Here is a 122,667-nt window from a genome sequence, read left to right on the forward strand (position 1 = left end):
ATCAAACTCCTCTTGGTTTTGCTATTTGAAACTGTGGCTCCCTGCTTGGACACTAATATTTTTAAGAAGAAAAGAAGAAGAGTTGGTTTTTATATGCCGACTTTCCCTGTCACTTAAGGAAGACTCAAACCAGCTTACAATCGCCTTTCCCTCCCCACAACAGACACCATGGGAGGTAGGTGGGGCTGAGAGAGCTCTAAGAGAGCTGTGACTAGCCCAAGGTCACCCAGCTGGCTTAATGTATAGGAGTGGGGAATCAAACCCGGTTCTCTAGATCAAAGTTCACCACTCCAAACCACCGCTCTTTATCGCTACACCACGCTGGCTCTCAAGACATTTCATTTAAAAACACAGTTAAACTGATGTTAGCCAAATTGCCCTTTAACTTGGGGATTAACGTTCTGGAACAATGGGTGCGTTCTCTGCAAACGTCCGGGGATCGCTGCTGCATAACTGGAGGAACGACTCATCACTGATATCAGGATCGCTGCTGATTGCCCATTATGCTGCTGATGTTGCAATGGGAAAGGGGGGTGTTGGCACTGACTACGTGACTGTCTACTTTCCACGACATGGCTGCTGTTGGAACAGTGATTGCACAGGAACATGGAGTCTCTCAGGTTCACTGGAGGTTGCCCTTGCATCGGTTTCCTAGCTGCTGGCTGCATGGAGCTCGCAGGAGCGGCCGTGTCAGTTTCAACGGAGCGCACAGCGGCCGTCCCGTAGTGTTTGGGGTAGGCGCGCAGCTGGAACAGTAGTCGTGTGCCTACATATAGGGTTGCCAGGTCCAGTCCAGGAGTTTAGGCTGCCCGTATGCTTTCACTGAGAATCCCCAAACAAGGAGTCTGGTTTCAAAAAGCACAGCTAAGTGGAGGTTGAAGAGTTAAACCCCCCTCTCTCTTCTGTGTAGGGCCTGGATCTTCAGGTCTTTGAGCTCCAGTGACCAAGCCTGGTCCACTGGCTGCCCACTGCTGTTACAAACCTTCTGGGTAGGAGGTTCTTCTGATTTTCTACAGTTCTGGATTTGTTTCACTTCCTTATGTGGTAGATATACCCCGGGGATTGGGGCCAGCATCTGTAGGCAGAAGCCGTTGCAAAGAATCATGGTTGGGACTTTGCCGCACTTCCGACCCCGCGGGAAGCCCACCCTCTGGCATGCAGCAAACCAACAGTGAGAAGTTCACAGCAGTATTGCTGGTCCCCCCACCCCGCAATCTATAATTCCTCCCATTGAATGATTCAAGGCAACGTGAATCACAGGGAAGAGGAAATTACCATTAATGAGCACAATCATGAATAGACCCTAGGAGAAGAATGGGGGGACCTTAGGTGGCTTTTATGTCAGAACGACAAGCCTGTTGGCGTGGGGACACGTTTCTGAGAATTTCCTCTCCTTCGGTACCCAGCCAGTCTCGTCATTCAGAAGCGACAGGTGTTGCCAAATACGTCAGCCAATGACAGAAAGATGAGACAGATTGCTCATTTTGTGAGTCAACTGAGGACACCAACCCAGGAACAGCCTCCAAAATCGATAGTGTGGAGGCTGTAGAATCTTTTCCCACTAGATTTTTTAAGCATAGGCCAGTGGGTCTGAGCTCGGTGGCTTTGCATACAGGAGGTCCGAGATTCACCTCCGGGCAGGAGGGCTGGAGCCCTCTGGCTTGCCAGTGCCAGGCAGGCTGGATACCAGATGGCCCTGTTCTGACTCAGAATCAGAAGGCAAAGTTATGGCTTGGATGATGCACTCCCCACGTCCCGATGCAACAACAAGAAACACACGGGATCGTGCCACAGGGCTTTCGTTTGAAAGAGAAATAACTAGAGACTTCGGGGCCAAACCAGACGGGACGGCATCCTTGGGGCTGCCACAAGGCCCACCGAGTAGAGCTCTTGCTCCCCCCGCGTGCTTTTTCAAATACCAAAACAGCCCTGCATTGGGGGTGTTGCAGCCGTTTTGGTACTTGCCAAAGCGCGGCTGGGGGAACAAGAACACCTCAGCCTGTCACACTGTGATTGCGGCATTTTAATTCACTTTAAAACGGCAGCAGCGTCCTCATGGCAGCCATCAAGGATTCTGTTATATCTAGTTTGGCTCATACAGTGTCTTTTTGGTATCTATTTGTAAAATGTATAAGCAGAACATTGTAAAAGCAAATGGAGGCCACCAGCAGCAGGTAGCACAACAGCTAGTCCTGCACCGGATTCTCCTCGGCACCCTCTAGTTTCAGCCAGCTCCAGTTTAAAACTCACATCTCTCCTTGATTCAAACTGCAGCTGCAGTCTTAGCCCACGCAGGCCCCCTCTGACCCCACCATGCAAATAGAAACCATCAGTTTCCAATGAGAAAATATCATCTGATTGTCCTTGACCGTGATCAAGCATAGGAGGCGTTGTAAGTATGCTGACGACCACCTGCTCTGCTGCTCCTCGTCCTGGTCAAATCCAGATGAGGTGGTGGTTGTTCAGAATTTGTCCTGGATACATTAATGGGCTGGAGCGGAACCAGTAAACTGTAGCTAGATCCAAGCAAGAATGGAGGTTCATCTGACTAAGGAACAGGGATCTGACCTGTACTAAAGGAAGAAAAATATGGAGGTGCTTTCAGAGCTGACCTGGCAGGTGAATGCTCAGGTGACACCTGGGGGGTGGAAGCGCTTTTGGTTAGTGTACCATGTGAAGCCATTCCTGGGAGAGCAGGATGTAGCCACAGGTATGTATGCTCTAATAAATTCGGATGAGATTATTTCAGTGCATTAAACATGGGGTGGCCACAGGAGTGTGTTGGTATTTTCAGCTGGTGAAAATGCAGTACTGAAGTTGCTGACTAGACTAGGAAGTTCAGGTCATGTTATTGCCAGTCTTCAGAGGTCTCCGTTAGGTTCCATTTTAATTCAGGCACTGTTCACAGTACTCATTTTTACCTCTAGAACCATAAAGGGTATGGAAAATCCCATGCAAAGCTTTCTGATGGTTAAGATGTTTAATGGAGGCTTTTTCCTAGCCCTTTTCATCTTCAGAGGTAAGGAAGATAGCTGCTAGAAACAGGGTATTTTCTGCTGTGGCACCCCATTTACGGAATACCCTCCCTACAGCTATTTGTCAGGTCCCTACTGAATAGTTTTTAGGCTATTCCTTTTGCACAAGTGTGTTGATAGGACTTGATTAAAGATGTTGTTTCATGTCCATGCAGGCTTCTATATGTGTGGTTCTTATTTTTTACTGTCTCAAGGCTATTGTGAACAGAGTATGCCTATGATAGAAACATAGAGCTGGAAGGGACCACGAGGGTCATCTAGTCCAGCCCATTCATTCATCCTGACCTGGATGGCCCAGGCTAGACTGATCTCGTCACATCTTGGAAGCTAAGCACAGCTGGCGCTGGTTAGTACTTGGATGGGAGAATCATAGAGATGGAAGGGACCACCAGGGCCATCTAGTCCAACCCCCTGCATAACGCAGGAAATTCACAACTACCCCCCTCCACACCCCAGTGATCCCCTACTCCATGCCCTCTGGGGTTGTGTGGGGGAAGTAGTTGTGAATGTCCTGCATTGTGCAGGGGGTTGGACTAGAGCCAGCATGATGTAGTGGTTAAGAGAGGGGGTTTGGAGCTGTGGAGTCTGATCTGGAGAACCAGGTTTGATTCCCCACTCCTCCATGAGAGGCGGGCGCTAATCTGGTGAGCTGGATTTGTTTCCCCATTCCTCCACATGAAGCCAGCTGGGTGACCTTGGGCTAGTCACAGCTCTTTTAGAGCTCTCTTGGCCCCACCCACCTCACAGGGTGTCTGTTGTGGGGAGGGGGAGGGATTGTAAGCTGGTTTGAGTCTCCCTTAAGTGGTAGAGAAAGTCGGCCTATAAAAACCAACTCTTCTTCAAGATGGCCCTGGTGGGAGACCACCAGGGAAGTCCAGGGTTGCTACACAAAGGCAAGCAGTGGCAAACCACCTCTGTACATCTCTTGCTTTGAAAACCCTTACAGGGTCGGCAGACGTCTGCTGCAGTTTGTCAGCATTTTCCACCACCCACACAACAGTGGGAAGCAGAGGCAGGACAAAACATTAGAGCATGGCACCCTTCCACAGCTCCCACACTCACCTCCACTCCTGTTTGCTCAGCAAGATGCATTCCATCAGACAGTAGACGTGGCCTTGAATGGTGAAGAAGTTAACGCCTTGGCGCCTGACTCCCACCAGATCTCGGCTGAAGGACCGTGCCGCCAAGCTTATTCTTGGAAACCATCTTTTCTGCACATTCCCAATCCGCTCAGCAAGAAGCTGTCAATGCCCACCCCCGCTGTCCCCCATTTAAAAAAGTTTTCTTGGCACTATGAAAGTTTTCAGGGCAATCTGACCTGCTGGATGGTAGAAAAGCCTCTTTTGGAAGAGTTTCTTTCTCACCTTGCATATGGAATCCCAGCATGCCATAGCTACTCTTCTGGGACTTCAAAGGACAAATGCATTAAACTTAAATCAGGAGGGGCCATGGCTCAGTGGTAGAGCCTCTGCTTGGCATGCAGAAGGTCCCAGGTTCAATCCCCGGCATCTCCAGTTAAAAGGACTAGGCAAGTAGGTGATGCGAAAGACCCCTGCCTGAGAACCTGGAGAGCCACTGCCGGTCTTAGACAATACTGACTTTGATGGACCAAGGGTCTGACTCAGTATAAGAAAGCTTCATGTGAAGGGCTGTGGTTCAGTGAAAGAGCATCTGCTTGGCATGCAGAAGGTCCCAGGTTCCATCCCCGGCATCTCCAGTTAAAGAGACTAGGCAAGTAGGTGATGTGAAAGACCCCTGCCTGAGAACCTGGAAAGCCGCTGCCAGTCTGAGTAGCCAATACTAACTTTGATGGACCAAAGGTCTGATTAAGTATAAGGCAGCTTCACGTGTTCAAAGTACTGCTCAGAAAGCTCCATCCCTGCCCTTTTAATCCCTCATTCGCCAGCAGGACAAAGGTCTCTCTCTCTACAGATTCAAAGAAGTATGGATAGAGGGAACTAAGAAGAACTGGGTGTGTCAATAGGCATGAGTCTCTGCTGGAAGACCTCTCTCTAGGGTCACCAACCTCCAGGTTAGGGCATGGAGCCCACCCCCACAATTGCTATTGATTTCCAGACTGCATAGATCCCCTTCAGAAAATGGCCCTTTAGAGGGTGGCCTCTATCTAGGGTTGCCAACTTGGGGTTTGGAAATTCCCGGAGTTTTGTGGGTGGAGCCTGAGAAGTGAGAATTCTGGGGAAGAGAAGAAGCCAATGCCAGGGAGTCCACTTCCGAAAGCTGCCAGTTCCTCCAAGCGGACTGTTCTCGGTGGTCTGAAGGTCAGTTGTAATTCTAGATCGCCATACCCCACCTGGAGGTTGGCATCCCTAACTCCATTGCGTTATACCCCTCTGAGATCCCGCCCCTTCTCAAACCCCTTGCCAGGCTCCACCCCCAAATCTCCGGGAATTACCCTCTCCAGAGCTGGCAACCCTAACTGGCTGGCTGAACTCCCACCATAGTGGGAACCTTACCAACCTTAGTGGCCAACTTCCTGGTGTTGCCTGGAGGTCTCCCAGAATTACAGTTGTTCTCCTGACTGTAGAGATCAATTCCCCTGGAGGAAATGGCTGCTTTGGAGGGGGTACTCTATGGCATTATATCCCTCTCTCCCCAAACCTCGTCCTCCTCAGGCTCCACCCCCCAAAAAAAAATCTCCAGGAATTTCCTAGCTCGGAGTTGGCCACCCTAGCAGTTTATCACCAAAAAAATAAGCTTGCTCCTGGGTCTTGTGTTTGAGATGTACTCATGTGGCATTTTGGAGAGCATGAAAATGGGGTGGCCATATGGGATACCATCACAGCGCTGCCAAGGATTCAAAACTAATAGCGGTATTTGTTCCAAAAGTGGCATTTTTGCAGGTGCCGTAAAACAATTCTGTATACTCGCTTCTGTCTCACTTGTTCAGGTGTGGCTTTGGACCGGCTCACCAAAATATCCTGGCACCTGGTCTGGACGGCCTGCCGGGGTACCATCTTCACCCCATCGCCAACGTTAGATCAGAAACGACTCGTCATGTCTTTAGGGGGAAAAAAGGGCTCAGGCTTTTCACTTTTTTTTTATTTTGCGTAAAGTGCCACTGTCAGCAACCTCTGCTACCCCAGTACCTCCCCTTCCCCACCCATTAAAAAGGGGGACCCTCTTTCCCCCCATAATGATACAAGTCAACACAATGTATAAATCAAACATTTAGGCAAAGTCTCAGATAGTAAATATTATACAAACATATTTCAAACACCATCTGGAGGGGAAAAAAACTTTTTTTTTTTGCATTAAATAGCTGTTGAGTTCCTCCCCCAGGGCTGTGAACGGTGGTGCCCTCCCCGACACGGTCTCTTTGTGGCACTGGCCATTCATGCTTCCTTCAAACCGGAAGCTTTGGGGCAACAACAGGTACTGGAAAGGGTTCCTTGCCCTGCTGGTACCATACAGGGCATATTTTTGGTCCACGTACTTGTTTTGGACAATGAACCCAAGTCATGTCAGGGGCAAAGTGGCCGGGAAAGTCCAACTGGAGAAATAAATAGAAAATCAAATGAGGAAACATTGCTATTTTTTTTAAAGGTCCCAGTTGTGGTTGCCAACTTTCAGGTGGGGGCCCAGAAGTTCCCCCAGAATCACAACTGATCTCCAGACTACAGTAATCAGTTTCCGTGGAGGAAATGGCTGATTCGAAGAATTGACTCGACAGCGATCACATCCCAACCCCAGACTCCATCCTCCCCAGGGACAGCCCCCCAAATCTCCAGGATTTTCCCAGGCTGGACTAGTCCCAGTCCAATCTCATTAGGAAATAGATCCGTTCTGATCATACTAACTGACCCAACCTATGCTGGGGGAAAATATGGAGTGTTTTTTTGAAGAGCAAAGTATCCAGTAGGGCAGGAGGTTTCCTCTCCCTCCCACAAACTCTCTTTAAAAATTACAAATCAATTCCAAAAAAAGAACCACATACATAGGAGAGAAAGTCGAAACTTAAATAGATCATGTTGACATGCACAATTTTCCACATTCCCCATAGGAAAAGATATTTACACAGTAATGTATAGATCAGCATTTCCAACAAAGGGGAAAAGCTGGTTTAGCAGCAGCTGGGTAGGATCCAAAATCTCCTAAAGGCCAAAGATTTAAGAGTCCCTTCTGCCGTGTGTGCGTGTAATTTTTAGGGCTTCTTTGGACAGCCCTCCTCCTGAGTACTGCTTCAGAGTTTGGGAGCCCCACGGTCGGTCCAGATTTGCAGAGAAGCATCTCAAATGGTTCCTCTAGTCTTGTGGATAAAACAAGTGTGGGCTAGGCAGAAGGCTCTGTGTACTCTAGGCTTTAACTTTATGCCAAGAAAGGGTGAATTACGCTACTGGAATAAATTACGCAAATTAGGAAATGTACACACATCGACCGATGAAGTGCACAGATTTTGTTATTCTGTCTGCTGTATCTCAGGTTTGGTCTTTGTCGTGACCCCTGGTCCAAACAAATTAATTATCTATCTACATATCGGCTTATATAGGTACAAGCCTATCTTCACAGCCATGAGGACTAGAAACTTTGCACATTGTAAAGCTGAGATTCTCAGCATGCTGATTTTGCTGCCTGACACCAACTTCTACGTTTGGTGCAGTCACAGAATACACTCAGTCCTGGCCATGCAGTCTGAACAGGTTGCTTCCTGTGATCCCGGCAAAGATGCCCCGGACCAAAATGCCTTCCCCAGTGCTCCGGTTCTAGAAAGCCGCTCTCCGGACCAGCCTTTAGTTGCAGAGTTTGGATCTTTTATAAAAAGAAGTTGCTGGGCTAAACCCAGATTACAGATACTGATTCGCTCAGGTATAAAAAATATACATATACATCAACGGTATAACACGTGTGCCTCAATAAAGTGATCTTCTTGATCCCGCATCTACAAGCTTCTAGCTACTTAGGCAAACATATTCTGTGAGCGGCCAGCAGTTACGTAGAGCTTGGACGTGGAGCACATGCTTTGCATGTATAAGGTCCCAGGTTCAAACCCTGGCATCACCAGCGAAAGGGTCACATGGATGGGAAAGGCCTCGGTCTGAGACCCTGGGGAGCTGCTGCCGCTCCTGGGCCAGGCGGACCAAAGACCTGGGCTCCGTCTGAGAGAGCCACATGGCAGCAAAGTTCTAGCTTAACATTTGGATGGATGGCAACTACCCAGGCCTTAGTAAAACAAAGGGATCCACCATGGATCTATGACACAACCTCGTGAGCCTCCTTCGCGCTGTTGCAAAAGTAAGCAGCTGAGCCCAACAAAGAGAAGAGCTGGTTTTTATATGCCGACTTTCTCTACCACTTAAGGATCAAACCAGCTTACAATCACCTTCCCTTCCCCTCCCCACAACAGACACCCGGTGAGGTAGGTGGGGCTGAGAGAGTTCGGAGAGAACTGTGACTAACCCAAGGCCACCCAGCTGGCTTCATGTGTAGGAGTGGGGAAACAAATCCAGTTCACCAGATTAGTGTCCGCCACTCATGTGGAGGAGTGGGGAATCAAACCCGGTTCTCCAAATCAGAGTCCACCGCTCCAAACCACCGTTCTTAACCACTACACCACGCTGGCTCTTTCATACTGTCTATCCCTTTTTACCCCATCCTCTTCCTGCAAGGAGCTCAGGATGATATCCATGGTTCTCCCTTTCCCCTTTTATCCTCACAACAACCCTGTGAGGTGGGGGAGGCTGACAGAGAGCGACTGAGCCGAGGGCACCTAATTACAAGGTTCCTAAGGAGATAATTCACAGTGGGTAGCCGTGTTAGTCTGTCTGCAGTAGTAGAAAAGAGCAAGAGTCCAGTAGCACCTTAAAGACTAACAAAAATATTTTCTGGCAGGGTATGACCTTTCGTGAGCCACAGCTCTGAAGAAGTGAGCTGTGGCTCACGAAAGCTCATATCCTGCCAGAAAATATTTTTGTTAGTCTTTAAGGTGCTACAAGGTTCCTAAGGAGGCTATTTCAATAGAGACCTCCCAGGTCCCAGTCGAGTACCTCCATGGCTTGGGACCAGGGTATCTGAAGGACCATCGTCTCCCATATGTAAGATAACAGGGAGAGGCCCTCTTGACTGTCCCATTGGCCAAAGAAGCCCATCTGTTGGGTACATGAGAGAGGGCCTTTTTGGTGGCAGCCCCACAATTATGGAGCAACCTCCCCAGGAACGTGAACCTGGCCCCCAACTCTCAGTCTTCAGGAGGCAGCTGAAGACAGTTTTATTTAGGGTCGCGTTTGATTAAACTGCAGGGAGTCCTAAGCTGTGACTTTACATGTGGGTTTTTAAATGTATTTTATGTTTTCTGGATTTTTTCTATATTGTAAGCTGCCTGGAGGTCCATGAGGAAGAAAGACAGCTAATAAATTTTACAGATAAAGAAATAAATCAACACTGACTCTCCAGTTGAGAGGCTTCGTACTGCTTGCCAACCATAAGGGGGGGATCTGAAAAGCAGAGCCCTGGCCTGTTTGGCTGGTAGACACGATTCAGAGACCACCCCTGTTAGCTCGCCAAGATGGATCTCTCATGCGCCCACCCCTTCTGCTTCCTCGTGCAAGTCCTAAAGTCTCTGCCACAGAGTTTGCTCTGATATACTTGAACAGTTTGTTTAAACCAGAAATGTGTTTTGATTCAAGGTCTTCAGGGACAGCTGTGCTATTTTAGCATAACACTACTTCATACCATTAAAAATCAAGATATTGTTCTTCTATAAAGAAGTCCTTTCATGGGTTGAAGGGGCTAATACAAATGTGTTTTTTAAAAAACAGATTCTCAACTGAATTCCCCCTCCCTCTAGCTGCAGTCTACGAATGTTGCCAGTTGCCATGGAAATTAGCAAGTCCTAAATTTATTTCAAGGTTGTTGTTTTTTCTAACCATCCCTAAATAACCTATGAAACCTTAGACCAATATATATTTTAAATGGGGCAGAGGAAAGAGGTAACATTTTGTTTGCTTTCTTGCCATGATGCTCCCAGGTTTTGTTTTTTTAATAAAGTACATCTATCAAAACACACACCTAAAATTGTTTTCACCTGTTAGTGTTTCTCCCAAGGAATCCTGGGAACTGTAGGAGTCCAAGGATGCTGAGAGGTGTCTAACGGAGCCCAGCCCCATCCAAAAACTACTCTTCCCAGTGTTCTTTGGGGAGGAAGTCTTGATAGCGGTGACCAAATGCAACCATGAAAGTCCCCTCGCCCTTTACATTGTGATGTAGGAGAGAAAATGACACGTGTACATGCCTGGTCATATTGCAGGTGCCATAGGACGATCAAACAAGATCCCATGAGAAAAACCGCAGCTAGGCCAACAAATCAAATCATACAGCGAAAGATCCGCTGAACAGACTCCTGACAGGCAGCCCAACCAATCAACTGCCAGCGGGCAGGTAGCAATTTGGAACAACCTCTTGGAAAGAAACCCCCCTGGAAGCGCACACCCATGCTTAGCAAGAGACCCCCAAAACGGGGTATCTTATTGTATTCATTGTATGGTAGATACAAGCATCTACAACAGTAGAGTGTGCCAGCTGGTTTTGACATTTAACCAGACCTTTGTGATGGGCTACAGATGGGCTCTTTTCTACCGCTACAGACAGCATAGAATGGCGACCCGTTGTGAATTTGGTCAATCACTGCAATGACCGCTCTCACCATGCTGGTGTGCTCAAGAAGGGTCTCATCTTAGCCACTTCATGCTTCCAGGTAGTGGAAACAGATCCGGCTTAAGGACACAAAGTCAAAACCGTTTCCTGTAAACGAGGTGGTGGAGCATGCAGGAGAGACTTTGGTCCCACTCATGATGAAGGCACAGCAAGCTGATGTCATGGAACCATGAAACCAAGGGGTATCCTAAATGAACAGAAGGATGAAGGGATGTATGTGTATGTGTGTGTGTGTCAGATGAGATCTTCTCCACTGACACCATACATGGATCTAAAGAGGGTCAACTGGATCTTTTTGAAAAGTGGATCTCCCTCGCTGGAAGTGCTTGGATAAATCCATGATTGCACCCACAAAATCAGCTCTGTCACGCTTCTTTTGTCTATCCCCTTCCTCTCCCTCTCACACACACACAAAACACACTGACCAGCCGTGCTTTGGTTGTTTGATTCTCTCTGCATTTAGTCCAGAAATTTCAGCCAAAGCAAATCTGGAGGCGCCTTCTTCATGAAATATCTAAGGAATTTCGAGAGAAGTCAAGTGATTTTAGAAAAGGCTAGCTAGATTTGAATCCAGTAGCACCTTAGAGACCAACAAGATTTTTGAGGTATAAGCTTTCTAGGGGCTAGGGCCCTTTATCCATTAGGATGGAATCCAGACAGGACTATAATATCCCCCCAGTTTTGCCTGAAGGGAAATTTTAAATTGAATTTTGGGGTTCTCCCCCCCCCCAGCAGGATTTTGATGCAAACCTAAAGATTTTCAATTTGACTGGTGAAATTTCTCAGGGAAGTTAAACACACATCGCTCTGTTTGGACCACAACTCCTTGTAAATCTCCCCCTCTGCAAAGCGCTCCTTTCTCAAGGTCACTGCACAAAGCCTAAATGAAAATATCGCCAGAAGCCAGAGAATCCTCTGTCGTCGGTGCCCTCGGACACCACACCTTTGCACAAACCCATCTGAGGTACGAATCGCGCAAGGCCCAGCCGCTGGTGGCGGCGCCGAGGCAGCTGCAAAGGGATGTATTTGTGGCACCGTAAGGCGGGGGCTGAATTCACATTTTAGCAGGATCACACAGCCCCACGACAATGTCTGAAATGAACGGGAAGGCATGATCATCGAAAGCAAGCTGCCAATTTCTCTGGTACAAATCACACCTCCACGCTTCGACTGCAGATCCGAGGCCCAGGCAGACGTCTAGGTCAGGGCGCTTGCGTTCATGTGCGGCCGCCTCCTAGATCCGACCCAATCTTTCAAATGTCTTCTTCCCCCTCCTCCATCCGTACACTTTTTCTTTCCAGAAAACTTTCCGGCAGTCCCAAGAAGGTAAAATTAACGAGCCATAAAACGGCACCAAGGGATGGGGAAAGGGGTGCTTGGATCTGCCCCGCCAGTTCACGGATTTCTCCCCGACACCTTTCCCCGGCCCGATCCAGCAGCTCACAGCAGTGAAAGGCAGTCTGTTTGGGCAAGTCTTTGGCCCGTTCAGACCTCTCTCCCCAAGAGTGTGGTAGAGTCTCGCTCGCTGGCCGGGAGCCGGGCTCTAAAGCCGGCCTGGCCCCCGGGTGGGGTGCAGGGGCCCGGCCGGGCGCCAGAGTCAGCGGTCCAAGACGCGGGGGAAGTCCTGGCGGTGGCCGCCGTCGCCCTCGCTCTTGAGGTCGGCGAAGACCTGGGTGAAGTAGTGGGGGTCGGCGTTGATGCGGAGCATCTGGGCGCTGGTGGCGCCGATGATGCGCAGGCAGCGGCTCCAGAAGGCGTCCTTGTCGCCCTCCACGAGGAAGGGCTTGAGCGGGTAGGAGATCTCGTGGCCCATGTAGGAGTAGGCCAGGTAGAGGCAGGTGAGCAGGGCGGCGCGCAGCTCGTGCTCGCCGCCCACGCGGTCGCCGTCGATGGCCTCGCGGCACAGCAGGTACACGAACACCACGTTGGCCGGGCTGACGAAGGCCTGCTCCTGCCAGCCCTGCAGCAGCAGCGAGCGGTCCACGCCGCGCAGCCACGCCGCCGCCGCGCCCGACGGCAGCTGCTTCAGCCGGTAGCAGCGGCGGCACAGGAAGGCGCCCAGGCACTTCAGCAGCTCGCCCGTCGACGCCTGCACCACCACCCGGCGCGGAGAGCACGGCGGCGCCGCCGCCGCCGGGGGGGCCGGGGCCGGCGGGGCGGGCGGCGGGGCGGCGTTGCGGGGGCCCAGCGGCGGGCCGCCCCCCGCCCCGCGCCCGCCCGGCAGCGACTGGCGGGCGTTGCGGCGGTTGAGGTGGGCCACCTCCGCGGGGGCGGCGTGCGCGGCCGCCTTCTTCTTGCCGGGGGCCACCAGGCGCTTCCAGGGCAGGGCGGGCAGCAGCTGCAGCGAGGGCCGCTTGAGGCCCTTGGCGGCGGCGGCGGGCGGCGGGGAGCGGGCCCGCCAGCCCGGCGCCGAGCCGCCCCCCGGGCCGCCCCGCCGCGAGCCCGGCGACGCCGACAGCGCGCCGCCCATCGCCCGCCCGGCCGCTCACCGCCCCGCCGCCGCCGCCGCCGCGAGCCCGCCCGGCCCGGCGGCGGGGCGAGGCATGGGGCCCGGGGGGCGCCGAGCGGCCTGGGCGGGGGGCTGCGGCGAGCGGCCCCCGCCCCCGAGCCCTCCTCCGCGCCCAGCAATCCGGCCGGCCGGGGCGCGCAAAGGGCGCGGCGGCCCCGACGGGCGGACAGCGGAGGAGGAGAGGAGCGGCCGCTGCCCCTGCCCGCCTGCCCGCCTGCCCGCCCAGGAGCGCCCTTCTGCCGCTCTCGGCCGCCTGCCTGCCTGCCTGCCTGCGAGGAGGAGGAGGAGGAGGAAGAGGAGGAGGGCAGGGGCTGCGATGCGCCGCCGAGCCCAGCCAGCCCCGGAATGGCGCGGCGGGCTGGCAGGGAGGGAGGCAGGGAGAGGAGGCGCCTGCCCGCCCGCCCGCCCGCCCGCCTGCCCACCCGCCTGCCCGCCTCTCGCGCTCCCTCCGTTGTCCCCGCCCGCCGGCCGCCGCGCTCCCAGGTAGACTGCCGCCGGCCGGGGGGGCTCCCTTCAGCCCCGCCGCCTTCGGCCCGGCCTGCCTTGGAGCCGCCCGCCCAGGGCAGCGGGATGGGGAGGGGCGAGGCGAGGGCCCTGGAGCACGGCGCAAGGAAAGCCCTGCTGGCTCCGAGCCCAGCGGGCTGCTCGCACGGCGGCCGACCAGGGGCCTCCCGGAGGCCCACAAGCAAGGCGGCTGCAGCAGCGGCATCTCTCCTGCCTGGGTTGCAGGGCTCCTCTGCTCCTCTGCTCCCGGAGAGGGTAGCGATGCACCATGCCCAGGAGCCATTCTGGCTAGGAGCCATGGATAGCCCTCTCCCCCAGGAACGGGTCCACTCCCCTCTTCAAGCCTGCCAAGCTGGCAGCCATCCCCCACCACATCCTGGGGCAGGGAGTTGCACCGTTTCACCATGCGTGGGCTGAAGAAACACTTCCTTTTATCTGTTTTGAATCTCTCACCACTTTGGGGTCAGGAAGGCATTTTCCTCCAGGCCAGGTTGGCCCAGGGATCCTGGAGGTTTCTTACCTTCCTCTGGGCAGAGAGCAGGGGTCACTGGGGTACGGGAGTGAAGTAGTTGTGAATTTCCTGCATCGTGCAGGGGATTAGACTAGATGCCCCTTGAGGTCTCTTCCAGCTCTATGTTTCTAACCCTTCTGGTGACACAATCCTGCGCTACACGAGCTTTGGCGTACCCTTTGCCTCACCCCACAACATGGCAGCAGTTCAGGAGGAGACAGTTGGGGGAGCTGCTGCCAAGTGGGCTCTGAGGTGCAGCAAAGGTACTTGGGCTTGGCCACCGATGGAGCCCTAGGGCCTGACTCTGATGGACTGAGGGTCTGATTCAGCAGAAGGCAGCTTTATCTTTACTGTGTTCGTACCCTATTCTGTTTGGGAGGGCCCTTGGCTCACTAGTTGAGCATCTCCTTTGCATGCAGGAGGTCCCAGGTTCAATCCCCGGCATCTCCAGTTGAAAAGGATCAGGCGGTAAATGATGGGAAAGACCTCAGCCTGAGATCCTGGGGAGCCCTTCTGGTCTGAGTAGACAAACCAGACCTTGATGCACCAAGAGCCTGATTCAGTATGAGGCAGTTTCATGTGAAGGGCTGTGGCTCAGTGATCAAGCCTCTGTTTGGCATGCAGAAGGTCCCAGGTTCAATCCCCGGCAACATCTCCAGTTAAAAGCTGAGCCGCTACCAGTCTAAGTAGACAAGACTGACCGTGACGGACCAAAGGTCTGATTCAGAATAAGGCAGCTTCATGTGTGTTCAAGGACCTCTGCAGCATACCGGTACATTTGCTAAGCCTTTCATGGGCCATCACCAGAGCTGGTGGCAGTGAGTTCCATAGTGCACAGTAATAATAATAACTACAATTATTATTATATTTAGCATCATCTCTTTCCATGTTCCAGGTGCTTCATGTACTGATGACAACTCCTGTGAGGCCAGCCATTATTAATATCCCAGACTGTAGAAGGGAGACTGAGGCAGAAAGGTTTGCCCTGAGACCTCCTTTGGAATTAATTAATGAAGATCACCCCAGGGGAATACCTCTGCTTATCAGATGGTGGGGGGCTGCGTTTCCCCCCCGAAAGATCAGAGTAAAGCCGGTTTGGGAAAGGACAACAGGAAATACTTCTTTACAGAGAGTGATTCAAATGTGGAATTTGCAACCAAAGGATGTAGTGATGGCCACAGGCAGAGATGGTTTTAAAAATGGGTTTAGACAAAGTCATGGAGGAGAGGTCTATCAGTGGGTGCTAAAGAGAACCTCCACATTCAGAGGCAGTCAACCTCTGAATCAGGGAACAGCCTTGGCCTCTATGCCCCGTAATTGGTCCTCCATAGTAGCTGTATGGCCACTGTGTGAGACGGGATGCTGGACTGGATGGACTCTCATTGGTCTGATCCAGCAGGGCTCTTCAGATGTTACTATAAATGCTAAGAAAGAGAATAATAGAATCATAGAGCTGGAAGGGACCACCAGGGTGATCATTTGTTCGAACAAATCATTAACAGTCCGTCCTTGAGCATTTAGAAAGGATGGATCTGATCACTAAGAGCCAGCATGGGTTTCTCAAGAATAAGTCATGTCAGACTAATCTTATCTCCTTTTTTGAGAAAGTTACTACCTTGCTGGGTCAGGGGAATGCTGTAGACATAGTTTATCTAGATTTCAGTAAGGCTTTTGATAAGGTTCCATATAGTATTCTAGTTGACAAATTGGGACAATGTGGGTTAGATCCTACTATTGTTAGATGGATCTGCAACTGGTTGACAGATCGTACCCAAAGAGTGCTAGTTAATGGTTCCTTGTCCACTTGGAGAGAAGTGACTAGTGGAGTTCCTCAGGGATCTGTGCTGGGCCCCGTGTTGTTCAACATCTTTATAAATTATTTGGATGAAGGAATAGAGGGGATGCTTATTAAATTCGCAGATGATACTAAATTGGGAGGGGTAGCAAATACGGCAGAAGACAGAGCCAAGATGCAGGATGATCTTGACAGGCTGGAGAAATGGGCTAGAACTAATAAAATGCACTTCAACAAAGACAAATGTAAAGTTCTGCATTTAGGTAGGAAAAATCAAATGCATAATTATAGGATGGGGGAGACTTGTTTGAGCAGTAGTGTGTGTGAAAAGGATCTTGGGGTCTTAGTAGACCAAACACTGAACATGAGTCAGCAGCGTGATGCTGTAACTAAAAAGGCAAATGCAGTCTTGGGCTGCATCAACAGAAGTGTAGTGTCCAGATCACGGGAAGTGATGGTATCGCTTTGCTCTGGTTAGACCTCAGCTAGAGTACTGTGTTCAGTTTTGGGCACCACAATTTCAGAAAGATGTAGACAAGCTGGAACGTGTCCAGAGGAGGGCAACAAAGATGGTGAGGGGTCTGGAGACCAAGACCTATGAGGAAAGGTTGAAAGAGCTGGGTATGTCTAGCCTGAAGAGGAGAAGACTGAGAGGGGATATGATAACCATGTTCAAGTACTTAAAGGGCTGTCATATAGAGGAGGTGCTGAGTTGTTTTCTGTTGCTCAAGAAGGTCGGACCAGAACCAACGGGTTGAAATTAAATCAAAAGAGTTTCCGTCTAGACATTAGGAAGAATTTTATAACAGTTAAAGCGGTTCCCCGGTGGAACAGATTTCCTAGGGAGGTGGTAAGCTCTCCTTCCCTGGAGGTTTTTAAGAAGAGGTTAGATAGCCATCCGTCTGCAATGCTGATTCTGTGACCTTAGGCAGATGATGAGAGGGAGGGCATCTTGGCCATCTTCTGGTCACTAGGGGTGTGTGTGGGGGGGAAGTAGTTGTGAATTTCCTGCATTGTGCTGGGGGTTGGACTTGATGTCCCTGGTGGTCCCTTCCAACTCTATGATTCTATGATCTAGTCCAACCCCTGCACAATGCAGGAATTTCACAACTACCTCCCCCCACACCCCCAGTGACCCCTACTCCATGCCCAGAAGATGGCCAAGATGCCCTCCCTCTCATCATCTGCCTAAGGTCATAGAATCAGCATTGCTGACAGATGGCCATCTAGCCTCTGTTTAAAAACCTCCAGGGAAGGAGAGCTCATCACCTCCCTAGGAAGCCTGTTCCACCGGGGAACCGCTTTAACTGTTAGAAAATTCTTCCTAATGTCTCAACGGGACCTCTTTTGATTTAATTTCAATCCTTTGGTTGTGGTCCGACCTTCTGGGGCAACAGAAAATAACTTAGCACCCTCCTCTATGTGACAGCCCTTCAAGTACTTGAAGATGGTCTCAGTCTTCTCCTCTTCAGGCTAAACATTCTCAGCTCCTTCAGCCTTCAATCCTCCATGTGGAAGCAGCTAAAGACACACGTTTCTGCCATATGGATGGAGAAACTCTGCACTGCTTGCTGGCATATTTCGGGGCTCAGATTCAGGTGCCGGTTTCAGCCCTGAAAGCCCTTTGTGGCCTGGGATCTTCAGACCTAAAGGACCTCCTGGAGGTTCGTGCCAGGTCTCCTCACTGTCCTGGAGGTTCAGGTGGTGGCAGCCCATTCTGAGACTTTTTAGGGGAGGGTTTGCACTCTGGGACAGGCTACCAGTGGGAATGAGGACCATCTCTTCCCTCCTGGTTTTGAGAAGAATTTGCCAGGCTGTTTTCATTTTCAAGAGCCTGCTGCTGCTGCGCATCCCAAGCTGCTGTTCGGTACCTTATTGTGGATGTTGTAGTGGTAAATATGGCTTTAAAATTACCTTGGGAGCCAGCATGGCTAGGAGCGGTGCACTCTAATCTGGAGAACTGGGTTTGATTCCCCGCACCTCCACATGAAGCCTGCTGGGTGACTTTGGGCTAGTCACAGCTCTCTTAGAGCTCTCTCAGCCCCACCAACCTCACAGGGTGATGTTGTGGGGAGAGGAAGGGAAGGTGATTGTAAGCCAGATTTATTCTCCTTAAAAGGTAGAGAAAGTCGGCATATAAAAACCAACTCTTCTCCTCCTCCTCCTCCTCCTCCTCTTGTTGCTGTTCGTTCCGTATGGTAAACTGGCTGAGCCCAAGTTTGTGGGGAAAGGCAGGTTGGTGGTGGAAAATGCCGTCAAGTTGCAGCTGACTTATGGTGACCCCGTTGGATTTTCAAGGCAAGAGATGTGCAGAGGCAGTTTGCCACTGAAGTGAAGTGCCCATCATAGCAGATGGCAGGAACACTCTGAACTGGAAAATCTTCAGTGGACCCAAACAGGCAGGGGCCCAAGGACTGGCAGGGAGCCAGAGAAGGGTTGCCAGCCTCAGGGGGAGCCTAGAGATCCCCGAGCATTATAATCGGTCTCCAGATGACAGAGTTCCCCGGGATGAAATGGCTGCTTTGGAAGGTGGGCTTTGTGGCATTATAACCCACTGAGGTCCCTCCCCTCCCCAAACCTCACACTCCCCAGGCTCGACCCCCAAAATGTCCAGGTATTTCCCAACCCAAAGGTGGCAGTCCTTTCCCAGGACAGGTGTTCCAACATGGTGTAGTGGTTAAGAGTGGCGGACTCTAATCTGGAGAACCGGGTTCGATTCCCCACTCCTACGCATGAAGCCTGCTGGGTGACCTTGGGCAAGTCACAGTTCTCTCAGAACTCCCTCAGCCCCACCTACCCCACAAGATGCCTATTGTGGGGAGAGGAAAGGATTGTGATTGTAAGCCGCTTTGAGATTCCGTAAGGTAGAGAAAAGGTATAAAAACCAACTCTTCTTCTTCGTGTTTCCTTTGACGGTAAGGGTACAGCAGGAGAAGGACCTGCGGAAGAGCTAGTGTGGTGTAGTGGTTAATGTTGTTGGACTGGGACCTGAGTTCAAAGCCTTTTTGTTGTTGTGAGAATAAAATGGAGCCGGAGAGAACCAAGTACACAGCCCTGAGCTCCTTGGAGAAAGGTTGGGATAAAAATGGATAGATGGAGCATGGAAACGAATTGGGGCTCCCGGCTGTCTTTAATGACCGGTTTGTGCATCAGAAAAGCCAAGGCCAATGACTGACACTTAGGGTTGCCAACCTCCAGGTGGGGCCTGGAGATTTTCCAGAATTACAACTGATTTCCAGACAACAGCAATCTGTTCCCCTGGAGAAAATGACTGCTTTGGAGGGTGGACTCTATGGTGTTATACCCTTCTGAGGTCCCTCCCCAAACCCTGCCCTCCCCAGTCTCCACCCCTAAATCTCCAGGAATTTTTCAAGGCAGAGCTGGCAACCCTAAGTGACAGAGTGCGAAGCCCAGCAATGAACTTCCTTCCGTCTCTCGCAGTGAGTCTTCTGTGGCCCACCGCCATCTCTGGAGCAGTGATATTTGGAGGAAATTAACATTTTTGTCTCATCTACCTCAAAAATAGTCTCTGGCCTTCTGCTTGCTTTCTATTTCAGTGGTGCCTCTGTCAGTGGAGAGAAGAAAGGGGAGGGGAGGCGCTCATTGCACAAACAAGAAAATAAACATAAATGTATATATATCTATATCTAAAATAAAACCCTTCAGCCTTGAAGTGAGTTACATAATAGCATGTGGGCTGGCTGCATGAGGAATCATTGCGTGGCAGAAAGGGAGGGTTTGCAGCTGTTCCTGAGCCCTTAGGATGACGCAGCAGTGAAAAGGCCATCCCCCAGATAATGGAATTTCGCGGCACTGGAAATGCACCCAAAGGTCGTCTAGTCCAACCAACAGCTTTAATAGATGTCCAAATGAAACGTGTTCCACAACTTTTTTTAAAGGGGGGGGGGTGATAGAGACTGTAAAAAGCAAGAAAACTTCCTTTAGAAAGTGAACTAGGTGAATAGTGATGCACTCCTGCTCCATGGATGAGGATAGAAATTTATCACAGAGCCCTAGATTTGGATGGTTTCTTAGGGGGCATCTTGTCCAACCTCCTATGATGCTACAACCATATCACTCCAGTCTTGGCCACCTACGCCAGCTCCCAGTTGGTTTTTGGGCACAGTTCAAGGGGCTGGTCCTGACCGTCAAAGCTCTTTATAGTTTGGGACAAACATAACCGAACGACCACCTACTCCCTTATTAGGGTTGCCAGGTCCCTCTTTGCCACTGGCGGGAGGTTTTTGGGGTGAAGCCTGAGGAGGGCAGGGTTTGGGAAGGGGAGGGACTTCTATGCCATAGAGTCCAATTGCCAAAGCAGCCATTTTCTCCAGGTGAACTGATCTCTGTCGGCTGGAGATCAGTTGTAATAGCGGGAGATCTTGCCAGCTAAGGCTTCCTGGCTTTCGGCCTCTGCCCATCCCCCCCCCCCCCCCGCAGACATGCCCGGCTAATCGTTACTGAGTCACCAGGGCCCAAGGAACAATGCCTGGGAGCCCTGGCAATCACCTAGCTATTTCACACATTGGTTTCATGTATGGTTTCTCCTGTGAATAGTTACCGGCTGTTACCTTCTGTATTGTTTCCTTATACCTAAACCATCAAGGCAACTCTGCCTCAACTCGCCCCTTTTGTATTATGTCCTGAAACTAATCAATCCTATAGTATGAATCCTTTAAATGTACTGGTGTTTCCCCATGTCTGCATTCTAGCCTTATCTCCAGCTAGTACCTGGAGGTTAAATCTAAAGAAATTGGCACGTGTGCTGAACAAACACTAGTTGAAGAAAACTGCAGCACCCAGGCTGCAATGTTAACCCAAATTTCCTGGTATGTAAATAATTGATTTGGGACCTTGAGTTGGATTTTGGAACTCCTCAGCATGTTTATTTTGCAGTTGCCTTTGCATTCTCGAAAAGTAAAGAGCACATATAAGGAAAGTATACCTTGGTTGTCTGTACAGTCGGTTTTTGTACTTTGTATTTTATTTCTTGTTTAAGAATATTTACCTACCAGGAAATTTGGGTTAATATTGGAGCCTGGGTGCTGCAGTTTTCTTCAACTAGTACCTGGAGGTTGGCAACCCTATCCCTTATGAACCTGCCCAACCACTACGGTCATCTTTGGAGGCCCTGCTTTGGGTGCCCCTGCCTTCTGAGATTAGGTGGGCGGCAACCCAAGAGAGGGCCTTCTTGGTCATGGCACCAAACCTCTGGAACGCTGTCCCCAGGGACACCCATCTGTTCCCTTTTGTTCCTGTCTTCTGCCAGTGGGTAAAGACTTTTTAAATTTTCATTTGGCATTCCCTCAATTACCCCTCTTTCTTAACCAATGTTGTTATGTTCCATATGTATTTTAACTATTTTTAACTGTGTTTTTATATTGTTTTAATTTGGGAGGGTTGCTTTTAAGGGTTTTAAGGATTTTAAAATGTTATTTTATCACATATGTTTTATATTGTTAGCTGCCTTGGTGGTCCTTGTAAGGGCAGAAAGGTGGGATAATTTTTGTGAATAAGTAAATATAAAATAAACCTTCATGATGCAGGAAATACCAAAGCTAGAGTATCCCTGACAGATGGTGCCCCACCTCTACTCGGAGGCCTCCAGTGAAGAAAAGACCACTACCAGCCTGGTAATTAATGCTGTTGTCAAACTCCTCTTACTGCTAGGAAATTTATCTTGATATTCACCGAAAATCTCATCTCTTCTCCCTTAATCCTATTAGAGCAAGTTTCTGCCCTCTTCCAAGTGACAGTCCTTCATAGGGTTGCCAGCTCTGGCTTGGGAAATACCTGGGGGTTTGGGGGAGTGGATCCTGGGGAGGGCGGGGTTTGGGGAGGGACTTCAATGGGGTATAATGACATAGAGTCCATCTTCCAAAGTGGCCGTTTTCTCCAGGTGAATTGATCTTGGTGGTCTGGAGATCGATTGTAATAGTGGGAGATCTCCAGGTGCATCCTTCAGGAACCTAGTCCTCCTCCCCTTCATCTTCTCCGAGCTAAAAAGCACAATTCTTTTAACACTTCCTTGTAGGATTTGTTTTCCAGACCTGTGAACATCCTCATCACCCTCCTCCAAACCCATTCCAATCTTCTACATTCTTTTAAAACTGGAGTGCCCAGGGCATTGTGGGAGGGACTGTGGCTCAGTGGTAGAGCATCTGTTTGGTATGCAGAGGATCCCAGGTTCAATCCCTGGCATCTCCAGTTAAAGGGACTAGGCGAGTAGGTGATGTGAAAGACCTGTCTTTCACCCTGGAGAGCCATGGAGAGGGGCCATGGCTCAATGGTAGAGCATCTGCTTGGCATGCAGAAGGTCCTAGGTTCAATCCCCAGGGGCATCTCCAGTTAAAGGGACCAGGCAAGTAGGTGATGTGAAAGACCTCTGCCTGAGACCCTGGAGAGCTGCTGCCAGGCTGAGTAGACAATACTGACTTTGATGGACCGAGGGTCTGGTTCAGTATAAGGCAGCTTCATGTGTTCATGTGACATGGCATTAAAAAATTCCTTGGTCCAGCAATTCAAAACAACAGCAGTGTAAAAATATATGTATTAGTACCAACAAAATCATTCCAAAATGGTGAGTGAACTTTGTTCCGGCCTGATGAAGAGTTCTGCAAGCTTGCCCTTGCAATTTTGTAAAAAAAAAGAAGAAGAAGAAGAAGATACCTGTGATCTTATTAACGTTTTATACAATTTGCTGGCTTATTGCAAACTTCATGAGCTCTGCAGAATCTCTTTTGCGCCATCTACTGATTAGTTCCTTACTACACTAACATTTCCTTCTATAGCACATTTCCTCCTGCTCCTGTTTCCTTTGCTGGATGTTGCTGTGTGGTGTAGTGGTTAGCGAGAGTTGGACTACGATCTTGGAGACCCTAAGGACATTCCTCTTAACTCAATGAGTTTTTAAATTGCGGGATTCATAGTTGATGTAGTGATGGTGTTAAAAGAGGGTTAGACAGATACGTGTGTAAAGTGCGATCAAATCACAGCTGACTTTATGGCGACCCTGTGAGGTTTTCAAGGCAAGAGACTTACAGAGGTGGTTTGCCATTGCCTTCTTCTGCAATCCTGGAATTCCTAGGTGGTCTCCCATCCAGAAGAAGAAGAAGAAGGGGAGGAGGAGGAGATAAGCAAGGTCAGGCCTGGTTAGTACTTAGATGAGACACCACCAAGGAATACCAAAGTCTCTATGCAGAGGCAGGCAATGGCAAACCACCTGTTAGCCTCTTGCTTTGAAAGCCCTACTGGGTCGCCATAAGTCAGCTGTGACTTGACGGCACTTTATACGCACATGCACAGATACACGGAGGAGGGGTCTATCAGTGGCTACTAGCCAAAGTGACTAAAGCAAAACTCTGAAACCCAGATCGGGGTGCTGGGCCCCTATGCCCTATGTGGGGGCCCTTTCAGGGCAACTGGTTGGCCTCTGTGTGCAGTGGGATGCCAAACTAAACGGACCGCTAGTCTGATTCAGCAGGGCTCTTCTGATGTGCTTATGCGCGAATCCTCTCTCTACCATGGAAATGTTTTATTTATATTGTAAACCTGCTGGGTGACCTTGGGCCAGTCGCACACTCTCAGCCCAACCTACCTCACAGGGGTGGGGATAAGACTGAGAGGCGGTGTGATAACCATCTTCAAGTACTTGAAGGGCTGTCATAGAGAGGAGGGTGCCGAGTTGTTTTCTGTTGCCCCAGAAGGTCAGACCAGAACCAACGGGTTGAACTTCTATCAAAAGAGTTTCCGTCTAGACATTAGGAAGCATTTTCTTTTCTTTTCTTTTTTTTAATAAATTTTTATTGGTTTTATATCTTTTCCATTAGACAAGCAACAATTTAAAAATATATAACATTTAAATATCTAGGTATGTTGCTAATATTCTAAGTACATAATAATAGAAAAATAATAGAAAAATAAAAAAGAAAAAGAAATTTTGACTTCCCGTTCACCTCCGTCTGCCTCTTAATAAAATGGTTAAATTCCGTCATGATGGGTTCTGATCCTAATTCTTTCCAATAAAACCATAACATTTTCATTCCTAAGATATATAATCTATTCAATATTAATTATTAACATTATTATTATCACATGGATCAGATTAATAAATATTCTTCCATTTTTCCCAGTCCTAATTCATGTTTACAGTAATTCATCCAAACCTCCCACTCCCCCATAAATTGCTCACTGTCCTTTTGATTTAAAGGACATTAGGAAGCATTTTCTAACAGTTAGAGTGGTTCCTCCGTGGAACAGGCTTCCTCGGGAGGTAAGTGCTCCTTCCCTGAAGGTTTTTAAGCAGAGGGTAGATGCCCATCTGTCAGCCATGCTGATTCTATGACCTTAGGCAGACCATGAGAGGGAGGGCATATCTTGGCCATCTTCTGGGCATGGAGTAGAGGTCACTGGGGGTGTGCGGGGAGGTAGTTGTGAATTTCAAAAATTCCAAAACAAGCCCAGCACCAAGGAGCTCAGAACATAGTAACCACACAGAAGATCACAGCAACACTGCCAAATCCAGCAGTCAAAGAATGGCATGCTGACGGTGCCCCAGTGTCAGCCATATATGAGAGCAGTCACCATGCGCTCCATCTTTCCCCTTTTATATCTTCAACAAAAAGGACTAGAGATGTTTCTTTTTTAAAATGAAGGCTGGGAACTAGGAAGTGTGGCAATAGATCTTTATATCATTACAATGCTATATAATGATTCCTGATTTTTTTAAAAAAGCCACCCCAAACCCTCATGTGGGGAAATGATGGATAAGGGGGGGGGCGAGGCAAGTAAAGAATAGGGAAAACAGCAATGTGGCTGCTGTTGCAATGACAGCAATTCAGAGAAACATATTTGTGTGAAAGATGCCCCTCTCTGGGATCCACTGAGCTCTCAGGGGCTTGAGCAGGCTGCCCCCCCTTTATCTCGGTCTCAGCCACCCTCAATATTCCCTCCCTTTGGGGGCATGTTGAGGCCTCATTGAGCCAATTTTTCTTTCCATCTGCAAGAAGGCACGAATCCTGCTCCCAGGGAATGCCAAGCCCCTCCCACAGCCAAGTAGGATTTACAAGCAGGTGCCTCTGGGTCTCGTGGCATTTGGGGCACGGCCAGCCTCAGCCTCCTCTCAAGCAACCATCTGGCAGAACAGAAGGACGCAGCTCCATCGTGCCCACGGAGTTCTTTTGTGTTTTTATTAGATACATTAACAACAATGCATAAATACTCCTGGCATTCCTCAAACAGCACTGTGCTGTAAGGAAATGGCTCGGAAAGATGTTTAAGTAAAAGGATAGGGACTGTGGATTATACTCGTGTGTATAGTATGTGCTGTCTGTTGCTATATGTTCCTACTATGTAAATCCTGCACCGTTTTAACAGTCATGTTAACCCTCATGCTTTGTTTCAGCTTGGCTTTCAGATTTCTGCTTGGTTTCAGGTTTATGCAAACCAAAGCATTGTATTCTTTATTGGACATCTTATCACTTGTATTGACTTACACTGGGTAATGCGCCTTGAGTCTTTAGTGAGAAAAATGGGCTATAAATCACACACACGTTGGCATGCACACACACTGTTCAATAAATCTCCTTTAAACCAATATCAGAAAAAAAAATTATTTTACAAAGAGGGGGGAAATTCAGAAAGTCAAAGGGTTGCCAACTCCAGGCTGGGGAATTCCTGCAGATTTGGGGAGTGGAGCTTAGGGAGGGAGGGAATTTGGGGAGGGGAGAGAGCTCAGCAGAAATGTAAGGCCCTACAGTCCACCCTCCAAAGTCGTCATATACTCCAAGGGGACTGATCTCTGTCACCTGGAGATGAATTGGAATTCTAGGAGAACTCCAGCCCCCACCTGGAGTTGGGCAACCCTACAAAGCCATCTTTCTTTCCCTGCATTTCACTAGAGGCTACAGAGTCTGGGGGTGGCCCCTTAGGGTTGCTTTCACCATCCGCACACAGGCCAGCAGCCACTTCACTCTGGGTTGCCAACCTCCAGGTGGGTCTGAAGAAAATATATGCACAAGTACTAACTGGATAGTTATGGAAACATTAGTACTTAGCTCAAAATTAATAATACACAGGCAAACTATGCAAACATGTATTATGAAAAACATAAAACATCTAGAGAAATGTGAAGGCAATGGTGAACCTACCGTATATACAAACAAGTCCAAGACAAAAAGTGTCTTCCAAGGTAAGTGAAAGTCTTATCTTAGTTTCTTCATAGAGTCTTAACACAAGGAAGGCTGTTTTCAGCCTTCCTTGTGTTAAGACTCTATGAAGAAACTTTCAGCCTTCCTTGTGTTAAGACTCTATGAAGAAACTTTCAGCCTTCCTTGTGTTAAGACTCTATGAAGAAACTAAGATAAGACTTTCACTTACCTTGGAAGACACTTTTTGTCTTGGACTTGTTTGTATATAGGTTCACCATTGCCTTCACATTTCTCTAGATGTTTTGTTTTTCACAATACATGATTGAATAGTTTGCCTGTGCATTATTAATTTTGAGCTAAGTACTACAGTTTCCATAACCTCCAGGTGGGGCCTGGAGATTTCCCAGAGTTACAGCTGATCTCCAGATAATAGAGATCAGTTCCCTTGGAGGAAAAGGATGCTGTGGAGGGCGGACTCTATGGCATCATACCCTACTGAAGTTGGCAACCCTACTATTTGCTATAAGATACAGGTGTTCCCCGACCGATGGATAGGGTTGCCAGCTCCCAGTTGGGAAATATCTGGAGATTTTGGGGGTGGAGCCTGAGGAGGGTGGGGTTTGGGGAGGGACTTCAATAGGGCATAATGCCATAGAGTCCAATTTCCAAAGTGGCCATTGTCACCAGGGGAACTGATCTGTTGCCTGGAGATCAGTTGTAATTAGGGTTGCCAACCTCCCGGTACTAGCTGGAGATCTGCTATTACAACTGATCTCCAGACGATAGAGATCACTTCCCCTGGAGAAAATGGCCCCTTTGGCCATTGGACTCTATGGCACTGAAGTCCCTCCCCAAACCCCGCCCTCCTCAGGCTCCGCCCCCCCAAAACCTCCCGCTGGTGGCAAAGAGGGACCTGGCAACCCTAGTTGTAATAGCAGGAGATCTCCAGCCACCACGTGGAGGTTAGTAATCAAAAAACGGCTTGCAAGTGCTAAGTAGGGAGTGTGGAAATCAAGAAAGTAGCACAAGACAATTCTTTCTATAATAAGAAGACCAAACTATAGCAATTAGTGCTATTAAGAATATGTATTGGAAACATACAAAGAACAAAATTCTGGAGCAAAAAAGTATCACATAGGTAATTAAGACCCCAACTTTCAATAAGGGCTTTACAATACAAATATGAGCCCGAATTCTCAATCCTTATTCAGTCTACATAAATAATTTCATAAGGTGCATGAGTGAACCACGGGAACAATACTCAGTCCTTATAGAGTCCGCATGAAATTTCATAAAGTGCATCAGTAGGTCGCAAAAGCAAGATGAAGGGCAATGGAAATCCAGTATAATTCCATTTCGTGCAGTCTTTTTCAAGCCTTCAATCTTTTTGTGCACTGTTCAGTCAATGCACATAGGAGTGTCCCCTTTCCTTGCATCTGGACGGCAAAGTAAGACTGAATAAGGATTGAGAATTGTCTTGTGCTACTTTCTTGATTTCCACACCACGTGGAGGTTGGCAACCCTACTGACGGAGCCATATTTTAAAAAAAAAACCAAAACGGGGCCCATGAAAGGCCCCAAGGGCGAGCAGGGGCGTGGCCAAGTCAAAAGCCTTCAGGGGAGAGGGCGTGGCCTGGTGGGCCGAGGGGCGTGGCCGCTCTCCCCTCCCTGAGGCCCCGCCCCGCCGACTCCTCTCTGCCTGGGAAGAGCAGGAACTTCATTTCCCATCGGGCCGCGCGGCAGCAAAACGCCTGGCTTCCGGCGGGGGAGCGAGCGGGGCGCCGGAAGTGAGCGTGTGAGGCGGAGGAGGCCGCTCGGTTGTGCTCCGGCCTCCCCCGGCGGGGCCTGCCTGCCTCCGCTCTCCCGCCCCGCCCCACCCCGCTCCTCCCGGTGGCCGCCGCGATGGAGGCCGTGCCGCGCATGCCCATGATCTGGCTGGACCTCAAGGAGGCCGGGGAGTTCGGCTTCCACCAGGCCGTCAAGAAGGTGAGGGGAGGGGGGGAGGGGCTTCCCGAGGGGCGGGGGGGAGGGGCGACGAGGGAGCAGCGCCCGGCACCTGGGGGCGGGGGGGGGCACGACCCTCCATAGAAGGGACACGTGAAGCTGCCTTCTGCTGAGTCAGAGGCCCTCGGTCCATCCCAGTCAGTATTGCCTGCTCAGACCGGCAGCCGCTCTCCAGGGTCTCAGGCAGAAAAGGGTCTTTCACGCCACCTGCTTGCCTGGTCCCTTTAACAGGAGATGCCGTTGGGGGTTGAACCTGGGACCGCCTGCATGCCAAGCAGATGCTCTATCATTGAGCCATGGCTCCTCTCCATGGCTCTCCAGGGTCTCAGGCAGAGGTCTTTCACATCACCTACTTGCCTAGTCCCTTGAACAGGAGATGCCATTGGGGGTTGAACCTGGGACCGTCTGCATGCCAAGCAGAGGCTCGACCACTGAGCTATGGCCCCTCCCACCACCAGGGTCATCTGGTCCAACCCCCTGCACAATGCAGGAAATTCACAACTACCTCCCCCGCCCACACCCCCAGTGGCCCCTACTCCATGCCCAGAAGATGGCAAAACAAACAAACAAACAAACCCCTACAGGATCCCTGTAGCCACAGCCTTCAATTTGCAAGATCTGAGCAAGGCTGTCAAAGATAGGACATTTTGGAGGACTTTCATTCATAGGGTCGCCATGAGTCGGAAGCGACTTGACGGCACAACACACACACATACACAGGATCCCTGGCCAATCTGGCCTGGTGGGAAATTGCTTCCTGGCTCCAAAGTGGCCATCAGCACTACCCTGGGCATGCAAGAAAGGGCCACAAGAGCCAAACACTGATGCAACCCATCCTGCCCCCCCCTCTCATGTTCTGCCTAAGTTCACAGAATCAGCATTGCTGACAGATGGCCATCTAGCCTCTGCTTAAAAACCTCCAGGGAAGGGGAGCTCACCACCTCCCGAAGAAGCCTGTTCCACCAAGGAACCGCTCTAACTGTTAGAAGCTCCAGTCTCCTCTTGGCACCTGTGAGGGGGAGCAGTGGCCCCAAAGTGGACCCTCAGGCACCGCTCCTTTTCAAGGCTTCCTCTTGTTTGATGGGCCACCAGATCATCAGCTGCTTGGATGGAGCCTCTGCTTGGCCTGCAGAAGATCCCAGGTTCAGACGCCAGCAGCATCTGCAATTAAAAGGACCAGGCAGGAGATGGTACGAAAGGCCTCCGCCTGAGACCCTGGAGAGCAGCTGCCAGCCTGAGTGGACAATACTGACCAATAAGTGGACCAATGAGGCAGCTTCATAGGGAGGGGCCATGGCTGAGACAAAGAGCATCCACTTGGCCTGCAGAAGGCCCCAGGTTGGCCTGCAGAAGGCCCCAGGTTCAACGCCCAGCGTGTTCAGTTTAAAGGACCAGGCAGTAGATGATGGGAAAGACTTTGGCCTGAGACCCTGGAGAGCTGCTGCCAGTCTGAGTAGACAAGACTGGCAGTGATGGACCAATAGTCTGATTTAGTGGAATGCAACTTCATGTGTCCTGTGCTGTTTGGGAGGGGTCTTGGCTCAGTGGCAGAGCCTCTGCTTGGCATGCGGAAGGTCCCAGGTTCAGTCCCTGGCAGCATCTTCAGGTAAAATGGCCAGGCAGGAGGTGGTGCGAAAGGCCTCCACCTGAGACCCTGGAAAGTAGCTGCCAGCCTGAGTAGACAGTACTGACTTCAATGGACCAATAAAGCAGCTTCATAGAGAGGGGCCATGGCTGAGAGGAAGAACATCCGATTGGCATGCAGACGGTCCCAGGTTCAATCCTCAGCATGTTCAGTTTAAAGGACCAGGCAGTAGGTGATGTGAAAGGCTTCCGCCTGAGACCCTGGAGAGCAGCTGCCAGCCTGAGTAGACAATACTGACTTCAATGGACCAATAAGGCAGCTTCGTGTGAGGGGCCGTGGCTCAGTGGTAGAGCATCCGCTTGGCATGCAGAAGAGCCCAGGTTCAATCCCCGGCAGCATCTCCAGTTTTTAAAAACAACAACACACCAGGCAGGTAATGAGGAAAAAGTTCTTTGCCTGAGACCTTGGAGAGCTGCTGCCAGTCTGAGTAGACAATGCTGACTTTCTGATTTTCTATAAGTCAGCTTCATGTGAGGAACCTGGCTCAGCATCAGAGCCTCTGCTTGGCATACAGAAGTTCCCAGGTTCAGTCCTGGCTTCTCCAGTTAAAAAAGGACTAGGCAGTAGATGATGTGAAAGACCTCTGCCTGAGACCCTGGAGAGACGCTGCCAGTTTAAGTGGGCAAGACTGACCTTGATGGACCAAGGCAGCAGAAAGCAGCTTCACCTATTCATGTTGTGTCTGCGTGCCCGAGTATCTCAGTCAGGCTTGGGAAGAGCTCCTGCTTTGCCCAGTGTGTGGCTTCTGGGGGGTTTCAGAATTTTGTTTTTAAGGCCAGAGTTGGAAAAGTGTCCCCAGATCTTTGTGCCTTAAAGAAGGTGACGTGCTCAGGACCGCATGTGAAGAGCTATGTATGCACCTTTGTGGAACAGATATGGTTAGAAGGAGACCTACATTCCCAACAGTTTGTGACAAGCTGTCCTTGTCAGCGTGCTCTTTGCAGTGTCTCCTAAGACTAATTTTATGTTTAATTATTTACAGTTAGCGTTTCTTGCTTAGGGCGGATTATAAACTTTAGCAATGCAATAGGAACAGTCTGAGGCGTATAATAAACATTGTAATAAGGTTGGAATGCAAAGGTAGAAAACGTCGCAGTAGAAACAGTATAAGACATGATGTAAGAAATGCAGAAACTGGATTGCAGAAATTAGAAAACAGTAAAAGCAAGAAATGCACAGAGTAAATATTACCATAAACTCTTAGCTCTTGTCCCTTTTTGAAAGCATCCTGCTGAACAATTCCATTTTACGACAGCCTCATTCCCTTTATAAATATGACTTCCTGAACAGTTCTGTTTTACACATTCTGAGGAACTATAAAAGCCTGGAAGCCTTCCTGCCTTACCCTCAGGCAGGCTGTTCCACAAAACAGGAGCCACAACGCAGTGCTCGGGTCCAGGCAGCTGCTGATCTTACCCACCTGAAGCAGACTTGCTTCAGAGGAGGTCAGATGTCAGTCCTAGGCCACATGTCTAAAGGGCTCACCTGGGTCAAGGGGTCATGGGATGAGAGAATTCTGGTCTGGTCAGCAGAGGGAGAAGTGTGAGCATAGCTGGAAGGGAAGGGGGAGGAATGGGTGCTAATCTTGGGACTGCTTACTCACCCCCTGACTCAGCATCTTCCATTGGATTGCTCCCGCCCCAGGAATGACAAATCACGCCTCTGTATTCAGTCCTCTTCTTATCTTTCATGCCTACCTGGTTCCAAATTCTCTTTCAGGCCTCTTCTATGCATGCTTTTCCACCCCCCACTCCCCACTATACTGCTGTTCCTGCGGTCTTTGCCTGGGAGGAATGGCTTGATTCTGTGAAGCCTTTGTTTGATGTGCTGTGGGAAGTCGTGTCAATTACATGAGCAGAGCTTCCTGTGGCATCTAAGCCTCCTTGCCTGGGGAGGGACCCCCCTTCAAAGCTTCCATCTTTCTGACTGAGGGGACTGTTGGTGGAGGCCCTGTCTCTGGGCCTACACTCACCCCATCCCCACATTCTTTGTTGATGTTCTCACAATTACTGATGTGCGCAACCTCTTTGAGAGAGAGTGCATTGGCAGGAATGGTGCAGATGCCGTAGCTTGGCTCTCTTTAATGGGGTTTGGGCTTCCCGTGGGGGGGGCGGGTTGGGCCTATTTATGGTCACCTCATTTTCCGAAAGTGGGATGCAGGGAAACTGGAGAGCGTTTGGAGGAGAGCTGAGAAGCAGGTGGGGATTCTTGCATGAGAGGAAAGGCTTAAGGAAGTGTACCTCTTTGGGTCCAAGGGAAATGGTTAAACCTGACTTATTTCCAGGTCAATCCCACTGAAATGAGTAAAGATGGATAGAACGGGGATGCTTCCAGTTTCCAAGAAGAAAAGCCAGCAGAATCAGGTCTTTTGGTACAGTGCTTATGGGATATGTGTTGAGTATTCAAAGTGCTGCATGTACACAGTCTGGGTAAAAAATGTGCCTTATTGAAATTGTCCACTCTCATCCACTAGGATGATCTGTTCAGTGATCTTACCTCATGGTTATCTGCTGTCAGGGAAGGCTGTTCTGTTCTGGAGAGGAAGGTCTTCCCCTCTCACTGGTGAGCCTTGAGAATGTTCACCTAAATAGTATGGAGAGTCTGTCTAGTACATTTTTATCCCCCACTTCCTCTATGGAGCTCAGGGAGGTCCATGTACCTCAGGGAGGTACATTAGACTGAGAGTGAGCGACTGCCTGAAGGTCACCCAGTTTGTTTCATGGCACAGTGGGGATTTGAACCCAGGTCTCCCCAATCCTAGTGCAGCACTCTAATCACTGCACCACGTTGGCACCACATTCAGCAGCTCTCCAGGGTCCCAGGTGGAGGAAAGTCTGCTGGAGATCTCTGAAGTGGAGCTTCTGGGGACTGAACCCTGCCAGCCTTCTGTATACAAAGCTTGGTCTCCCACTGAGCAGTTCCCAGTACTAATTTATTTTGTAACCAAGGAAATCAAGCCGTTTAAGTCTGGCAGGGCCGACAGGTCAGGTTGGTCTCAGAGGGAGGAGAAAACAAAGTAGGATAAGTGATATGTTTAATCTGATCAGCGAAGGAATGTGCAGGCTTCTTCCGTGGCAGACAGAAACCGTGGTTGCATTCGTGGGGATGTTAAAACCTGCTGGTCACCCCCCTCCATGCCAAGATCAGTACTGTTCAGTAGCCCAGGTTTGTTCCAGGTCAGTCCAGGGTCCATTGTTTTAAATGAGGATTGCGTGGAGAGACACAGCAGTGTCTGCTCCAACCTTCCCACCACCTTCTCTTTACCCCATTCCTTAGTCCTGTTATCATCATATTTATTTTGTCTATTTATTTACGTCTAACTCCGTTCTAGAACATTTAGGAGCATCCTCACGAGGAACCCTTTTATACCTGGCTGTAGCAGGTAGTGCCCTTGAGGCTGTGGGGGAGCATTGGTGGACTCTCGTCCCAGTTTGGTGATTTTTATGAAAGATCCAATGGCATTATATTGAAGGCTGAATTCAGGCGAGTTCTGATGTTGAGTTTTGTAATCCCTCTTGCGTCAGAACTTTGAAGACATCCAAATAAACGCCTGTCCAAGACGTTCGTTCTGGACTTCGTGTCCAGTTAAAAGCTTTCTGGCTCTTTGCAATTAAATGTAACACACTTATGGAAGTCAGGGTTTTTTGTTTTAACAAGAAAGTACAATCTGGCAAACCACCTCCCAGCGTCTCTTTCCTTGACCTATGGGGTCACCATAAGTTGGCTGTGACTTGACAGCACTTTCCACCACCACCCAGTCTGGATGTTCTTTGCCTGATTTTAAGTAAACAAATGTATTGGATTATATACAGTTAAATTTTTTGGAAGGAAGTGAGTGTGTAGATTGTAGTATATCTATTAGAGGTGGCCTCAGAATTGACACATGAAATATACAGCTGGAAAGGGTCTCAAGGGTCATCTAGTCCAAGTCTGAACAATTACCTCCCCTCCCCCAGTGACCCTTCTCTATGCTCAAAGAGTTGGAAATGTTGGTGTTGGCTCAAATAAACCCCCTGGAAACCCCCCTCTGATCATTTGGTCCAGTTTTATTGAGCTTGCTTCCCTCTGCCCCAGCATCCAGTATGGCAGTGGTTGGGGTTTTGTGTGTCCTGTGGGCTGCAGGTTTGGGAAGACTGAAGGGCTGCAGCTTTAGATGCTACATAGAGCATTCTACTCTTTCTACTGCCGCTCCTGTCCTCTTTACCGCCTCAGTTTCTTCTTGTTACGAGCATAATGATTGAAACCATAAGCTAAACCACCTGCTTCCATGTGGAAACTTGGTCGAATAATTTCTTAGTTGAGCTAATTGTGGATGGTGGGAGGGTTAACCATGTCTGAAAGGGTGTTTCTGAAGAGTCAGCCCCCATTCACATCTTTGCTGGCATGTTCCATGCAATCTTGGAATGGTCTCTTGCCCTGAAGGGGTGTGTTTTTGGATTCAATCCCAGGAGGCAATTCTAGACGGGACCGTTTGCAGCCCTCCCTTGTGTGGGGCCAGGGGTGTAGCTCTTCTATCAGGTTAACAATTCCCCAGAGGTGACCTACAACTCTTCTCTTCCCCCCACCCCTTACCTCCAGTTTGTCCTGAAGAACTATGGTGAGAACCCCGAAAATTACAACGAAGAGCTGAAGAAGCTGGAGCAGCTCAGGCAGGTGAGCTTGTCCGGATTTGTGGCAATGACTAAAAGTGGCACCATGCCCCTTAGCAATAAGCCCCCTGCCAAGCTGAATAAGACGAAGGCACAAGGGGAGGGGGCTGAACTATCAGGTTTTGCCCCCAAGCCTGATGCCATGCCTGTAGGGTACCAGGCACCGTGAAAACTTTGGAGGAAAGGCTTTTTCTCACGGATGATTTTTAGTGCAGCAAATGCATTGCTGGCCATATGTAGGCACCCTTGTCACAGGGGTGTTGCTCTTTGCCGGCATCCTTTGGTTTCCACTGCTCTCCTTCCTCTCTGCAGAACGCCGTCAATGTGCCCAGGGACTTTGAGGGCTGCAGCATCTTGCGGAAATACTTTGGCCAGCTCCACTACCTGCAGAGCCGCATCCCCATGGGGGCGGAGCATGAGGCAGCTGTCCCCATCACCTGGTAAGTGGAAGAGGCCTGAGGACGGTGGGGCCCACTTGGTATTCTTCCCCGAAGCTCCGTGGCCCAGGCAGGTGGACAGGTGGGGCTGGCTGCCTTGGCTTGAATGGCATGCCAGGAGGATGCCCTCCAGGTAGGGTTGCCAGCTCTGGGTTGGGAAATACCTGGAGATTTTGGGGTGGAACCTGAGGAGGGCGGGGTTTGGGTAGGGGAGGGACTTCAATGCCATAGATTCCAATTGCCAAAGCATGCATTTTCTCCAGGGGAACTGATCTGTGTCACCTGGAGATCAGTTGTAATAGCGGGAGATCTCCAGCTATCACCTGGAGGTTGGCAACCCTACCCCCAGGATACAAGAGTGGCACTCTTCCTTCATGGCACGTTTACATTCTGCGTCAGATGGCCCACATGGATGAAGAAGGGAGGGTTAGCTGGTGGCCAAAAGTGAGCCCTGGTGGTGTGATCCAAGGAATGCTTTTTGGGACAATATTATTTCTCAGGACGTAGGTCCTTTGTTTCTCTATTCAGGTAACCAGCAAATGAATTGACACCAGTGTGAATCTTTGTTTTATTAAAAAAAAGGAAAGGTTCGTTTTATTAAACAAGACAGTATAAAATAGAGAACTAAAATCATTGAACTTAAACAGAATGTAATTAAACTGGCAAGCACAATAAATTCTCCTAACATTATTTTAATGCATATTAAAACTAGTTGTCTGTTAGAACAAATCAGAATTCAGTCTCTTATTCATTGCTCTTAAGGAATATCAAATAAGCCAAAAGGGTCCCTATATCTTACTAAGCAAGGGTCCTTCAATCTCTGATAGCTGAGCTTAAGTCCAAGGAAAATCTGATTTGGTCTTCAGACTCGTGCATAGTTATAGAGAAATCTATCTGATTAATCTCTGAAGTCACTTATCACAGTCGTGACTATTTCTAAGTACCTGGTTGGCTATTATAATAAGCAAAATCAGCACAAACAAATCTGTTCACTTTAATACATGATGAACACATTTCTGAAATAGCTAGATAGTAGACCAGAACTTTTCCAAACTTTCCCAGCTTACATCAGCTAAAATACGTTCTGAGGCCTAAAAACTGCAAGCAAAGGATGAGATAGCTAACAGGTGTCTCCTTATACTGGGGATGAGATCATCGCTACTGCGACACAGGCAGCCATGTCTCAGATTTCCAGGCAATATGTAACGGTAGAGATGTAAAATTTCTAGAAGTTTCCAGCCCTTAGGGGAAAGCTTTTTCCCTATGAAAAAAGATTTTGGGGAAGATTGATATACACACACACACACACACACACACACACACACACACACGCAATACTTACTTTCCAGTCAAACCTAAACTTCTTTTACTAATTGAACATAATTAGATACATACTTTATAACTTGTGTGTGTGAAGTACCGTCTAGTTGCGTCCAACTTACGGCAACCATATGAATTAGTGGCCTCCAAAAAGTCCTATTGTTAACTGCCTTGCTCAGGTCTATTATAACTTAGTTAGCATATAAAATTGTACTATTTAGAATATTTGTTGAATTTAAAAGCGTAAATGTTTTCATTTTCTGTAAGAAAAAGTGGAACGTGTACCCAGTATTTGAGAAAGGGTTGCAGACTGCTGTACTCTGTGCTGCTATAGCACATGCATCTTTAATTTCTGACATCTGGGTTAGGAAAAAATAATAGTTGAAGGTAGAAAACACATTTTGTAGTAAAGAAAAGAAAGTGTATTATTTGGACAGAAACTCTCTGTGACACAATAGGTTGGACTGCCAACATATTTTAAAGCTAAACTTTATATCAGTGCCAACACTGAACTCTTTATCATGAAACACAGTTTGTCATATTACTTGTTGCCTTAATTATTTTCATTTAAACAAAAAAGGAGTTTAAAAAATATTGGTTCTTGTAGGTTATCCGGGCTGTGTGACCGTGGTCTTGGAAGACCACGGTCACACAGCCCAGATAACCTACAAGGACCAATGAACTCTGACCGTGAAAACCTTCGACAATGTTTTAAAAAATATTGTCTGCACATAAGAGGTTTTTATTGTTGTTTCCCCCCAAATTTTCTGTTGGAAAAATTAAGGAAGGCCTTTTCATGCCCTACATTTTGATTGTGAAAAACCTTGCTCCAAGAAGCATTTTGCTTGTTCTAAGAGAATATTTCATAGGAGTTTTTTTTTGTAGTGCTCCACAACAAGCTGACTCCCTGCCCTGGCCAAAGGCATCTGTTTGAGCTGAGGAATTCCTGGAATGGGAGGCAGTTCTGAGCTCTTTTGGGATGCCTTCTTGTCTTCAACCATATTCTGGTCCTCCACCATAATGATGCTTTTTCTCTGCTTCTAGGACGGAGATCTTTTCTGGCAAGGCCGTTACTCACGAGGATATCAAGTACGAGCAAGCCTGCATCCTCTACAATCTGGGTGAGATCCTTTTGGCTCTCTGAGGTGGTCCCTGTAGCTTGTGTGCTCAGCTTCAGAGGCTCTGGCAAGTGGTTCTTCCTGCGTGGGACAGCTTCCAGAACTCAACCTGATGTCTTATCAGAAACAGAATATTACCCTTACCCGTCTTCTGTACTGTTTTGTGGAACCAGGACCAAATAGGCATGGTGTGGCTTTGAACATTCCAAGTATTAGGAAGTGTAATACATGAATAAAAAGCATACACATAGTCAGGCTGAGCAAGGATACAAAGAAAAGCTGAAAAACACAATCCTCTACACCGTAAACTCAACACTTACCCAACAAGTGTTAAATTAGGATAGCCTAGTAACTCTTGGGCCCTGACCTGGATGGCCCAGGCTAGCCTGATCTCGTCAGATCTCAGAAGCTAAGCAGGGTCAGCCCTGGTTAGTATTTGGATGGGAGACCACCAAGGAATACCAGGGTTGCTATGCAGATGAAGGCACTGGCAAACCACCTCTGTTAGTCTCTTGCCATGAAAACCCCAAAAGGGGTCGCCATAAGTCGGCTGCGACTTGACGGCACTTTACACACACAGTAACTCTTGGAAGATAGTTGCAGCATTTAAAATTCTCCCACTACCTTAGTTCTCAGAGTTTGGGCTTCTCTCATGATCCCTCAACACATGGTGAAGATAGAGTCTTCACGTAAAGGCTTGGTTCTTCATGACCAAAAGCTGTAAGACAAGAGAGAGCTTCCTCATATCCTGAAAAATTATCATGTCCACTTTGAAAGTCTATCTCCCCCAGGTTCATTTACAATCTTCCTAGCTCAGAAGGAAAGAAGATACTGTACAGCTTTTGCGGTCTCTGTCCCCAGGTGGGGCGATCTAGCTAAGGTGTGATATGATAAACCCTCTGTTCTTTCTTTGGCCAGAAGTGGAAGAAAAATATAATTTATTGGAATCTCTATGTAAAGGTTAAAAATACTTAAAAAAAACATTAAAATAGCACAATGGCATATCCTAAGGTTGACATCTGTAACCACAACCAAACGCGTTTCGGCCTATTGGGCCTTCATCAGTGGTTAATTAAAACCCATGTTAGCCTGCACACATTTATATGAATAAATAAATACATATACAAACAGTTCAAACCCAACCAGGCATGTGTATAGGTTGTAAAATCTATTACCAATTACTCAAACATCTGGTCAGATTGGTTCCAGTTGTAATACTGGTTAGTATATGTATCTACTAGGTTGATACCTGCACACATAGTACATGTGAGAGACATATACTAACCAGTATTACAACTAGAACCAATCTGACCAGATGTTTAAGTAATTGGTAATCGATTTTACATCCTATACACATGCCTGGTTGGGTTTGAACTGGTTGTATATGTATTTATTTATGTAAATGTGTGCAGGCTAACATGGGTTTTAATTAACCACTGATGAAGGCCCAATAGGTCGAAACGCGTTTGGTTGTGGTTACAGATGCCAACCTTAGGATATGCCATTGTGCTATTTTAATGTTTTAAAAATATTTTTAACCTTTACATAGCGCTTCTAATAAAGTATATTTACAGTATTTATACACACACACACACACACACACACACACATATTCCCTTTTACCCAACCTTGGGTACCCAGTTTTTTTGGCCAGAGCCATTTGCAAACTAAGCTCTAGAGTACTCTGTGCTTGGGAGAGAGCTGACTCATCTCCTGTAGTTTTCTTTTTGCCAGCTATAAACCTACAGTTGGATTCCTTTTCATAGACAAAGTGCCTTCCCTGTGGTTGAATTACTGGGGTGATTTCGGGGGGGGGGGCTTTTCTCCACACCTCCCTTTAGAGGGGGACTGGAACCCAGCTCACCAGAGCCTTGTCTGGCCCTCCACCCACTGCTGGCTTTCAGCCTTTCCTTTTTATCGTCCCCAGGTGCCTTGCACTCCATGCTGGGGGCGATGGACAAGCGGGTGTCAGAGGAGGTAAGGCTTTGGGCTGGCATGTCTTCCTGGAATTCACCCGGCCGAGGCACAGGCACCTCTGATCAGCAGGGAGGCTCTTGGTTTTTTAAGGGGATTTGAAAAATCCTGCCGGCTCTACCAGGTGCACTTTCCTGGGTGTCTACCCAATGCATTAAGCACCACGGGCATCAGGGTGGGCAGGAAGGCAGATGGGTTGGCATTCTGTGGCACGGCGTAAGGCTGGCTGCCAGGGAACACCGTCTCCGCTCATCCATCAGGGACAAAGGAGAAGATTGAGAGACTGTAGATTTCTGGCTGTGTCGGTACATATTGGTGGTCTCCTTAAACTGGACGTTTACATGGGTCGAGCCCACAGCCAGGCAGTGGAGCAGACCCTGCACAGCTTGGGGCTCAGACCTCCCCCCATCCCACCCCCTGCCTTGTGTGGTGGCCTGCCAGGGGCTGGACTATGCAATCGTAGGAGGCAGCAAATAAAGGAGACTTAGTGGGTGGGTCTTGGGAGGGAAATCAAAAGCCCCTCATGGCCCATTCTCTAAACCGAGGGTGGGGAGTCCCTCAGCTGCCAGACAGGAAAATTCTTGCCCTCTGGGCCTGGATTAATGGTGTTCCTCCTGCCCCTCAGCTTGCTGAACTTGGCTCTTTGTCTCCCTGTGTCTCTCCTCTCTCCTCATCCCTCCTCCCCTATGCATGGTAGGGCATGAAGGTCTCCTGCACCCATTTCCAGTGCGCCGCCGGCGCGTTCACGTACCTGCGGGACCACTTCCCCCATTCCTACAGCGTCGACATGAGCCACCAGATCCTTAACCTCAACATCAACCTCATGCTGGTAAGAGGTGGGGGCTGCCTCCTGGGTAGCTCAGCCCTGGGCTGTCAGCCCTGAGGAAGGGTGTTGGGGAACTTGCCCTCCGCTGTTAGCCAAGGAGAGGGAAGGAAGCCGACATGTGCAAGCCTTCCTTGGAAAAGGGCCCGGGGATGGGTTGGTCTGGCAGCGTTGTGGAGGCCTTCAAGAGTCGGTTGCCCTGGATTGGGACTTAGGGGGATCATAGGGACTGGGTGTGACCCCTCTAGGCCCCTTCCTGCATCGCTCTCCAGAGCGGAGCATTTTGTGGTTTTTCTTTTGCGATCGAGTGCTTTTGGTGGGTTTCCTCCTGCGAGCAAGAGCTCAGCCGCTGTCCCGAGAGGCCCCCTGTCCTCCCCAAGTCGTGGCCAGGCCGTGCCCACCTTGCTTTCTTTCTTGTTCCCTGAAGGGCCAAGCTCAGGAGTGCCTCCTGGAGAAGTCGATGCTGGACAACCGCAAGAGCTTCCTGGTGGCCAGGATTAGTGCCCAGGTGAGCCGTTGACCTCTGAGAGAGAGAGAGGGCCTGGGGGTCCTGGTGTCTAGGATTTATTATTTGATTTCTAGCCCGCCCTCTATCCCTGTCTGAAGCCGGGCCCAGGGTGGCTAACATCATCGGATATAACCATATAACAATACAATAAAACCATCAAATATAACTACTTAAAATCCTTAAAATCATGTCCAATGATTAATGCTCCTGATTCCCTTTTTTAAGGTGGTGGATTACTACAAAGAAGCTTGCCGGGCCTTGGAGAACTCTGAAACTGCCTCCCTTCTGGGGAAGATTCAGAAGGACTGGAAGAAGCTGGTGCAGATGAAGATCTACTACTTTGCTGCTGTGGCCCACGTGAGTATCCTTGATAGGGACCAGCCCTGTTAGGTGAGGCTTTCCCCGGCCCTGTCCTCTACTAGGCCTTTCAATTTGTGCAGGGTGGTACTGCCCATTGGCTGCGTCTTTGCACACCCCAGCAGCTTAGTGCTGTGCTAAGTTAAAAAAATTTTTTTACTTTAGCTTTGTTTTGATCTGATGGTTTTCTCAGCACACCACTTCCAAAAACAAGTTTGTAGCAAATATATTGAAAATCTTAAAAAAAAAAAAAGAAGGAAGAAAAAAGAAAAGACTTCTCTTGGCCTTGATTGGCAGTGATGCAAAACCCAACCTCTCATCCCCACCCATCCCTCCCACAGATGCCTTACTGTGCTTGGGAAGTGCTCTCAGGTCTCTCTTAAGGTTGCTTGCAAGACTCTGTGGCTGGTGGGAGTGCCCACGGGAGCCTTGATGACGAGGGCTCTGGGGTTGGACGGGGCTCCTTCTGTCCGTCTGCTTCAGGGCGGTTCCTTCTGTGTCTTTGCAGCTGCACATGGGGAAACAGGCAGAGGAGCAGCAGAAGTACGGGGAGAGGGTAAGTCGACTGGCCTCCAAGTGGAGGCTGGAAGGGCTGGGGTGGTCTGGAGGGTGAGGGGCCACCGAGGGGGTGTGGGCGCATGGCGAGCTCGCAGGGCCTCATTCCAGAGGAAGGAAGGGGACTGGCACAGATTTCTTTCAAAATATTGCACAAGATACATCACATAACACATTTCATACTCCCAGCTACTTTATTATTCTAAAACCTTATAAACTGTACCCGATACCCAATAAATTTATCTGAACTTTAAAAATTATTTCTTGTTGCCCTTTGGTAATGTGTTAACTTAGTGAGGAATGCAGTATGCCACGCAGGGTGGGGGGAATTCCACCTCTAAAGGAAGATCTGACTTTTCCCGTTTTCCTGCTTTTGTCAATTGAGCAGAAGCGAGTAAGCTCAGAACTGGTTCTGCATCCGAAAAGGCAAAGTGTCCTTTAAAGTAACCCAACAGAATAACTTTTGCATCAAGAGATATATTATGACTCACCGTTTTGTTATCAGTTTCCAAAAGGCTGAATTTTTGAACACAATCAAATACCGTATTTTTCGCTCCATAGGGCGCACCTGACCATAAGACGCACCTAGTTTTTAGAGGAGGAAAACAAGAAAAAAATCTTGTTTTCCTCCTCTAAAAACTTGTCTTCTGGAGTGAATGCTGGCTGGGCATGTGCGCATCGGGACGGTGCGAGCCGGCGTTCCCCGCCCCGGCGGCCAGCTGGGAGGCGGGTGGGGCTGCACAGAGCCGCGCGTCGGGATGGCGTGAGCCGGCGTTCCCTGCCCCGACGGCCAGCTGGGAGGCGGGCTGCATAGAGCCGGCTGGGCGCGTCTGCGGCGGGACGGCACGAGCCGGCTCTGTGCGCCCCGCCCGCCTCCCAGCTGGCCGTCGGGGCGGGGAACACCGGCTCGTGCCGTCCCAACGTGCACGCGCCCAGCTGGCATTCACTCCATAAGACGCACAGACATTTCCCCTCACTTTTGAGAAGGAAAAAAGTGCGACTTATGGAGCAAAAAATACGCTAGTTTGTAAAAAAAAATCCACCATGGATGAGCCACGCCACCAACAAGGGTCCTCGTGTTTCTGTATATTGCAGTTAACTTATATGGAATGAGATACCATTAAAACATTTTCTTTTAAACTTGTAGGAATAAGTTTAGGTACCACACAATTCCATTTCCACCTCCATTCCTCTAAAGCAATACTGATCGGCAAGTCCCTATTCCATTTTCTAATGTAGCTTAAAGAAAGACTTTCTAGGTTTACTACCAAAGAGTATATTTTTGTTATGAGACCACCAAGAAGCTGATCAACGCTAATTGCCAGTTTTGTCCTCCTTAAACTGTATTTGGTATGCCATTAGTTTGATCCCAGTCGAGTCTTGCATTCGGCATCCCAGTTGAAAGAACTCGAGGACTGGATTGTGCTTCTTCCAGATGCCTGAAAAGTGTCCCCGTTGGCCATGTGGACTTGACTTGTCCCTCTCCCTTTGTGTTTGTCAAGCTGTTTGTCTTTCCCTTGCCGTTTCTTTGCTGTTTGCAGTAAAGGCTGCTTGCGAGGGCTTTTGGCTCACTTAGTCTCTGCCCCCTTTGCAGGTTGTCTACTTCCAGAGCGCTTTGGATAAGCTCAATGAAGCCATCAAACTGGCCAAGGTAAGGCTAGTGCTCTGCTTAGGCCCCTTGGAATTTTGCATTTGAGAAATCCTGGATTCCCACAGACTCGACGTTCTGTAGTCTGGAAGGACTGTGCACAGCAGTATGTGTCACTTGCCACACAAGTCCTGTGATCCGGGTGTGGAAGCCAAAGACTCCCGTTGTTTTCTTCCAACAACTGGAATTCAGGGAGAGAGCAAGAGAGTGCCACCCCTTCCAGTTAGCCATTGTAAGATCTCTAGTCTGTTAATGTGCTTAATCCCATTTTAAAGCCATCTCAGTCAGGGGCTGTCGTTGCATTGTACAGCAGAGGACACCGTAACTATGTGACAAAACTTTTCCTTGAGTCTGTTTTGAAATCTGCAAGCTTTACTGGATGACCCCACATTCTAGTTTTGTAGGGGAGAGAGTAGTAGTTCTCTTGGAGTACTTTCTAATGGGACTTCCTTGCAATTTCTCCTCCTCTCTACACCCAGGGACCAGGGAGCTGTTCCTGTTGGCAGCAGAGGATAGGACTTATAATAATGGGTACAAATTATGGGTGGAAAGGTACTGGCTGGATATTAGGATATTTTTTTCCCATGAGAGTGGTTCAGCAGTGGAATTGGCTGCCTGGGGAGGTGGCGAGCTCCCCCTCACTGGCAGTTTTCAAGCAGCAAATGGATGAACACTTGTCAGGGATGCTCTAGGCTGATCCTGCATTGAGCAGGGAGTTGGACTAGATGGCCTGTATGGCCCCTTCCAACTCTGTAATTCTATGACATGGTCAGTATGCATGTGCGTATGTATTCTACAAATATTTCTTCTAGGGTCAGCCTGAAACTGTGCAGGAGGCTTTGAGGTTCACCATGGACGTGATTGGAGGAAAGTGAGTCTGTGGCAGCTGCGTGGGGGACACTGGTGCCGGGGCAGGGGCAGGGGGGAAATTGCTCTGTCTCTTCCATGCTGTTCAGCCCTAATTCTGCACCCTGATTACTGGCACACTGCAAAGAGAGACGAACTGCGAACAAAGCCCCATTCCTTGTTTTTTCTGGCTTAATGGTTTTTCAAATCATTCTGAATGATTGACAAGGAATTGGGAGGAGTTAGAGAGTACCATGGAGACTGGGGGGGGCAGTGATGGTCAAACAGCCCACAGGGGGCTGGAAGACTGGCTGCTTTCCTGTTGTGAAATAGGCTTTGTGGTGTGTAAAAATCCTACCCCTTGACTGCTGGAAACTCAGCTTTTTCAGACACTTCTCACGGGTTTCTGTGGTAGCACTGTACAGCTAGGAGGGCTAGAAACCTCCTTGGTAAACATCACATATATGATCCCTAAAGCTAATGTATGTGAGAAATTAATGCTTTCCTGCTAGCACAATTTTGGGCTCAGGAGGGCAGGAATGACTAGTCAGGCCCTGTCCGCCCTGCTCCTGGCTCTGTATTTTCAGATTCCTACTCCAGGGGTTGGCCTTGGAGTGGGAAGACCTGGGTTCTGATTTCCACTCATCCATGCATCTCATTGGGTGGCCCTGGGACAGTCACTCTGTCTCAGTCTCAGGGTTATAGTGAGACAGAATGAAGGCAGGGAGAACCAAAGAGTCCACTCCAAACTCCATAGAGAGGGAAACAGGATAACAGTGTGGCAGAGAGCCAGCGTGGTGTAGTGGGTAAGGTGTCAGACTGCGTGAGAATGTGTGTGAAGTGCCTTCAAGTCGCTTCCGACTTATTGCCACCCTATGAATCAGTGTCCTCCAAAATGTCCTATCCTTAACAGCTTTGCTCAGGTCTTGCAAACGGAGGGGTGTGACTTCCTTGACCTGGAAAACCCAGGTTCCAATCCCCACTCATGCCATGGAAACCTACTGGGTGACCTTGGGCCAGTCACACACTCTCAGCCCTGACCTTGGCTGGTGTTTGGATGGGCAACCTCTAAGGAACACCAGGGGCGTGTCGCGGAGGCAGGCAATAGCAGAACCCACCCCAAAAGGTTTATTGCCTTGAAAACCCTATGGGGTCACCATAAGTCAGCTGTAATTTGACAGCAAAAAAAAAAATAGAAATTTTTATTAAGAGAGAGAGAGAGAATATTGTCCTATAGCAAATGGTCATTAAAATCCACTTGAGCCTCGCTTGAATATAAGCTTGAAGAGTGGGGGAAACTGTGTATGTCTCTCTCACCCCCCCCCCACACCCCCAGCTCTGGCTGCACCAGCCTCCTAAGTGCTTCCTTTTGGTCTTTCGTTGCTGTTCAGGTTCAACTCTGCCAAGAAGGACAACGATTTCATCTACCATGAAGCAGTCCCCGCTTTGGATACCTTGCAGTCAGTGAAAGGTACTGGCCTGGAGGAAAATTCCTTCCTGACCCCAGAGTGGTGATCGATCGGCATTACCCTGGGCACGTAAGAAAGGGCCACGAGAGCCAAGCACCGGCTCGTCCCTTCTTGCCCTCCCTCTCACAATCTGCCTAAGTACACAGAATCTTGTCCTTGAGCTTCTCAGTTTTGCCAGCACGGATGGATTCTTTCCTAGCCAAAGTTCTGAACTAGAATGGGAGGTCCAGATCTCCGGTCACGCTGTTCTATGTTGTCCTCAGGCGCTCCTCTGGTGAAGGCCCTTCCCGTCAACCCCACAGACCCGGCTGTAACGGGCCCTGATATTTTTGCCAAGCTGGTCCCAATGGCCGCCCACGAGGCATCCTCACTGTACAGGCAAGTGGGCATTGGGGGCGCAGGGTGGGCCGGTTGCTCTTGCCTGACCTCGGCCTGTATGTCTTGCAATGAGGGCGGGAGTGTTTTGGTTCGGCATGTGAGCAAAATGGAACTGGTTGAGACCAGAAGGTGGAAGAGGAAGACTTCATAGAAAGGTGCATGGGTTTTGGGGGGGAGGGGGGGCGAGCTGTCCTGAGTACCTGCTTCTAATGAATGGGGCTGCTGGGAAGTGGGGCGGTTATGTGGATTAGGGAACGCTACGCTTCAGACGTGGGACAGCCGTGACAGGAAGGCATGCTGAAAGAACAGCATGTGTTCAGTGCTGTTTCGAACCCCTCTCCTGGGGGTCCTGGCCAACTCCTGCACCCGCCTGTAGTGCAGAGGCTGTCCCGGTCCATCTCGCCCAGGTGCTCAGCGGCTCTTCCTTTTCCTTTCTCTGCCCCAGCGAAGAAAAGGCCAAGCTGCTGAGAGAAGTGATGGCCAAGATCGAATCCAAGAACGAAGTGCTGGAGTAAGTCTGCTTTGGGATTCTGAATGGGGACGGGGAGGAGGATGGAAGGGGCCCCTGCTGCAGGAGGGTCGGACAGGGTGTCATTCCCAGGCTCATGGCAGCAACACTCTGGGGGCTCAGCTTACACTCCCCCCCTTGAAACATACAAAGCTGCCTTTTACTGAGCCAGACCCTTGGTCCGTCAAGGTCAGTCATGGCTCAGACTGGCAGCAGCTCTCCAGGATCTCAGGTCCAGCCAGCGTGATGTAGTGGTTAAGAGCGGTGGGTTGGAGCTGTGGAGTCTGATCTGGAGAACCAGGTTTGATCCCCCACTCCTCCACATGAGCGGCGGAGGCTAATCTGGTGAACTGGATTTGTTTCCCTGCTCCTACAGACGAAGCCAGCTGGGTGACCTTGGGCTAGTCACAGCTCTCTCAGCCCCATCTACTTCACAAGGTGTCTGTTGTGGGGAGAGGAAGGGAAGGAGATTGTAAGCCGGTTTGATTCTCCTTAAAAAGGTAGAGAAAGTTGGCATATAAAAACCAACTCTTCTTCTTCCTCTTCTTCTTTCACATTACCTCCTGCATGATCCTTTTAACTGAAGAGGCGGGGAATTAAAGCTGGGACCTTCTGCATGCCAAGCAGAGGCTTTGTCCCTGAGAAACGGCCTCTTTGGGTGTGGTGTTGCTCCAGGAGGTGCTGGCGATGGCCTCACATGCCATTGACCACTGGGAACCAGCTGAGCCCCCGTGGAGCGTTAGCCCTTTCCTTGCTGCTTGCAGGGGCCCTGCTCTGGCAGCTGACCCTGCTTCAACATGGTTTTCTCTGTCTGCAGACAGTTCATGGACTCTCTGCAACTGGACCCTGAGACTGTGGACAACCTGGACATGTACAACCACATCCCGCCCGTCTTGATGGAGAAGTGCGCAGCCCTGAGTGTGCGCCCGGAGACCGTGAAGAACCTTGTCCAGTCCATGCAAGGTAAGCGGCTGTCTCTCCCGTCCTGCATCTGGGGTGTGACACTTCTGCACCAAAGAAGATTAGAACCTCAGAAGAGCCCTGCTGGATCAGACCCAGGCCCATCAAGTCCAGCAGTCTGTTCACACAGTGGCCAACCAGGTGCCTCTAGGAAGTCCACAAACAAGACAACTGCAGCAGCACCATCCTCCTGTGTTCCAAAGATACAACCTGATACAATAGGCATGCTCCTCTAATCCTGGAGAGAATAGGTGTGCATCATGACTAGTATCCATTTTAACTAATAGCCATGAATAGCCCTCTCCTCCATGAACATGTTCACTCCCCTCTTAAAGCCTTCCAAGTTGGCAGCCATCACCACGTCCTGGGGCAGGGAGTTCCAAAGTTTAACTGTGCAGTGTGAAGAACTGCTTCCTTTTACCAGTTTTGAATCTGTCACCCTCCAGCTTCAGCAGATGACCCCACGTTCTATTATTATGAGAGAGGGAGAAAAGCTTTTCCCTGTCCACTCTCTCCATACCATGCATCATTTTATAGGCATCTGTTGTGTCTCCCCTTAACCCTTCCATAAGGAAGCATGGCAGCCAGGGTGCCAGAGCCCAGCCATAGCGAGTGGGGCTCCCTGCAGGAAGAGCTGCCACCTCTTACCTTTAATCCAAGCCAGGGTGGGAATCTGTCTCTGAAGCCGAGGCCGGGTTTGTGCTCCTTCCCCGTCACTGTGGTATAGGGAAGGTGGGCTGGCACTCTGCCTCGCCTGCAGTTCCCTCTCCGCTGCAACCGCTCTCCTTCCTCCTGCAGTGCTCTCCGGCGTCTTCACGGACGTGGAAGCCTCTCTGAAAGACATCAGAGACCTCCTGGATGAAGACGAGGCTGAGGAGCAGAAGCTGCAGGAGGCCCTGGGGAAGCTCCCCCCGCAGCAGGGCTCCCCACCTCCCGCCAAGCCCACCCAGCCTGCCCTGGCGGAAGTGGCCAAGGAGTGGGCCAAGTACATGGAGGTCCACGAAAAGGCCAGCTTCACCAACGCCGAGCTGCACAAGGCCATGAACCTCCACATCGGCAACCTGCGGCTGCTCAGCGGGCCCCTGGAGCCAGTGAGGGCCGCCCTGCCCACCCCAAGCCTGACCGAAGGTGAGAGCCGCCCTGCTGCCTCTCCAGGGCTCTACCCCTCTTGACGTATTGGCTGATTGATTGATTTTATTAATTTATATCCCACCCTTTCCCAATGAAGTTAAGCTCAGGGTGGCGAACAACACTACACCAGCATGGTGTAGTGGTTAAGAGCGGTGGTTTGGAGTGGCGGACTCTGATCTGGAGAACCGGGTTTCATTCCCCACCCCTCTACATGAGTGGCGGAGGCTAATATGGAGAACCAGGTTGGTTTCCTCACTCCTCCACATGAAGCCAGCTGGATGACCTTGGGCTAGTCACAGCTCTCTCCAAGCTCTCTCAGCCCCACCTACCTCACAAGGTGTCTGTTGTGTGTAGGGGAAGGGAAGGCAATTGAAAGCCGGTTTGATTCTTCCTTAAGTGGCAGAGAAAGCCAGCATATAAAGACCAGCTCCTCTGATGTGCAGAGGCTCCCCCCCCCATGCAAGATCTGAGGAGGGCTTCTTGCGCTGTGGGAGGCCCTGCTGTTAGTGGAATGGCCCCGCGGGATCCCTCAGGTAAAGGGCGGCTCCTCCTGGCTGAAGCTGACCTGCTGCGCCTTGCTCTTCAGAGGACAAACAAGTGATGCAGAACCTGAAGCGCATTCTGGCCAAGGTGCAGGAAATGAAGGACCAGCGGGTTTCCCTGGAGCAGCAGCTGCGCGAGATGATCCAGAAGGACGACATCACCACCTCTCTGGTGACCACGGACAGATCGGAGATGAAGGTGGGAGCCGCGGGGGGTTGTCTTGCCTAACTCAATAGGGGATAGGCACTTGGAGGGGGGGACACCCTCACGTGTGCATGACGGGGATCGCTCATGAGAGCCAGTGTGGTGTAGTGGTTAAGAGCGGTGGTTTGGAGCGGTGGACTCTGATCTGGAGAACTGTTTGATTTCCCACTCCTCCAAATGAGCGATGGACGCTAATCTGGTGAACCGGGTTGGTATCCCCACTCCTGCACATGAAGCCTGCTGGGTGACCTTGGGCCAGTCACAGCTCTTTCAGCCCCACCTACCTCACAGGGTATCTGTTGTGGGGAGGGGAAGGGGATTGTAAACCGGTTTGATTCTCCCTTAAGTGGTAGAGAAAGTCAGCATATAAAAACCAACTCTTCTTCTGTATCAATCGTTATTTCCATGGAGAACCCTGGAATAGGTGAAAGTATTTCTTCTCTGATATCAACCATTAAAAAAATATTCTGCTTGTTGGACTCCTAGTGAGATGAGTGCCAGCACAGGGTGGCGGTTCCAGTGTCCAGGTATGGCTGGAGAGATCAGGTTCACATCCCCATTGGGGCAGGAAATGTACTGGGTGACCAGGACCTCCTTCGTTTCTAGCCCCCATCATGAGGTGGTTAAGAGGATGAAATGAGGGAGGACATACCTGGCTGTGTTGCTTGGAGGAAGCAAGAGATGCAGCTGGGCCAGATGGATTGCCCTGACCTGGACGGCCCAGGCTAGCCTGCTCTTGAAAGCTAAGCAGAGTCGACCCTGGAAAGTACTTGGGTGGGAGACTCCCCAGGAAGTCCCAGGTCGCTACCCAGCAAACAGGCAACAGCAACCTCCTCTGACCGTCTCTGGCCTTGAAAGCCCCATGGGGGTCACCATAAATCAGCTGCGATTGACACAAACAATTTTGAGCAATAGTAAACCAGTCTGGAAAAGGTGGTGACTGGCCAAGCCCTTGGCCAGCTGAAGCTTACTGAGAAGAACGGGGTGGTTTTTGGTGCCAGAGACATTCCAGGTGACGCTACTCAAAGAAACCGACAGGTCTTCTTGGGCAAGTCCTAGATGAAACACACATGAAACACAGGAAGCTGCCTTATACTGAATCAGACCCCTCTTGGTTCATCAAAGTCAGTATTGTCTACTCAGACGGGCAGCGGCTCTCCAGGGTCTCAGGTAGAGGTCTTTCCCATCACCACTGCCTGGTCCCTTAAACTGGAGATGCTGGGGATTGAACCTGGGACCTTCTGCATGCCAAGCAGAGGCTCTGCCACTGAGCCACAGCCCCTCCCTTAGATCTTTGGTTCCTGGTGGCACTGTGCTGATTCCTGGGTGATTGGAACCCATGTCAGTGTCCAGCTGCCGCCGCTGTCTTTCACTTGGGTTCCACTTGTGTCCTGACTCCTGCTCCTTCCCCTGTGCACAGAAACTCTTCGAAGAGCAGCTGAAGAAGTATGACCAGATCAAGGTGTACCTGGAGCAGAATCTGGCCGCCCAAGAGAACATCCTCAAAGCCTTGACGGAGGCAAACGTCAAGTATGCCGCGGTGCGGAAGGTCCTGGCCGAGGTGGAGCACAAGTGAGTCCCTTGGCGGGAGCGGGGTGGGGGAGCTGCGTGGCTTCAGCCCAGCCCCAAAAAGGAGTCTGTGCTTGTTCACTCCAGCCAGATGGATAGACCTGCAATTTTTGTACTGGTAACTCCCTTTGCAGGAGAGCCAGCCTGGTGTAGTGGTTAAGAGCGGTGGTTTGGAGCTGTGGACTCTGATCTAGAGAAACGGGTTCAATTCCCCACTTCTCCACATGAGCGGCAGAGGCTAATCTGGTGAATCGGATTGGTTTCCCCACTCCTACACACGAAGCCAGCTGGGTGACCTTGAGCTAGTCACAGCTCTCTTAGAGCTCTCTCCACCTCACCTACCTCACAGGGTGTCTGTTGTGGGGAGGAGAAAGGAAGGTGATTGTAAGCCAGTTTGATTCTCCCTTAAGTGGTAGAGAAAGTCGGCATATAAAAACCAACTACTCTTCTTCTCCTTCTTCTCTTTCTTCTTCTCCTCCTTCCCCCTGAGGTGTGGGGTGGTGGGGATCTCTGGCTGCTGAACTCCAGGCCTGAAGCCCCAGGCAGGGACCCCGTTGCTCTCCCTCCCCCAGCGTGCCTCCCTTCTCCAGAAATATCTCCCTTTGCAAAGGCAGGACCAAGGTTGGTGAAGGATTGAGGGTGAGCCCTTCCTTGGCCCACGGAAAAGAGCCGGCAAAGCCTCCGGCCGCACAGTTGGAAGCGTCCAGCCTCGGTTTTGCTCTCAGTATCTCCAGCCTGTGGTTGCTGAGGAATGAATCCTGACCTGGCGGCCTCTGGGCCCCACGTTGCGCCCCCCCCCCCACTCTGCCGGGTGGTGCCGCTTCTCACCTTGAGCCCGGCTGTCTCTCCCCCTCCCCAGGTGGAACACCACCTTGCAGACTCTGGTGGCTTCCTACGAGGCTTACGAGGACCTGATGAAGAAGTCCCAAGAGGGGAAGGACTTCTACGCCGACTTGGAGGGCAAAGTGGCCAAGCTGCTGGAGAAAGCCCAGGCCGGCTGCAAGGGGGCGGAAGTCTCCCGGCAGCAGGTCTTGGAGAGGTCAGTGGGGCGCGTGCAGGGAGGGGGGGTCACAAATGCCATCCTTTGCAGGCAAATGCTGGACTAGTCAGGAAGATGCTGGCTTCTTCGTTTAAATTAGAGATGTCCAATCAAATCATATAGAGGATGTCATATAGAGGAGGGTGCAGAGTTGTTTTCTGTTGCCCCAGAAGGTTGAACCAGAACCAACTGGTGGAAATTAAATCAAAAGAGTTTCCGTCTAGACATTAGGAAGAATATTCCAACTGTTAGAGCTCAAATGAACACATGAAGCGGCTTTCTCCTGAATCTGACCCTTGGTCCATCAAAGCCAGTATTGCCTACTCAGACTGGTAGCGGCTCTCCAGGGTCTCAGGCAGGGGTCTCACATCACCTACTTGCCTAGTCCCTTTAACTGGAGAGTCCAGGGATTGAACCTGGGACCTTCTGCATGCCAAGCAGAGGCTCTGCCACTGAGCCACAGCCCCTCACTCTGCTTGTGTGCCTCTTGTTTTGGCAGGGAGCTGAAGAAGAGGCCTCCGCCCCGGCCCACCACCCCCAAGCCCCCTCTGCAGATGAAGGCTCCCGGCCTGGAGCTGGCGGACCCCGTCCCCCTCAGCTCCCTCTCCCTGGCCGACCTGCCTGAGGAGCTGCGGAGCCTGCCGCCTGAGGTGCTGGCCGCCCACCTGGCCCAGCTGCCTGCCGACGCCCTGGCCGCTCTCGGGGTGGCCCCCCACTCAGGCTGCGGGGGCACAAGAGCCCCAGGCCCCGAGGCGTTTGGGGTGGGCAGAAGGGCGGTGGGCGCTCCTCTGCAACCCCCGCCAGCGAACCAGCCCGGAGCGCCCTACCACCCAGGCCACTTCTTTGCTGCAGGCCCTCTGCCCAGGCATTATCACCCGGCCAGAGGGGTGGCCCCCACAGCTGGGATCCCAGCCAGCTCTGGGCAGGGTCCTTTCCCGGGGGTCTTGGGGCTGCCCCACGGTCCCTCCCCACAGATGCAGCCTTCCGCCCCGCAGCCGGCCATGCCCCCTCTGAGCTCTGCCCCTTCCTCTGCCCCCGGCCCGCAGCCCTTCCCTCCTAGGTCCCACGTGCAGGGCCCGGCCTTGGCCCCCATGCCTCCCGCCTACCCTGGGCCCCAGCTGCCTCCCCCGAGGTCTTCCCCACAACATATCCCCATGCCCCTTTCTGCCCCAGGGCCTGTGTATTGCATGGGGCAGCTGGCATCTTCCGAAGGGGGGCTGCCCGCAGGCCCCCCTCCTCCACTTTCTGCCCGGCCGCCCCCCATGGCCCCCCACCCCTTTGGGGTCGGCGGCTTCCCCTCCCATCCCCCAGCTGTGCGGCCAGCCACCACCACCGTGGACAGCATCCAGGCCCCCATCTCCAGCTGCACGGCCCCTAGGGGCACAGCTGGCCCCCTCCCGCCCTGGGCCGGGCCTTCCCCGCAGGACGGCTTTGTGGGGCATCAGGGGCCTGGCCTCCACTTTCCCTATGGCCAGGCTGGAGCCCCTCCCTACACGCAGCAGGGACTGCCTCCGTTCTCGGCTGCTCAGCCCCCGCAGGGCTTCTCTGTTCATGGGCAGCTCCAGTCCCCCCTGGAGAGGCAAGTCCGGCCCCAGGCCCTTGGGGGTCAGCCACCGCCCCAGCCGCTCCCGCCTCAGTTCCTGCCCCAGGGCCAGCTCCCTCAGCAGCTGGCCTTCCCGCCTCAGTTCCCGCCCCAGGCCTCAGGCCAACTGCCGGTCCTCAGTCAGGGCCCCGCTCATCCTCCTGGCCAGAGGCCCTTCCCAGCTCAGCCGGGAACCCAGCTCTACCCACTCCCGGCCCACGACAAGCGGCCTGCGCTGGGGGCCGTGGCCTTCCCCAACACGCTTGCCAGGGGCCCCAGCGTTTCAGCTGGCATGATGGGGCCGGCTCAGCCGCTGCCCCATCAGCCTCCCCTGGCTGCTGTCCAGCCCTTTCCCCCTGGCTCCTCGGCCCCGGTCGCCTTTGGCTCCACCCCCTCGGCCAGGCCTCCGGGGCCCGCCACCACCCAGGTCCCTCCCGGGGCTCCCCTGGCCCTGGCCGGTCCTCAGCCCCCGCCCGCCAGCCAGCCGGTCTCTCACCACATTCCACCTGCCCCCAGCCCCGCTGTGCCCCAGATGCCGGGCGGGGGAGTCGTGGTGCAGGGGGTGGCCCTCCCTTCCCCGGCCCCCTCCCCCCAGCCCTCCCTGGCCATCCCGCCCCCCTCACTCCTACCTTCCTCTGGGCCTTGTCCGGGCCCCCTGCCGCAGCTGCCCCCATCCTCCCTGGCTCCGGGAGCCCCTCCCCTCCTCCAGGCCCCCCCCGAGGCCCAGTTCCACCGGCAGAGCTCCTCCACCGACGACCTCCTGTCCTCCAGTCCCGAAAGCCAGCCGGGCTGCGCCAAGGCCTCCGTCAGCCAGCCGCTGCTGCAGCCCACCAAGGCCGACGCCAAGGAGGGCCTGAAGCCCAAGGCGGTGCAGCTGATCGAGAACGACCCCTACGAGAAGCCGGAGCACATCCGGCGGCTCCTGGTGGAGCTGGAGCACTTCCGGGACACGGTGGCTGGCCTGGAGAAGCTGACCCCCGGGGGGGGCGCCAGTGAGCTGGATGGCCTCTGGAAGGAGCTGCAGGACGCCCAGGAGAAGGATGCCCGGCAACTGTCCATCGCCATCGCCCGCTGCTACTCGATGAAGAACCGCCACCAGGACATCATGCCCTACGACAAGAACCGCGTTATCCTCCAGTCGGGCAAGGATGACTACGTCAACGCCAGCCGGATCGAGGACCTCTCCTCCTACTGCCCCACCATTATTGCCACTCAGGCCCCGCTAGTGGGCACCGCCTCCGACTTCTGGCTCATGATCTACGAGCAGAAGGTGTCGCTGGTCGTCATGCTGGTCTCTGAGCAGGAAATTGAGAAGGTGGGTGTCAAGGCTGTGGCTGCTGGCCAGGCAAAGGGCATCACTGCAGGGGTGGGCGTCTCCTTTCAGCTGGTATCACAGGGCGGCCAGGCTGATCTGCAGCAGAAAAGCTCGATTCGAGTCCAGCAGCGCCTTTGAGACCAACCAGATATTCGCGGCGTGAGCTTTTGAGAGTCACAGCTTCCCCCATAGTTGGTCTCTCAGGTACTCCTGGACTCGAATCTGGCCGTTCCATGGCAGACCAGACCAGCTCTGTTCACTGGATACCACCTCCAGCCAGGAAATAGAATCCAGGTTTTTTACTCTAAAAGCCAAGCCAAAATTAATTTAGTAGGTACCAAGCCGAGGTCAGGCACCTCAGATTCTGGCTTGGAGTCTTAATAAAGGCAAAAGTAACACACACAAGACATAGAAGCATTTAAGGACATTCAGTTCATAATGAGAATTGCAAATCAGTAATACCTTGGAAAAGTGGAGAGATTCACAAAACAAAACTAATCAAAAAGGCTAACTCAGTCAACCAAAGACACAGAGGCAAGGTTTAACAAAATGCATAGATTTGTTACTAAAGTCCATTGGTTCAGGTTGCAAAACAAAATTCTGGATTCAGCCTTCCTCCTCCAAGGAAACCTACAAAAATGAGCAGAGTCTCTCTCAGACTGCCTGGGAAGGGTTGGTAATTCCTAGAATGGAAAAGCAGATCTTATACACTTAGTTTCCAGCAGGTGTGGACAGTACCTAATTAGGAAGCTAAGATAACTTGAGTGGTTACCCTACCCACAGCTGAAATCAAACACTAACCAAAAAAGGTCACTCTAATCTACTCTAGGAGAGACCTGTCTGCAGCCAGGCATCTCCAAACAAAGCAGTCAACAACCGCAACTAATCAATCAATTGGAACGCCTACCCAGTAAGGCACAAAATTCCTAAAAGGACCCAAAATCTTAAAACAGCAATTCATGGTTATTAAAACAAAAGAATTAAACATTAATTCTTTACACTCTGCTCTGAACCTGAGGGGAGCTTTGACTCTCAGGAGCTGATGCCCTGAAAACCTGTTGAAGGGGGGCTTCGGCTCCTGAAAGCGGATGACCCCGGAAATCTTGTTGGTGTCTTAAGGCGCAGCTGATCTCGAGTCTAGCCTTTCAGCTGGAGAGCCCTGCTGGGCAAAAATCGAGAGACAGTCAAGTTGGACTGAAGATCAAAACAGTTTGTAGCTTAAGCTTTCCTGGGCCATCAGAGGGTGCGTGCCGTCAGTAGTTAAAAATGATGAGTGTGGGGGGTGATGGGAGTTACAGAGAAAGCAGTCCAGCCCAAAGAGACCCAGCCAGAGATGCGCTCCCCACTGGGGACTCCGCAGTGAAGCATGATCAGAGGTGAACGTTATACGTATAGGAGAGAGAATTCTGTCGTGCGCTGGCTGTTCTCGAGCATAGTTTGGTTCGTGTCAGCCTCACGGTTGAATTAGTCCTTTGGCGCTCTCAGGCTTGCTTTCAATAAGTATTGCTTTTCAATACTGAGAAGAGCAAGCTGCCAAAAGTCCAGGCTGCTTCCTGCACGGTACTCATTTTGTTTTGCCAGTTAACCTCTGGCTGCAAATGGGTCAGTCCGTTTGGATTCGGTTGGCTGCCGGTTTGGCTGGGTCTTGTTTTCGTTTTGCTGAAATCTAAAAAAGGTTTCAACTACACCCGCTTTTTTGATGCAAGGGAGAGGGCGAAGCCCCAGCTCAGGAGCTTTTCTTAACAGCAAGAGAGCCGTTTCCTGACCCCCTCTGAGAAGAAGAGGCTGGGTGTCAGGAAGGGGTTGCTTCCTCGTCTCTCTGAGCAGGACGCCAGTTTTCCTTGCCCACTAGAGTGTTTTGCACAGGGGGCGGGAAAAGTCTTGTGGCCTGCGTAGGTGCTTTGCTATATTGGAGGCTGCAAAGAACCCCCAGAGAACCCCTCCCAGCACAGGCCTTCTGCCAATTTTCCTGACCATTTATTCTCTGTGGGTTATCCAAGGTCTGATCCTGTCCTGTTCAGATGATCCGGTGTTGCTTTGGCTTCTTGCCACCACCAGGAGGGGCTGTTTAATGCCTGAGCCTTTGCTCGGGTCCCGCCCTGTTGGAAGGTTTTGCAGCCGGAATTGACATTGGGGATTGTGGCATCTTGGCCGCCAGAGGTGGGCGTGCTCAGCGTTTCTAGGGCTTGGTGCCACCTCCCCTTGCCAGCCTCTCTTGGACGCTGTCCTGGCTCCTCTCACCCTCGCCACCCGGCTCTTCCTGCAGCAAAAGGTGGTGCGCTATTTCCCCACGGAGCGAGGGCAGCCCATGGCGCACGGCCCCATCACCCTGGCCCTGACCAGCCTGAAGGCCACCCCCACCCACGTGGAGAGGATGATCACCCTGCAGTTCCGGGACCAGAGCTTGAAGCGCACCGTCATCCACCTGCAGTTCTCCTCCTGGCCAGAGCTGTAGGTCACCTTTTCTTCTTCTTTTGCCCCAAGTTGAGGGTGGGGGGTGAGGGGAGGCCAGGCTCCAGGAAGTGGCTTCCTCTGGCTGCAGCTTGCCTGGGCGATATGGATCAGCGGAGGGGCGGGATGGGGGTTTGAATTCAGACTGGTGCAGCGGCTCCCCAGGGTCGCAGGCAGAGGTCTTCCACATCACCTGCTGCTTGGTTAGTGGGCAATGCTGGATATCGAACCTGGGACCTTTTGCATGCCAAGCAGAGGCTCTACCACTGAGCTATGGCCCCGCCCCAAGTGAGGAGGGGGTCCTGGAAGTGGTTTCCTCTGCAGCTTGTCAGAGTGATGTTGATCAGCCAACGGGTGGGGGTGGGGTGTTGAAGCCGGCACCGGGCCCTGAACCAGATCTGGCTGAGTGGCTGTTCTTCAGCTGGTCCTGGTGTATGCAAGGAGATAGTTGTGTCAAGCTCTCCTTGTGTATCTGCTGTGCCCAAAGATGCAGAGGGTGCCTGCCAACATGGTCGTGTTGAGGCTGTGCCCCCATTAACAGATGTTTGAAAGCAGAAACACGAGGCCTCTCCCACCTTTCTTCCTGCAGGGGCCTCCCGGACAGCAAAGGGGATCTCCTCCGCTTCATCCAGGAGGTGCACAGCCACTACCTCCACCAGCGGCCTCTCCACACCCCCATCGTTGTCCACTGCAGGTAATCCAAGCTGGCTCTTCCTGCCGGCTGCCCTTGAGGAGATGGCCGCTGGGTTCTGTAAGAACGGTGGGTGTGATGGGACTCCATTTGCACTTCTTTGACAGCTCCGGCGTGGGCCGCACGGGGGCCTTCTGCCTCCTGTACGCAGCCATGCAGGAAGTAGAGGCCGGGAACAGCATCCCGGACTTGGCTCAGCTGGTGAAGAGGATCCGCCGGCAGAGGAAGCACATGCTGCAGGAGAAGGTATGGAGGGTGGGCAGCAGGGCAGCCCTGAGTGAGACTGCAGGCTGGACCATCAGTCGCTCCAAGGAGAAGAAACTTCACCAACCCCCCCTTCCATGCCCAGCATGGTGTAGTGGTTAAGAGTGGTGGACTCTGATCTGGAGAACTGGGTTTGATTCCCCACTCCGCCACATGAAGCCAGCTGGGTGGCCTTGGGCTAGTCATAGCTCTCTTAAAGCTCTCTCAGCCCCACCTGCCTCACAGGGTGTCTGTTGTGGGGAGGGGAAGGGAAGGTGATTGTAAGCAGGTTTGATTCTGCCTTAAGTGGTAGAGAAAGTCGGCATATAAAATCCAACACTGCTGCTTCTTCAGTGGCAGTTGAGCCGCTGGTTCTGGGGGTGCCACGCACAAAGTGGGGGTGCCGCGTACAGTCTCGGTATTGGGGCTCTCACTGGCTCCTTCTTTTCCAGCTCCACCTCAAGTTTTGCTACGAATCAGTCCTGAAACATGCCAAGCAGGTGCTGCAGAGACACGGAGTCACCGCACCATCCACCGGCAAACCAGCCAGCAGCCCCTCTCAGAAGGTAGTGGGGGAGGGGAGGAAGGCTTTCCTGTTCTGTCTGCCATCTCCCACAATTCCAGGAGGGGGGGGGCAGGCTCCCTAGCAAGACTTGAGCTCCTGCCCCTGTCGAGGCAGTGGGGCAGGGGATCCAGGTGGTCTATCTCTCCCTGCCCTTTGCCCCACTGGCTTGGGTCTTGAACAGTTGTCTTGGTGGTGTCTAGGGCGGTGGGGTTCAGCTTTCCCAGACCCCCCCCTCCCATCCGTGGCAGCAGCTGCAGGCGTGTAACATTGAAGTTGTGTGAGAGGAAGGCGAGGGAACCCAGCCTCTGCACCTGCCTCTGCTAAAGAGAAGCCCTCTCCCTTGCTGCGTATATCTTCTGGGTCCAGAGGGAGGGGCGGTGGGGTGCCCCTGCTGCTTGGGCTGGGGAGTTAACAGGGGCTCCACAGCCCACCCGTGAGTCTGGGCTCAGGTGAAGAGCTCCGTTCTCTTGCATTGTTCAGTGGAGGCCGAGCATCAGCGCAAAAGTCAGGCAATAAAGAGGGTAAATGCATAAATCCTGAGAAGCCCTCGTGGCATTTCCTGGACCCACTACAAGGCTGTGGCAGCATGGTGTAATGGTTAAGAGCGGCGGACTCTAATATGGAGAACCGGGTTTGATTCCCCACTCCTCCACATGAAGCCTGCTGGGTGACCTAGGGCCAGTCACAGTTCTCTCAGAACTCAGCCCCACCTACCTCACAAGTTGTCTGTTGTGGGGAGGGGAAGGGAAGGAGATTGTAAGTTGCTTTGATTTGCCTTCAAAGATGAGACAGTCGGTATATAAAAGCCAACTCTTCTCCTCTTCACAGAATTATAGAGTTGGAAGGGACCACCAGGGTCATCTAGTCTAACCCCCTGCACAATGCAGGAAATTCACAACTACCTCCCTCCCTCCTCCCCCCCCCAGTGAACCTTCCTCCATGCCCAGAAGATGGCCAAGATGCCCTCCCTCTCATGAACTGCCTAAATTCACCGAACCAGCATTGCTGACAGATGGCCATCTAGCCTCAGCTTAAAAACCTCCAGGGGAAGGCGAGCTCGCCACCTCCCGAGGAAGCCTGTTCCGCTGAGGAACTGCTCTAACTGTCAGGAAATTTTTTCTGATGTCTAGACGGAAGCTCTTTTGATTTAATTTCTACCTGTTGGTTCTGGTCTGACCTCCTGGGGCAACAGAAAACAACTCAGCACCGTCCTCTGTATGACAGCTCTTCAAGTACTTGAAGATGATTATCATACCCCCTCTCAGTCTTCTCCTCTCCAGGCTAAGCATACCCAGCTCCTTCAACCTTTCCTCTTCTTCCCCCCTCCTTCCAGCCATACGTTCACCAAGACCCACAGGACCTCGTGCTGGGGGGCGATATGCCCATCAGCTCCATCCAGGCCACCATTGCCAAGCTGAGCATCCGGCCCCCCTTGGGAGGCTTGGAATCCTCTGCCAACGGGCAGCTGTCGGAGCCTCTGCCCGCCATGGACAATGCCGCCGCACTCCAGCCACCTTCTCACCCTGTGTTTGCTGACTACGGGCGTTCCGGTAGCCTTGAACTGGCCCCGCCGCTCTCCCCGCCTGCCGTGCCCGCAGCCAGGCCCCAGCCACCGACAGGCCCTTCTGCCGCCGTGGAGAACAGCCACCACGTGGAGGACGAGGGAGAGTTGGAGGGGGAGAGCCTGAAGCCGCCTCCTGGCCTGGAACCTGCGGCCACCCCGGCGGCCCCTCCGTCGTCCTCCTCGCTGGAGCTGCTGGCCTCCCTGACCCCCGAGGCCTTCACGCTGGACAGCGCCCTCAAGGGCCGGCACAAGACCAGCAAGCAGAGCTTCCTCCGGCCCCAGAACGGCGATGGCCTGCGGGGGACCAGGCCCAGCGACGACCCCCTCAGCATGCTGGACCCACTCTGGACTCTCAACAAGACGTGAGAGGGCAGGAGGGGGGAGGGGGGTAGGCCACTGCTGCCCCCTGGTGTGACTGCAGCCCCAGAGACCGTGGAGAGGAGGCTGCCCCGTTTGCCCCCCCTTGGGCCCGCTGCCACTTCACTTCAAAGAGGATGGCTGCCAGGAGGCCTCTGCTACAGAGCCGGCTGCCCCCCCGCCCCCCACCAAGTCACTCTAGTTCCCCCATCAAGGTTTTTGGATGGCTGTTTCCATATCTACCCCTTCCTCACGGTTAATGGGGGTGCCCCCTCTCTGGGCAGAGGGGGGTGAGCAAGAAAGGAGGGGGAGGGGGAGCTTTGCCTTGACTCAGGTGGGGGCCCCAGCAGGGTTTTGCATTCTCACTGTCCCCAGCCCGTCTGCAGAGTGACCTGGGGTGAGGGGGAGAAGAGCAGGTGAACCGGCTTCTTATACAGTGGTCTTGGACGGCTCACGCGGCCCCTTCTGCCTTGGCCTGGTCTGTGTCACAGGAGGGCGTGGGCAGCTTAGGGCTGGGTCTCCTTCGATCCCCTGGGTGTGAGTCAGAGGTGGATCTCTTACACTTGGGGGGGGGGGAAGGGGTGTGTCCGCCACTTCCCACTATCTGCTGAGTAACCCTGGCAGTGACAGAAATGGTTGACTTTGCCCGAGCGCCGGCCCGTCCATCTCTCATAGCCCTTTCCACGGGCGGCTGCATAACCTAGGCTGGCCTGGAGCAACTCTTGTGTCCCACAGAGGCTGACAGTGCTGGTATGTCGAATGTCCCCACATGCCAACTGCTGCCTCAGCGGGCACCCTTAGCTAGCTGGAAGAGCCGTGGCTGCGGAGTCCGGTGGGGTTACAGGCACGGCCTGCCCTTTGCAACTCATTAGCGTGCATTTTCAAAGGCGACTTACTTGAAACTGCCTGCGTGAATCAGAGGCATGTTTTGTATTTGGGTCGGGCATTGCCATTTCTGCCATGCAAGGCCGGCAAGAGCTTCCACTTAGAAGGGTGAACAGGAGACCATCTTTGGGGGCCAAGGGCAGTTGGGGAACAGGCAGAGTCGAGGGCCAAAGCATGAACTGGGGCGTTCCTTGAATGACCGAGCAGTCAAGAGAGCTCTTGTCATTTCCGCTCACCTTTTTTCTAGCAGCAGGAAAATCAGCTGCGCTTGTGGGGTTTGCTGGATCCTGTGTACTTTGCAGGGAGGGGCCACGGTGGTGGGGGAGAAGGGTAGCGGCTTTCTGGGTTCCTCTGCATTTTCTTTTGTATAAATGTAACATGTCTTCACCTTATTTACTCCAGTTTAGAACCAAATGTTTTTTCAGCTCTTTGCTACTTCAATAAATAGGCACTGCAGATCTAACAGCAGCCAGTGTTTTGTTACCAGCTTGGTGTGTGTGTGTGTCACATTGCAGTTAGAGCCCCCTTCCACCCCCATGTTTGTCATTAGTTAAACCAAACTGCTTAGGTGGGTTGTCTTCTGCAGCTGGCGCACAGACCCACAAGGAGGAAGGCGACTCTGTTCTGTGCTTAGCATTACAGAAACCAACACAGATTTGAACTGATGGAGCAAAGAGAATGAGCTGGAAGAAAAAGCCCCCCCCAAAAAACTACTACAGACTGTTTTAATATGTTTTCAGCCACCCCTTAAAATAAAACAGCAAACAGGTGTCCAGCAGCACTTTCAAGACTAGTAGTAAACTTTGGGGGTGGGGGGGGGCAGAATTCATTCACTTCACCAGCTGCCCTGAAGTTCAATATATTTACACTTAAAGCTGCAAGCACCAGAAAGGAGGGGGGCATTCAAAAGAGGGAGCCAGCATGGCATAGTGGTTAAGAGCGGTGGGCTCTTAAGCTGGAGAACTGGGTTCAATCCCACCCTCCTCCACATGAAGCGTGCTGGGTGACCTTGGGCCAGTCATAGTTCTCTCAGCCCACGCGGAGGCAGGCAGTGGCAAACGGCCTCCGAACGCCTCTTGCCTTGAAAACCCTATGGGCCGCCATAAGTCAGCTGGGCCTCGATAGCACACACACGTTCAAAAGAGGCCAGTTCAGCATGAAAATAGTCAATCCAGCTGGAATGGATGAAGACAATCCCCAACTTATAGTAAAATCCTCCCCCTCCCCCCAATCAAGTCGTAGCTGATCCATGGCAACCCGATGGGGTTTTCAAGGCAAGAGACAAACATAGGTGGTTTGCCATTGCCTGCCTCTGGGTAGCGACCCCTGGGCTTCCTTGGTGGTTTCCCAAACAAGTACTAACCAGAGACAACCTTGCTTAGCGTCCGAGATCTGATGAGATTAGACTGGCTTGGGCCGTTCAGGGCAATATTAATATTAAAATACTCTTAGCACAGGGTGAGCTGTACAGGTAAAGCTGAACACACCACCAACCGTTAAGGGAGTGGTTGGGACAGGCATCAGATGAAAGCTTTGCAGGGAATTAACGTGTGTGACACTCTGAGGTGCCGCCGGAGGTCACTGTGTGGTTTTTGCTGCTGCAGCCACGAATGCAGAGACGCGCTGCTCGCGGAAGTGTGGTGAGTCTGCCGTTTCTTTGTCGTGAAGGTGAACCACCGGAGCAGAGGTTCCTCTTGGCGGCGGCGGCTGTTTCCCCGGCCTCAGCATTCCCAACACAGCTCAGATTTTGCTTGCAGGGCATCAAAAGGGAGGAGCAGAGACTCCAAACTGCACCGTTTTTCTCTCTCTCCCCCCTTCCCCTACAAAAGTCCCTCAACACACCTGAGGCATTAAGTTAGTTCTGTTTAATGTGTCTGTACCTGTACACTTTAAAAAACACAACCTGGTACAAAAGCTGCTGCCACTGTACAATCCAAAGGGTACAGCACAGCTAAGGCCACCTGAGGCATTGTGGGGCGGACACTGACGACAAGCCAATGGGAATCGGCAAGAGCCACGAGGGGAGGGTTGCGAGGGGCCACGCGAGTGTCGACTGGCTGGCCTGGGGCAGCAGCACCCCCTCCCCGGGAGGGGCAGGTGAGCGCCGGCCCAGCTTGGGAAAAGAGGACAGGCAGAACACAGCAGATTAATCCCAAAAGCATCCTTTACAAGGCTACAGGGCCTCCTACGCTAACTGGAATTTAAAACAAAAAGAGGAACTCGATCGTCAATGGCTTTAACACAAAATGGGTTCTAGTTGCTCTTCCTTCCTCTCTTCCCCCTCTCTGCGTTTCTGTTGGTTAAACACCCTCCTGAGGCTCAATGCAGCCCCTCTGGACGCACGGCTCTGCAGCACCACACCAAAACCATTTCTGGCCAGGTGTGTGGTGTCCCTCGTGGGCAGAGACCCCCAGCCCCTGGCTGGAACACTCCCAGGCCTACACCCTGCGCGAGCTGTACTTTGCCCATGGTACCGGGCTACTTCCATGTTCTACCACAGCTGACCACGGGCCGCCAGAAGACCACCGTGGCCCTTTCAGGGGGTGCAAACAGATCTAGCGCCACCACTGTGGGGAAGAGAGGACGTCATGACCTCCGCAGGGCACTTTCCCTCACCAGTAGGCAGGCAGGCAGATACATGGGAGAAAGGAGGCGGGGTGCGCCGCCCCCTCTAATCTCTAGCCAAGCTCCCCTCCAGCCACAATAAATAAATATGTACAGCACGTCAATAAATATGGCAAGCGGCATGACCGCCTCCCTTTCGCAGGCCACAGTGAGCTTATTGCTAGGAGGAGCAGCCGGGCCTCTGGTGGGCTTTAAGCAGGAGTGGCGCCAAGCTTGAGGGGTGCCTGCTGGATTTGCTTCTCTTGTCCCCTCCCCCGCTTGCTCCAGAGGTCTGAGCTGCAGGGGGCACCTCCCTCCCTTCAGCCTGATACAGATGCTGCTGCCTCCCCCCACCCCCAAAGCAGGCAGGACGGGGGAAGTGCAGCACCCAGACGGAGAGGAGGCAAAAGGACCACCAACTCTTCAGGGGGGGCACAGAGCAGCACCTCCTTTGCAAATCCATTCACCTAGAGGCCACGGCTGTGAAGAACAGCCTGGACAAAGCCTTCTTTGAGAAAGAAGCCTTTCCTTTCGTGGAGAGGAAAGCTCTCAGACGTGCAGACCCCTCCCATCTTTGCCAAGGATCGAGGAGTCTGTGACAGCTGCCGCGGCAAAGGGGCACCGGGCTCACATGATCGCCACCCTGGGGCACGCAGGGGCAGGGGGCTTCCCCTCCCCCCATTATTCTATTTCCTAGAACCACTAGGGCTAAAAGCGACCCCTGTCCAGCCTTCCAGAGGTCGACTTCACCCCCTCCCCTTCCACTACTGACCAAAAGTTTGCCATCAAAGCTGAGAGGCGAGGCCGGAAGCAGGAGTTTGTCTCTCTCCACTGCGGAGCGAGCGACCCCGCATGCTGTGGTTGCCCCGTTCTGGGAAGGAGCCCTGGGCCCTGCTGGGAGCCCCCACTGCCCCCACCCCTTCTCAGTCTCTCTTCTCCAGCACCGACGGGACGTAGACCAGGCTAAGCTCACTGCCAAAGTTGCAGACGATGGCGGCGTTCTCCAACACCAGGATCTGCCGGGCCGGCTGGGCCTCGTTGCTCTTGCCCAGGTAGACCGTCTGCAGCAGGTCGCCGTAGCCGATATCCCAGAAGGAGACGCAGCCCTGGCCGCCCGTGACCAGCAGGTTGTCGGAGATGACGCCCAGACTCGCCCCGCAGCCCATGTCCTGCGTGGGAAGCAGCGAGAGAAGCAGGGAGGTGAAGTGGAGTGGAAGGCAGTGGCTCCAGCCTCCCCGCTCCACCTGCCCCGCGGAGAGAGCTGACAAAAAGAACTTTACCTCCCTCCCAAAATACTAGAACTCGAGGGCATCCAATGAAGCTGATGGGCAGCAGATTCAAGACAGGCAAAAGGAAATATTTCTTTATGCAGTGAGTGATTAAAACGTGGAATTTGCTGCCAGAGGATGTCGTGATGGCCATAGGACATAGATAGTCTTTAAAAGGGGATTCGACAGATTCTTGGAGGAGAGGTCTATCGGTGAACACATGAAGCCCCTTGGTCCCTCAAAGTCAGTACTGTCTACTCAGATTGTCAGCGGCTCTCTAGGGTCGCAGGCAGAGGTCTTTCACATCACCTACTTGCCTAGTCCCTTTAACTGGAGATGCTGCTGGGGGGATTGAACCTGGGATCTTCTGCATGCCAAGCAGATGCTCTACCACTGAGCCACAGCTCCTAGCCATGATGGCTAAAGGGAACCTCCTTGTCCAGAGGCAGTCAACCTCTGAATTCCAGTGCCAGGAGGCATCATGAGGAGAAGGCCTTAGCCTCTGTGCCCTGTTGTTGGCCCTCCATGACAACTGGTTGGCCACTGTGTGAGACGGGATGCTGGACTAGCTGGACCTTCACTGGTCTGATCCAGCAGGGCTCTTCTGACGTCTCCTGGCAGAGGTCTTGCCTCTTGGAGACAGCGTGTCATCACTGCAGAGGAAGGGGAGTGAGGGGGGCCACCTGGAGGGAGCGGGTATTTCCAGTCTCATCTGTACAGAAAAATTATGCTCCATTGTTCAGCTTGTATTACAAAGAATCTGCATGTCTAAACTTAGTTAGAAGAATTCGAGCAAATCCAACCCTCTATCAGCTACAGAACAAAATTAAATTCCAATGTCTTCAGATTAAAAATCTATTTCAGCCGTGGCTTTTTCTGAACAAATCTGCAAAACTGGCAGACCTGAGGGGGCAAAGAGGCCTCCCCCCTGGCAAAAGGGCCAGAGATATGGCCAAAGTGGCCTGTGCCACAAAATCTTGTTCCTAGACCACAGAAAGCAGGGAGAGGCATGTGGGGGAAGACAACCCCCTCCACCTGGACACTCAGGACTGCAAGCAGGTGGGACTGGCCCCTTGAATTTGACCTCAGACCAAACTGATGACTGAGAGGAGCGGGTGTGGCTCAATAGTAGAGCATCTTCAGTATAAGGCAGCTTCATGTGTTCATGAGATATCTTCCCATTGGCTAACAACAGTCACTGATGTTTCTGCAGCCTTCCAGGGCAGCCTCGTGCACAGGGCCTTGCTGTTGGGAAATTGCTGTGATGCACACAACAGAGTGGTGATGACCAGTGCCTCTTGCACACCCTTCCTCTCAGGGCCACACCCTGACCTGAACACTGCCATGTCCCCCTTCCCTCCCGGGACACTGCTCCAAGGCAGGGAGGGGCCCCGGCCGCCCACCTGCTGAATGGAGTAGTGCTTGATCCCAGAGCCTCGGTCCCAGATGCTGATGACGTCGTCCAGGCCGCTGCTGATGACGCAGGAGCTGGTGCACGTCAGAGACGTGACGTCCCCGCGGTGGGCGTACATGTGGCTCACTCTGCTGCCAGTCAGCACGTCCCAGAGGCAGATGGCGCCGTCCTGGCCCCCGCTTGCCAGCACCATGGTCTGAAAGGCAGAGGGGGCCGGTTACTCGGGGTTTGCGCCCCTGCCCAGGGCAGAGTGCCAGCCAGCACTTCCAAGCGTTTTAAAAGCAGCAGACCGACCCGTTAGAGGCGGAGGAGAGTGGCCAGAGGGAGGGAATTTCGACCACAAGCACAGAGCTCTTGTTCTCGAGGAGAAGGGGGAGTCTGTCCTTCTCCCCGACTGACGAAAGGCCTTTTCCGTGCCATTTGTGCCCAAGGGAAGCCCTCCTGGGGTCTAGCCAAAAGCCAGAGTCCGGCATCAGAGCAGACGGAAACAATTTGTGACTCAGGGTCAAATCAGGCCTTTCAATCGCTTGGCTTTGGGGTCAAGGACCAGAGTCCACTGACCTGGCTCATGGTCAGTCTCTCTTTTGAACCTGTGGCTCTTCCACAGTGCTACAGAGACTTGACCTTGATTCTGAAGAAGCCACAGATACCCGAAATTCCAGACTGAACGTGACCTTACCTTACATTTATGATACCCCAAATTATTTTGCACTTATGGGGAACTGGACCTTACCTCCAGTGCACCCCAAAAAATCTGCCATGGCAAGGTTTCGGTAGGATGCAGATTTGTGCATGAAATCAGTGAACAGCCCCTTCCTTCAAGTGAAATAGGTGAACAGGCCACCAGAGATTCTTGGTTGACACATGGCCTGGTTCAGAAGTGTGTCAAAGAGGGGCGCATCCTAATGAAACGTTTACCTGTGGACATTTTAATAATTTCTACTACTAAGTGTCTTTGCACACAGACAGAGAACCCCCCCATCCCCACCTGCCCGTGGTGCTGCTCCGTGAGATACACACATTGATTGCGGTCTTCATCCTCATTTTTACTCTACAAAAATATTTTTTAATGTATTCTACCGCTGTCTTCCACTGATGTTTAACAACACAAAACTAAGGTATGTAAAGATGTGAAGTTGTGTTACTCCTTTCCTTTTGCGGGTTTTTTGGTGTGTTTTTCAGTTTGTTGTTGTATTTTTGCAAGAAACTTTTTTAAAAATGCGCATCACAAAGAGAGGCCTGAAAAGGCTGCGTTGGCAACCGCTGGGCTCCTGGCCATCTGCCCGGGGGGAGCCTCAGCACTCCGCTCCCCATTGCAAAGCAAAGTCTGGGAAGCCGGATGCTGGGGCAGGACCTGGTGTCTCCACGGCTGTTCCCCAGCCGTCCTTTCCAGCCGCCCCCCATAAAGCCACAGCCCTTCCCACCCCACCTTCTTCCCATCCTGAACCACAGCGGTGTGAGCCCAGAAACCGTCTCCTTACCTGGTCGATGTAGACGGCCGTGATGGCTCCCGAGTGACCCTGCAGGGTGAAGAGGCAGCAGGAATCTTCCAGGCGATACACCTGCAAGTGAGAAGAGGGCCGTCAACAGTGGCAGAGGGTCCTGCGCAGGTGGTGGTCCCAGACCCTTTCCCTCACTCTCTGCTGATATCTGGGGGTTTCCCTGAGGGCTTCTCTTAGGCTGTGCAGCTCTGAAGCACAGGGCCAGAGCAGACAGACAGACACACTCAAAGCGAGACAGTAGCCCCTTATTTGTACTGGGCTATGGAGATTTTGTCCACCATATGCAGTTTGGGCAGGAGGAAGCCTCTTGGCCCTGGGCCCCAAAGTCCCTCACTGCCAACCCCCTGGCAGAGACACCGCTGGGTCTAACGGCAGAGCTGCCGGCTCATGGCTGGACCCAACGCTCTCTCCTTCCACAGCAGCCAAAAGCACAGACACATGTCTGAGCGGGAGGAGGAGCCTGCCGTTCCTCCAAAAGAGAGCAAGCAAAGGGAGATCCAGCACGGACTTCTTTGTGCCAACTTGGAGGTAGCCACAGACAGGGATGTGCCAGTTGCAAACAGGTAGGAGGAGGGGCTCTGAAGCTTGGCAGACTCCCTCTTGGCATGTGTTCCCACCTCAGACCTCAGCCAGTCCCTTAGAGAGCCTCTCCTTGATGGGCACAGCCCACAGCTATCGCAACGGCCAGGCCACAAGGAGGGCCTGTGTGGATCAGTGGTAATGCATTTGCTTGGCATGCAGAAGGTCCCAGGTTCAATCCCCAGCAAGTAGGTGACATAAAAGACCTCTGCCTGAGCCCCTGGAGAGCCGCTGCGGGTCTGAGTAGACAATACTGACTTTGATGGACCGAGGGTCTGATTCAGTATAAGGCAGCTTCGTGTGTTCATGTGTAAAAGGGGGTCCTCCTGTGCTGCCCATGTGATCCAGGCCCCTCACCCTCAGCGTATGGTCCTGGCTCCCTGTGACCAGTCGCCCCGCTGCAGCCTTGAGGGTCGTGATGGGCTTCTGGTGCGCGCACGTCACCGTATGGGTCAGCTGGCACACAATGACATCGTTGCTGCTGTACATCGGAGAGGATGGGAGGCTGTTCCTGCCTGGAGTCCCTGGGGAGAAAGAGAGGCAAGTCAGCCCTGCCCAGAGCGACGCCCGCATGCCACGCCCATGCTTCACATCCACAAAGAACAGACAGGCAGTTGCTCTGCCTTCGCAACACCTCTGCTTCCTAGATCCCAGAAAGGGGGTTTTCAGCAAGAGCGGGGTGGGGTGGGGGTGTTAGCAAGGCAGACAAAGAGTATGGGTCGACTGATGAATTCAAGAAGAGGTGGCAACCCTTTTTTGATAGACACGTGTGATTCAATAATGTGTATCCTTTAAGAAACCTTAAAAATGACAGGGTCTAATGATACCTTAACGGTAAAGTCAAATAGCAGATATGTATTAGACTTTAAATATTATGTTAGTTTATGTTTAGTTTAGTTTGGGTATACTGATATAATAGGCATAGCAATTAATGAAGGCTTATGTATAAAATAGGGCTCCAGACAAGATTTACGCTAATAGACGTTTATTAATAGTCTTGGGATTATCTGTTATAATATTTGAGCTCAATACAGGGGAGGTTACTAAATGGGATACAAGATGGATGGTTTCAGCAAGCCTGGGCGGGGACAAATTAAGATCTGTAAAATTTTGTTACTTTCCCCATCTGTTTTTCCCCTTTTTTCTTCTGTACCCTTATTTAAAAATGATTAAAAAAGAGTATGGGGTGTAGAGACAGGTACGCTGTAGGAACAGGCCTGCCCCCCCCCCTTGCCAGAAGTCCTGGCCTGCTCAACCCAGACCCAGTCTCTCGAGCCTGGCCAGCTCCCTGTTGGCCTTCCCAGCCTGAGCACCCCCATGCTCTCCAGGGGCAGGGGGAAAGTCCAGCCTGACCCTGCGGGGCCGCGACAGCCACAGAGAACCCCTGCCCAGCAGCCGCCTTCTCACCTCGGAACTGCGAGTGCTCGAAAGAGGCATGGGTCTTCAAGGAGAAGAAGTCCAGCGAGCCGTTCAGCCTGGCAGCCACAATCCTAGTGACAGGGCACAGAAAGAAAGGAGCACATGCGGTGAACTGGCTGCCAACACAACCTTTGGCCCCTCTTGCCTGTCGCCCACTTTTCAGCCTAGAAAATCTTCCTCTCAGGGATGGTGGATCCCTCTGCAGAGGGGGCATTTGACACCCAGGCAAGAATGCTTTTCCTCCACATTTATGAGGGTCTCCGCTCTTCCCCCAACAACCACACTGAGGGAAAATGACGGGCTCAAGATAGCAACCTCTGAATCCCAGTGCTTGCAAGGTAAAAGCCGGGTAAGACATTGGCCTCTGTGCCCTGTTTTTTGGCCCCCTGGAGGAACAGGGTTAGCCCCTGTGTGAGACGGGATGCTGGGCTGGACGGATCCTCACTGGTCTGATCCAGCAGGCCTCTTCTGAAATGAACTGTTATGCACCCAAGCATCCCCAGCCCCATACCACAAAGGCAGGGAAAGTGGGGCAGCCCCGGAGCCTGAAGGCCTCCTCTCCCCAAGCAATTCCAGGCAACTGGGAGAACTGACTGCCCCTCAGCCCTGGGGAGGTTCCCTCAAGCAGGAGCCCTGCTTTCCCCACCAGCTGCCCCACAGGCAAAACTGCTGCCAGGAGGACTGTGACTGAAGGAAAGCCTGGGGCTTTCCAGAGCTGCCCAGAGAAGGGCTTTTCAGCAGCCGGCTCCTCACTTGGGGACAGGGAGGAAGGCTCTCCCTTTGCCAGCCTCCTGGAGGAGCTTCGTCAGGAGGGTGTTTGGGTCTGGTCAAAAAAACTATTTCTGGGTCCAAGGAACCCTCTGCTCAGCCGATCGGATGCACCAAAGGCCCACCCTTGGCCGTGATGCTGGCTGGCTGTGCTTGTTGGCGTTGGACTCTACTGGCTTTCTGAGATTTGTTCTGCTACCCGCCTTGGGCCTTAATTTTGTTGGGAGAAAAGTGGGCTCATGAATGGCACCAGACAAAAAACGCAAGTACCTGCTGTTGAGGAAGATGAGGGAGGTGATGCCCGACTGGCTGTCTTCGCTGCTGCACTGCAGAGTGCCTTCGATGGCATCCCACACCTGGAATGCAGGAGGACGGTGGCATGGCTGGCGGCTCTGCTCACATGCCACCCTGAAGGCAGCTCAGCCCAGGCACCAACAGCAGAGCCCCTTCCTCAGCAGCCAGCCTGGAGGCTGAATCCCCTCCTGCCTCGCCAACCTCAGCCAACAGGGCCCAGGGGTCAAAGTCCCACCAGCATGACAGTCTAACAGAGCAGCCGCCGTAACAATTACCTTCTCTTCCCCTCTCCACAACACCCTGTGAGATAGGTGGGGCTGAGAGAGCTGTGACTAGCTCAAGATCACCCAGCAGGCTCCATGTGGAGGAATGGGGAAACAAATTCAGTCCACCAGATTAGCCTCCGCAGCTCATGTGGAGGAGTGGGGGATCCAACCCGGTTCTCCAGATCAGAGTCCGCCGCTCCAAACCACCGCTTTTAACCACTACACCACACTGGCTGCACCTCAGTACAGGGAGCCGAACTCATTTCCTGACCTTCAAATCCCACAGAGCCCCCCTTTCCCGCCCAAGGGAGGCTTGGGAAGGGCGCTGATCCCTTCCTCCCCGGCCATGTCCAGCCCCAGCCCACCCAGCAGAGTCCCCCCTCCCCCGCTTACCTCCAGCCTCCCGTTGCTCCGGCCGGCCACAATGAGGTTCCCTTGCAGCTCCAGGCTCCAGATGGAGCTCTCAAAGTCCCCGCCCCAGGAGGGGAGGGGGCAGGGCTGCTCCAGGCCCCCAGAGAGCTCGTCTCCCAGGCTACTCCTGCGGGGGCCACACACCCCCTCCTCACCCCCACAGCCCGGGGACCTGAAGGCAGCTTGTCCCAAGGGGGCAGAGAAGCCGGCGAAGCTCAGGCTGTGGGGGGCGCCCTGCTCCTCGTAGACCTTCTCCACCAGGCTGCTGAAGTCGTAGCCCTCCTCCTTTGGGCGGCCGCAGAGGGCGCGGTGGCGGGGCTCCGGGGGGGCCGCCTTGGCTTGCTCGCAGAAGTTGGTGTCGATGAGGGCGGTCAGGTCCGGCTGGTCGCTGAAGAGGAGCGGCTGTGGAGGACTTCGCGCCCGCTTGAAGGGGCGGCTGCTGTCGAAGGGGTTCTCCAGCCCGCTCTGGCTGTTGGGGCTCTGATCCCAGCAGTCCTGGTAGTCGAAGATGCCGCTGTTGTCTCGGCGCAACCTGAAAGGCAGCGGCGGGAGGGGGAGGCAGAGGGGGAGAGCTGCGGTCAACCGAGAGCGGCACTTCCCCTGGATAAGCAAGGCAGGGCGGCGGGGTGGAGATTCCCATGGAACCATGCGGGGGTCCCTTCAGAACCGCCCGCACTGACTCGCCTCTTCCAAAAACCAGCGGTCATTTGGGCAAACATTAGACCCTCCAAGCGTTAATCCAGGGAGGGAGGGAGGGAGGGAGCAGAGGGAGGATGCCGGGCTGTCCGGAGGGGACCCAGGAAGATGTGACAACTGGTTGTGCTCGAACCTGGTGGGTGGCAGCAGTGAATGAACTCCCACCACAGTTGTCACAGCTAGCCGAGTGCCAGCAGAGCAGCCACTCGGGCAGAGAAAGCATTGCTCTCGCTCGCTGACTCCTGGCCCCCAGCTGTCCTCCACAGGAGCAGCAGACTGGGAACTTTCCTGGGTATTTAAAGGGTCAATACCCCTGGGGGATGGGGGATAAATAGTGTTACATGGGAACTTTTCAGGAAAACCCAGGGTCTCTTCAGGGAGAAAGCTGGGTTACGAGTCGGACCGGTGTCAGCATATCCTGAGGTGGGGCAGCTGCCGTGGCCAAGAGTTTCTGATGGGGCCCATTACCACCAAGCTCCCCTCCTCCACTATGCCAGGGAAGGACATGCAGGTGGCATACAATGGTGGTACTCCTGGCGGGAACATTGGTGGGGTTCCCATCTGTGCACACTACCCAGCACAATAGGGGAAAAGGCATACGGCCAGTGGGAAGACCCCCTAATGGGCAGGGAAAGGAAGGACAGACAGGCTAATGGGAAGGTCTGTGGGCTGGAAGGACGGCACAAGTAGGCCTCCTGGTGGCTGGAAGAGAAGAAGGGGCCCCTGGGCACACTCTGCCCCAGGCCCTCCAACACCTGGAACCAGCCCTGCTTACAAGCTTTTACTTCTTAGCTGGCCATTAAACAGCCGTTTTGCAGACAAGATAGTATTTGAAGGGATGCCACCTAGAGGAGGGGAGACAGCTGTTCCTGTTGGCAGCACAGGATGGGGCATGCAATAATCGGTTTAAATTACAGGCGGAAAGGTACCGGTTGGATATTAGGAATACGTTTTTTACGGTAAGAGTTGTTTGACGGTGGAATCAGCTATCTAGGGAGGTGGTGAGCTCCCCCTCTCTGGCAGGCTTTAAGCAGAGGCTGGACAAATATTTGTCAGGGATGCTCTAGGCCATGGGTTCTCAACAAGGGGGGAATTCTCCCCCAGGGGGGAACTTTAGGGTTCTGGGGGGGGGGGATTGGGAACACTATTCAGCAAAGTGTGATGTCCTGTAGATTATGTCCAATCTGTAAAATTGTAGTTTGTTTTTAATTTTGAGTTAGAGTGGGAAGGGGGGAATTATATTCTGAACAATGGTGAAAGGGGGGAATGGAGCAAAAAAGACAGATCCTGCATTGAGCAGGGGGTTGGACTTGATGGCCTGTATAGCCCCTTCCAGCTCTATGATTCTAGAAGAGCTGTCCTTTATACAGGGCCACCCAGAGAAGTCCTATGTTTGCCTTGGGCTTGGACTATTTTTCTATTTTTATTTATTCAAATATTTATACCCTTGTTTCCTCTTGGCTCAAGGAAGCTGGGCCCAAGGTCAGCGATTCCTGCAGTGTGGCTTAAAGACGTGACCCAGCCACAGCCAGGCAACGGCGGAGCGTCTCCTGAAGACCACAGTCTGGAATGGAACCAGGCCTCCCTTTCGCTCCCCGAACAAGCAGCCCCTCCTTCGAGGCTCACCTACCCTTGCTTAGGGATGACAGTGAGGCAGTCGCCCGTCTGCGCGTCCCACACCCGGATCTGGCCCACCAAGCAGCAGCTGACGAGCAGCATCCCATCACTGGCCAGGCATTCGATGTCCTATGGAGAGAGAGCAGGGCCAGGTGAGCAGGAGGGTCCGGACTGAGGGGGCACGGCAGATGTTGACAAGGGAACTCCACTGCGTGCCAAGAGGTTCACACACAACTGTGGAAGCTCAACACTCCACTTTGGAGAAGCTCTGGTGGCCACAGTGAAAGCTTGGGGGCAGCCAGCGGAGGGGGGGTTGAAATCCCCAAGGAATATTGGGAAAGCTGTCCAGGAGGTCAGGGAGGCTGGCGCTGTAGCTAGGCCGTTCCTCGTGCCGCCGTTCCTTCCAGATCTGCTGCCCTTCGATAGCCTCCATGCTGCCTTCTGCACAGAACTTTCCACAAACTACACAAAACTACAATCATCTTCTCCTCTCCACAACAGACACCCTGTGAGGTAGGTGAGGCTGAGAGAGCTCTAAGAGAGCTGTGACTAGCCCAAGTTAATCCAGCTGGCTTCATGTGTAGGAGTGGGGAAACCAACCTGGTTCACCAGATTAGCCTCCACCGCTCATGTGGAGGAGCTGGGAATCAAACCCAGTTCTCCAGATCTGAGTCCACCGCTCCAAACCACCTCTTTTAACCATTACACCACGCTGGCTCTTCACTGCTGCGTATAGCTTATGGTAAGTAGGATCCTATTTTGTAATTTCTGTGCCACTTCATGTGTCACATGAATACTTGTGATGGGCTTCAGTTCTTTCTGGTGGTTCCAGACTCTAAAGTCCTAATGGATTGTTCAATGAATGTCCCATTTTGTTGATTGTACTGACTCCCTCTGTGTAATCTGCCTTGAGTCCCTTTGAGAAAGGCAGACTATAAATAATGTAAATTAAAAAAAAAACATTCCCTTACTCCTGCCCAGGCCAAAAGTGACTGGAAATCTAAATCTTACTGAGCAGAACGGGGTTCTACAGAACGATGAAGTTCCAGCCAGGTCACTTTGTTGGCACAACTTCTCTGATGCCAAATTCACACCCAGCCCTCCTGATCACAAGCTTTGCTGCACCCCCACCTCCAGCAGCCTGACCTCCACCAAGCCCCTCTCACATCTCACCATGAGATGACCTCTGAGGACCAGCGGAATGATCTCCGTCTCTGGCGGGGAGTAGCCGTAGTCATCGCAGGGCAGGTCCCCCCGTCTCCTCCTGCTGTGCGAGAGCCCAGCCTGGCCGTAGGTTTTGGGGCACAAGATTTTGTACAGGCAGAAGAGCAAGAGGACCAGGAGGATTCCAGAGGCCAGGCCCAAAGCAGCTACCCTGGCAGGAAAAAGCAACACCAGTCAGGCACAAGACAGCCTGACCCAGTCCCTCCCGGGGCCATCGTGGACTGTTCAAAACAATGTATTTCATTGACCAAGAAAATGCATATGCTGTTCCTTCAGTGAACCTGCTCAAGGTGAATTAAGAACACCAGAAGAGCCCTGCTGGATCAGAGCAGTGAGGGTCCACCTAGTCCAGCATCCCGCCTCACACAGCGGCCAACTAGTTCCTCTGGAGGGCAAAACAAACAGGGCACAGAGGAACCTAAGAAGAGCCCTGCTGGACCAGACCAGTGAGGTTCCATCTAGTCCAGCACCCTGTCCCACGCAGCAGCCAGCCAATTCCTCTAGACATCCAGCAACAGGGCACAGAAGCCCTTCCCGATAAGAACCTAAGAAGAGCCCTGCTGGATCAGACCAGTGAGGCTCCATCTAGTCCCGCCGGTCTGCTTCTACCCCCCCACCCTGCCCCACCCAGCCAGCTCTTTTACTTGTAGAGTGTGATGTCCCGGTGCCCCTGCCCCTTCGGCACGCCATCGGCCAGCTGATCAGTCAGCTCTGGCTTCCCGCCGCTCATCGAGAAGAAAGGGTGGTAGCGATTTGCCTCCTGAGGGTGACGCGCTTCTAAGGCCTCTTGAGGGTTCAGGTACAGCGTGACGGGGATCACCGGAAGGATGCTGATGTACCTGTTTAAAAAGGACAGGGGTTGAGGGACAAGTGCAGAAAAACACAAAAAAAGATGGAGGAGAAGCAAGGGCCTGGCTATGGCCACCTTTTGAGGGCAAGAAGAGGGTGAGCCAGACAAATGGATGACATCAGCTTATAATTTATACCAGGGGTGTCAAACAGGCCCAGGGGCCGGATCTGGCCCCTTGGAACATTTATGCATCCCACGAGCCAGCCAAGGCAGCCCCACCCCCAGCACTGAGATGTCAATGATCAAAATGTTAAATAAAATGGTAATGTGAATTGCTTCAAGAACAGTGGCTAGGACATTGCACCTGAGGGCACCTGAGTGTCCACCAACACCTAACCTGGCACCTGCCAAGTGTTTTCAGAAAATAGGTGGGGCCAGATGAGGCTCTTGGCTAGGACAGCTTCTGACTGGCTTTGCAGATTAAAATAACATTGCTTTGGCGGCAGCTGCTACCACAGTGTTGGTTTTATTCTCTCTCTCTCACTCCTCTTTTCTGGTGTATTTTTAAAATTACTCCTCATCTGCATTTTATCTTCCTCTGATTGGCTCCGCCCCCGAAGGCAGCCATTTTGTGGTTATGACAGGGGATGCCATATTAGATCTTGAATCAATCCTTTTCTGTATTAGATTTTGTATTAATCCATGCTTTGATTACACTCTGCCTTACTGGGCTGGAATGTTATGGGAAAGAATGCTGATAGGCAAGGTAGCTGGTGTAAAGAACAAGATGCATAGATAGAAGGCCAGTAGCGCCAACAGAGATCTAAGGCATATTGTTTATGGAACATCACAAAGATAGTGGGTATCCAGAGGCTATACTTGAAGAATGCATGTCCTAAACATTGATCACAATCTGATGATGACAATCTGACATCTATGCATATGGGTAGAACACACATTTCAAAGGTTGTCTATGCACTTCAAAGAAGACCCCAACAACCAATGTATGGCCAGTCCACATTCCAGCATTGATTATACTAACTCAGGAGTCACTAGTACATTATTATTATATCACATAATTGCTGTATGTCACGTGCAAGTCATAATGTTGTCTTACCACACACCAGCAAAAAGGTATATAAGGTGACATTATGCTCGTGTCAAAGGCGCACTGTCTTAGCAACCCATTGAGTTGCTGGCAGTGGCCTATTATGCATAATAAATCTTTTTTTTCTTAACCGGTTTGAGTGTCTGGCTATTTGACTTGGGACAAAAGCACCAAGGCCTGAAAGTGTAACCTACGGGTGGCGCTAACAGTTATGCCCACAACCCTGTATCAGAATCGCCAACATGCCCACAGGCTCAAAATGGTTGGGGCCCCCTAGGCTACAAGGAGAAGAAAACCCACCCTGTAGAGAGAGCACGTGAGTGTGTGCATCAGAGTGTTAAGGGCACGAATGAAGAAGCAGGGAATACAAAGCAATGGCAGGCTGCCTGCAGCACCACCCGCTACTAGAGGGGCCAGAAAGCTCCCTGCAAGCCACAGAAGAAGACACCCGCTAAGACTGCAGACACACAGTGCTGACAGCAGACAAACCCTCCCAGCTGCTAACGCGAAGCAGTCAATTGAGGACACTACAAAGAAGCAAAAAGACTTCTGTGCACCGACAGAAACACAGGGATTGTCTCTACCCCACTCACCGCTTGGCCAGAGTAATGTTGTAGTAGCTGAAGAGCGACGGCCAGTGCCGGAAGGAGAGCTTCCTCCAGATCTCTTCATCCTCGGCTCCCCACGTCACTTCGGCTTTGCCCACCTCCGGCTGCCCGTTACCACCCTGGCTCTCCTGCTCCTCACTCCGACGACTGGCCTCCTGCCTGCTCAGCGACTCTGACGTCTGGTTCTCCAGCAGCTGCTGCACCGGGTCCGAAGGAAAGACCGAGAGGGACAGCTTGGCATCGCCCGTGGGGAGGACCTCTCCGGGAACGGGCATGGCCGGCAGACCTGCCCCGCCCAGCGGGCTTTGCTCAGTGACTTGTGAGGCCAGGTAGGGGCGAAGCCCCGCGGGGTCCGTGTAAACCAGGATGCCAATCCAGACCACTGTTCCAGCCTACAAGGAAGGCACGGGGAGAGGACACTGTGACCGCGGGCAGGCATACCAATAGCCCTCTACAAACACACAAATCCCCCAAAACAAGAGCCCCAGCATTCTAACTGCACAAGCAGTCTTGGACACCAGAACGCCACAGCCTTGTGGTGGCTCCCCTGCATCCTTCTGCGGAAGAACACATGAGCACATGAAGCTGTCTTATACTGAATCAGACTCTTGGTCCATTAAAGTCAGTATTGTCTGACTGGCAGTGGCTCTCCAGGAGGTCTTTCACATCACCTACCTGCCTAGTCCCCTTAACTGGAGGTGCCGGGGATTGAACCTGGGACCTTCTGCATGCCAAGCAGATGCTCTACCACTGAGCCACGGCCCCTCTCCATGACTCTCCAGGGTCTCAGGCAGAGGTCTTTCCCATCACCTACTTGCCTAGTCCCTTTAACTGGGGGTGCTGGGGATTGAACCAGGGACCTTCTGCATGCCAAGCAAAGGCTCTTCCACTGAGCCATGGGCCCTCCCCAAGAAAAGGCTAGGCGCAGATCACGGAAGCCACAGAGGAACCATCCTCCTTACTCGCCACTTGCCCGTGGAGACAACAGATTATCGACCCCTCCCTCTTCCCAAGCTACCAGCCACGACCTCCCCAGCTGACTACACAGCCTCAAGCACTTTTCTGTGGTGGTGGTGGAAAGGGCCGGCAAGTTGCAGCCAGCTTATGGTGAACCCTCACAGGGCTTTCAAGGCAAGAGAGGGTCGGATGTGGTTTGTCGTTGCCTGACCTCTGCACAGCAAACCTTGACATCCTTGATTGTTTCCCATCCAAGTACTAGGCAAATCAGGAGAGAGAGGGCACCTTGGCCATCTTCTGGGCATGGAGTAGGGATGTCACTGGGGGTGTAGAGGAGAGGTAGTTGGGAGATTCCTGCATTGTGCAGGGGGTTGGACTAGATGACCTGGGAGGTCCCTTCCAGCTCTATGATTCTATGTTTGCAGCAGGGCCTACAAATCCTGGAGCAACGCAGCCTGTTCCGGCACAGGCAGCATACCATGATGAGTCTCTGGGCCAGCCGGGTTCTGGCAAAGAAGTAGATCACCCGGAGGCGCTTGGGCAGGCGCAGATTCCGGAGGGAAGAGGGCTGGAGGGTGATGGTGTGGGGGGTGGCGGGTCGCATGGGTGGCTGGCGCTCGTAGCGCTGGGAACGGCCCACTGGCTTGGCTGGAGGCATGCAGGCTTCAGCTGGGAGACGCCTGTTCAGATCAGCGAGCTGCCAAGAGAAGGGAAGCGGGCGGGATTAGAACCAGAAACGCAGGGCCTCGTGCAGCAGACTCCCCCACCCTGAGAATTCCCACGGGGGGTTCTTCCCACCACTCCCCGAAGATGTTAAGAGAACCCCGGGGCTCCCCATTCCTTGGTGTAACAGGGAGTCCAACTTTCCAGCATGAAATCTTGGAAGGCCTTGATGGCTTCACAATTTGGTTATTAAAGCATCTGTATCTCGCCTTTCCTCATGGTGCAAGGCAGCTTATATTCAGTGATCCTCCTCTGGCAGCATACACGCCAAATCACCCATTAGGAAGAACTTCAGGACAGTTAGAGGGGTTCCTCGGTGGAACAGGCTTCCTCAGGAGGAGGTGGGCTCTCCTTCTTTGGAGGTTTTTAAGCAGAGGCGAGATGGCCATCTGTCAGCAATGCTGATTCTGTGAACTTAGGCAGGTCGTGAGAGGGAGGGCAGGAAGGGTGAGCCAGTGCTCAGCTATTGTGGCCTTTTCCTACATGCCCAGGGGAATGCCGATTGCCACTTTTGAGTCAGGAAGCAATTTTCCTCCAGGCCAGATTGGCCAGGGATCCTGGAGGGATTTTGCCTTCCTCTGGGCATACAGCAGGGGGTCACTGGGGGAGGGGAAGTAGTTATGCATTTCCTGTGTTGTGCAGTGGGTTAGACTAGATGATCCTTGAGGTCCCTTCCAGCTCTATGCTTCTAAGACCAACTGCTCTGGCCCCACTCTCTTCCTGTCCCTGCTCCTCTGAGCTCAAAGCCCGGCCACCACTTGTTCCAGTGCAGCTAAGCCTGCCCCACGTCTCACTGGTAGCCTCTATGGAACAGCCCCACGCTTCCTGGCATCTCCACAGGGCCTGGCCCAAGGGCCCAGTTGGGCCTCGTACCTCCATACGGCGAATGTCAATGGACAGGACAGTGGTGAAGAAGAGCATCTGGAGGAAGAAGTCAGACACCAGGCCGACCACAGCAAACAGGCAGAACTCCTGCAAGGGGAGACCCAGATAAGAGGGGGTTGTAATAGGAAGGGCTGCACAATATACGTTATCCCACCCCCAAGCTCCTGGCAGGGAAACTGCTCCAGAGCAGGTATTGAAGAAGACCTTAGGCAGATGATGAGAGGGAGGGCATGTTGGCCATCTTCTGGGCATGGAGTAGGGGTCACTGGGGGTGGCGGGGAGGTAGTTGTGAATTTCCTGCATGGTACAGGGGGTTGGGCTAGATGACCCAGGTGGTCCCTTCCAACTCTATGATTCTATGATTCTAAGAAGAGTTTGTTTTTATACCCTGCTTTTTCTCTACCTTTTAAGGAGTCTCAAAGAGGCTTACAATCACAATCTCTTCCCCTCCCCACAACAGGCACCTTGAGAGTTAGGTGGGGCGGAGAGAGTTCAGAGAGAACTGTGACTAGCCCAAGGTCACCCAGCTGGCTTCATGTGGAGGAGTGGGGAATCGAACCTGGTTCTCCAGATTAGAGTCCGCCGCTCATGTGGAGGAGGGGGGAACTGAACTCCGGATCAGAGTCCACCACTCTTAACCACTACGCCACCTTGGCTCTCTGAATTAGCTTCTGTGACTCCTCAGCAAGCAATATGAGCAGCTCGCTCAGGTCTCCTCATCCAGCCAGAGGAGCAGGAGCCCAGAGCAAAGGGGAAAGGGGGCTGCCAGCAGGGCAGCCCGGGAGGCCTTCAGCGTCTTCAGCCTTTTCTGATCTGGAAGCCGCTGAGCAGCAACGGAGGGAGAGGAAGTCACGTGGCAGAGTCTGAACCATGACTTACCCAGTGTCAAGGCCAGCCGGGAAAAGCAAACACAGATCGCCTTGCAGGACTCTGTGATAGATCTGCTGCGTCCTTCATGCTCAGGGACACAGATAAGACAGACTCATGTAGCCCCATGAGTCTGTCTTTTCTCTACCACTTAAGGGAGACTCAAACGGGCTTACAATCGCCTTCCCCTCTCCACAACAAACACCCTGTGAGGTAGGTGAGGCTGAGAGAGTGTGACTAGCCTAAGGTCACCCTTAGCTGGCTTCGTGTGTAGGAGTGGGGAAACAAATCCAGTCCACCAGGTTAGCCTTCGCCGCTCATGTGGAGGAGTGGGGAATCAAACCCAGTTCTCCAGATCAGAGTCCACCAGGCAGACAGTCATGGTTAGAAATTGAGAGACATCTCTGGACTCAGCTGACTACGCCGCCGTTCTGCTCCCACCAGGCAAGATTCTCTCTGCCTCTTGTTAGTGTAAAACATATTACCCATCCAACAGTCTCAAAAAACTTGACAATATTTTAAAAATGTAAAGGGAGGAAGCCCCCAAACTTTGAGCACTTCTGACCAGGGCCTGTTGGGGAAAAAAGGGTTTTTTTGTGGAGGGGAGGCCCTGCCAACCCGACTGGGTACCTGGATGGCCGGGACAAGGGTGAAGTAGCCAATCAGAATAATCCCCAGCTCGGTGGCCATGTTCTTCATGATGGACCAGCTCTCGTTGCTCAGTCCTGGGGAGGAAAGGGACAGGCACAGAGACCAGGTCACTGGCTACCCACCAGGCTGCCATGTTCTTCCACAACACAGTCAGGCCCCCCAAAAAGCAAAATTATAACCAGATACAAAAGCAAGTAGCAACTTTGCCCAAGCCCACCAAATGTTCAAAAGCGCTGATTAACAAGCCAGCTGCCAGATGGTTTGGTAGACATGGGGGGCATCACCTGGGGGGAGGGCCAGCCCGCAGGCCTCAAAAAGCCCTTCCCTCATGCACAAGCCTCAGGCCCGGCCGCCAATGCCCTGCGGGCCGATGTTTGCCAGGTCCCCTCCAAGCCTCAGGATTGAACTGAGGAAAATGGAGGGAAGCAGGAGCCAATTAGTGATGGGGAGGTGTAGCCGAGAGAGATCATATAAGGCCCTGCCCAGGGGATGGGCAAGGGTTCCGTCTCTGAAGCTGGGCAGCAGAGAGGCTGCTTTGGGTGGAAGGGATCCATCACTCCCTCACTCCAAGGTGTAGGTAAGACTTAAGATTTGCCAGGGCTAAGCCTAGCAAACCAGCAGGGGGGTTTGGGGAGGGACGTGGGGGCAGGGGCACACATCAGCTGCTGAGACCCAGGGGGAACACACACCAGGAGCTCCTAACCAATGGATCGTTTCATGGAGAACAGCTCTATCAGTGGCTACTAGTCACAGTGACTAAAGGGAGCCTCTACCTTCAGAGGCAGTCAACCTTGGAATCCCAGTGCCAGGATGCAACTTTAGGGCAAGGCCTTGGTCTTTGTGCCCTATTGTTGGACCTCGATAGTAACTGGTTGGTCACTGTGTGAGACAGGATGCTGGACTAGATGGACCCTCACTGGTCTGATCCAGCAGGGCTGTTCTTATTTGTCATAAGGACACCATGCAGTGAATGCCCTGAACACAGATATTCAGTCCTTGGCACCACCAATGAAAAAAATACCCAGTAAAGGGGTGCACAAATTTGTCCCCTGTAAAGAAAGAGTGACACACACCCCAATCTGGTGAATGTGATGATCCCCTGCCCTTCTCCTGAATCTAGGGATGGGCAGGTGGGTCAAGGGAATCATCCTTGATACCGCCAAAGCTCAGCACAGCAACAGGCAAGATCCTGCCCCTATGAACAGGCTGTGCGTGTGCAGGTAGTAGGGCAGGAAAAGAGCCCTCCCTGAGACCTTGGGGAACCTCTGCAGTCGCAGTGGACTCTAAAGGCCGAGAACAACCAGTAACCCAATTAATTAGGCACCTTTGGAGGTTCCACTTTTGCCCCACATCAAACAGAAAACGCGACTTTCCCACATACCTTGAGCAATCCTCAGCTTCACCTCCAGGTCGACAGGTGTAGAGACAACAGACTTGGTGAGGACCAGCACGTTCTCCAGGCCGATCACGACGACAAGGTAAGGAAAAATCTCTCTAAGGGTAAGACAGAAATGAGAGCAGAGCCAAGCGTGAGAAACACCACGGAAACAGAACAGTTTAAGGCAGCCTGTGAGCTCCAGGAGCACGTCTCAGTAACATTCAATAAAATGTGGGGTGGCACATTTGTGACCTTTGTGTGTGTGTGTAAAGGAGCCCCGTGGCGCAGAGTGGTAAGTTGCAGTACTGCAGTCAAAAGCTCTGCTCACGACCTGAGTTCGATCCCGACGAAGTCGGTTGCAGGTAGCCGGCTCAAGGCTGACTCAGCCTTCCACCCTTCCGAGGTCGGTAAAATGAGCACCCAGCTTGCTGGGGGTAAAAGTGTAGACGATTGGGGAAGGCAATGGCAAACCACCCCGTAAACACAATAAACATCGTGATGTGACATCACCCCATGGGTCAGTAATGACCCGGTGCTTGCACAGGGGTCTACCTTTACCTAAAGTGCCATCAAGTCGCAGCTGACTTCTGGGGACCCCATGGGGTTTTCAAGACAAGAGAAGAGAAGATGACCATCCAGGTCAGGGCAAAAGACTCATTACACCATAAGAAATACCTTTAGAAAGGGAGACAATGCAATTGCAATAAAGAGCCTGAGTCTGTCCACACACGCTTCAGAGGCTGGCCTCCCTATTACCACCCAGCAGCCATAGTTGCAAAAGGTGGTAGCCAAAGTGTCCGCTGATGTTCCACAAATTCCCAAAGGCCCTGGCCCCACCAGCCACCCTGGAGATGGACATGTTTGGCCACTACAAGGGGAAGGTCATGGGGAGAAATGCAATATCCCTCTGCCATGTTTGTGTAATGAGCTGAGCTTTTTGCATAAGCGGGTGACGCAAGACTCGGATCAAGGCCAGGCAGCAAAAGAGGTTCAAACGCCTCAGAAGAACCCAGAGAAAAACACTGTTTAAGAAAAGAAAGAAAACAAGAACTGGTAGCCTCTCCAGAGACCTCCTCCAAGCACCTCACAAAAACAGTTGTGTGTGTAAAGTGCCGTCAAATCGCAGATGACCTATGGCAACCCAGTAGGGTTTTCAAGGCTAGAGACTAACAGAGGTGGTTTGCCAGTGCCTTCCTCTGCATAATGACCCTGGTATTCCTTCACGGTCTCCCATCCAAATACCAACTAGGGCCGACCCTGCTTAGCTTCTGAGAGCCGATGAGATCAGGCTAACCTGGGCCAACAGAAACAGTTAACACCATAAAAATATACAGGTATATCTTTTAAGAGTCACCACTCACTGCTGATGAAAGAACCTCCCCAGGGTATAGAAAGAGTCCCCAGTAACCGGTGACTCTCCTTTTCATGAGAGAGGATGGCTGCAGAGAGGACGGCTGCACATTTCCCCCAGTGCAGTGGAAAGGCAATTTGAAGCAGGGAAAGAGTACTGCTAGAGGTTAAAAAAAACTCCCATGGGTTTCCCCCAAAGAAAGCACTGCTCCAAGAAAGCTCCTAAACGCTCTCTGGAGATATAGCCCCTCCTGGTAACTTGGACACTTACTTCACCCAGAGAGAGAGATGTTTGCACGGCAGCAAAAATACCTCAGATATAAACAGCATCAACAATTATTATTGTCAGATGCTTTCTGCCTCATGTGGAAGTGTGTTTTCAGGCTCTGGGTGTTTGGGAATTGGAAAACACAATGTCTTTTGCCACTAACAGGGATTTCTCCCCCTTTTATGGGATATTTTCTACCCCAGGAGACACTGGATTTTGTTATGGGGTACAAATATTCCCTGGGATGCAATATTTGTGAGTTTTTTTCTTAGAAAGTTAGCAGGGTTTTAATGTCTGTGAAAGTTCTGTCATTTTAATGGTTTTATTGTGTATGGCATATTGTTGTACTGTTTCTATAATTGTCTAATCAGCTTCTGTTTCACTATTTGCCTTATGTATTGTTCTGTCTTACTGTAGGTACTATACTGGTTTTAGTGTGCTGATCACAAATTTTGTAATCTACTTTTATTTTATTCATTTTATGTATTGTACAGCTCTGATTGCATTGGTATTAATTGTGCAATCCACCTTAAGTCTCAGTGAGAAAGAGTGGACTATGAATAAAGTAAATGACTAGGGCACTCTTAGGGGTTTCAAGAGAGGGGGTGGGGTTTTTGTTGATTCCCTCCTTTCACTGGAGACCCCAACACTGCTCACCATGGCATTCTGGAGGATCCAATGACCCCCAGCTCAAGGGCTTGGTAGGAGGGGAAGATTTGCAAACATCACTACCCCCCTCTCCTCCACAACTTACAGGAGGTCCTGAATGCAGAAGTCTGGGAAACTGACTCCTGCCTCTGGGGCACAAGACCAGCAGCCGCCATTCTCCTGGACTCTTCCACCCCACCCACCCCTTCAGCCAGTAAGCTGGCTTTCAGCACATACCCTCCATTGAGTGTTGGAGTCAGGCCAAAGAGCGTGCACAGGCCGACGGACATGAGCAGTGAGCTGAGGACGGTCACGACTGCAGCCAGAGCCAAGCCCCATTTCGATTTCACCAAGTCAATCTTGCCTGTGGGATTGAAAGGAAAGCATATCTGCCACTTCATTCCCTGGACTGAGACAAAATACCATCCCAAAGCTATGGGGGTGAGACCAGCACAGCAGATGGGCTTTCCTGTGCACACGTGTCTAATCTGCAAGACACGTCCCAACTCTGAAACAAGGCTATCGGTCCCCAAAATATCAATCTCAAAGATAGGATGCAACGAAGAATGCAACTGTCCTTTCTCTTCAACACCAGAGCTGTGGTTAGGGAGGGGCTGTGGCTCAGTGGTAGAACATCTGCTTGACCTGAGACCCTGGAGAGCCATAGGGAGGGGCCGTGGCTGAGCAGCAGAGCATCTGCTTGGCAAGCAGAAGATCCCAGGTTCAATCCCCGGCATCTCCAGTTAAAGGGACCAGGCAAGTAGGTGATGTGAAAGACCTCCGCCTGAGACCCTGGAGAGCCGCTGTCAGTCTGAGTAGACAATACTGACTTTGATGGACCAAGGGGGGTCTGATTCAGTATAAGGCAGCTTCATGTGTTTATGTGTTCAGAGCCAAAGTTCTCTTTCTCAAGGCCTCAAAACAAATTCCACCAAATGAGCTATGAAAATAATGCCCTTCTTAGCACATACTGAGGAGACATTCATGCTGCTGTTTCTCTTCCCGCTTCCTCCCCAGACAGACGTTGCCAAAACACAACGCTCCAGGTGCTGAGCCCCCCTCTGCTGCTTCGCCATGCAGGGAGAAAAGTAGTTCTACTGCCTCTTCCTGACTGCCGGGCCCGCAGCCCCCGCACAGAGTCTGCCAGCTCCCTCCAACTCACGCGTAGAGAAGTAGATGTAGGCAAAGAGGATGATGTAGGTGGTGACCAGGGGGATCAGCTCCGCGATGCCAATCTCCTCCTTGAAGTGGACGTGAACCATCTGCTCCTCCCGGAGGGTGCAGTTGGGGCTCGGGTACAAGAGCTTGAGGCGGGAGCGGAGGCTGGAGAGGAACCTGCCGGGAAAGCACAAAGGACGCCATTTTTGTGATGCACTCTCCACCCTAATGGGCCCTCGGAGGGAAGGCTCTCTGTGATTGCAGCACGTACCGCTTCCAATAAGGTTTACCCCACAGGCTTCCCTTTATGGTTTTATTACATCAGTGGTTCCCAAACTTTTTGGGCCACCGCCCCCTTGGTTCTCATCCCCAGCACCCCCCTATCCTATCCTATAAAAAGCATTATTCAAAATAGGGGTTTGCATGACTCACTAAATAAGATAATAACAATAAATTTTCAAAAATTAACAATTATTTGCACATCTATTCAAAATCAAATTAAAACTTATTTAGTGAACAACACAGTTGAAGGGGCCCACCTCTAGTGCCCCCCTGCTGTTCTCTTGCCTCTTAGTGCCCCTCTAGGTAATCCCAATGCCCCCCCAGGGGGTGGTACTGCCCACTTTGGGAACCACTGTATTACATTTTCATCCTGCACTTCTTCCCAGAAATTCAGGGCAGAGTACCTCCCTTCCTCTGTTTTGTCTGTGAAACCCTGTGAGCTAGGCTAGGCTGAGTGGGGGGGGGGGCATGTCTGTTCTCTTGAAGTATTTGAAAGGCTGTAACTTAAGAGGAGGGCAGGGAGCTGTTCCGGTTGGCAGCAGAGGATAGGACTTGCAATAATGGGTTTTAATTATGGGTGGAAAGGTACCGGCTGGATATTAGGGAAATTTTTTGTAGTAGTTCACAATTTAACTATGCGTTGAGTGAAGAAATACTTCATTTTATTTGTTTTGTATGTCTCACCCTACAGATTCAGCAGATAACCCCACATTCTAGTATTATGAGAGAGGGAGAAAAGCTTCTCCCTGTCCACTCTCTCCAAACCATGCATAATTTTATAGACCTCTATCATGTCTCCCCTTACCTGCTTTCTTTCCAAGCTAAACAGCCCTAAGCGTTTTAACCACTCCTCATAGGGCAGTTGCTCTAGCCCCCTGATCATTTTGGTTGCTCTTTTCTGCACCTTCTCAAGCTCTGCAATATTCTTTTTTAGGTGAGGTGACCCGAACTGTACACATTATTCCAAGTGTGGTCTCACCATAGATTTGTACAAGGGCAGTATGATAGCAGCAGTTCTATTCTCTATTCCTCGTCTAATTATGGCTAGATAGTCCTGAGAGCCAAGAAACACAGTATTAGAGGGCAGAGAGAAAGGGGACCTGGATTAGTGAAAGGACTGCAAACAATCACCTGAACGCACAATGAGAATTGCACTCCCACCTGGAATCATAGTGCTGAAGACCCAAGGTGACGGTGTAGGATACCACCCGCTTCCTATTGTACAGGTTCACCCCGCTGTACTTCCCTGGAACTCCAAACAATAGATCTGAGGAAGTGGGAGAAACACACTGAAGTTGGAAAGATGCAACTGTCTAGGAACTGTGGTTCTTTACATTTCCTAAGAAATTGGCACACATTCCTGTTTGGGGGGGGGGCGGGAGGTGATGTTTGTGGATCTGGGGGAAAACTACCTTCAAGCTCTCCCCGACAACAAGCATTTCCTGGACATATAACCTCTTTCTTCCAAACCTGCAGGCTAGCTGCCTACAAACAAGCCCCCACTTCCAAACTAATTTAGGTTTGCCAAAGAGATGAGCAAATGAAGTTAACAGGTCAGTATAAGGGCACACAGGGAGAAGGACGTAAATCCCCTAATAATATTTCAAAGGAAAGAAAAAAATAACAATAATGGATGAGAGTGAATGTACAGCTTGGTCTAGACAATTCCCATGGAAGGTTTCCAGAGTACAGATCTGGAAGATTTCCAGAGTACAAGCAACAAGTACTGCTGAAAACTAGAAATCCAGACGGACTAGAACCTGCAAAAAGCACGAGGGCGACCTATTTTCATTTCTGTCAGGTTGCGCCAGGAAGCTGTCAGCGCTTCTACAGCTAATTCCATTCTTAATCTGCCTCTGGTCACTGAAGGCTTCCTACCTTTGGGGGTAGCCGATGTCTGTAATGTCTTTGGTTCATGCTGGTGGGTTGTTTTAATGATGTCGGGATCGCTATTAAAGCGTTCCCGGTCGTTCTGCCAGAAGTTCCCAGGGGACAGCAGCAGGCAGCCATGTTCAGGAAGCAGGCCCCGAAGCTTCTTCAAGTTGGGCAGGAGATCTGTTACCTGAAGGCAGATTTCTTCCAAACTTTTGACACTGGAGCTGGGGGGAAAAACCAGCAGCCAAGAGCTGGTGCTTATCATGGTGTTCACAAACAGCCAAGCCAAAAAGCATCTCTGGGAACTCCGTCCAACAGGCGGCCACAAACATGGAACTCATTTTCACAAGCATTAGTCAATTCTCTTGCATGGCAGAGGCTGCCCCGATGGCTTGGCTTCCTTGCCCATGTGAAGTTGACATGCCCTCCCCTCCACCTACTGTTACAACTCTTGGCATGTGCTCCGATCTTTTCCCTTCCCTCCCCACTCCCAGCCGGCTTTGCCTCCTGTCCTCACCCTCCTCCACTGCAATTTTAAAACGTCACAGCTAATATAACTTCTCTCCTCTTTGGCTGTCATCATGTCATTGTTCACTTCTGCTTCACCATCACCACACACACACTCCAAGCTTCTAGCCCCCCCTCTCCCGCCACTCAAGGTTCCCATTCCTCTGCCAGTTAACTCCGCTCTGCAGACAAGCAAAATTGCCACCCAGGAGACAGGGAAAGAAGGCCACCAGATCTCCAAGGCAGGCGACAGACATGCTGTGTCCTGCTTCCAAAGTACAGGCCCAGGATCAAGTCACAGGTTCCAGGTTCCAGGGCAGAATCATAGAATCACAGAGTTGGAAGGGGCCATACAGGCTAGCTAGTCCAACCCCCTGCTCAATGCAGGGTCAGCCTGGAGCATCCCTAACAAGTGTTTGTCCAGGCACTGCTTAAAGATTGCCAGTGAGGGGGAGCTCAATCCCTTCACCAATCCATCAATCCCTTTGCAGTGCAGCTTACTACAATCTTATAATGGGGTGGGGTGAGGGAACAGCGATTAGAGATGAATGGTCATGGGAGAGAGGGACAGCACAGGACAGAGTACTAAAGTCTCACTCTGTAAGTTCTCTGCAAAGGTGAGGTGTTATTAAGGGAGGAGTTGTGGTTTGTTAGGGGAGGGGTCATGGCTCAGTGGAAGAGAATCTGGCTGGCATGCAGAAGGTCCCTGGTTCAATCCCCAGCATCTCCAGTTTAAAAGGAACAGGCAGTAGGTAATGTGAAAGGCCTCTGCCTGAGACCCTGGAGAACCGCTGCCAGCCTGAGTAGACGACACCGACTTTGAATCAGACCAGTGGTCTGATTCAGTATAAGGCAGCTTCATGTGTGTGTCATGACATCATCTTAAAAAGCAGGACACATTAGGCACTCTGGATGCTGAACGTGTGCCCCTGATATCCAACAGCCTGCACGGGAGGTTAAGTTCCCTGTGCGTGTATGTGAAGTGCAACAGGAACCACCCCCTGACCAGCAGCCACAATGCAGCCACGCAGAGCCACCCTGCCAGGTTACTGGAGAAACGGACAAAAGGACAAACGAAAGAAAACTGCTGACAATCCCCTCATCCCCTCTGGCCCAGGATCACCTACCCGTCTCGCAAGGCATGGTTTCTGATTTCTTCCACAAGTTGGAAGACACGGGAGAGCGGTGACCGGAACACATCGACAGCCAGGAAGTGCTTGGGCCACGGAGAGACCGTCGCTTTCACCAGGACCTGCTGGATGTAGGCTACAGGGGCACCAGTGTACTGTGGAGGAAGGGAAGAAGGGGACGCAAGTGAACAGGGGAGGCGGACGTCGGAGTGGACAAAGCAGCCCTCTTCAGCCAGCTGGGGCATGCCAGGCCCTCTCCACAGAGGATGCCCAACATGTTCGTTGCTTAAAGAACTTTGCCCGGAGTTCTCTGTGCTGCAGCTCTTTCCCTTCTTGCCCATGATTCCTCTGGGGCATCTCTTCTCACACACATTTCACTTGCACCCATCTCTCCAAACCACAGTGAGGTTTGGGCAGCCAGCAGCACAGGAAAAAAAAGAAGATGACAGCCGCACTGGTACAGGAGGCTTTTCAGAAGTGGATTTTGAAGGGGGATTTGAGGGAGGCGAAACAGATCTGTGGGTGGAGCGAGGGAAGCCCACACAGAGAACACGAACAGGAGAAGGAGAAAGAAACAGATGGGCCAGCCTGTGCCTTGGCAAAAGGCAGAGCAGATACAGGCCCCCCTGCCAAGTTTTCCCCTCCCACCTCAATTGAAAACAGCCAAGCAAGACCCAAACACTGCCTGAGTTTTGCTCACTGCATTCTGCTTTTGAAGACATACCCAGTCAGGCCTCTCATTAGGCTCTCCTTGCTGGTGGGCTGGGTAGGGCGGAGGCTGGGAATAATCCTTCACAGAGGTGGTGTATTCCACAGGTCCAGTGCCAGGCAACGGGAGCTTCAGCAGTGGATAGCTGTGAGACAGAACACAGGAAGCATTATATTTTTAGGCAAGCACAAGTTACGAAGCAATACAAGTGACAAGAGACCTCTGGGCCAGAAAACTGGAATTTCTACAGTTTATCTTACAGATGGCCAGACCTGGATAGCCCTAGGCTAGCCTGACCTCGTCAGATCTCAGAAGCTAAGCAGGACCGACCCTGGTAAGTATTTGGATGGGAGACCTCAAAGGAACACCAGGGTCGTGATGCGGAGGCAGGCATTGGCAAACCATAGAATCATAGAACTTGGAAGGGACCACCAGGGTCATCTAGTCCAACCCCCTGCACAATGCTGGAAATTCGCAACTACCTCCCCCACACACATACCCAGTGACCCCAACTCCATGCCCAGAAAATGGCCAAGGTGCCCTCCCTCTCATGATTTGCCTAAGGTCATAGAATCAGCCTTGCTGACAGATGGCCATATAGCCTCTGCTTAAAAACCTCTAGGGAAGGAGAGCTCACCACTTCCTGAGGAAGCCTGTTCCACATAATCACCTCTGAACATCTCTTGCCTTCAAAACCCCACCAGGGGTCACCATAAGTCCACTGTGACTTGATGGCAAAAAAAAAAAAAAGCTGACAGATGCAGCAAAACACAAGAGTCCTGTGTCACCTTAATACACGTTTAGCATTTAAAAGGTGGTACAAACACATGTAAGGCCAGATCTCCAATATCGCCACCTTTCCTTAAGGTAAGAGACCCCATAGCTTCTCCAAGGCAACCTGCCCCTGTGCTGAACCGTTTCCTGATGTTTAACTTCCCTGGATTTCCAGCATATCACTTCTTGACCTGTCCTTGTTTCACCCTGGACAAGTTCAGAAGTTCCCAGGATTTTTCTAGACCCAAGGACAGCGCAGAAAGCAAGAAAAAAGGTCTGCAAGGCTAACCTTGAGGCTTAAGTAATGCAGGGTAATGGATGGCCACAACACTTTCCTTACGATCCCCTTCAGATTTTTCTACCCCAACAATTCCCTTGGACCTTACAAGCAGCAGTAGCTACAAAGTGATTTCAAAAGGCAAACTAATTCGAGAAAAGCTTTCTGATCTAAAAAAACTCTTTCTGGTTGCAGTTCTCAGTTCCCTCCTCTGCTCTTGCATGAGCCTTCCATATGAAAAAATACAGGGCTCTTCATTCTTGCTGCCAAACCCTACAGCGAAGTCATAATTCTGTTTATCACTGACCAATACCTTTCCCAACTCATGCCAATGTTGCATGGCAGCAGACCTGTTGCCAAAACACTGTCTGCCGTACACCCTGACCCGGCCTTTTAAATATGCTCCAGGACTAAGGAAAGGAAAACACTCTCTCATGTTTGAGCAGAAGAAAAAATAAACTTTAAAAGAAATGACAATAAGAGATGGATTTACTCAATAAAGGAAGCCACAGCCTTCAATTTGCAAGATCTGAGCAAGGCTGTCAAAGATAGGACATTTTGGAGGACTTTCATTCATAGGGTCGCCATGAGTCGGAAGCGACTTGACGGCACTTAACACACACACACAAAAGAAATGAAATGGTAGTAGCTCTCCATTGCATTACAGGAGGTTTACCAGTCAACCAAGACGACTTAGCAACAGAAAGCCATAAGCAAGCTCCTAATCACCACGACACTGTTATCTTAGACTTTCTATCCAAACAGTTCCAACACCACAAAAAGTTACCAAAAATGCAATGCAAAAGCTACAAGCCTACAGATATTAATATCAAAAGGCTGGCTGAATTAAAATGTTTTGATGCCAGCCTCACCATAATTTTCGAAATGTAGCAAAAGCTTACAATAGTCAGACAGAAAAAAAAAAAAAAACACACACACACACCCAAATCATCTTTAACATGCTAGGGGCAAGGGGTGGGGGGAAGATTCACAAGTCCCATGGTCAAGAAAAACTGACCATGCCCCCGGTGCTATCTAGGGAAATACAAGAGTCTCCTCAGACGTGTGCATTTTGGTACATGTGCAATTCACCTGAGGACCATACTGGGGAACAAAGCAAAGCATAGGAGGTCCTTGTCATTCCAGCTCCTCCAGGGATTTCCTTCCTGTACCCCTGCCCCACCAGCCACCAAAGTCTATGGGTTGTTCATTGTTTCAGATGCCGTTGAATCCCTGAAGTGTGAGCCACGCTGGACTGCCCTGCTCAAGGGTCTTCTCTCTCCATCCTCGGTTGCCCTCTTCTATCCAGTTTTTTTTAACTCCGCTCCTGCCCATTATATTAGGTGCTGTGGAAAACAGGCAGAATAATGCTGCTACAGTTGTCTTGTTTTGGGGTTCCTAGAGGCACCTAGTTGGCCATTGTGTGAACAGACTGCTGGACTTGATGGGCCTTGGTCTGGTCCGGAAGGGCCTTTCTTATGTTCTTAAAACAGGACCCCTTTTCAGACATCAATCACTTCTGCACCCCTCCCAGCCCAACTGACAGCTGACAAAGCTCAGCCAGTGATCCCAAACCTGCTGAAGTCCTGCTTGCAGAATGACCTACTTATTTTGGTTTGATCATGCATAATTTACCCATGTACTGAACAGGATGATGTTGCTTAACCAAGACATTTAACATTTGGTACATCTTTCCCCCAAACAAGAAATGTAAAATTATGCAGGGATGCGGAAGGTTAGATCACGTTGGCCGACTTGCCCTTTTGGTAATTTGTCCTTTGTTCTCAGGTGTCTGTCAAGTAAGATCCTGCCCTCTGAGTGCCTCTGAATGAACAAGTAATTTAACCAGCCATTAAGAAGAAGGGACACCTCTAAGAGCTTCTCATGTCACCTCTCAAGCTGCCAGCACAAAGGCTGAGAATGCTTTGAAGGGCGACAAGAAGGAAGTTATAGCTTCTGAGTAAGCCTCACGGGGGGAATCCTGTTGCACACAGGGAGTAAACGGATTTGAGTACGGAAGATCTCTGCAGATTTGTGAAATATAGAAGGGGTCCGCAATCCATTTTCACCAATGGTAACCTTGAAGGAACAAAACAAACAGCACAGCTGGGCTGCAATACAAGTTAGCCTGTGTATGTGTGCCTTTCTTTCTCTAACAAAAACAGAGGAAAATGCCTTATACATATTTACTGATCTGGAACATTTATATACCCCTCTTTTCTCCTGACACAGTCAGGCTGTTGATCCATCCATCTCAGTCTTGCCTCCTTATAGACAGAGGCACTCCAAGGTCACAGAAAGAAAAATGTCTTTCTCAGTACTTGCAAGATGCCAGGGGGCTGAACGTGGGACCTTTGCCATCCAAAGCAGGTGCTCTGCCTCTATTACACAGTCCCCTTAACCTGCCCCAACACTTTAGGCATTTCCCATCGGAAGAACATAAGAATATGAGAAAGGCCATGCTGGATCAGACCCAGGCCCATCAAGTCCAGCAGACTGTTCACACAGTGGCCAACCAGGTGCCTCTAGGAAGCCCACAAACAAGGCAACTGCAGCAGCATTATCCTGCCTGTGCTCCACAGCACCTAATTTATTAGGCATGCTCCTCTGATCCTGGAGATAACAGGATTGCATCATGACTAGAATCCATTTCGACTAGTAGCCATGAATACCCCTCTCCTCCATGAACATGTCCACATGTCTTAAAGCCTTCCAAGTTGGCAGCTCTCATCACATCCTGAGGCAGGGAGTTCCACAATGTAACTATGCATTGTGTGAAGAAATCCTTTTTTTTATCTGTTTTGAATCTCTCACCCTCCAGCTTCAGCAGATGACCCTGCGTTCTAGTATTAGGAGGAAGGGAGAAAAGCTTCTCCCTGTCCCCTCTCTCCACACCATGCATCATTTTATAGACCTCTATCATGTCTCCCCTTAACCGCCTTCTTTCCAAGCTAAACAGTCTAAGGTTTCCTTAGACTTTAAAGCCTGCACGTGCAGACTGGTAAGATGCAAGCAATATTTTATACATTCCATTTTTAAAGTGCTGCCGCTTGGCCAGAGTCAGCCTAAGCCTTGGCTCAACAGGAGTCTTACCAGCAGGCCAGGACACAGAGGGCAGTGAAGAGGATGATGGGAATAGGGCAGGAAGCGCAGAGCAGCCCGTGCTTGTAGAACGCCTGTGATATCTTCTCACGCAGCCTGTCAGTCAAGGTCATCCTCAGCTGTCCGTCAGCTAACTGCCATCCCGGAAAGCATCAGCGGAAGGTTCAGCGGAGCCAACCATGAGCAGCGTTTCAGAGAGGGCACCACACAGGACAAATTCTGAAAGAGAAGGCAGAACATGAGGGCACAGAGGGACACGGGCAAATCACACCAGGCCCGGTTTTCTGAAAAGAACCGTATCTGGACATTTCTACAAGGCACATAAGCGCATGTGCTGGGAATCTGGTATTACTGTGGCACACCCACCTCTTGCCCTGAATAAAATGCTTGTGCAGTAATTTTCAGGCTCAGTGGTGACTTGCTGGTGAGTTCCTGGGGCTTGACATGGAAAGCAGCTCCCAAAGGTACACATGGGGATAAATTATGGGCGGAAAGGTACTGGCTGGATGTTAGGAAAATTTTTTACAGTAAGAGTCGTTCAGCAGTGGAATCAGCTGCCCAGGGAGGTGGTGGTGAGGCTCCCCCTCGCTGGCAGTCTTCAAGCAGCGGCTGGATGAACACTTGTCAGGGCTGCTCTAGGCTGCTCCGGCATTGACTAGATGGCCTGTATGGCCCCTTCCAACTCTATGATTCTATGTCCTGCTTTCAGTACTTGAGCTTGCAGCAGGTCACCAACCAGGGGCCTGAAGGATGTCAGGTAGAAATTTAACTTGTGCAGCAATCCAAAGATCTGGCCATAAGGAGGGAACTAAAGCTAGGTATACCGTCAAGGAGGACTCATAACAGCAATAGGCCAGAACGGCTTGTGTGGTCCTGCCTGACCCCTATAAAAGTTTCCAGGCCTGGTTTCCTTACAAGTTTGAGCAACCAGGAGGTTCTGCTAATGTTCCCTGTATCAGGGGCCATATCAGCACCCCCTTTAAGCTCCAGCTCGCATGATGCGGCACTCACATGGCTACCTATAAAGCCGGAGGAGAGGGGAGATCTTGTTTAACCAAGCCCAAGAAGATGAAAAATGTTTTCTGGGCTGCTATCAGTTTCCCTGAGATCTGCAGAGTAACATTCAGTGGTCTGCTACCCTTTACGGACAGCAAGGGAGAGAGATGGCAAGAAGGGGCCCATCAGGTGAATCAGTGAAGCCGCCCGTAATCAGGAGAGTCGGACACAGGACAGAGCTGGAAGCCACAGCCCTCGAGTCTGCCACACCAGAGCAAGGCTGTGCGTTAATGACAGGATGCTTCAGAGGACGTTAATTCATACAATCACCGTAAGTTGGAAGTGACTTGACAGCACTTCACAAACACACACATCAGCCAGGATTAAGTTAGTAATGCCAAAAAGCAGAAAGAAGAGTTAGTTTTTATATGCCGACTTTCTCTACCACTTAAGGGAGAATCAAACCAGCTTACAATCACCTTCCCTTCTCCTCCCCACAACAGACACCCTGTGAGGTAGGTGGGGCTGAGAAAGTGTGACTAGCCCAAGGTCACCCAGCTGGTTTCATGTGGAAGAGTGGGGAATCAAACCCGGTTCTCCAGATTAGCCTCTGCCGCTTATGTGAAGGAGTGGGGGAATCAGACCCAGTTCTCCCGATCAGAATCTACCGCTCCAAACCACCACTCTTAACCACTACACCATGCTAGGTAAAAAACAATGTAGCAAGAGGAAGATAATACAGTAACCCTAGATAACTACGGCATAAATCCCCATGACCTTTATAAAAATGCCCTCCTGATCAAGTCTGTTTCCCATAGTTTGGGGAATGCCAGAAGTGTGGGGGCCACAACAGAGAATGCTCGTGGACAGACAGTTGTTGATCTTGCCCCTTTGCAAGGTGGGGGTACCTGCAGAAGGCCCTGCTCAGATGAGCAAAGATGTCATGGTGGAGTAAAGCAGGAAGAGGCGGTCCTGGAAATATGAGATGCGAGAAACCAAGGCCACGAAGGGCTCGGTATACATCAGCTGACAACTTGAATTGACCCTGGTAAGCGCCTCTGTCCCTGGCCTGGATGGCCCAGGCTAGCCTGATCTTGTCAGAACTCAGAAGCTAAGCAGGGTCAGCCCTGGTTAGTATTTGGATGGGAGACCACCAAGGAAGTCCAGGGTTGCTATACAGAGGAAGGCACTGGCAAACAGCCTCTGTTAGTCTCTTGCCTTGAAAACCCCATAAAGGGTCGCCATAAGTAGGCTGCGACTTGACGGCACTTTACACACACACACACACACACACAAGCGCCTCTATACTTCTCTTGGTTACATTTCAATTCAACATTCCATTTGAGACCCCTTTGACTTGGCTGTTATCTTTCCCCATAACCTCATATATAAATGTGCGCCTAGTGAGGATACAACGCTCTCTTCAGACAAAGCGGGCTCTGGTCTACAAAAGTTTATGCTGGGGAAAAACCTTGTTTGTCTTAACAGTGCCAAAAGATTCCTGTTTATTTCCACTGGTAAAACTGTCACTGGGTGTAAGGTCTGCCACAGATACCTCTGAAATTTCTTCCCAGCATGCTACCCCCGTGAACCTCAAGTGCTGGGTGGGGATGCCCATGCACTCAACATTTGGTTTTTTAAAAAATGTTTACAGTACTTCCTTTGTCGATTACATATAAAGTCAACACTCCCACATTATATTTTCAAACAGGGAGGTCAATTGCAGAAGATTCCAGTTTCAGGCAGCAGCCATTCCATCCCTGTGCTAAAGGCAGTGGAGAAAGCAGGTGAGGAAGCCAGGTCATGAAGCAAAGCCAGAAAGCAACGCAGGAGGGAAACTCAGAAGCTGAGGTTCCCATTGTTAACCCCAACCGCTATTTTTTTTACATTATTTTTTGTGGGGGAGGGGGGACACCAAAGGATTGGGAACTATTCAAGCAAACACCATTTCAGAGCTTGGATAAGCCATTTTCAAATGGGGAAAAAAAACCCACAGAAAACATGAAACTGGAGATAGCATTCCGTAATAGTTGTGCAGAAAGCCTTGGCCATCGTCGAAGGACAGCCGATGAGCTCAGACAAAACCTTGCACAGGGACAGCAGGTAGAGATCAAGGGGAGCTCCGTTTAAGTCATTAGGGCCCTGGGTGGTGGAGACCCCAGCTTCTTCCGCTACAGCAAAGGCCACCTATGGCTAAGACCTTGAAGCAGTCATAGCTTGTGGCTTTTTACTCGGTTCTTAGAAGGTTCAATGTCTTAAGAGTATATGAAGGGTTTACAGCCCAAGAGCTGGAACAGCATGCAATGGTTATGATAGCCAGCAAAATACAATGGCGCACATTGAAGCAGCTTCAGTTGCCACTTTTCTTGATCTATACTTGCAAATAAAGGTTTAGACTCTGATTCTATTTTCTGCTGGCTTTATTTTTGGGTGCCGCCCCATTCTCATAGTGAAGGACTACTACCAAATTCTGAACCTTGGCATACACAGTCAGTGGGCCTTAATTTTATTTTACCTGGATACATGTGGGGGTGCTCTTAATAAGCAAGGGGAACACCCCAAGTGTTTTGGGTCACCAACAGGTAGGCCATTTGGGTAACACAAATATCCAGACAGTTTGCCTTACAAAACAAAAATACATACTCATTCCAGATAACAAACTTGGCCAACAAAACACAACAAAACCAACCCTTGAAACTACTAGCACTTGACTGTTGCCTAGGTTTTATGCAGAAGAGTTGTCTGGTCTTATTTCCGTACAGCAAACATGTCTATGGTTTTTATTATTGAAGTCTTCAATGTTCTGGATGACCTCTGCCTCAACGTACAGCACAGCCAACACATCAAGATGCTCCTCATTTATTCAGGCGCTCAGAAATGAGCGCAGAGTAGAGCAGTGCTTACAGCATTGTTCAGGCTCAGCTGCAACCATGGGAGCAGTTACGAAAATCTGCAGTCATTTGACAGCCTCTGGCAAAGCATCTCTGATGACATCCTCCATCAAAAGCTGTCACGGTTGCAAACCACCATGAAGCTGATGTAACATTTCTGTCCCACAAACCACTGAAAAGTCAGTGCACAACATCTCTTTGTTGGGATAGCTCTTTTTTATTTTGTCCTGGAACCCTCAGATCTCTGTGCTCACAAGACCGGCACGGTCACAGCTTCGACAAACTACTTTTTGCTTGCCATTCACATCTGGGAAAACCTCCTCCAATTGCTAGAGCAAACAAGAGCCAGCGTGGTGTAGTGGTTAAGAGCGGTGGTTTGGAGTGGTGGAGTCTGATCTGGAGAACCGGGTTTGATTCCCCACTCCTCCACATGAGCGGCGGAGGCTAATCTGATGAACTGGATTTGTTTCCCCACTCCTACACACAAAGCCAGCTGGGTGACCTTGGGCTAGTCACAGTTCTCTTAGAGCTCTCTCAGCCCCACCTATTTCACAGGGTGTCTGTTGTGGGGAGGAGAAGGGAAGGTGATTGTAAACCAGATTGAGACTCCCTTAAGTGGTAGAGAAGTCAGCATATAAAATTCAACTCTTCTTCTTCTGTTGCAAAGGCACCGAGACAAACATCAATCAAGCGGGAGAAACTGAAGCATCTTTTGACAACTTTATTCTTCTCCCTGATGTATGGAAATAGTAGCACACTCCGGCAAGCCTGTGACACGCCTAATGCATCGTGGACTTGTACTGCCACTGCTTCTCGTCTCCTCGGTAACAAATAGGTTTCTTCTCCACACGCAGCACAGCAGCCCATTTTGTACGCTTTCAAGAACCATCCTTCAAGAGAACGGATGTTTCCAAATGTTCCTGCACTGCTCCATACTCTGGACCAAAAAACCCCAACAACTCTAAGCACTGAAACATTCCAGATGTGGGCATTTTATCACGTCCCTGTAGTGGGACTTCAAAGTGCCACAAAAACACAATCAATCTTGAAAGGAGAGACTTCCTCATTGTACTTCCTCGCTGCTATGCTACCTTTTTTTGGCCAACTGGGTTGCTGCTAGGTTTACTGTTTATAGCAGTACCAGCTGCACTGCAGTGCCCAAGTGGTTTGTAGAGCATTTATGCTTCTTAATTTTGTCAGATGTTTCAGATTTGTTACTACACTTTGTGACCAAACTCTTTTCCCGCCAAAGATCAGAAATGGAAAGCATAAGAGTGCATTTTTGGAAGGACAGGCGCATAGCCACACTGTTCTTAAGAACATAAGAAAAGCCCTGCTGGATCAGACCAAAGTCCATCAAGTCCAGCAGTCTGTTCACTCAGTGGCCAACCAGGTGCCTCTAGGAAGCCACAAGCAAGACGACTGCAGCAGCATTGTCCTGCCTGTGTTCTACAGCACTTGCTATAATAGGCATGCTCCTTGGATACTGGAGAGAATAGGTATGCATCATGACAAGTATCCATTTGGACTAGTAGTCATGGATAGACCCATCCTCCATAAGAACATAAGGAAAGCCCTGCTGGATCAGACCAAGGCCCATCCAGTCCAGCAGTTTGTTCACACAGTGGCCAACCAGGTGCCTCTAGGAAGCCCCCAAACAAGATGACTGCAGCAGCACCATCCTGCCTGTGTTCCACAACAGCTAATATAATAGGCCTGCTCCTCTGATCCTGGAGAGAATAGGGATGCATCACGACTAGTGTCTATTTTGACTGGTAGCCATGAATAGCCCTCTCCTCCATGAACATGTCCACTCCCCTCTTAAAGCCTTCCAAGTTGGCAGCCATCATCACATCCTGGGGCAGGGAGTTCCACAACTGAACTATGAATTCTTCTGTATGAAGGGATCAGCTTGTTTTTACTTTGGGCTCTTGAGCCACACCTGAGGTCTAGTGCAGGCCGATGAGGTCCCAATCTTCCTTCCCAATAACTCCTTCAGGGTAAATCCAGAGGGAACTTTCATCTGTAGGTTCTACACCGTAATCACCCCACGTTCCCTTTCAGTGGCCTTTATGTGGCTAACATCAATATAGGGATCGTATCACCCCTGTGCTGAAAGAACCGAACTGGTTGCCCCGCCTCTGTTCAGCAAATTTTAAAATGCCGGTTCTTACTTTTAAGGCCTTAAATAGCTTAGGATTGGGGTACGTGGAGGACTGGCCTACTCCCACACTGTGATGCCTGCAAGTTCAGGGCCTTTTCCCAAGCCCTACTGTCTGTTTCCTCCCAACACCTGCCAAAGGAAGGCAGCTGGTGACAAGCAACTGGGCCTTTTCAGTAGTGGCACCTTCCTGCTGGAATGCCCTTCTCCCCTTCAGACTCACCTGGCACCTACCCTGCTCTATTTTAAGCACCAAACCAAAACATTTCTTTTTATCCAGGCTTTACCATTAGGAGGTTGATCTTTAGAAATTGTTTTTACAGTCCGCTTGTAGCCTTGAGAAAAATCGAAATAATGGCAGGGAATATCGGCAGAGAATGGAAGAAAAAGCGCAGGCTCCAGGCTTCCTGCGACGCAATCAGACTGGAAAGATGTGCCTTCTAGGAAGAGAGTCTTGGCCAAAGCAGGGTGTCGAACTCAATTGTTACGAGGGCCGGGTATGACATAAATGTCACTTAGCCGGGCCGGGATCATGCCTCGCCAGCCCAGATTGAGAGTGGGGTGGTGGCGGCTGCCTTGGCTGGCTCGTTGTCAGACTGCAGCACCTCGTTGCGTTTCTTTCATAAGGAACTTCACTCCAGACGTAGTCGCGAGTTTGAAAGTTTTATTAAGAAAGCCAGCAAGTTCAGTAAGTCCATAGAAACATAAGGCTAGAATACAGACGTGGGGAAACACCAGTACATTTATAGGGTACATACAATAGGATTGATTATGTTCAGGGTATAACACAAAAGGACGAGGTGCGGCAGAGTTGTCTTGATAGTTCAGATACAAGGAAACAATACAGGAGGTAACTGCCGGTAACTACTCATTGAAAACGCATACAAGGAATTAACGCGTGAATTAGCTAGACGATCTCCAGGTCTCCCCGGCATTGTTCAGCGGGACCTGGTATCATACTAGCGATTATCCTGGGCAGGTCTCCATTGTGGTGCAGATGCCGGGCAGGGGACAGAAGCCCTAGCTGACACTCGTGGCTGGATAAGAGCTCTCAAGGGGTCGAATCTGGCCCATGGCCCTTATGTTTGTCACCCCTGGCCTAAGGTCTTCCAGTGTGCTGTAGTGGTTAAGGGTGGTGGTTTGGAGCGATGGAGTCTGATCTCGAGAACCGGGTTTGATTCCCCACTCCTCCACATGAGCAGCGGACTCTAATCTAGAGAACCGGGTTTGATTCCCCACTCCTACACATGAAGCCAGCTGGGTGACCTTGGGCAAGATCTCTCAGCCCCACCTACCTCCCAGGGTGTCTGTTGTGGGGAGGGGAAGGAAGGTGATTGTAAGCCGGTTTGAGTCTCCCTGAAGTGGTAGAGAAAGTCGGCATATAAAAACCAATTCTTCTTCTTTTATGAGACTCACTTTCAGCTTGCAAAATACTCTAGGCAGTTTTTACAACCTGGCTGGGTTTTTAATGGCAGTTAGTTTTTGACGACTCTGATGCTGTATTTATTATAGCTTTATATCGTGTTTTGGATGCCATCTTGAGCAGGTTCTCTGGAGTGGCAACCTAGAAATTTTCTACATAAATGAAAAGAAAAAGGCGACAAGAACCCAGCAAGAACTGCCCCACCTCCCCCAGCAGCGGTGTGACGCTTTCCAAGGATTCTCGAATTTGCATTTGTTCTGAAGAGAAATTGCCAAGTTTTTTTTCTTTGCTGAAGAAAATATTCCGTTTTGAAAACCAAGAATGTGTCCTGCATACAGCCCCTCTGTAATTCTGATACAGAATGAACTCAGAACACCAAGACGCTACTGTTCTCCATTCATATTCCCATGGGAAGAACCGTGCCCTCCTGCAATGTGTAGATGCACAGAAAGGCCAAGTGTGTGTGTGTGTGGGGGGGGAGAACAACATCCTATGGGAAAGCCACAAGCAAAGAGCTCACACTGGAGGCCCACAGAAGCGGTTCCCACATTTTGGCTCGGCTGGTTAAGGGGCAAGGATCTGAGGCCTCCAAATTCCGTGTAGCTATTGAGGAGGGGGTTTCGCAGTACATTCTCTAATCACCCTGTCATGAGACACAAGAGGGAGTAGCAGCTAGGAGGAAAGAGAGGGGAACGAAGTAAGGTGACAACCTTTCTCAGCACTTCGAAAGGAAAAAAAAGATTTGTAGCCGTGATAAATATTCATCGCACAGATTGCCGAAGACGTACTCTGACCCTGGCCCTTCTTCAGGGAACTATCACTTTCTTTCGGCATGCGCTAGCAAACTACTTGTAGCAGCATTCGAAATCAGGAAGCTGCTCCTTCTGAAGCAGAATACTGAATTGGATCCAGCTGACCCGGGGGCCGGCCTCACACCCTCAAACACAGTGCTACAACCACCTCCTACATGCTGATTTCACCGCAAGAACCCAAGCTCACAGGAAACACCTGCTTCCCAGTACACCACATAAAGAACTCACACAGTGTCTTTGCCTTCCGGGCATCACATAACTTCTCCCAGTTGTTGTACCAAGATCCAAATCAACCATGGTTTAAACTTTACAACAAGCTTTCCTATTTACATCAAGCTTCTTTGTGGGAATTTATGCCACAAAAGCAGCGCATATTAATTACTGCCTAGTCTTACTTTGGGCTGCTTCATTCAGCATGGTGTAGTGGCTAGGAGCGGCAGACTCTAATCTGGAGAACCAGGTTCGATTCCCCACTCCTCCACAAAAAGCCTGCTGGGTGACCTTGGGCCAGTCACAGTTCTCTTCAAACTCTCTCAACCTTGCCTACCTCACAGGGTGTCTGTTGTGGGGAGAGGAAGGGAAGGCGATTGTCAGTCGCTTTGATTCTCCTTAAAAGGTAGAGAAAATCAGCATATTAAAACCAACTCTTCTTCATGCTGGTACACTACTTGGGTTCCACTTCTTGGGGGAAGGCTTATTCACTGCAAACTAAAATAACTTCTACCCTACCCAATCTCTTATTTGTCCTGGGATTTTACTATACTTGTTTCACCTGGTTTATCCCCAAATATGCACTTTGTTCTGAGGGGGGAAAGGTGGTGCTACCCACGGTCACTTGTAACAAAGGAAGAGAACTCTAACCCTTTTTGACCAGGAGGACAGAAGCGGGTACACTGAACCCCACCTGAACTGTCCATTCAACATGAGCTGAAGAACTATTTTGCACTCTTCCATCATTAACCAAATCTGATTTCATACCAAACCCCCACCACATAAGGCACTGATGACATTGCTTTTAGCTTCCCATGGTAGTCTCGGCAGGAAAGCAGTGGTAAATACGGCTCAGTGGTAGAGTATCTGCTTGGCTGGCAGAAGGCCCCAGGTTCAATCCCCAACATCTCCAGTTAAAAGGACCAGGTGCGGTGGAAGACCTGAGTCTGAGACCATGGAGAGTTGGTGCAGGTCAGAGTAGACAGTACTGACCTTGGGGGACTGATGGTCTGATTCAGAATAAGGCAGTTTCTTGTGAATGTTCATGTCTGTAGAATGGGTACAGGCAGCTATTCCCCCCCTTCTCCTATGGTTTATTCTGGGGCACAGGAGGGGGTGGCCTGCCTGCTTGGCTGCTATATCACCATTGCAGCAGATGCCACAGTAAGCTCTGTGCCATCTATTTTAATGATTGGGTAATAGTTTGAGAATTGATTAACGCATAGTTAGATTGTGGAACTCCCTGCCCCAGGATATGGTGAGGGCTGTCGACTTGGAAGGCTTTAAGAGGGGAGTGGATATGTTCATGGAGGAGAGGGCTATCCATGGCTACTAGTAAAAATGGATACTAGTCATGGTGCATACCTATACTCTCCAGGATCAGAGGAGCAGGCCTATTATATGAGTTGCTGTGGAAACACAGGAAGGATTGTGCTGCTGCAGTCATCTTGTTTGTGGGCTTCCTAGAGGCACCTGGTTGGCCATTGTGTAAACAGACTGCTGGACTTGATGGACCTTGATCTGATCCAGCATGGCCTTTCTTACGTTCTTATGATTTTAATAAGATGTTTTAATTGATATGTATATGTATATTTGTGATTTTATTGTTGTTCCCTGCCCTGAGCCTGGCTTGGACCAGGGAGGGAGGGCTAGAAATATAATATAATGAATAAATAAACCTCCTCCATGTCATCTATCATTACGGACAAAGGCAAACATCAAGTTGTCCATTCTAAGCTGTTCTTTGTTTATTAACTCAGTTACTGTACAACAAGGCACTAGGGAATTCACCTTTCCTACATTATAAAAAAAAGATGATGTAACCAGCACCTCAAATTACACGTAGAGGCTAAATGCCACGCTGGGGGGCGGGGAGATCAGCAGCAAGGTCCAGAACCATCTCTAACGGAGGGCGAGGAGCCCTTCCTGGAGGTGTTCTTGCATGGCAAAAGGGGACAATTTGAGCTACTCATTAACACCCTTTTGAACACAGGCGAGTAGGTTTCCCTACTAGTAAATGGATTAGTATTAAGCAAGAATAATCCCTGGATGCAGTCAGGATCAAGTTTAAATGCTTTATTCGGTTCAGTTCCATAACAGCTATATTTCCAGCAATTAAAAACCTCAAGAATATCTACAAACAATAATTTTGTAGGCCCGTTCACACTGTGTTTGTTTTATACTCTTCACATAGCTATGAGTTTTTAAGCTCTGCAGTACTTTACACACACCAATTTTTACTCTTTCTTGTTATTACCAGCCACCATTCTGGTTTGCTTCTCTGTAGTCTATCAGGGGTCCTGGCATTATGGGCTGCATGTGAGAGACCCCTTGAAAGCCTTTCAAATGAGAAACGAAGTCCCTTCTGTCTTTTGACACCAATGCAGCAAACGAGCAAAATGAAAGGGAAGGGTCGCCCGGGTAGCAGGTAGGAATTGCTAGGTTTTCTGCACATTCCCTTTCACTGAGATTTACTCAATAAAGATCTTTTAAAAATTATGCCGGTCAGTTACAGACTGCTGCTCAGCATTGAAATTATCCCTGAACAGCAATTCTCACAAGTACGACTTCTCTTGCTCTAGTCCCACAGCAGACGTGCCGAGGGAATTTGCTGAACCACAATAGCAACCATTCCCAGAGCACAACTATTTACCACGCTGCTCTCCAAAGGAGCAAGCTGTCATGGAACACTGTATCTGTTCCTTCTAGCTTGAAGTTTATCTCTCGGCCTTCCCTGTGCCCAAGGTTAATAAATATCACAGTGAAATACGATGCAAAGCAGTTGATGTCTTAAACAGCGGTTTTCAAATTCGCCCACAGAAACCCTGTGCCAAAGCTGGCACGGAGTCTTCCTGGGCACACACAGGCCGGGCAGACTGGTGGCAAGGTCTGAAAAACCTGTTCAGCTGACTGCATGCCCAGAAGACTCCGTAGAACCTTCTGCAACGCATGAAGGCTTCTATAGCAGATATGCAGGGAGTCCTCAGCAGGCAAGTCAGTGTAGAATAATGTCTGATGATAACAGATTTGAAAACCAACCCGGTTCTCCAGATTAGAGTTCGCCACTCATGTGGAGGAGTAGGGAATCAAACCCGGTCTTCCAGATCAGACACCACCGCCCCAAACCACCACTCTTAACCACTACACCATGCTGGCTCTCCAGGTGGTGGTGGACAAGATGCAATTCAAAGAACCTTGGAGCCCCTTAGAGACCAACAAGAATTCTTTGACTCTCGAACACTCATACCCCAAAAATCTTGTTGGTCTCTTAAGGTGCTACTGGATTCTAATCTAGCTCTTCTACTGCAGACCAGCATGGCTACCCTCTGAAACGATCTTCACAGAACCTTGTCCAACGTTCTTGATCCTGTCACTGTTCAGCATTCCCAGGACAGTTTGGCTTAATTCAAACACACCACACTTTGCATTAACCATAATTTAGAACCCAAAATATCGTGCAGAGCTGCATGTCCAATTTTGTTCTCCTTCCTCTCAGTGCACAGCTTGGAAAATGGCCTCTGGAGCACAGCAGCCTCCTGAAGTGGGACTGGGGCTATAATCTATGGCAAATCAACTCAGCCGATATGCTGAACTATAGTTAGCCATCAAGTGATGGTTGCCCATTCTTGTTTGTTGGTTGATAGCAAAATTAGAGTATCTCTATTTGCAGACTTCGTGCCAAATCATAATTAAGCTTCTTTGTCCAGGATTTGATGTTCGAAGGCAGCTTTCAAAAACCACCTTGAGCCAAGAGGGAGGGCAAAAATAGTGTAATACATTATTTTTTAAAAGGTAAAGAACCAAGGGTGGCCCACAAGCAACTATCGTAATGGCAGAAGCTCCTAGTTTTTATAAGCACGACATATATATTCACATATCCAACCATCATTAACCACAACAAACCCTTCTTCATCAAGGAATGTATCTTCAAAATTTATTCTTACCTTCCCATGTCTTTTCTTATACACAAGATTTTACTTAAAATGTCTTCTAAAACCACATAATACGTAAATCTAATGCTGTAGATAATTACCTATACATCTTTGCATAATAGATAAGACTCTACAGCAGGGGTGTCAGATCCTGCCCCTTTAAAGTTCTTATTCGCCAGCGAGCCAATTACCCCCCCAGACCCAAGGTGTCAATGATCAAAGACTGTTAAATAAAAGAAAATATTGTAAGAGTGTTATTGTTTGAAGCATGTTTGTATTTTAAGAAAAAAAATAGTAAAAAAATAATATCATTAATTGGCTTTGCCTGTGCCTTCTATGAAGTTTGTATCTCTGGCATCTGGCAGTAATTTTATGGTACAGATGGGCCATTTTTGCATGGTAATTAGCAGTGCATTCCAGGCTGAATTGCCCCGCATAGACGTGACTGTGAAGCCCGCACATATCTGCTTTGCATTACTTAAGAGCCCCTATAATGCACCCTTTTGTGTTTGCTCTGCCACTGCCCAGAAGAATCCCCTGAAGGAACTATCCAAAACAACAGCAGCATGTTAGCTATGACTTGCTAATAGCTATGCAAACAGGAACAAAGGAGCAGGTGAGTGGGGGGGATTTCTCCTTTTGCATCGGGACCGTGAATAGGCATTTTTAAAGTCGCATTTTTAAAAAGAGCTGTGAGCGAGCATCAAAACTGACCATGCATAAATGGCCATGGCCTGGCTAAGAGACATTTATGTCATATCCAGCCTTCATAACAAATGAGTTCAACACCCTTGCACTACAGCATTACATGATGACAAGAGGGGGGGGACAGGCACTCATGAGAGGGGTGAAATCCCATTAACCCTACACCAGCTTAGGCTCCCCTCCCCCACAGGCTTCCCCCCACCTCCACAGGTTCTTCTTTTCCTATCACTGGATTAGCTCTCAGTTGCTCCTGCTACAATCCACTACAAGTATAGCTGAACGCCAACGTTTTCATCTATATGTGTACAGACATCAACTTGTGTGTGGGTTGTCTCAAGGTGGGGTGTGTTTGTGTCAAACTTTTCTGCCCACTGGGTTTGCAGAACCAGAAATCATAGCTGTGGCTGGTAGGTATCCTTTCCACCTGAGACTAGCCTTTGGCTATTAGATATAGTGATAATTCCTGTGTATACTGTAGATTTATGCAATATATTTTACGTATTTATTTATGTGTGACAAATCCTGTCCAAAGAATACAAAGAATACAATATTCTGAGCTGGAAATAGTAACCATAAGCATTTTAGTAAGCAAAAGGTGATTTACTAGAAACATGTTTCACATAAGTTTAGATCTGCGATGTAAATATTGCACAGATTTATATATGCTGCAAAATTCGTTTTTTCCCCACCAGGAAGATGGGGTGTGTATCTTCTCCATGGGTTCAAAATTCCCAGAAAAGTATACATTTCTGCCTCCAGTTCTCATGACATCCAAGAACACACACTCAGTGAACTATAGCTGTTCTCATTATAATGCGTAGAGATCTGCACAGTATACAAAATTAATCTTTTTATTTCTTGGTTTTTGGGGGGGGGGATTCTTTCGGGGGAGGGAATCCAAAACAGGTGCTTATCAGAACTGGCTATGGCTCACAGCCTGTTGATAGAGAACATGCACGCTAAAGCTTTAGTTTAACTAAACAGAATTTGACTATGGAATGGCAGATGGAGAAACCAATATAGTATTTGCCAACTCCTTTCCTCCATTACAATATTTAATTGAACGTGGTGGTGGTGGTGGAGGAATTTGGGAAATCTCATTTCATCTGCAACGTAGGCCTTATCAACTATGTCATAACTTGCATTCCCATGATTAGCAGAACACTCACCACCAGTGAAGCAAGAGGGAACCAGTACCAAAGGGTTGCTGTTGGGGCTAGAATCTGCCCACGGGACACAGGGTTGTTTTGTCTATATCCTCATCCATCACAATTTGCTTTGACAAGCCCTTTTTTCTAAAACCAAGAAACCAGAATAACTGGTTGCTTTATCAGTCCCTTGGCAGTAAAGAATTTGCATCCTCTAAGCCTGCTATTTGGGTCCCAACCTACAGATGCATTGTTATTTTAGTGAGCTCACTGATACTGAGTTTCATATAATAAACCTCCAAGAGAAAGTGCTTAGCTATGACAGACATGAAAGGCATGCATACATCAGACATATGATAATGCCAAAGGAAGGGGGGTTACATCTCCCCAAGCTCCTGAATTCCTAATGTGGTTGGGTAAGAGGGAAACACCTCAAAAGGAGCACAGGGTAAACTCAGTTGGGAAAGGCATGTAGAGAAGTTTCACTCACCCAAAAATACACCTCAACATGTGTTAAGCCAACTGGCTCTTTAGCAGGGGCATTTCACGTTGTAGCAAGGAATTTAAAAAAGTAATGAGAATAGAGTGCACAATGATACAGCACACACACACACACACACACTGCTCTCTTGCTTTTCTTCCTTTCACATTTATTTATTAGGCTTATATACCGCACATTCCTGACTATTGGTCAGGCTCAGAGAGGCTCACATCATATGAAATACAATTAAAACCCAACAACTCCAATTTAAAACCATAGAAACACTCCCCTGATGAGATAAACAGTTCAGAATATGCTGGGAGCCAACTTCTTGCTTTAAAACTATTTTCCATCTCTTTACAGCCTATTATTACATTCAATTTATACCCCACTCTATTTTCAGTTCCTGAGCCCCTTTCGGCTCTGGCCCCAGCCTGGTGGAACTCTCTGTCAAATGAGACTCGGGCCCTGCGGGACTTAGCTCAATTCCACAGGGCCTGTAAGATGGAGATGTTCCATCCGGCCTATGGTTGAGGACAGCGACCGTTTCCGTCTAAGCTGGCCTCCCTACATAAGAACATAAGAAAGGCCCTGCTGGATCAGACCAAGGCCCATCAAGTCCAGCAGTCTGTTCACACAGTGGCCAACCAGATGTCTCTAGGAAGCCACTAACAAGACGAGTGCAGCAGCACCATCCTGCCTGGGTTCCACCACACCCAAAATAATAGGCATGCTCCTCTGATACTACAGAGAATGAAGCCTTGGATACTCACCGTAGAGGCTCATTCTCTTCTGAGGCGAAGGGCATCCTGATCAGTGGGTTATTTTCCTCTACATCCGGGTAGGCAGGACCTAAACTCAAAACTTCCTGTCTCCCCTTGGCGGGAAAATACCCCACAGGAAGCCAGTTATCGTCTAGACTAGCTATATTGACAGGAACAAAAAACGCTTGCAAAAAACTCCTCGTTAACCAGTAACATAATAACCGCAACAGAAAACCTAACAGTTAACATACAGAATTCTGACATTCTAGTGTGTGCCGGTTTGTAAATCTTGAATTGTACCGGGTGGGTAGGATGCCCTTCGCCTCAGAAGAGAATGAGCCTCTACGGTGAGTATCCAAGGCTTCATTCTCCACTGAGGCAAGGGCATCCTGATCAGTGGGACTTTACAGAGCTCCCCACTGGGCGGGTATCCTTCTATTCTATCACGCTTTGAAGCACCCTGCGGCCAAAAGCCGCCTGCGCTGAAGACCAGGTATTAATCCTGTAGTGCTTCACAAAGGTTGATACTGAGGACCAGGTGGCTGCCCTACAGATTTCATCAACTGGAGCTTGTTTATCAAATGCTGCTGTGGTGGCCGCACTACGAAGAGAGTGGGCTGTAATTCCCCCTGGAGTTGGGACACCACAGCTGTGGTATGCCTCCTTAATACATTGTCGCAGCGTGTAACCTATTGCTGCCGCTGACATCCTTTTCCCTTTGTTCGGGTTGGAAATCCCTATGAACATGAAATCTGACTGTCTAATGTCAGCTGTCCTATCTATAAAGATGCGTATGGCTCTTCTCAAATCTAAGGTGTGCCATAGTTTTTCTAAGGTTCCCTTAGGTTTTGGACAAAACGAAGGGAGGTTAATTTCTTGTGTCCTGTGAAATCTAGAATTGACTTTTGGCAAAAAGGTCGGGTCAGGAGTTAACACCACTTTGTCTTTATGAAATACACATAGCCCCTCTCTAATTGAAAGGGTCCTAAGCTCCGAAACCCGTCTAGCAGAGGTGATTGCTGTTAAGAAAAGAACCTTCATGTCCTTCCCCCCCCACTTCCGGTTCTCTTTGATTCAATCAATCCAGCCACGTCGCCTCTTAAGACCGGAAGATAACAAGAAGGGCTTTGTTACCATCGAAAAGACAGGGCAGATTGGAAGACTTGAAGTGAATCTCCCCGGTGTAACCATCAGATCGTTCCTACCACTTAACCACCGAGAGGAGACGACGCAGGGTCTATGATACTGCAGTTTCCTGTCTACTTCCTTTTCTTTATTTGTGCCGCTTTGAAGCGTAATTGAGGATATCTTGAAAATTACAAAGCCTGCTTCTATATAAGAATACAAGCAGATATGTCAAACAAGAGGATGGAAGAGATGTTACTCAAACAAATGGACATGTTTGCAGTGCAACAAGATTTAGTCTTTGAAAAACAACAAGCGCTCTCACATCAAGTATTTCAACTAGCTGAGATGATGAATATCCTATTTAAATCAATTAATGGAATTAAAGGAAAACTGGATACAATTATTGAGGAGATCCACGATATGAAGACCCAAGATACGACAACAATTATGTCAATGGAAATAGAAGGTTCTACTAAGGAGATGACTATTGAATGCTATGTGGAAATGGTGATAAAATCTGGAAATAATGACAATGAATTAGAACAATTTATTTAGGAGAACAATTTATTCTTAAAGAGGTAGCTGCAAATGACCAGCTGGCAATGAGAGAGAGCAACATGAGAGAATTCAATACCTCTACAATCTACTTGTCTGAGTTACTGCTGACAGGAGGAACATTATTATCCCAAGAAAACACTTCCTGGCAGCCAGCGATGGAGGGAGACATGATGAAGGATCTTACCAAGAAGCTGCTGGAAATTTTAACAAGAAGCCAATGGATACAATCACTGGGATCTTCTTTTACATTTTCAGAGGCCAGAATTGCAGCTACTATACTGAAAAATGGGGGTTGGAGATTGGGAAATAAAGAAGGACTGGTAGATCCCCTCCCAAAACAAGATAATGGCTAAGATGATGCTTATTTTTGGGGTGTAAGGGAGGCACGGTGGATTTACTTTGATGAATTTTTAAATGGAAAAATTTGTTTATGTATTGATCTAATCCCTTCATTATAGAATAATAGAATGTTATATAGAGAGAATGATGATAATATTATAACTATGTAGGACTTGAAATTGCTTATAGAAGTAGTATAGATAGCTTAAAGCAAGTCTGTATGAGAGAAAATAAGGATTAGAAATCAATTTGAAATGCAAAAGTGTTAACCAGTAGAATTAGTGACTGAAGAAGATGCGGGGAAGTCATATATAGCAGATAGCATTGAATACTATAGATAACATATTCTCAGTAATAGCAATGAGCTTTTTTTGTTACAAGTAGTTACAACTGAATATATTGTTGAGATATATTTTTGTTGAATTGTACAAAATAATAAAAATAATTTATAAAAAAAAGAAAAGAACCTTCATGCGAAGGAATCTCATAGATACCGAGCGGAGGGGTTCGAAAGGCGGCAGAGTGAGGGCTTTGAGGACCAAGTTAAGATTCCAGGATGGGAACCTGTGAACTATGGCTGGCTGAATTTGAGTTACCCCTTTTATAAAGGCCAAAACATGATTGTGTTGTGCTATTGTTCCTCCCTCATAACGAGGAAGAACGGTCGCTAAGGCTGCCACCTGCCTCCTCAAGGTAGATGCTGAGAGACCTATGTGAGTCCCTTGCTGTAAAAACTCTAATACCCGTGGTACACCTGGTTGCAGGGGGTCAACCTTCTTTCTTTTGGCCCATCTAACGAAAGCCTTCCAAGAGGCATTATACATACGTCTTGTGGACGGTTGTCTGGCCTCAATGATTGTATCCATCACGTCGTTGGTATAACCCTGACCCTTGAGGGCTATCCTCTCAAGTGCCACGCGGTCAAACAGAACCACTGAGGGTCTGGGTGCACTAGTGGTCCCTGAATCAACATGTTCGGTGATGGTGGGATCTGCCAGGGTTCCTGACACGATAGCCGTTTCAGATTCACAAACCATGGTCTGCGAGGCCAGAACGGGGCAATGAGAATAACATTGGCCTTCTGTTGTGAAATTTTTCGGAGTACCTTGGGCAGGATGGGAATTGGAGGGAATGCATAAAGCAGACCTTTTGGCCAGGGACTCAGAAGAGCATCCGTTCTTTCTGCCCTTGGATGTTGGTACCTTGAATAAAATCTTGGCACCTTGTGATTTGAGTCCGAGGCGAATAAATCTACTGAAGGGGTACCAAATCTGGCAGTAATAAGATAAAATGTTCCCTGATCTAGCTCCCATTCTCCCTCGTTGACATATTGGCAGCTTAGCCAATCTGCCTGCACATTGAGGCTGCCTTTGATGTGTTCCGCTCTTATTGATGGTATGTTTTACTGAGCCCAAGCGAATATTGCCACAGCCCTGTTTGTTTATATAGGCCTTTGTCGATGTATTGTCCGTCCTTATGAAGACATGATGGCCTCTGAGATTGTTGGCAAAGCTCAGTAGAGCTAGTTTCACCGCCCTCAGTTCTAGGAGGTTTATGTGTAGCATGGACTCCTGCTGGGACCAAGGACCTTGTGCCATCTGCTGGTCCAGGGTGGCTCCCCAGCCTGTTAAGCTGGCGTCCGTAAATATCTGTAGGGGCTCGGAATGTATGTATTGAGTTGCCCTGCGTAGTATCGTTGGCTTGCACCACCAGTGGAGACTGCGTCTGACCTGTGTGGGGATTGAGATCATCTTTACCTTCTTTCTGGCAATGTCCAATTGGTATGGGAGAAGAAATGTCTGTAGTGGACGAGAGTGGAAACGAGCCCATGGGACCACTCCGATGCAAGATACCATCAAGCCCATAAGTCTTGCTAGGGACATGAGAAAGGTTGTCTTTAACTTGGCAGTTGATGAGGCCAAGGATATTATTTTGTCCACTCTGTCTTTTGGTAGTGAGATGGTGTCGTGTTTGGAATTGATCTGTACACCCAAGTGTGTCATGTTCTGGGATGGAACTAAGGAACTTTTCTGGAGGTTTACTAGGTATCCATGTTTTCGAAGTACCTGTAAGACTAGGTTCGTATGTAGTCTGGATAGACTCCGAGTTGGAGCACAAATCAGGATGTTGTCCAGGTACGGATGTACCTGGACTCCTTGTTGTCTGAGGACTGCGATGACCGTGAATACCCGTGATGCGGATGTCAGGCCGAATGGAAGGGCTCTGAACTGATAGTGATTGGTCCCATAAGCAAATCTGAGGTATTGTCTGTGATCGGGGTGTATGGGTATATGAAGGTATGCCTCGGTGAGGTCCACTGCCGTCATAAAGGTGCCAGGGAGGAGGGATTCCACTATCGATTTTACAGTTTCCGTCCGAAAATGCCTGTGGGCCATCCTCTTGTTGATGTACTTTAAGTTGAGGATGGCTCTCCAGTCCCCGTTTTTTTGGGGGGACGGTAAAGAAAATGGAGTACACCCCCTGGCACCTTTGTTGGGCCGGAACTAGTTCTATTGCCCTGATGTGTAATAAGTGTTGTATGGCTGTGAGGGTTCTGAGATGTTTCCCCTTTTTGAAAGAGGTTGGGGACCGTAGGAAGCGGTTGGAAGGTTGGGAAGTAAATTCTAACAGGTACCCCTGTTGTAAGATTTTCGCTACCCACTTGTCTTGGTTGGACTGCATCCACTGAGTTGCAAACTGCTGCAGTCTGCCTCCCACTTGAAGAGAGTTGGCGTCACTGCGAATTGGACTTGGGAAATCTATCCCCTTTATCGGTTCTAGGTTGTGGACCTTGGAATCTGTGGAATCTTCCTCCTCTGCGAAAGGAACAGAATTCCCCCAGGCTCCCCTGGGTGATCCCCAAGATCCCCTACGGTTGTCTGCCCTGAATCTAGGTGCCACCTTGGAGGAACGAAAGGACGGATATGACGTTGGTCGATGGTCCTTCCTAGTCTGCATTGGTAGCGCTTGCTTTTGTCCTTGGTTTCTATTAAAATACTATCCAACTTCTCGCCAAACAATCTACCTTCCTTTATGGGATAGGCCATGAGGTTGGTTTTTGCCTTAAAGTCTGCGGGCCAGGCTCTGAGCCATAATGCCCTCCTAAAAGATGTGACAGATGACATTGATCTAGAGACAAATGACATGGTATCAAGGGATGCGTCTGCCATTAGGGAGACTGCACTTAGTACCCTTTCCAGCCCGCCTATAACTCTCAGGTTATCATCTGGAACTAATTGTAGAATTGGTTCTTGTAGGTTATCCGGGTTGTGTAACCGTGGTCTTGGAATTTTCTTTCCTGACGTTTCGCCAGCAACTGTGGCAGGCATCTTCAGAGTAGTAACACTGAAGGACAGTGTCTCTCAGTGTCAAGGGTGTAGGAAGAGTAATATATAGTCAGAAAGGGGTTGGGTTTGAGCTGAGTATTGTCCTGCAAAAGTAATGTGCTAATCATTGTCCTGTAAGTATCAAGATAATGTGCTAATGAGGGTATGGTATGTTAATATGGAACCATTGTATCCTGAAGTGATCTGTTAATGTGTGTAATCCAAAACTAATCTGCATGGCTATTGTTGAATGTTGTCTTTGTTAGTCTGGAGGTTTTCAGAACAGGAAGCCAAGCCTTATTCATTCTTAAACTCTCCTCTTTTCTGTTAAAGTTGTGCTGATGTTTATGAATTTCAATGGCTTCTCTGTGCAATCTGACAAAATTGTAGAATCTTTTTTATCCACAAATATGAAGCCCTTGCGAAAATAGATGTTGTGGCACTGGCCTGGATAGCCATTGCTGAGGCTTCGTGTGATTTTCTTGCGAGGTAATCTGATTTTCTATCTAGCTGATCCCTTAAGGATCCAACTCCGTCCTCTGGGACTAGTCCTGGTGACTGGAGATCCAGAACCGGTGCGTCCACCAGGGGAACTTTTAACATGGCCATTGCATGTGGTGCCAGAGTATATAACTTTTTTATATTAGGTGGCACTTGGCGATTGGATGAGGGATTATCCCACTCCTCTCTGACCGCCCTTATGAAAAATTCAGGAAATGGCACTAGGTTAGACTGAGGATGAGGTCTGGGGAAACACTCCTTGACTCCCTGTTTTAACTTTGATTTGGGTTCATCTGAAAGATTGGTCTCTTCATTTAAATCTAAGGCTAAGATGGCCTTGGCTAGTAGTCCTTGATAATCCTCCCCAGAGAACAGTCTAGAATGTTGTTCGACAGACTGAGGGAGTTCTTCCTCATCTGTGTCAAATTCTCCTTCCTCTTTCTCTTCATCCTCGTCCTCAAGGGAAGAATTTGTGGACTTGGAGAGTTCCATCTGTGGATCCCTTTGTTCCACCACCACAGCTTTCATGGCCGCCTTTGTGGGCCAGGCAGCATGTTTTGTAACCCCTGAGGTGCTAGGCCCAGAAACCACTGTGGGGCTAGGGTTTTGCATGGTAGGGGTGGACGCATGGCCATCTGGAACCGCCCAGATAGGTGGGGGTAGCCGTGCCTGAAAAGCCTGAAAGGCCTGCCATTGTCGCTGGAGGGAGCAGTTAATCAGCTCATCCGCGTTTTCCCATGATAAAAAATGGCCTCCCGCCGCCGTTTGAGTAAAAGGGGGGGGTTGCCAACTCCTGCCTGGAAAACAACCGGTGCCGTAAAGTTACCCGTTCCCACTGGGAGGGAGACCGCCACTGCTGCTGCCGAAGCAGGCGCCTGAGCCGTGGGCATCACGTTCGGGTGTCTGGGAGACGAATTAGGCGTTCTCCGCCCGGCTTTCAGGTTAGCGCTAGCTTTGCCGCCCCGTCTCTTTCTTCTCCCGCCCGGATGAGGCGGCGCGGATTTTCGCGCCTTTTTTATCTTTGGCTGGGTCGGGGGCGGCTCGTTGATTAGAGCTTCGTCTAGCTGCGGCACGCTCCCTAATGGTCCGCAATCGCGGCCGTTGGGAGAAGCGGGAAGCTTTGGGACGTTTTGGACCAGTCCCCTTTCGTAATCCTTTTCAGAGAGGAGATTGTCCTCTCTGAGTGAAATGGCGTCGGCCATTTTGACTCCCCTATGCCTTAAGGAATAGAGGAGAAGACACACCGGGAAGGGGGGGCAGGATAAGTATTGGAATAAACAGGAGGAGAAGGGAAACAATACACTCACGATTACAGACGGACAGAACGATTAAGTAAGACTCTCCTAACCACTCCTTATCTAGAAGAAGGCACGGAGCTCGCGATGGTGCCTGCTCTACCCGAATAGGCAGGACGATAACTGGCTTCCTGTGGGGTATTTTCCCGCCAAGGGGAGACAGGAAGTTTTGAGTTTAGGTCCTGCCTACCCGGATGTAGAGGAAAATAACCCACTGATCAGGATGCCCTTGCCTCAGTGGAGAATAGGTTTGCAGCATGACTAATATCCATTCTAACTAACAGCCATGAATACCCCTCTCCTCCATGAATATGTCCACTCCCCTCTTAAAGCCCTCCAAGCTGGCAGCCATCACCACATCCTGGGGCAGGGAGTTCCACAATTTAACTATGCGTTGTGTGAAAAAATACTTCCTTTTATCTGTTTTGAATCTCTAGCCCTCCAGCTTTAGCAGATGACCCCGTGTTCTAGTATTATGGGAGAGGGAGAAAAACTTCTCCCTGTCCACTCTCTCCAAACCATGCATAATTTTATAGACCTCTATCATGTCTCCCCTCAGCCGCCTTCTTTCCAAGCTAAACAGCCCTAAGCGTCTTAACCGCTCCCCATAGGACAGTTGCTCTAGTCCCCTAATCATTTTGGCTCTGTTCCAGCTTTATTTTTATATGTTGGCCCGCTCCCCAACCTGAATGTACTAACCACTATTGATATGAAGCATCATTGATATTACTGGATTTTTTATTTTTGTTTTTAAATTGTTCAACTATTAGATAATGTTACAGTTTTAATTATTGTTATATTGTATGGTACTGATGTTATGATCAATTGTATATTTGTGCTGGATGTGAGCCGCCCTGAGCCCTGCTCTGGCAGGGAAGGGCGGGATGAAAATCTAAATAAATAAATGTAGATTGTCACTAACTGTCCTCTTGAATAACCTCTGTTACAGTCAAATTGAAATTGTTGAAGACCACATCAACCAAAAGGGAGACTGCAGCCAAGAAACCAGAAAGAGATTGAGACTGGGAAGGGCAGCCATGAAGGAGCTAGAAAAGATTCTGAAGTGTAAGGATGTGTCACTGGCAACCAAGATTAGGTTAATTCATGCCATCGTATTCCCTATTACTACCGTATATACCCATGTATAAGCTGACCCACGTATAAGCCGAGGTGCCTAATTTCTCCCCAAAAATGGGGAAAAATTAGGCACCCGCGTATAAGCCGAGGGTCGGCTTATAACCCCCCCCCCCCGCAGGCTTACCTGACAGGGCTCCCAGCGAAGGCGGTGGTGGCGGCGGCGGGCCCCCCGCAGGAGGCTTCCAGGGCAGGGGGAGGCTGGAGCGCTCGGCTGCCGGCTTCCCCCGGCCCTTCCAGGGCGGAGGTAGCCAGGAGCGCTCGGCTGCCGGCTTCCCCCGGCCCTTCCAGGGCGGGGGGAGGCAGGAGCGCTAGGCTGCCGGCTTCCCCCGGCCCTTCCAGGGCGGAGGGAGCCAGGAGCGCTCGGCTGCCGGCTTCCCCCGGCCCTTCCAGGGAGGGGGAACCAGGTGCGTATGGCGGCGGCGGCCACGCGGCCTTGCAGCGGCCGCAGGAGGCCCTCACAGGGCGCTCCTGGCCGGGGGAAGCCGCATGGGCCCGGCAGCGATGGCGGTGGTAAGTTGCTTCCTCCCTCCTCCCCCCTACCCTACCCTACCGTATTGACCCGCGTATAAGCCGAGGCCGGCTTTTTCAGCCCTTTTTTTGGGCTGAAAAACTCGGCTTATACGCGAGTATATACGGTATGTATGGGTGTGAAAGCTGGACCATGAAGAAATCTGACAGGAAGAAAGTAGACTCCTTTGAAATGGAGTGTTACAAATACCATGGACTGCCAAAAAAACAAATCAGTGGGTTATAGATCAAATCAAGCCTGAACTGACCCTAAAATGACTAAACTGAAGCTATCATATTTTGGTCACATTATGAGAAGGCAAGAGTCACTAGAAAAGACAGTCATGCTAGGAAAAGTTGAGGGCAGCAGGAAAAGAGCAAGACCCAACAAGAGATGGATTGACTCAATAAAGGAACCCACAGTCCTCAATTTGCAAGACCTGAGCAAGGCTGTCAAAGATAGGACATTTTGGAGGACATTGATTCATAGGGTCACCATGAGTCGGAAGCGACTTGACGGCACTTAACACACACACACACACACAGTCAAATCCAGTTAGTGTACACATCAAGACGTTTTTTTCTATGACAGATCACTCATGAAGCTGCCTTATTCTGAATCAGACCCTTAGACCATCACGGTCAGTATTGTCTGCTCAGACTGGCAGTCACTTCCCAGGGTCTCAGGCTGAGGTCCTTCACTTCGCCTATTACCTGATACTTCTAAGCCAGTGATGGCAAACCTTTTAGAGACCGAGTGCCCAAACTGCAACCCAAAACCCACTTATTTATCGCAAAGTGCCAACATGGCAATTTAACCTGAATACTGAGGTTTTTGTTTAGAAAAAACAACTCATACATTAACATCTCCACTTCATCCCATGCTAGCGGAGTCACTCTGCACAGCATCATGCAGCTGGACAGTCACCAGGGGGCGCACCCCCCAACTTATAGAGCGTGTAGTGCAGGTACAGGTAAGGGGTGCGTCACTGGAAGTCGCGCAGGGTCTCGGCCGGCGGGTAGCGGAGCTGCTCCAGGAAGCAGGGGGGAAAGGAAGGCGGGAGGCAGGGGGAAAAGGAAGGCAGGCGGATCCCGCAAGGTCTTAGCGCAGCCGGCAGGTGAGGGGAGGGACCAAATGGCCAAAACGCACAGGAGGTTTTGCCTTGGATTTGCAACTCTCTAGATGTGCTGGGGCGACGGTGCACGTGCCCACAGAGAGGGCTGTATGTGCCGCCTCTGGCACGCATGCCATAGGTTCACCACCACTGTTCTAAGCGGAGATGCCAGCCGAAAGCACTTCCAATCACCCAGGACCAACTAGAAACACTCAAGCCAAATACTGAATCTCTGGACCCAATCAGCCAGCCCTCTCTCTCTCACACACACACACAACCCAACACCACAATGGCCTTCTGCTTCATAATTAAAATATGGATAATAGCTGCAGTTTTAGTAGCAGGTCAGTCCTGAAGCAGCAGTAAGCTAAGGTTCAATGGGTACCCGGTAAAACTCTTTGGGGGCAGAAGGCTGGGAAGAGGACTTGAGGAGGGAGAACCCATAAACACTCCCAAAATCAGCACCTCACACACCCATTGACAGGTATTATTCCTGCCTCCCTCCCCCAATGCTGTAGTGATGGAAGCTGATTTCTCCCCTGAGTATTACAGCAGCCGAAAGCACTTCCAATCACCCCCCACAAAAGTAAGATCAATGAAAGCCAGAGAGATAAAAAGCTGGACGTTGGGATTATGAAGTCAAGGCTGGTTCCTTATCCTTAATTACATTCCACAGTAAGTGCTGCCAAAAATAAACCAATGCTTCTCCTTAAGGAAAAGCTGTGTAAGCCCTCTCTCACAGGGACACTTTGATTAAAAGCAAAGGGCCCAGCCGGTCAATGCTCTATTTACAGCGCATTTCTGAGCCTGAAGGGCGAAAGCCCTTAGGAGACCAGGAAGGCGACACAGCGGTGTTCAGGCCCCCTGCGCCGGCATCCGAGCAACTTATGCCAGCGTTAGTAGCCCAAATGCCAGCGGGAAGGCCCAGATGCCAGGTGCCAGCTGCCGCCGTGGCAGTACCATCTCAGGACACCGAAGGAGCCTTACGCTGACGTCCCACTGGTGTAAAAGCCGATGCCGGCGTCCCGGAAGACGTTCCCAGGGAATTCTGGCGCCAGGCTGGGGGAGGAGCCACCTTTAGGCAGCCTCTAAAGCCCTTTCGGGCCGGGAACACCCTTTTTTTATTTTGGTGAGATATGCCACCTTTTTAGGTGGCATATCTTTTTAGGTGGCATATCTCCCGTGCAACCCTATGAAGGGTTGCATGGATTTTTCACACCACAGGGAGGTTTTGGCCCCCCCGAAACCTCCTTTTGAGACCGGTGCAGGCATTCCTCTCAGGAATGAGCTGTTAGATTCTACAAATAACATCACAATTCTGCTGCCACCCACAAATTCCAAAAACCATGACGGCAAGACGCAGCATACCAGCTCTTGCGGTGGCCACACAACCACAGCCAACTGTGGAAGCACATCACCCTCAGTAACTTGGTCATGTCCTTTTCAGCGCAGTGGCTTTTACTTTCCTTCTCAGCACAAAAGATCATGAGCTGCCACACCTGCTCTGATTTGCAGGAGAAATCACTTGTTAGCAGAGGTGTGTAGAGATACTTCAGAAATGAATTAATACTGACGGCAATCTTGTAGTACAGTCTGGGACAGAAACAAAAGTTAACTGCAG

The 122,667-nt window shown here is 50.6% G+C and overlaps 3 protein-coding genes across 3 annotated transcripts; 1 reads left to right on the top strand and 2 right to left on the bottom strand.

Annotated features, from left to right (window-relative positions):
- Window positions 1-12,300: 12,300 nt before the first annotated feature.
- On the bottom strand, window positions 12,301-13,173 carry LOC130484265 (cyclin-dependent kinase 5 activator 2-like). Its single transcript, XM_056857169.1, has one exon. It carries the CDS (start codon window positions 13,171-13,173, stop codon window positions 12,301-12,303), a length of 873 nt encoding a protein of 290 aa, XP_056713147.1.
- Window positions 13,174-28,054: 14,881 nt separating this feature from the next.
- On the top strand, window positions 28,055-60,632 carry PTPN23 (protein tyrosine phosphatase non-receptor type 23). Its single transcript, XM_056857755.1, has 26 exons — window positions 28,055-28,156; window positions 34,398-34,472; window positions 34,781-34,908; window positions 37,270-37,346; window positions 39,271-39,320; window positions 40,015-40,146; window positions 40,568-40,648; window positions 40,874-41,005; window positions 41,514-41,561; window positions 43,155-43,211; window positions 44,021-44,079; window positions 45,446-45,525; window positions 45,787-45,901; window positions 46,347-46,412; window positions 47,227-47,372; window positions 48,168-48,497; window positions 49,087-49,241; window positions 50,668-50,819; window positions 51,676-51,808; window positions 54,033-54,752; window positions 57,019-57,203; window positions 57,793-57,897; window positions 58,002-58,140; window positions 58,590-58,703; window positions 60,036-60,290; window positions 60,393-60,632. The coding sequence occupies exons 1-26, from the start codon at window positions 28,073-28,075 to the stop codon at window positions 60,630-60,632; spliced, it is 3,858 nt and encodes a 1,285-aa protein (XP_056713733.1). The 5' UTR covers window positions 28,055-28,072.
- Window positions 60,633-65,021: 4,389 nt separating this feature from the next.
- Window positions 65,022-95,783, bottom strand: SCAP (SREBF chaperone). Its single transcript, XM_056857747.1, has 22 exons — window positions 95,609-95,783; window positions 91,480-91,609; window positions 90,753-90,910; window positions 89,122-89,342; window positions 88,405-88,510; window positions 86,966-87,138; window positions 86,041-86,167; window positions 83,541-83,653; window positions 82,139-82,233; window positions 80,630-80,728; window positions 79,512-79,730; window positions 78,062-78,468; window positions 76,215-76,409; window positions 75,520-75,721; window positions 74,360-74,475; window positions 72,016-72,565; window positions 71,333-71,418; window positions 70,283-70,365; window positions 69,233-69,399; window positions 68,276-68,356; window positions 66,784-66,990; window positions 65,022-65,281 (listed from the first exon to the last, which is right to left on the bottom strand). Exons 1-22 carry the CDS (start codon window positions 95,728-95,730, stop codon window positions 65,036-65,038), a joined length of 3,903 nt encoding a protein of 1,300 aa, XP_056713725.1. The 5' UTR covers window positions 95,731-95,783; the 3' UTR covers window positions 65,022-65,035.
- Between the last annotated feature and the right edge of the window lie 26,884 nt (window positions 95,784-122,667).

This window comes from Euleptes europaea, chromosome 11 (assembly GCF_029931775.1).
Source record: "Euleptes europaea isolate rEulEur1 chromosome 11, rEulEur1.hap1, whole genome shotgun sequence".
NCBI lineage: Eukaryota > Metazoa > Chordata > Lepidosauria > Squamata > Sphaerodactylidae > Euleptes > Euleptes europaea.

Bases quoted from the DNA above. Each gene is read 5' to 3' on its own strand.
- PTPN23 (XM_056857755.1), top strand. From the start codon at position 28,073: ATGGAGGCCGTGCCGCGCATGCCCATGATCTGGCTGGACCTCAAGGAG. The intron at 45,902-46,346 runs GCAAGTGGGCAT...TCTCTGCCCCAG, and splicing joins GAGGCATCCTCACTGTACAG to CGAAGAAAAGGCCAAGCTGC. The intron at 58,141-58,589 runs GTATGGAGGGTG...CTTCTTTTCCAG, and splicing joins AGCACATGCTGCAGGAGAAG to CTCCACCTCAAGTTTTGCTA.
- LOC130484265 (XM_056857169.1), bottom strand. From the start codon at position 13,173: ATGGGCGGCGCGCTGTCGGCGTCGCCGGGCTCGCGGCGGGGCGGCCCG.
- SCAP (XM_056857747.1), bottom strand. From the start codon at position 95,730: ATGACCTTGACTGACAGGCTGCGTGAGAAGATATCACAGGCGTTCTAC. The intron at 91,610-95,608 runs GTAAGACTCCTG...TCTGTCTCACAG, and splicing joins CTCTGTGTCCTGGCCTGCTG to CTATCCACTGCTGAAGCTCC. The intron at 87,139-88,404 runs GTGGGAGTGCAA...CTTTCCCGGCAG, and splicing joins CTTCAGCACTATGATTCCAG to GTTCCTCTCCAGCCTCCGCT.